Source organism: Molossus molossus, unplaced genomic scaffold (genome assembly GCF_014108415.1).
Source record: "Molossus molossus isolate mMolMol1 unplaced genomic scaffold, mMolMol1.p scaffold_m16_p_14, whole genome shotgun sequence".
In the NCBI taxonomy this organism is placed as follows: domain Eukaryota; kingdom Metazoa; phylum Chordata; class Mammalia; order Chiroptera; family Molossidae; genus Molossus; species Molossus molossus.
Genome location: NW_023425349.1, coordinates 681,918 through 793,006, shown reverse-complemented (window position 1 = coordinate 793,006; position 111,089 = coordinate 681,918). Strand labels below are relative to the sequence as shown.

The 111,089-nt window shown below is 56.5% G+C and overlaps 1 protein-coding gene and 1 pseudogene across 11 annotated transcripts; one reads left to right on the top strand and one right to left on the bottom strand.

Moving 5' to 3' along the window:
- Window positions 1-22,389: 22,389 nt before the first annotated feature.
- On the top strand, window positions 22,390-99,410 carry EHMT1 (euchromatic histone lysine methyltransferase 1). 11 transcript variants are annotated; one of them, XM_036260440.1, is made up of 26 exons: window positions 22,390-22,459; window positions 33,398-33,954; window positions 41,927-42,107; window positions 45,552-45,685; window positions 46,009-46,197; window positions 50,305-50,382; window positions 51,983-52,103; window positions 54,603-54,725; window positions 55,499-55,650; window positions 62,942-63,085; window positions 63,918-64,144; window positions 65,691-65,846; window positions 68,759-68,841; window positions 69,900-70,006; window positions 75,359-75,481; window positions 81,609-81,710; window positions 82,974-83,078; window positions 87,097-87,251; window positions 87,985-88,152; window positions 88,355-88,499; window positions 88,848-88,925; window positions 89,826-89,941; window positions 90,837-90,923; window positions 91,205-91,283; window positions 98,937-99,112; window positions 99,221-99,410. In XM_036260440.1, exons 1-26 carry the CDS (start codon window positions 22,432-22,434, stop codon window positions 99,393-99,395), a joined length of 3,789 nt encoding a protein of 1,262 aa, XP_036116333.1. In that variant the 5' UTR covers window positions 22,390-22,431; the 3' UTR covers window positions 99,396-99,410. The 11 variants fall into 11 exon arrangements, 7 of the variants coding, with proteins under 7 accessions (XP_036116333.1, XP_036116332.1, XP_036116331.1 ...); XM_036260439.1 differs by having other exon boundaries at window positions 45,549-45,685; XM_036260438.1 differs by having other exon boundaries at window positions 45,528-45,685.
- A 7,058-nt stretch (window positions 99,411-106,468) lies between these two features.
- Window positions 106,469-106,568, bottom strand: LOC118630316 (annotated as a pseudogene).
- Between the last annotated feature and the right edge of the window lie 4,521 nt (window positions 106,569-111,089).

Here is a 111,089-nt window from a genome sequence, read left to right as displayed (position 1 = left end):
AGTAGGATGTGACTTGCCCTCCCGAGCAGTGTGTGCGTTTTAAACCTCGAAGAGTACGTCAGGTTGCCCCGAAGAGGTTTCATAAATTTTAATACACCAATAGTTATGAGAATTCCTATTTATCCGTACTCAGATGAACAGACTTTAAACTTTTTTTTTACATTTATTTTTAGATGGAGTTGGAGGGAGAGAGGAAGGAAGAGAGAGAGAGAAACATCGATGTGAGAGAGACACATCGACTGGTTGCCACCCACAGGACCCCAACTGGGGCCGGGGACAGACTGTAATCAAGGTACATGCCCTTAGTGGGAACTGAACCTGGGACTCTCTGGTCCATGGGTCGATGTTCTAACCACTGAGCAAAACTGGCCAGGGCTTGTCAGTTCTTTTTAAACAAAGGTGAACCTAAGAGACGCTAAGGGGTGCGATGTGTGTGTGGGGGTGGGGGATGAGCTGTTACTGATGGTTCTGTAGAAGGACCCTCCACCGTTTTTAGGGTGAAGACAATTGTACAAATGGTTCCCTTCTGAGAAAACAAAAATTATTTTAGAATGTTAATATGAGGGTTTCGGATGCACCATGGGCCCCAGCTGGGGCATACTCCCTGCCTGGAGCTGCCTCTGTTTCATGAAGCAGTTGCCACTGCTGAGAAAGGGCCACTGAGCATGCCTGGGACGGCCTGTTGCCAGCAGTTAGCTGCTGGGATTGTGTGCAGTTGGCCATAGTGGGCAGCTGCACAGCGGGGAGAACTGATAGGGCCACGAGGAGCAGGGTGCTCAGTTCTGTGGGCGTGCCTCGGAGGTTGGGGTCACTTCCTCCCACCTCACTCCCTTCCCACCCATAACCCTGCTTTGATGGAGTGGGGGTGGGAGGTCCTCCCAAAGCTGCAGAGCTGAAAACCAGGTAGGACCCTGATGTCCAGCAGGAAGAAGCTCCTCACTTCTCCTATCTGCTGATGATAAGCCAGCTCTGTGTTCTGCTTGACCCAGCTAACAGGGCTTCCTTGTCTTCTCCTTCCTGACCCCATGGTAGCCTGGGTGGTGATGGGTGGTGATGGGAGCGGCTGGGAGGGCACAGAGAGCAGGGGCTGGGCCCAGCCGGCTGGTCACTGCAGTTCCCCACTTTCCATGCAGGCGGCAGGAAAAGAGGTCTCAGCCCTGTGTGCACTGGCTCCAACCCTCCCCAGGCTTGCACCGCAGGGGGACGGCCCACCCAGGCCCCAGTGCCCACCCCCTGGCCTGCACCGCAGGGGGGACAGCTCACCCAGGCCCCAGTGCCCACTCCCCAGGCTTGCACCGCAGGGGGGACAGCCCACCCAGGCCCCAGTGCCCACTCCCCAGGCTTGTACCGCAGGGGGGACGGCCCGCCCAGGCCCCAGTGCCCACTCCCCAGGCTTGCACCGCAGGGGGGACAGCTCACCCAGGCCCCAGTGCCCACCCCCTGGCCTGCACCGCAGGGGGGACAGCTCACCCAGGCCCCAGTGCCCACTCCCCAGGCTTGCACCGCAGGGGGGACAGCTCACCCAGGCCCCAGTGCCTACTCCCCAGGCTTGTACTGCAGGGGGACAGCTCACCCAGGCCCCAGTGCCCACTCCCCAGGCTTGCACCACAGGGGGGACGGCCCGCCCAGGCCCCAGTGCCCACTCCCCAGGCTTGCACCGCAGGGGGACGGCCCACCCAGGCCCCAGTGCCCACTCCCCAGGCTTGCACCGCAGGGGGACGGCCCACCCAGGCCCCAGTGCCCACTCCCCAGGCTTACACCGCAGGGGGGACAGCTCACCCAGGCCCCAGTGCCCACTCCCCAGGCTTGCACCGCAGGGGGGACAGCCCGCCCAGGCCCCAGTGCCCACTCCCCAGGCTTGCGCCGCAGGTGGTGGGTTGGCCCACCCAGGTCCCAGTGTCCAGTCCTCAGGCCTGGCTGAGAGACTGTGTCTTGGAGTGACAGCTGTGGACAGATGCAGAGACCCAGGAGCTTTCACTTGGGTTCTCAACGCTGTTGCCCAGACACGTGAGCAGTGTCAGCTTGAGGCAGGCCTGTGCCGGGGACCTGCTGAGGTGCGGGCTCAGTAATGCCGAGGAGAGCAGCGTGGTTCGGGGCCTGCAAAGGGGGAGGCCACTCTTCTAGACCTGAGGACGCTCCAGCTTGGCCAGCAGGAGGCGGAAGAGGAGACAACAGGGATGGCTCCTCACCTGCCCTTGAACTCCAGGCCTTGGTGCCCAGGCCCTGCACCCATGACGGCTGACTCTGCTTTCGGGGGTGGGGTGGGGTTCACAAGTGGTTGATGTGAGCCCCTCACCCATGAGGGAGTATAGGCTTTCATTTTCTCTGATTCAGAAAGGTGCTTTTAGAGAAGAGGGTTCCCCAGGCCTTGTTAAGGTCAAGGTTGTGCCCCGTACCTCCCGGGTTCTGGCCTCCATCGAACCTGTGGTCTCCCCCCCCGCCATGTCCTTCCCCCTCAGGTGAGCAGTCCTGTGGGGAGTGGGGATGAGGAAGACCTTGGGTAGGTACAGACTGCTGCAGCTCTGCGGTGGGAGCAGAGGCAGGGCCACCTGCTCTGTTTGATTTTTATTGTTAGAAAATTTTAGAGCCCGGCTGCTGTGGCTCAGTGGTTGAGCGTCAGCGCTGCACCAAGAGGTCTCCGGTTCGATTCCCAGTCAGGGCACATGCCCAGGTTGTGGGCCCGATCCCCAGTAGGGGGCATGCAGGAGGCGGCCAGTTGATGTTCTTTCTCATCGATGCTTCTATCTCTCTTTCTCTCTTCTCTCTAAAATCAATAAAGAAAAAATATTTTTAAAAAATTAAATTTTAGAGCTGGGGTTTACTTTTAGTGTGAGAAGATTATTATCTGCTTGAAGCAGGATGAACCATCTGTGGATCGTGCGTTGAGGGAAAAAAGAACAACATGACCCAAGCGAAGAGATTTCGGCGAAGGAGAAGTGGTAGTGTTTAAAGTCAATGTGCTCGGTCAACACTCATTCTCTCGAGGACTAGAGGAGGGGAGATGTGCTGCTGGCTTCGTCGCTAGGGAGCCTGTGTCTTATGCAGACTCCGTGATGCTCCGTGGGTTTCGCAGAGCCCAGAAAGGAGCCCACAGCAGACTGTCTCTCCTTTGGCATAGACCACCTTTCGGAGCCCGGTCGGGGGCACGCGGCACCTCCGAGAGGTCCGTTTCCTCCAGCGCACGCCCACCTCTCAGACTTGGTTTGAAAAGGAAGAGGGAGCGAGTGCCGTGAAGGAGAGAGCTCCTGTCTACTGTACAGACTTTTTTTTTATAATCTTCACCCGAGAACATTTTTCCATTTTCTGTTCAGATAGAGTGTTAGGGAGAGAGGTAGAGAGAGAGAGAAACATTGATGTGAGAGGTACACATCGAGTGGCTGCCACCCGCATGACCCAGCCAGGGCCGGGGACAGACCGCAACCCAGATACGTGCCCTTGGCGGGAACCAAACCCGGGTCTCCTTGGACCGTAGGCCAATGCTCTAACCACTGAGCCAAACCGGCCAGGGCTACTGTACAGACTTTCAAAGAACACATTTCTTCTCTCCTGCCTTGGACAAGTGGTGGGGCCAGTGGGGATGCCGCTGAGCGACAGGAAGGGTACCAGCTGTCCTCCCTGGGGGCATGACTGACATGGGCTTCTAGGCTCCGTTAAGAAGAGGACATCTTCCCCTCCCTGGACCCACCCACCTTCCACCATCTGTTCATCCATCTAACCACCATCCATCTACCTACCCATCCACCCACCATCCACCCCTTCATTCTTTCACCCACTTACCATCTATCCACCAACCCATTCACCCCCTTCATCCGCCATCCACCAGCCCATCCACCCATCATCCATCTGCCCACCCACTATTCATCCACCCGCCATCCATCTATTACATATTAATTACCTATTATATACCAGAATTTCTAGTCTGGAAACTTGAGTATGTCAATGAACAGAGCACAAAACATCTGGAACATTTCCTCATGCCAAAAAGAGACTTTGTACCATCATAGTCACTCCCCATTTTCTCCTCCCGGTAACCATTGGCAACCAGTAATCAGCTTTGTGTCTCCGTAGATTTGAATGTTCTGGACATTTCATGTAAATGGAGTCATACAGTACGTGACCTTTTGGGACTGGCGTCTCACGCCTCCTGCTGTCCCCAGGTGTGTTTTGTTGAGTCACAGGTCACGGTGTGGATGGACCACTGCTCATTTTTTGCCAGTTGATGGACATATGGATGGTTTCCACTTTTGATATTATGAATCTGCCAGTATTACTTTTCATGATATTAATATGAAAAACATTTTTGCCATTTTATGGGTTGACTTTCCGCTTTCTTGAAGCACAAAGTTTTTAGTTTCGATAGCTGTCCAGTTTATCTTCTGTTTGTTATTTCTCCTTTGGAAGTGATACTTGACCAAAGCCTGAGGAGCGGGCAGGGCCCCTGCGTTCTGGGAGAGAAGCACCTGTGCGTGGGCCCTGCGTTGGGAGGCCTCTGGTGCGGGGCAGGAGCTGGTGAGGGTCCGCTGTGGGGCTGGGCTGGGAGCAGAGACTTTGTGCGCACAGCTGTGCAGAGCCCTCTGGATCCAGAGATAGCTGAGAGGCTGTGAGGAGTCAGCAGGGTCAGGGGAACTGGAGCCAGGTGTGTCCTTCACACCTTGTCTTCTGTCACCCCCACAGCTCTGCCTCCCCTGGGACCTCGCTTCCTGCCCCTGGGGACACTGGGCCTCCCAACAAAGGCACTCCCCTCCCCATCCTGCTGTCCCTCACCCATCCCCCCATCTCCTCCATTCCCCCTCTTCTGCCTTGTGCCTACACTCCCCTCACCCCTCTACCCCTCCCATGTCTCCACTGTTTTGCTCCGTCTGCACAGAACATGTGCTACCCCCACTGTTGGAAACCTGTTCTTAGCCTACTTCCCCACCAGCTCTTACTTCATTTCTCTGTTTTTTGTTTTTTCATTCCTCACCTGAGGATATTTTTCTGCTTATTATCAGATAAGAGTGGGAGGGAGGGGGAGAAAGAGAGAGAGAAACATCGATGTGATAGAGCCACATTGACTGGTTGCCTCCCTCCCACACCACAAACCGCAACCGAGGTATGTGCCCTTGGCTGGAATTGAACCCGGGTCTCATTGGTCCGCGGGTGATGCTCTAACCACTGAGGCAAACTGCCCAGGGTTCATTTCCCTGTTCCAAAACAATTTTTTGTTTTTTTTTAATCCTTACCCAAGGACATTTTCCATTTTTTGTTCAGATAGAGTGGGAGGGAGAGAGAGGAAGAGAGAGAGAGAGAAACATTGATGTGAAAGGGACACATTGAGTGGCTGCCACCCGCACGACCAACCAGGGCCGGGGACAAACTGCAACCGAGGTACGTGCCCTTAGCGGGAACCAAACCCCGATCTCTCCAGACCGCAAGCCGACGCTCTAACTGCTGAGCCAAACCGGCCAGGGCTGCAAACTTTTTCTTTTGTTTATTTATTTTATTTTATTTATTTATTTTTAATTTTTTAAAATTTTTATTCTCACCCAAGGACACTTTTCCATTTTCGTTCAGATAAAGTGGGAGGGAGAGAGAGGAAGAGAGACAGAAACATCGACGTGAAAGAGACACATCGAGTGGCTGCCTCCCGCACAACCCCAACTGGGGCCGGGGACAAACTGCAACCGAGGTACGTGCCCTTAGTGGGAACCAGACCCGGGTCTCTCTGGACCGTGGGCTGACGCTCTAACCGCTGAACTAAACCGGCCAGGGCTGTTTATTAATTTTAGAGAGGATAGGAGAGCGAGGGAGCGATGTGTTGTTCTACTTAGGTACATATTTAGTGGTTGACCAGGGATCGAACCTGCAACCGTGGTGCATTGGGACGACGCTCCAACCACCTGAGCTACCCAGCCAGAGCATTCTTCTGGTTCCTTGCACCACACCTCCAAAGTCTGTCTGTGTGCATGGTGAGTGTGCAGGTGAGAGCCCTCTGGCTGCTGCCCTCCCTCCCATCCTCTGGGCAGACCTGCCCCCCTCCAGTGTCAGCATCCTCCTCCCACCTTCCTTGTGGACCCCCCTGCTGGCTTCCCTTCAAGTAGTTCTGGGACTCTGAGCTCTGCCCAGGGCTGGTGATGCCTGAGTCTGAAACAGCCCACCCCTCTCCCTCCTTTCACAGGGCACCTCCCACCAGGCCTCTGCCCCCGTAGCTGGCCTGCCTCACCTGGTGTTCTGGGGGCGGCAGCATCCTGCGCTGCTGGCCTAGCTTCTCCCCTGCCTGCCCCTTCTCCCGGCCTCCCCTTCTCCATCTCGCTGCCTCCTTCCTTCGCAGGGCTTCCCGGGTGCAGGCAGAGTTTGCCTCTCTGGGCTGTGATCACTCTTTCGAGTGAAACTTGGTCCTGGGACTGAAATGCCCGAGAACTACTGTTTTATTGTAAACTGAAGGACGTGGTGCAGTCACAGTCGAAACCAACCCACTGCTCCGAGCCCAGTCCAGAGCGGGGCAGAGTCCCGTGTTGTATCCCATGCTCCACAGGGTGTGTTGCTTTGGTTTCGTCTTCACCAGGCTCCCTCTCTGTCAGAGTGGGCGTCTGAATGAGACTCAGCTGTGGGCGTGCTTGTTTGTCCGTGCTGTTCACCTCTGTCACAGAGCAGCATTGTGGAAGGTTTGAGAAATCTCTGTGACTAGGAACGTGGTCTTCAGATGATGAGGAAAATTCGTTGATATGTTGCTTCAGGTTTCTGCACTCAGTCTGGTCACCACTAGATGGCGCTGATGCGCCAGTGAGCTGCAGAGCTGCCTTGGTGCAGGATTCCTGACAACAGGGGGCAGTGTTGTAAGAACCACCTTTTGCCACTTGAAGATGAAAGGCCCTTAGGTCGCAGTGCTCAGCAAAGGGCGGTCCCCTCGCAGGTCAGCACTGCTCGCTCGCTGGAGAGTGCGTGCCTCGCAAGGGTAGGAGCTCTGCTCAGCGGACAGTTGTCTGTGTGCTGGGCTTGGATGTCCCCCGTGCCCTCGCGGGGTCACAGGCTCCCGCCCTCTCTGCAGCTGCTTTTATGTTCGTGGTGTTTCACATGGGGTTGTTGCTCAAAAGGGATAGGCTTCCCCCTGTCCTCGGTGTAGGACTCTGACCTCCCACATTCTTCAGAGGGGAAGGTGCCCCGGGAGGGATGGGCTGAGTGAGCTGCACCATCAGAGGTGGGGCTGAGTCGGGGTCACCTATGCGTGTGGCCCCTGCTCCGCTTGCCCTTGCCGGAGCCTCAGGGAGCCTGGGGCCGCAAACAGCTCCCAGTCCAGGACTGCCTGCCCTCTGCCAGGGCGGGGCACCAGTGCCGTCCTCAGGGCGTCTTGCTCTCGTGGTGGTGATTGTGTGGAGCATGTATCGATAGAGAGGACAGAACGACAGCGTTACCTTCAGTCTCGTGACACTACCCCCTGGAGCACAGCTTGTCTGGGTGGTGACTTACTGCGTAGCCCACAGCCTGTGCTGAGAGTGCCTGTGGGTCCTCCATGGACTCCACTGTCCTCAGGAGCCTGCGGTGCCCGTGGGTCCAGAGCAGAATGGCCTTTGCCCTGGAATACAGAGAGCCTGGAGTCCCCACTGTCTTCACATAGAAGTAGGAGTGGGCGGGGGGAGACGGGCCAGCAGGAAGAACGTCTGGAATGCCATCGTTTCTCCGGGACTCTGGGACAGTGCTCGTGAGGACCGCGGGAGGACTGACTCCACCACCCTGGGGCCTGCTGTCTGCGCCTGCCGCGCTCTGAGGAGCCAGTTCTAGGGGCCGGGAGAAGTGAGGCAGGATTGGAATCTGCCGGCATCTGTTGAAGACCATGAAGATGACAGCAATTAAAACGCACAGCAGCTCTCTGCAAGCCCCTCCCCTCCCCAGCCCCCACACTGCAGCCTAGCTCTGGCTCACACTTGGCAGACACCCCAGAAGCTCCCTGACTCAGCGGGGGGGCCTTTTCTTTCCTTCTTTGTCTTTCTCAGCCTGGAGGAGCACGTCCAGCTCAGCTGCGGCCTGCTGTGCCGCGCTCTGCAGCCTGAGTGCTGGTGGTAGTGCCTGCACTGTGTCTCCCTCACTGTGGAGTGCATTCCTAGTCACAGGACACTGTGTGCCAGGGTGCAGCCCTGCTGCTCAGGGCACCTGGGACTAGGAGACAGGCATGAGGCGGGCGCAGCACAGCAGACCGTGAGTGGAGGAGCGCGGGGGCCCGGCAGACCTTTGTGGCAGAGTTGGCTCTTCAAGACAGAAAGCTGAAGACTGACAGGCTGTGGCTGCAGACCCAGGGGCATTGCTCAGGGAGCCCGCAGCTGGACGGGGCTGTCTGTGTGCCCGACAGCTGCCTCTGGGCCAGGTTAGGGCCGCAGACTCTGTCAAGGGCCAGGCCTGCAGGCTGCGAAGCTCTGATGCACATTCCTCTTTTACTGCTCCAGTCAGCAAAAGAGAAACTCGGCTGAGGCCCCAGAGCTGCAGGGTTCAGGCAGAAGGCTGCCCTGTGGGACCTCCTCCTTATGGTGAAGGTGGTTGAGGTGACTGTGCTTGTGGCAGCTGACAGCACTGGGGTGCAGGGGGCCTAACAGTTGTGACAGATTATCTTGTTGCAGTGGTAGCTCTGGGCAGGCTGGCGGAGGGAGGGCTCGTGACACCACGCTCAGAGGAAGCTCCAAGTGCAGGCGGACTCTTTCTGAATGTTGTCCGAGAAAGTACGCTCTCCTCTAGCTGTCTGCCAGCAGAGAGCACATGCTGCTGGTCAGGCGGGATGCCTCCTTGTCTCAGATTGTAGCCTTGGCGTTAGTGGTGTCGCTGGGCTCAACCTCGGGTGATGGTCTTGCTAGTCAGGATCTGCACAAAGATCTGCATCTCTGTGTCTGCCGGGGAGGCTGCTCTGCCTCCTTGTGGACGAGAAAGGGCTGCATACTCTTTTATTTCTGTGAATTGGAAAAGTGCACAAAAACTCTTCTTGGCTGTGGGAAGTACAAAAGGCTTGGGCTAGGGCTAGGATTGGCCAGTGGGCATACTTTGTCGTCCGTGCCACCCCAACCCCCACCCCCACCCCTGTCCCGGATCATTGCAGCGGCCTCTCTTGCTGCTTTGTGAAGCGTGAACCCCAGCTCACAGTCCTGAGAAGCACTGTATGTTTTAAGAAGATTATAGTAACATCACAACTCTAGAAAGATAACTGCAGAATAGATGTTAGACTGAAAAGGAAAGAGACTGGAGTTAGATAATGAGTTGATAGTCTGTTTCTAATACCAGTGACTTTAGGGATGAAACATCTTAAAATGAGGTGGCAGTGGAGTGCAGATGTAGGAGGGTAGGACTTGGTGACCGTGTGAGGGGTGAAGGTGGGCTGAAAACTCCCAGTGAGAGTGTGCAAGGCTCACACAGTGGTGGTCATAACAGTTAGAAAGAGGAGGTATAGCCATGTAATATAGTGCTGCATATCTTAAAAGGAATGCAGATGTCTTTATTACCAAGTTGAGTGAAAAAGAGTTGAAAAACGAGTGTATTATGTAACCCATCAGTGTAAAAGCCTGTAAGGGATGTACTTAGATGTTTACCATTTGTGGTAGGATTGTGGTAGGTGTTCATTTTTATTACTGGTATTGACCCCACCCTGTGGCATTGGCGGGGGCCCCCAAATGCTCAGCATTCAGTGGACGCAGCATGGCTGGTCCCCAACCTTAGGGGAGAGCACAGAGCATTTCTCATAGATGCTCTTGATCAGGGTGAGAGTTTTTATCACAGAAGAATTCGTCAAATGCTTTTTCTACATCTTTTGAAATGATTATTGTGTTTTTTGTCCTATATATATTTATATTCATTACATTGATTTTCATGTCAAGCCAACCTTCCATGATTTTCAGTTTTCTTACATATATGACTCGCTTTGTTCTGTGTGATACTGTTCCCACAGAATGAGCTTTGGAAGTGTTTTCTCTTTGTACCAGTCTGCACTTACTGATAGGGTGAGTGTGCCTACTGGCCATTTGGGAACGCCTGTTTAATTCTTCTGCCTATCTTTTCGTGGTTGTCTTTAAGAAAATAATTTGTAGTTATTATTTGTGTCTTCCTTCTAGAGTTGAGTAATATTCAACCTGTTGTACTTAGGCACACAGAGGGGTCCCGTGGGTGGCAGGGTGGCTCGCAGTGGGCGCTGTGTGCTTGCACAGCGGGGTCTCTGCAGCCTCTGCTCCAGCCAGATAGATTCAGACTGGTCCCTGAACCTCGGTGTCAGTGATACGCTACACACAGATGTTAAAGTAGTTGGCTTATGGGTAATTTTCACTTTAAAAATTGTTCCCAATTCCCCTTAAATTAAAAAAAAAAAGATATAATAAGTGAATTTTTCTTTTGAGAATCGAATCCTTTTCAGACCAGATCTGTCCTCCCTGCCTCTCTGTCCCTCAGCACTTTTCCTGCAGCTTCTATCAGGGGTTTGGGGGACACCCTTCCAGAAAGACACAGTGTCGTTCTACACGTTTCCTTGTTTTTCTGTCTGTAAAACTTTCTGTTTAGAAATACTATCAAAATCAACAGGAAAGTCGCAAGTATGATGAAAGGTTTCATGATGCCTCTGAGATCAGGTTGCCCCGGGAGGCCCGTCGCTCCCGAGCATGCCAGTGTCTGTCTTTCCTCCCGAGACTTCCTGAGCCGCCAGTCAGCACGGGGCATCAACACGCATCTCTCTCAAACACAGCTGTGTGAGTCAGCTGTTACACTGCTGTGCCCTGTGCCTTTTTTTGCCACACAAGATGTCATTTTCTACGTTATTGTTATACGTACATGAGGTCTCTCATTTCCAGTTGTCCTAATTGCGTTGGCTTCATCCAAGTTCCTGACTGCATCTCTGCGGCTGGGTTGGCACCTCTCAGTCTTTTTCTCTTTTTTTCAATTGTGATAAAACACACTTAAACATACATTTTTATCCTTTTCACCATGTTGCGTTACCTTTTGGTGGCAATAAATACATTGCAGCTATTTCTGACATTTCATCACCTCGGCAGAAACTGTGCCCGGTCCCTTTCCCCTTCCGGTCTCTGTGAGTCGCCCGTCTGCCTGTCCCACCACGTGAGGGGATTTCACAGCCTCGCCGTTCTGTGCGGTGCCCGTCTCGCTCAGCGCAGCGTGTCCAGGGGCCATCGCTGTGGTGGCTGTCAGAATGTCACCGTCTGTGCGACCACAGCTGCTCTGCTGGCGGACAGTGTTCCCCGTCTCTGGCTACTGTGCATGGTGCTGCTGTGACACCTGTGTGAGCATCTGTCCAAGGGCCTGCTTTGCGGCTCTTCGGAGCACGTGCCTCGGAGTGGAATTGCTGGTGGTTGGGTAGTTTTTTGTTTTTTTTTTAAGTTTTTGAGAAATGGCCAAAGCGTTTTCCACAGTAGCCACGTCACTTTGCAGTCTTGCCAGCGATGCAGGAGGGTTTCGGGTCCTGCACGGCCTCCCCACACTGGCTGTGGTCCGTCATTTTGATAAGAGCCATCTAGTGGGTGTGAGGCACATTCTGTGGGGTGGCTGCTGCGGTGGCACCGCTCGCAGTCCTGCCCTCTGCACAGCCCTGCCTCCTTGGCTCTGATGGGTTTTGTTCCCTCACCCGAATATGGGACCTTTAAAATCGTTCTCCTTCCATGAAGCATAAATGGAGCACAGTTTACTAAAACTCACAGGAAATTGCTGATTCTATTGAAATGCAAAACAGGCAGAACAATGAGAAGGCGGGCTAGATGCTGGAAGAACTTGGAAATGGCATAAAATGAGAGTTGTGAAAAGCACCAGGCTGATATTCTTGCCCAAGGTGCCAAAGTACCACAGGGAGGGCACACGGTGTGTCTGCCCCCCCCCCCCCGGTGTGCTAGACAGTGTGAGGGATGCTCTGTGCTCCAGTTCAGTGAGGCCCGGGCACCAGGGAGGAGCTGGCGGGGAGGGAGTGGACGTGTGTGGGCCCAGCAGCTCTCTGTTCAGGTGGAGTGGTGTGCACGCTCGTGGGGGGCCTTGAAGTCCCACATTTGAGTTGGGGTGGACAGGGCAGACCAGAGGAGATGTTTATGGAGTGGGGCAACTACCTCTTGCCCAGGCTCTGGACTGTCCACTCTTTTGGGAATGGGTCCACCAGAGCTCTTTTTTTTAATCCTCACCTGAGGACATTTTTCCTTTTTTTGTTCAGATAGAGTGGGAGGGAAAGAGGGGAAGAGAGAGAGAAACATGGACGTGAAAGGGACACATCGAGTGGCTGCCTCCCGCACGACCCAACCAGGGCCGGGGACAAACTACAACCGAGGTAGGTGCCCTTAGCGGGAACCGAACCCAGGTCTCTCTGGACCGCAGGCCGACGCTCACCAGAGCTCTTCAGTGTGGCAGTCACAGACTTTTTATTTATTAAAAAAATGTTGTGTGTGTAAATCTTCACCTGAGGATGTGTGTGTGTGTGTGTGTGTGTGTGTGTGTGTATATATATATATATATATATACATATATTTAGATAGAGTAGGAGGGAGGGGGAGAGAGAAAGAAACATGGGTGTGAGAGAGACCACCTTCATTGGTTGCCCTCCCACCTGACCCCAACTGGGCCTGGGGATCAAACCTGCAACCCAGATGGGTACAAAGGAAACAGCCACTGCTGTTGTAGAGGTGGTGGGGAGAGGAGGGGCTCAGTGCAGGCCCCTGTGCCCTGTCGGGGTTTGCGGGGGCACACGGGCATCCAGAGGTGGTGGGGAGGGAAGGGGCTCAGTGCAGCCCCCTGTGCCCTGTCGGGGTTTGCGGGGGCACACGGGCATCCAGAGGTGGTGGGGAGGGAAGGGGCTCAGTGCAGGCCCCTGTGCCCTGTCGGGGTTTGCGGGGGCACACGGGCATCCAGAGGTGGTGGGGAGGGAAGGGGCTCAGTGTAGCCCCCTGTGCCCTGTCGGGGTTTGCGGGGGCACACGGGCATCCAGAGGTGGTGGGGAGGGAAGGGGCTCAGTGCAGGCCCCTGTGCCCTGTCGGGGTTTGCGGGGGCACAGGGACAGGCAGCCAGAGACTGACCTGGCTTTTGAGCCACTAAGCTGGGGGCTGACTGACGAGGAGGAGTTGATGTCTGGACCATGACAGTTGTTAAAAATATCTTTGTGATGTAGTTACTAAATGTGCTGAACAGTAATAATAACTGGTATCTGTTGGGTGCTTACTCTGTCATGCAGTTTTAAGCCCTGACGGCTTCTTCAGAGGGCTCTGAGGGGTCTGTGCGGTTCCCATGTTAGTCAAGGGGAGTGTGGGGCAGGGAGAGGGTGGGCAGCCCAGGGCCCCCAGCTGCGAGTGGGGGGCTGGGGTCCGAGCTGTGCTGACGGCAGGCTCTGTGTGCGATGGCAGGCAGCAGTCTGCGGTGGAGTGAGCGAGGCGGGCCACGCCTGCCAGTGCTGGTGCTGCCCCGGGGGCTGGGTCCTTTCCTCTGAATCCTGTCTTCTGTAAGGTCTGCTCTTCCATTAGAATTTGTGAGGAACGGAGACACCGTCATCCGTGAGAGGAGCCGATCCCGTGGTGACTGCCAGGGTTCGGCCTGTGGCCTCTGCTTGCTTCCCTGCCCTTGTTCCGTCTCGGGGTCTCGAAGCACACCGCAGTGCCACAGCGCCTGCCTCCAGACGCTGAGCTTGCGTCTTCCGAAGTCGCAGACTTTTTATACCGCTACCCTATCATTTCACAACTATAATTTACAGGAATTTTTGGGTGTCTTTTAAATCACCCTTGAGTCATATCAGAGTATTTTGTTACGGTTGGTTTGTTCAAATCATGGTCCCCACAGGGTCCACATCACACAGGGTTCATCCTCTGAGCAGTCTGTCCCCACTGCTTGTCTTCACTGCTGCCCTGGTGAGGCACTGCCCGGGCTTCCGACTGCCGCGCCTGGTTACCAGTCCCTCGCGCACGTGTGCGCATGTGTTCCTGAGCCACGGCCGTGCTGCTCTTGTCGGTGACCTGGCCGGTGCCTCCGGCTGAGCGACGCCCTGAGTGTTTTAGAAAATGTACTCAGTGTTTATTAAAATGCTCTTAGTGTTCATTAAAATATACTCTTAGTATTCATTAAAATACTCTTAATGTTCACTAAAATGTACTCTTAGCATTCATTAAAATACTTAGTATTCATTAAAATATACTCTCAGTATTCATTAAAATACTTAGTGTTCACTAAAATATACTCTTAGTGTTCACTAAAATACTCTTAGTGTTCACTAGAATATACTCTTGTGTTCATTAAAATACTCTTAGTAATGCTCTTAGCATTCATTAAAATACTCTTAATGTTCACTAAAATGTACTCTTAGCATTCATTAAAATACTTAGTATTCATTAAAATATACTGTTAGTATTCATTAAAGATATACTCTTGCCCAACTGGTGTGGCTCAGTGGTTGAGCGTTGACCCTGCACCAAGAGGTCACCAATTTGATTTCTCATCAGGGCACATGCCCAGGTTGTGGGCCCGATCCCCAGTGGGGGACATGCAGGAGGCGGCCGATCAATGTCCTCTCTCAGCGATGTTCTCTCTCGTTGATATTTCTGTCTCTGTCTCCCTCTTTCTTCCTCTTTCTCTAAAAGCAATAAATAAAAATAAATAAATAAATAAATAAATAAATAAATAAATAAATAAAAAGAAAAAATAATTTTAAAATATGTACTCTTAGTCATTAAAATATATTTAGTAGTCATTAAAATGTGCTCTTACATTCATTAAAATGTACTCTTAGCATTCATTAAAAATATTTTGTCACCTTTAGCTGTAATGAGAGTAAAATTGGTTAGGTATTGATTTGATAGAGCAAATGTCACAGGAAAGTGGATGCAATAATTATAAGACATTCCTAAAGACAACACAAGGAAGACAAGGTTAATTTTGTTTTTGTCTCAAGGTGGCTTCTGGATGTTTCTCGCTGTGGACTCTGTCCAACCGGTCTTCAGGCGGTCCTCAGGGGCGGTGGCTCTGCAGTGTCATTCTGCTGTAGTTGTGGAGGAGGCGGGCACTGCGTTTCCCTGCTCCGCCCCTTGAGCGGGAGTGCCTGGTCTCACATGGTGGACAGTTCTGCTGCCACCGAGGACGGAGCATAGCCCTGGAGTGGGACTGCATCACTGCTTGTGGGTGACTCGGGTGCTGAGTCATCGTGACAGGCCTGCTTGAGCCTGGGCCTGGGCCTCGGGGAGGCACCAGGGGCCGCAGTGCCCTATGCCCTCCTCCAGCGAGGCGTTTCGATTGTGCACGGAGTCTGGGCATTTCCGTCCCCATTTGCAGAGGAGACTCAGGGAAGGGTCCATGCTGTCCATGTCCAGCCGGTGAGGAAAGGTGTGTTTCCACAGTGTCGTGTTGAGCTGGTGCCTGTGAGCACCTAAGGGTGCAGGTGCCCCCACATCCATTGCCACCCAGGTGCTGCAGGTCTGGCGGGAGCCCTCCTCGTGAGGGCCAGGCAGGAGGTCCTCAGAGAAGGCAGGTGTCACCAAACTGATTTGTCAGTAAGCCAGCTTGAGACCGTCGAACTATCTAAATTCAGAAGAGACTGATGTGCAAACTGGAAAGCAGTGTCTGGTGAGAAGAGACAGGCGTGACATCTCCACGGCAGGACAGTCGGAGTCAGAGTCAGTGAGGGCCAGACCCTGTGGCACAGCTCAGGACAGATGCCTGTGTGGCTGGGTTTGTTTTATTCTCTGCAGGCCTGAGAGGCAGCACACAGCAGGGCTTCATGCAGAGGGGCAGGGCCATGTTTCCTCAGGTTCCAGGAGCTGGGGACACGTCTGGGAAGATCAGGTTCTGGGGTGGTACAGCCGCACCATGTGGCCCAGGCCGGCAGGGACCAGGGAAGCTCACATGGCTGTTACTCCTCAGCGGGGGACTGGGGCCCCGCCTGGGCTGTGCTCACTCTGCCCCTGAGGTGCAGGGAGGAAAAAAAGCACTGTTGCAGTTGTCCGTGGCCACTCTGCCCTGGCACTTTGTGCCTGGGGACAGCAGTGCTGGGCGGCTGGGCCTCCTGGGGCCAGCAAGTCCCGGAGCAGAGAAGTACTTGACTGGCCCGTGAGCTTGGGGCCTCAGCCAGAGACTCGACCTCGGGGCTGGGGTCACCTGCAGGCTCACTCCCTTCCCCTCTGGTGTTGGGTTCCATGACCACTGCCTGGCTGTCCCCAGGCTCCTCGCGGTGTGTGGCTGTCTGCTGGCAGTGCCCGGCCTCAGCCTCTTGGAGCCGACGTTGGCCGCAGGCTCAGGCCGGGCAGCTGCAGTGGCCCGTCCAGGGAAGGCGGGGAGTGCGGAGCCCACCTCCTGAGGAGTGTCCGCACTGCCTGTGAGCAGGACGCGAGGACGCTCTGTGCCCAGAGCTCTAGCTGGGCATCCCCTGCGCCCTTGGTCTTCTTTGGAGAGAGGCCAGGGAAGGGTTAAGTAGCAGATGGAAAGGGAGTTTGTTCTGATGTTGCAAAATCCCTTAAATGTAAATTCTGGGGTGACTTTGTATATTAATTGTTTTCCAAATTTAGGAACTAACTACTCTTTTTGCCAAGAGAAGAAATAAAAAGACAAAAGAGGGAAAGGAAATCTACCAGACATTGAAAGGGCTCATTCTTTCTCTCCCACCCTTTTGATAATTAGCTAGTGAACTGGTGGGTTGAGAATAGTTGACAATTGGGGGGTGGACAGAGTGCTCTCCATCTCAGATGTTTCCTGGCCTGGAGATGCATTCGGGTCTGAGCGCCTGCTCGGAGTGTGCCGCCCCGTGCTGTGCTCAGCACTTCTCCAGGGATGTGCCTGTGCCCTATGGCCCGGGCTCGGGTGGGCGGGGTCTAAAGCAGAGAGCAGCAAGTGGCAGCTCAGAGCTCCCCCCAGCCTTGGCTGGAACCAAACCTCTCGCTCAGGGACTGAAGGCCCTTCTTGCCTGCATGGTGCTGGCTGCTGGACATGGCCCCAGTGGAGGAGTTGGCGGAGAGGCCAGTGAGCAGGGTCCTCTCTGGGGAACAGGGGCTCTCCCATCCAGCCTGCCAACTCTGAAGGGGGAAAGCAGGGTCCTTCGTGGACCATGAAGATCAGTCAGTTTACTACGTGGCATTGAGCTGCATGCAGATAAGTGTTCAGAGAGCTCCCTCTTCTCACCTCGTCGCCATTGCTGCTGTCTTTGCAGCCCAGGTAGATACTGTGGGAGCACTGACGTGACAGCCTGAACACAGATGCTCAGGCGGAAGGAAGTGCTCGTGGCCAGCTCACTTCGCTCTCCTACCCCCCCCCCCCCCCGGCTGTGTTTGCTGTCATGCCTCCTAGCCGAGTCTGTCTCCGTCTTTTTCTGAATGGCTTTGACTTCTTTAAGCAGAAGGTATGTGTAGCAGTTGAAGAGTTAACCTTGTTGACATCGGTGCTGGAAGCAGGAGTTTGGAGTCGAGGAAATAGTTGGGCAACCTCCAGGGCCAGAGGACAGGCCTCCTCCCAGTGCATCCCCAGGTTCTATCTCTGCCCCAAGTGCAGAGCCCAGAGCTGGCATGGTGCAGACAGCAGAGTTTGAGGTCTACGTGCCAGGCTGTTCCAGTGTCTGGCCTTCCTACTTACAGACGAGTGTCATGAGGTGTCCTCCTGTCTGCCCCTCCACCCCCATGGGCTGGCCAGTCCCCGTGGGGTGCTGTGGGGCCCAGCACTCCGTCCTGGAGACCAGACCTGGATGCAACTTGGAGTCCGTGGTGACTCGTGCCCTCCTCCTGGGCGCTCTGGTTGGAGCCGGCTGCGGGCTAGCAGTGGGAGGCCCTGAGCGGCTCTGGTTTCCCGGCTGCACTGCTGTGTGTTTGGAGACGGAGCCGAGTGTAGCCAGGCTCAGCAGCTTGGTCACCCAGGGAGCAACAGGCTTTCTGGGAGGGACCAGAGACCCATGGGGGGTGGCTGCGTTCTCTTTGGGTTTCCTTTCGGACAGTGGTGCTCACAAGCTTTCACTGTTGTGTGGCAGCTCTCACCTCAGCCTGTGCGGGGACCCGGCAGGGACACAGACGCGGCAGAGGCGCTTGCTGAGGTGGTCGCTGGCACCTGGGCTTGTTGGTGTGGGTTCGCTTCTCCTCCTCAGGGAGGTGCAGAGCAGTGCAGTGCTGTTGGCTCTTTCAGACTCTGCTGGAAACCTTGTGCTCTGTGACATTCGACTGAAAATCAGTAAGCCCTGCCGCTGGGCTCAGTGGCTGAGTGCCAGCCCATGCACGAAAGGGGCTTGGGTTCGATTCCTGGTCAAGGACATGTACCTGGGTTGCAGGTTCAATCCCTGGTCTCTGTTGGGATCATACAGTAGGCAGCTGATCTATGTATCTCCCTCTCACATTGATGTTTCTCTCTCCCCCCCTTCCACTCTTTAATTTTTAAAAATTTTCTTTATTGATTTTAGGGAGAGAGGAAGTGAGGGAGAGAGAGATAGAAACATTGATGAGCGAGAACATCAACTGGCCGCCTTCTGCATGCCCCCCACCGGGGATCGGACCCACAACCTGGGCATGTGCCCTGACCAGGAATTGAACTGGTGCATGGACGACGCTTAACCACAGAGCCACATCAGCCAGGCCTTCCACTCTCTTTAAAAAAATTAGTGGAGCCCTGGCCGGTTTGGCTCGGTGGTGGAGTGTTGGCTCGCGAACCAAAGAGTTGCAGGTTTGATTGTGGTCAAGGGCACATGCCTCGGTTGCAGTTCGTTCCCGGCCCTGGTTGGGGTTGTGTGGGAGGCCGCCAATTCACGTGTCCCTCTCAGGTCGATGTTTCTCCTTCTCTCTCTCCGTCCCACTCTATCTGAAGATAAATAGGAAAAAAAAATCAATGGAAAAAAATATCGTTGGGTGAGGATTAACCAAAAAAAAAAAAGGCAATAAAGTGACCCCTTCCAGGTAACTACTGTAGATGTATCACTGTAGATGGTACAGACTGTCTCGGCCCAGCCTTGTGGTCACAGGGGACGGGGCGGGTTGCGTCCGTGCTGTCCTCAGTGGGCCGGAGCGACCGTGGTGGGTGGCAGCCTCCTGGAGACTGCCACTCTGTTTCCTGGGAGATGGCCGGCGGAGAGAGCCGGGCAGCGGGTGGCTGAAGGGGCCTCGCCTGGAGGAGGTGGGCCGACCCCGGCTGGGCTGGGGCCTGCCCCTCGCACAGGGCCTCCCTCCTGGGCTCACAGGCAGCAGGAGCAGTGGGATTCTCTTCTTCCGAGAGCCCAGGGCCAGGCCCCAGTAGAACGGGCAGGAGGGCCTGGTTCTTTTTTCCATGTCTCTAAAATATAAATTGAGAAAATCGGTTAAATACTCTTGGGCTTCTCTTTGAATAATTTTAATGCAGATTATCTGAAGTATATCTAACCCTTCTGAGGGGCGGGGTCAGCATTTCTGTGGTCACAGCTGCTAGCCATTGCTCATTGGAAACAAAAAAACCAGCCGTGTGTGCACTGCTGGGTCAGGCACTGGGCTGGACCTTGGGGGTGCCTGCTCTGCGCCCCAGGCCCTGCACCTGCCTGGCGCCCTGCTGCTTCCGAGGAGGCCCACGGCTGACAGCCCTCACAGAGGAAGTCATCTTCCTGAGAGGAGCGAGTTCTCCCAGAACCCGTCCTTGCTAATTTGTGTTTGCGTAGCACAGAGGCTGTCTTAGAAAGCATAGGATCAGATGTAGTAAAATTGAAGCTAAGTGTATCATGACAAATTATAGTTGATGCATTCTCACTTCCTATTAAGTGACAAATGAGAAATGTCTACCTGTGGGTGAAAGTAATGCTATCCTGTGAGTGGCACGCACGCGCGCACACGTGTGCATACCTTGTCTCCCCTGAACCTACTCCCAGTCGGGTGCAGGTCTCCTGGACTTGGAAAGTGGGTGCCCCTTCAGGCTTTTCCGTGTTCTTGTGATGTGCCCCCCATTGGAGCATGTCCAGGGCTCAACATGTCCTTAACTCATCCTGCATGTCCGCCATCAGCACCCTCCCCCCAGCCGCAACTCCCGTCCTGGGAAGTGGTGTGCAGCGTGTGCCTGTGGCTGCCCAGGTGGCCTTGCTGCGGCAGAGCTCGTGCCCGCGGCGGGCGGCTTCTCAGGAGGTTTCCTGCTCCCTGCGGTGTCCCACAGCTAAGCTCAGAGCCCTCATCTGCCGTCTGCGAGGCTCCTCTCCCAAAGCAGAGGCCTAGCCGGTGCCACCTGTTGCTGTCAGGGTTCCCGCAGCCTCAGCAGAGCGAGAGCCTGCAGGGCTGAGGTCCCCGCAGTGGTCTTGCTGGCTCTCTTGTTGCCAGAACAGGATTTTGCTGCAAGTTTGGGCTACATGTTCCACCTTTAACACTTCTTGGTTTGGTAGGTCACTGACCCTTTTGTAAAGGTGGTGAAAACCGTACTCCCTCTCTCTAGATACAGGTACCTTCACCCACGAGAGCATCTGAACTCGGGAGGTGTCTGCTCCTCCTGCTCTGCTCGTGGGCCCAGCTGCTACCAGGCTCTGTCTGCGCCCATGAGGTCCAGTGGGTGCGTCTTGGCCTTCCTTTTGTTCAACAGCAGATTCTCGTTCGCACCCAGGATGTTCCAGAGACTCCATCAGAGCAGGCGGGGAGCTGTGTGGGGAGCAGACCCACAGTGGAGCTCAGGCCTGCCCCTCACTCACCCGTAGCCTTTCCCCCTCCAGTCCCGATGACATGGCCCCGTTCGCTCTCCTGCCACATCCTCACTCAGTGCTTCTGCACGCCGGGCGCTGCTGACACGGTGGAGACACGTCAGGACAAGGTCTCTCCTGCAGAACCCAGAGTGCTGGTGGGGCGGGCAGACAGACAGACAGACAGACAGATAGGCGGGTGGTGTGTCTGATGGAAGGCCAGCAAGGGGTAACCAGACAGGGAGGCAGGGTCCAGGATGTGGAGGGGACACCAGGGACACCAGAGGCCAGGCCCTGTGGCTTTGCTGTTCATGATGAAGACAGGAGGGAAGCGTCCAGGTTTGAGCCCTGGAAGGAAGTGCTCTCCCCCTTCTGGGAGGAAGGCTGAGCCTCTGGACTTTCCATAGTGTTTGCACCAGATCCCAGCTTCCTCTGGCAGCTGTGGTGGAGACAGAGCTCGTAGAAGGGGCAGCCACTGGACAGACAATAGGCCCCCCTTTCCTGTGACTACAGAGCCACTGGGAGGGGCTCCCCGACCTGGCCAGCTGCCCCTCCACTCCCTCACAGCATCCCACTCTCCGAAGTGAACATGTGTCTGCTTCTTCTTGCTGAATTGAACTTGGGTAGGCATCTGCAACATTCCTGAAAGGGGCCACAAATGGGTTTGAGCGCAGAGGTCTCTGTCGTGTGGTGTCCTTTGTTGATTAGGGTCCTTTGACAGTGCAGACACTGCTGTTGGCCTGGCCTGGGCCCTGGGCTCCCTGATGCCTCCCCGACGCCTCCCCTTGGGTGGCCAGTGGCCTCCTCAAGTGTTGGGAGAGGCAGTGACAGGCCCCGCCCCAAGTGCCTGTGCAGGTGTCTCCAGGAGCCAGGCCCTCCTGCTTGCTGGGGAACTACTAGAAGGGCTGCAGGGGGCGCTCCGGGCAGGAGGGAGTGGGCCGAGCCTGCGCCCAGAGAGGGCGTGTGCCTAAGGGAGAAGTCAGTTCTGTCCGGAAAGGCTGCTGTGGAAGCATTCTGGGAGTGCTGAGGAAGAGGGCGTGTCCTCGGGGTGGGTCCCTGGTGCAGGTGGCAGGGGGGCACCCCGCTGCTGTTGGAGGAATGCTTGGTGCTCAAGCGACTAGCGGTGAGCTCGAGGTTCAGCAAGACAGTTCTGAGAGCGTTTGTCGTCTTCTGGAGAACACGTTGCAGAAGCTACACGAATGTCATGGGAGCGATGGCTGTGGATTCCGAGCTGTCAGTGGGACCTGGAGGCTCGGCATCACCGGGCCCTGGAGGGGCAGGGAGCTTTCCTTCTGCTCTCAGTGGGCTCGTGGTGGCCACACTGTGCTGGGAGAGCCCGGGCAGAGCCTCTGTGTCATGGTCACGTCTCCATGGAGGCTGACCTTCCCCCAGGAAGAGTGCGTCTTACAGCTGTTCCTGGAGGCCTGTGTATTCCGCGCCTTCACATAGTAGGCTGGCTTGGGGGATCCAGGGTTACTTCCTGTATCCATTTCTGTAACTTTCACAGGTTGTTGATGTGGAAATACTTAGGTGGATTATTGTCAGCAGGTACACTTGAAGTAATTTGTAGCATTTCTGTAACAGCCATGCAGTGGGGACGTTAATTGTGTGAGCAACACACAGGCACACTGCCTGTTAAAGCGTGGCTCCGTAGTCCAGTGGGGTGTGGGTCCCTCGGGGTTCCTGACCCTCCTGGAGGCCCCAGCTGTCCAGTCCCCCTGTGGTGAATCACTGCCTGTGCCTTGGTTTTGATTCAGGTGGACTCTTCAGAGGAGGCATGTCGGCAAATTGCTTCGTCTGCCTGTACAGGGACCAGACTGACAGCTGTTTCTCTTTAGCAGGCAGTTCCGGCAAAGGGGGAGACGAAGCAGGATTGCTGCATGAAGACCGAGCTGCTGAGAGAGGAAGGTAAGGCAGGCGGCTCCTTCCCAGACACACTGTCCACCGGAGAGCGAGAGCGAGCGAGAGCGAGAGCGAGCGAGAGCGAGAGAGAGAGAGGCCTTCTCCAAGAGTGGGGAGCGAATGCTCAGCGCACCGGAAGTGTGAGACTGAGTGGTCACAGGGAGGTGTCTGACCGCCTCATTCGCGTCTCTCAGCCAGAGCCCCTTGGTGCTTCACCGATCACAGACCGGGGCACGGTGCTGGTCCCGAGGGCGCTGCATGTTCTCGCAGCACTACGATGACGCGTGCGCGGATGGACGGGACGACACTAGAAGCTGGGAAACACCCATCTGCCCCCTCACGGCCTTTTCTAAAAGCAGCGGAGGTGGATGAGGCCAGGTGCCCTTCTCTCCCACACTTGCTGCCGCGAGCCGAGGCTGGAGCAGCCGCCGCTCTAGCTCTCACCCCTTCAGCCTTGCAGGGGCTTCGTTCTCCACCTCACACCGGCGCCAGTCCTTGTCTGTCTTTGACACCACCGTCCTGGTGGTTCTGACTTGCGTTTCCCTGATGATGTTGAGCATCTTTCATTTATTAGCCACCTTCTTGGTTAATCCTCACCCGAAGATATTTCCAGGCTTGATAGAGAGAATGGAAGTGAGGAAGCTGTGGGGGGAGAGAGAGGGGAACATAGATGTGAGAGACACATGGATTGGTCGTCTCCCCCATGCACCCCAACCGGGGATTGGGATCAAACCTGCAACCCTGGACTCGAACCCCACAACCCTTCAGTGCACCAGCCAACACTCTAACCACTGTGCCACACCGGCCAGGACAGTTTTGTGGATCTTTTTTGGAGAAATATCCATTCAGTTTATTTGTCTGTTTTTAAGACTGCTTATTGATTTTTGTTATCCATACAGGTACCTATCAGATACGCGATTTGCAGGTGTTTCCGCTCATTCTGTGGCTTGTCTTTGCACTTTCTTGATGATGCCCTGTAGAGCACAAAAGTCTTAAATTTTAATGTCCAGTTTATCTGAATTTTCTTTAGTTCTTTTGCTTTTGGTGTAACATCTAAGAAATCATTGCTTAACACATTATTGACCGGCAATTTTACGCAGAAGTTATCTCATGTCACTGGCTATTTATTCGTAATTGAGTATGAAAGTGAAACAATCTAAATAAACTTCGGTATACTTTATTTATACATAATGAATTTATTCATTCATCATTTTATTTTATCCTCACCCGAGGACACTTTTCTATTTTTGTTCAGACAGAGTGGGAGGGAGAGAGAGGAAGAGAGAGAGAGAGAGAGAAACATTGACATGAAAGTCACACATCGACTGGCTGCCCTTCCGCACAATCCCAACTGGGGCTGGGGACAAACTGCAACCGAGGTACGTGCCCGTAGCAGGAACCAAACCCCGGGTCTCTCTGGACCAGTGCTCTAACTGCTAAGCCAAACCGGCCAGGGCTACATCATGAATTTAAATGAAACTTTGTACATTATCTGCTACATATTATATTTTGTACATATTATATATTTTAGTAATTTTTTTTGGTGTGGTATACTGTATAGCAATCACCTACGTGTAATGGTACGCAACATGTTTTGCAAATATATGTGGTTTCTCTGCGCTTTCATCTAGGGATAACTCCTGCTTAGGTACATACAAAGACTGAAATTTTGGAAGAAAGTAATCCAATAGAGGCCTAATTTTATACAGTCTGTCTTTATTAGATGTCTTTTGTGAATTATCACTAAGATGGAAAAATGCATGAATTTGCTTGAATCTCATTCTGCTCATAGTTCTAGAAAATATTGGAGCTTCAGCTAAAGGGTTCGTTGACCAGTAATTTCTCTGATGTGATTTTTTTGTTTGTCTCATCAGTATCAACAAACTGAGAAACTTTTTTACGAGTCAGCTAGTGAGCGGTCAACAATGTGTTTAATAGAAGGTCACAGAGATGTATGCTGATGCTGTATTGTAGAGCTTTATAGTTTTATGCTTACAGTTAGGTGTGTGGTCCACTTCGAGTTCCTGTTTGTGAATGGAGGGAGGCAAGGGTCCAGCTCATGCTTTTGCATGTGGGAATCCAGGTGTCCCAGTGCCACGGGTTGAAGAGACCGTTCTTCCCCATGGAATTGTCCTCCAGTCCTGTTGGAACCAGCTGTCTGTCAGGGTGAGGGCTTGTTTTGGGCTCTAGTTCTGTGCTGTGGATCGTGTCTCCCCTTGATGGTTCCCACCTTCTCTTCATCACTGCTGTTCCGCAGTGAGTGTAGCAGGGGGTGTGTGAGGCCTCCAGCTCTGTCTTCCTTTTTAGTATTTTGCCTCTACTGGGTCTTTGACTTGCCATATGCATTTTAGGATCAGCTTGTCAATTTCTGCAGGTAAGCCAAATGGATGTTGGCTGTGTTGAATCTGGACATCAGTTTAGGGGGCGTGGCCATCTCAGTAATGCCATGTCTTCTGATCCATGAATGTGGTGTCTTTCTATTTGTTTAGGTCTTCTCTAATTTCTCCCAAGAATGTTCATGATTTTCAGTGCACAAGCCTTAGGCTTTTTTCTTTAAATATGTATATATATATTTTTTTTATCCTCACCTGAGGACATTTTTCCATTTTTTGTTCAGATAGAGTGGGAGGGAGAGAGAGGAAGTGAGAGAGAGAGAGAGAGAAACATCGATGTGAAAGGGACACATTGAGTAACTGGCTCCTGCACAACCCCAAACAGGGCCGGGGATAAACTGCAACCGAGGTACGTGCCCATAGCAGGAAATGAACCTGGGACTCTCTGGACTGCGGGCTGACTCTCTAACCACTGAGCAAAACTGGCCAGGGCTAAATATATTCTTAAGTAATACATACATATATACTTCTTTTTTCATTTCTAAATATGTTTTTATTGATTTTTTTAGGGGGGGAGAGAGAGAGAGAGAAACATGGACGTGAGACAAAAACGTGAATCGGCTGCCTCCTACAAACCCCCTACTGGGGATTGAGCCCACAACCCAGGCGTGTGCCCTGACTGGGAATCAAACCCAAACCTCTCAGTCCATGGGATGACATTCAGTTTACTGAGCCACACCGGCTGGGCCTATTTCAAAGGGAGTTATTTTCTTTCATTTTGCTCTTTGATACTGGAGAGAGATACAGTTTGTTTTTGTTTATTGATCTTGTATCTTGCACACTTGCTGAATTAGTATATTATTTCTAATAGCTTTTTTACTTCCTTAGGGATTCTATAGAGAAGGTCATGTCATCTACACAAAGATAATGTCCTTTTGTTCGAAATCTACTCAGTTCATTGTGCATGTGGTCTGTCCACCTTCCTTCTGTCTGGGGTCTGCATGGTGCAGTCAGCCTGTCTGCTTTAAACGTGTTACAGTGGCTTCTCATGGATGCCAGATAACCAGGTCTTACTTTTATCAGTGTCCTAATCTCTGTCTTCTTATTAGTGTGTTTAGACCATCGATTCATTTTGCTTTAATTGGATCATGCTGTCCTTTATTCTGTTTTTCCCTTTTTTTTGTTTGTTCCTTTTGTCTCTGTAATTGCATTTCTTTAAGCTTAATACTTTTTTTTTTTTTAAATCCTCACTTGAGGATATTTTTTTCCATTTATCTTCAAATAGAGTGGGAGGGAGGGAGGGAGGATGGGAGAGAGAAAGGGAGAAACATTGACATGCGAGAGACACCTCAGCTGGTTGCCTCCCGCACCACCCAGACCAGGGCTGGGAACTGAGCCACAACCTAGGTACGTGCCCTTGACTGGAATCGAACCCGTGGCTCTTTGGTCTTCTTGCTGACGCTGTAACTGCTGAGCCAAACCTGCTAGGGCTGAGTGGAATACTCTTTATGGTTCCTATCCTTACCATCTCCACTGTTGGCTTAATACCTTTACCCTCCCCTCACCCCTTTTCCAGTGTTTGCTCTTGGGCTTGTAGTGTTCATCTTTCATTAGTCTGCCTTTTAAGTCTTATTATTCCACGCTGTGTAAATTGTATTAGTTAATTACGTTTCCCCTTGATGCTACTGTTACAGATTCTGCTTCTGCAGATGTTATAAGCCAGTTATATGTTGTTACCATGTTTGCTTTAAGCATTCAGTTTTCTGTTAACAAAAATTCTAAGTGAGATAGTAAATGCTTTCGTGTTTTCTTACATGTTGGTCACTTCTGGTTCCTCTTCATAGTTCCTCTCTGTAGATGGATTTCCACGTGAGGGCATTGCCCTACCAGCATTTAACATTCTTCGATGTGCTTTCCTGCTGGTGACTAATTTTCTCGGCTTTTGTTTGTTCGAGAATGTTTGAAGGGTGTTGTGTTGGCTGTAGAATTCTAGGAGAATGGTTTTTTCTCCAGCAGTTTAACGATGCTCCATTGCTCCCTGGCTGGCTTAGTGTTTAACCAGAAACCTGAAATTCTGACCTCATGTGCTGCGGCTTTTCTTCTTGCCTGCTGGAAGACCTTTTTTTTTTTTTTTTTTTTTTAAATCGTTATTGTTGAATGTATTACAGATGTTCCTCATTTTTCTCCCATTGACCCCTCCTCCCCACTCCCATCTCCCTCCTGCCTTTTCCCACACTGTTGTCTGTGTCCATTGGTTATGCATATAAATTCTTTGGTTTATTTCTTCCCACCCTCCAACCCCCTTCTCTTTGAGGTTTGTCAGTCTAGCAGTGAATTTGTACTTCTTAATCCCTTCACCCTTTTCACCCATTCCCCCAACCCCCCTTCCATCTGGCAACCAACAAAATGTTCTCTATACTATGAGAATGTTTCTGTTCTGCCTGTTCATTTTGTTTATAGATTCCATTGCCGATAGATATGTATTCTTTGCCATTTTGTTTGTTCATATATTTTATCTTTTTCTTCAAAAAGACCCTTCAACATTTCATATAATAATGGTTTGGTGGTGATGAACTCCTTTAACTTTTTCTTGTCTGGGAAACTCTTTATATGGCCATCGATTCTAAATGACAGCTTTGCAGGACAGAATAATCTTGGTTGTAGGTTCTTGCTTCTCATCACTCTGAATATTTCTTGCCACTCCCTTCTGGTCTGCAAAGTTTCTTTTGAGAAATCAGCTGACAGTCTCATGGGAACTCCCTTGTAGGTAACTAACTGCTTTTCTCTTGCTGCTTTTAAGATTCTCTCTTTGTCTTGAACCTTTTGCATTTTGATGATGATGTGTCTTGGTGTGGGCCTCTTGGGGTTCATCTTGTTTGGGACTCTCTGTGCTTCCTGGACTTGTGTGTCTGTTTCCTTCACCAAGTTAGGGAAGTTTTCTGCCATTATTGTTTCAAACAGGTTTTTGATTTCTTGTTCTCGCTCTTCTCCTTCTGGCAGCCCCAAGATGCGAATGTTTGCACGCTTGAAGTTGTCCCAGAGGCTCCTTACACTCTCCTCATTTTTTTGGATTCCTTTTTCTTTTTGCTGTTCTGATTGGGTGTTTTTTGTTTCCTTATATTCCAAATCAATGGTTTGCTCCTTGGCTTTACCTACTCTACTATTGATTCTGTGTAAATTATTCTTTATTTCAGTTAGTGCCTCCTTCATTTCTGACTGTGCATCCATCATTTCTGACTGGTCTTTTTTATGCTCTTGAGGCCCTCACTAAGTTCGCTGAGGTTCTCACTAAGTTCATTGAGTATCCTTATAAGCAGTGTTTTGAACTCAGCATCTGTTAGGTTGCTTATCTCCATTTCGCTTAGTTCTTTTATTGGAGTTTTGTTCTGGTCTTTCATTTGGGACCTGTTTCTTTGTCTCCTCATTTTGGCTGCCTCTTTGTGTTTGTTTCTGTGTATTACTTAATGAGAGGTATGGGGCTATTTGAGACCAGATATTGCTTGTTTGAAAGAATTTGGGAAAACCTGAAGCAGGATCCAAGACAGGCCAATCCTATGGTTAAGCAACTGGCAATAGCTTGGGTGGGCCTGAAAGCTGGGTGGGGCAGGGCTTCAGGGAATCACCAGGGCGGGGCTACCAGTGTGAGCCAGGTTGCTGGAGTCCCAGATATGGCGACTGTCTGCCGTCCCAGGGAAGGGCTCACCAAAGGAACAAAGGCCTCTGACAGCACGTTTGTCCCGGAGAAAGCCCCCTCTCCAGCCCTTGCTCCAGTGCCAAACAGCTCAGTTCTTCCCTGTATGTCTCTGGTGCCCCTCGAGCTGCCTTCCCTCTGAGCTTAGAGGGAGAGAGTCTGATAAGTCCGTGCACGGGCCCTTTAAGGAGCTGCCTGGGCTCCAGCCGCCTCAGTCTCCCTGAGCTTCAGTTCCCGCTGGTTTTTCCAGCCAGAAGTGATGGTGATTCTCTTCCTGGCACTGGAACCCTGTGCAGGGTGCCTGGTGTGGGACGGGGACCCCTCATTCTTCAGGGAGGACCTTCCCAGCTAAGGTATCCTCCTGATTTTTATCCACCACACGTGGATGTGGGAGCAGCCTGTCTGCCTCTGCCCTTCTACCAGTCTCCATGTGGCTGCTGCTTTAATTCCGTAGTTGGAGGACTTCCATTCATCTTGATTTCAGGCGGTTTTGAATGATGGTTGTTCTGTAGTTTAGTTGTAACTTTGATGTGGTTGTGGGAGGACACGATACCGTTTACCTACCCTCCACTTTGACTGAAAGTCTTTCTGGAAGACCTTTTTATCATTCCTTTTCAGCAGTTTGACTGTTGTCCTTTGGTCTGGTTTGTTTGTGCTTACCATTGGCTTCCTTGTTCAACTATTTTATGTTTCTTATCAAATTTGGAAACGATTTGGCAAAAAGCATTTTTTAGCCACGACTTCTTCAAATGTGTATGTTTTTCTTCCTCCCATTGTGGGAGGATCATGCGTCAGACCACTGCTTCCTGTGGCCCGTCTGCAGTCCTCTGGCCTTTCCGTGTGTCTGGGTGGCTGTTAGTGTCATTGCCTGAGAGTTCATTGCCGAGACCGTGGCTCACCGTTAGAGTCCACTGTGCTCCTCTTGGGCGTCTGTCCTCCTCCCTGGGTTGGCAGTGCTGCTGGCTGTGTGGCGTTCACACCTGTTGGTCCCGTAGCCTTGGCATCGTGGAGTCTCGTTGGCCAGTTCTCTTCACTGGGGAGTCTTTGATTTCTTGCACATTTTGTAATTTTTAGTTAGGTATTTTTGAATAGTGTTGTTGGTGGATTGAATGTGGTGTTGGCTTTCGTTAATCTTTTTATTTTCTTCCAAATAAATTGTTGGGCTTTTCCAGGATACTCGATGAGTTAGCATGCAGACAAGTTAGGCCTCTAATCGGCCCGTGCGTGAGCATCTTCAGCCCTGAAATGGGGTAACCTCCAATCGGTTGGATGGCTGTGTGTAAGAAATTGTACTTCGGCAGCAGAGAGATGCAGCCCTCATGCTGAGGGCTGAGCCCTGCGGGGTCTCACCTGGATGCCACCCTTGGGGCCCCTTCTGTCGCCCAGCCCTTGCTCTGCTCATGAACCAGCGGCACCTCTCCATGTACCTGCTTTCCTCAGACTTCTCAGCCGCACATTGTGTTCTCAGTGCGCAGGCCTTACACCCTGAATGTTCCACCCGTTCTTATGCTGCTGTAAGTGGTGTGTTTAAAATGTTATTTCCAGGTGTTTACTACTAGTATGTAGATTTGCAGACTGTCTTCAGTAATTGAACTGTATTTTGAGGTAACTGTGGAGTCACATGCAGTTGTAAGAACTGGCATCGAGAGCCCACGTGCTGTTACCGAGGGTCACTGTCTGAGAACCGGGCGCGAACATCACAGCCAGGACATGGTCACTGCGGCCCATTGCCAGCCTTACCAGATTCCCCCAGTCTAGTCGTGTTCACGCGTGTGTTTATCTGCATTTTGTGACACGTGTAGGTTCCTGAGTCACCACCATGGCTAAGACCCAGAGCACCCCTCTCCCCAGGGCCCTCCTGGAGCCCTCTGCCTCATTCCCCCTGTGGTCCCCCTAGGCCTGCCGTCTGGACATGTCTCAGACCTGCTCCATCCTGTGTGCACCCTGGGCCTGCCGTCTGCACATGTCTCAGACCTGCTCCATCCTGTGTGCACCCTGGCTATGCTGTCTGCACAGTGTCTCAGACCTGCTCCATCCTGTGTGCACCCTGGGCCTGCGTCTGCACATGTCTCAGACCTGCTCCATCCTGTGTGCACCCTGGGCCTGCGTCTGCACATGTCTCAGACCTGCTCCATCCTGTGTGCACCCTGGCTATGCTGTCTGCACAGTGTCTCAGACCTGCTCCATCCTGTGTGCACCCTGGGCCTGCGTCTGCACATGTCTCAGACCTGCTCCATCCTGTGTGCACCCTGGCTATGCTGTCTGCACAGTGTCTCAGACCTGCTCCATCCTGTGTGCACCCTGGGCCTGCGTCTGCACATGTCTCAGACCTGCTTCATCCTGTGTGCACCCTGGCTATGCTGTCTGCACAGTGTCTCAGACCTGCTCCATCCTGTGTGCACCCTGGGCCTGCTGTCTGCACATGTCTCAGACCTGCTCCATCCTGTGTGCACCCTTGGCCTGCGTCTGCACATGTCTCAGACCTGCTCCATCCTGTGTGCTGCCTTTTGTGGTTGGAGTTTTCTCTGTCAGCACGATTCTCTGGCTCATTGCAGTAGCTTTACGTGTCGGTATTTTGTGCCTTTCTGTTCCCAGGGCGTGGATGGGCCGCAGCTCACTCCACCATTTACCCACTGAAGGCCAGGGCTGTTCCCAGGTCTCACATGTCAGTGCTCGCTGCTGTGTGGCCGTGATGGCTCCTTTCTCAGGACAGATACACAGGTGTTGCAGGGTGAGGTCTGTTCAGTGTCACAAGGAACCGCCAGTGTGGTTTGCAGAACACGTGCCCGCCCTCTCGCAGCAGTGACTGGGTCCACCTTGCACTGCCGGGGTGCGTGTCTCAGCGTGGGTTAGGTGTCTGCTCTTGAGCTTGCAGAAGTTCTGTTTTTTTGTATTTTAATGTTTTTATTGATTTTTTAGAGAGGAAGGGAGAGAGAGATGGAAACATTAATGAGAGAGAAGCATGGATTGGCTGCCTCCTGCACGCCCCCCACTGGGGATCAAGCCCACAACCCGGGAATGTGCCCTGACCCGGAATCGAACCGGGACCTCAGTCCATAGGACAATGCTCAATCCACTGGGCCACACCAGCCGGGCAAGGGATATACGGCTCTAACCAAGATGACTTAAGATCTCTATGGAGAAAAAAATTTTAATTAAATCATTTTATGATCATCAATGGATGACAAAAATAGCAAGATGTCAGATAACCTCCAAATAAGCTCTGCACGATCCTGTAACCCAGGTATGTGCCCTTGACCAGGAATCTAACGTGTGACACTGGTCCACAGGCAGGCCAGGGCCCCATCCGTGTTTTAACTGCTAATTGGTAATGTTTAAAGGACTGGCTGGGCCCTGGCCAGTTTGGCTCAGCGGTTAGAGTGTCGGCCTGCGGTCCGGAGAGACCCGGGTTCGGTTCCCGCTAAGGGCACGTACTGCGGTTGCAATTTGTCCCCGGCCCTGGTTGGTTGTGCGGGTGGCAGCCACTCGATGTGTCCCTTCACGTCAATGTTTCTCTCTCTCTCTCCCTTCCTCTCTCTCCCTCCCACTCTATCTGTACAAAAAATGGAAAAATATCCTCGGGGGAGGATAAAAAAAAAAAAAGGACTGGCTGGGAGGTGCCAGGGCCCGCCCCCATCTCTCGTCCTGCCCTTGCCTCTCCTGCACTGCACACGGTGGGTCTGCTCTCACCGTGCTGTCTGCGGTGTCCTTGGGTCGATGCTGACCGCCCCTGGACTCGTTCATTGTTCTGCTGCGCAGGGTGGTGTACTGGTGCTGTCTCCAGGCTCCCGCCTGTTCTGTTCCGCTTAGGGTTTAAAAATTGACTTGCTGTTTGTTCATTTGGGGCGTGGGTATCACCCTCACATCCTGTGCGAAGCCTGTGCTGCGCTCGGTGCACAGCGAGCAGACAGGCACAGCCCTGCCCTCATTCACCTGGTTCTAGGGCGCAGCGTCGGGCAGTGGTCCTGTAAGGGCCAGGGAGATGGTGACTGCCGTCGTCCTAGTCTCTGTCGAAGCCCTTCCCACACCCACGATGTGGCCATGGTTGTCTGCTTCAGTCTGTCAGCGAGGGTAGGTGCACGGTGGATCTTCTGCTGGCAAATGCACTGCTGTGGTGTCCAGACAGTCTGTCTGAGCTGTGCTGGAGGCGGAGCTTTGGTAGAGAACGCGCTTGCAGACCTGCTGTGACAGCGCTCTGGCCCATACTGTGGCTGGGAAGCTCTTTCCGGGCTCAGTCTTTAAGCTGCCTGAGCCTGTTCGTTACCTCGAAGTCCTGCTCGGGTCAGCCTCTCAGTGGCACCCCAGTTGCTGGTGGGTGTGGAACCTGCTTTGTGTTTTTTTTTTTTTTTTAATCCTCATCCGAGGACATTTTTCCATTTTTTGTACAGACAGAGTGGGAGGGAGAGAGAGTAAGAGAGAGACAGAGAGAAACATCGACATGAAAGGGACACATCGAGTGGCTGCCACCCGCACGACCAACCAGGGCCGAGGACAAACTGCAACCGAGGTACATGCCCTTAGCGGGAACCGAACCCGGTCTCTCCGGACCGCAGGCGGACGCTCCAACCGCTGAGCCAAACCGGCCAGGGCTGCTTTGTGTTTTGAAATCTTGTGGGTGGTGATGGTTTTGTGCCTCTGATCTTAGCCCGTGCCCCTCGAGGCAGGCCCGGGCCCTCGCCCACACTTCACACGCAGGGCAGGCAGGCAGCAGGCTCTCCTCTCGGGTGGGCTCCCCCATGCTCAGCCAGCTGACTTTCAGGTTCACGTCTGAGTTATCATTTTAGTCAGTCTGTTTGAGCTGAAAGGTTTGTACATGAAGTGATGACCTTTCTTCAGACGGTACATGGCCGTCGGGAAGGTGTGGCTGTGGTGCAGGTGGTGTCGCAAGGCCGGCACGCTGACTCTTCTCCTCTGTTACAGAGATCTCCATGGCCGCCGGCGAAGGCTCGCCCGAGAAGCCTGGAGGAGATGCCCATGTGGCCACTGAGGGGGCCACCAACGGGTCCTGCGAAAGGAGCGATGCAGGCAGGCATGTCAGCGCAGCCGAGCACACTCAGGAAAATGCAAAAGGCAGTCCCCAAGAAGGTCCCAATAAACTGACCCGGATAGCAGAAAATGGGGTTTCAGAAAGAGACGCTGAAGCGGGGAAGCAGAACCACGTCCCAGCTGACGACCTCACGCAGACGGCCGTCATCGGGAGCAACGGGTACTTCCTGAGTAAACCAGCCCTGCAGGAGCCTGCCCTGCGGGTCCCCAGCACCTTGGCGCCCTCCCTTCCTGGGCATGCTGCGAAGACCCTCCCGGGAGCAGCTGGCAAGGGGCGGACTCCCAGCGTGCTCTCTCAGACGCCAGCCGCTGCGCCAGCCAGGCCTGGGGAAGGGAGCAAAGACGCGGAGGACAAGAAGCCCACGGCCCCGGGCGCCGATGTTAAAGTTCATCGGGCTCGGAAGACCATGCCGAAATCCATCCTGGGCCTGGTAATGTGCCCCGTCAGGGCGGGGCAGGGACAGCGTCTTTCTTGCTGTTTCCTTTGTCTTCTCTTTTGTTGTGACCATGGCAGGTGGGCCTCAGTACAGGAAGGAGAAGGGCCGGCAAATAGCAGCGGTCGCCTGTAGGTTGGGAAGGTCAGGAGATGCTGCTCACAGTTCGAGGGGCAGCAGCGCAGCAGGGCCCTTGGCCTGCTCTCTGGGCTTCACTCTTGTAGGTGCCCCTTCCCCGCGAGGAGACGCACCACAGACGCAGCTCCTGCTTTGGGCCTGGGGCTTTCCTTCCAGCCCCACACCCACCGGTCTCCCTGGGAGTGAGTGGACAGGAGTGGGCCAGTGCACACTGTCACAGAGGGGAGGGGACATGCCCAGGTCTCCATCCTTAACCGAGCCGCCAGAGACATTGGCTGCTGCCCCCCGACTTCCAGCCTGCCGCCTGCTCTTCTCCGCGTGTCTGCAGGTCGAGTTTGCTCTCCCAGTTCTGTGGTTTGGGTTTGTGGTCAGATTCCTTGGGGGTTTCTTGTGCCTGGCATTGCTGGTGTGCCTTCTGATGCCAGTCGGATGTCCATCACCTGTAGGTCACCTGTGCTTTCCTCCTGGCAGCCTCCCGTGGGCATGTGGGTCTGGTTGTGAGTCTCTCCAGCTAGGAACACGCTTTGTGCGCTGCTCTGTCCAAGGACGTGGGTCTCTGTCTCCTTGGAAAGCTCTTCACTTGGACGGGTTCAGCTTTGATGTTTTGGCCAGTCATTCTACATATTGATATTTTTAATTTTGACAGCTACTTTTCATACCTAGAGTCTCCAATTAGCGCTTTTAAATAATAAAACCTTTGTTCTTATTTATATTTTGTATTATTTCAGTAACGTTAGTTATAATTCTTTTAGAGTCTCTGTTGTAAGTCCTAATTCTCAGGTGGAAGTTGTGTTTGAACTCTGCACCTCTAGGGGTGATTTTTCCCTTTCAGATCACGCTCATCTGCATCTCTGATATCGTATCACCCGACTGCCTGATTTCTGTGTGTGCTCTTTGTCGCCTTGCTGCTGGGATTGGGGGCAGAGGCGGGACACAGCTCCCCTCACCGCCAGGTGCCCAATGCCCCCTTGCGGTCTCTGCTCTTCTAGAGTAGCTAGGGCGGGGCCCTGATGCCTATGTCCCAGCGTGTGGGCCTCACCTCACCACACTGGCCCGCTCTCACTTGGTCCCCAACTTTTACAGTATTTTCTTTTTGTTTTTTTTATCCTCACCTGAGGACATTTTTGCATTTATCTTCAGATAGAGCGGGAAGGAGAGAGGGAGGAAGAGAGAGAGAGACGTGAGAGAGACACATCGAGTGGTTGCCACCCACACGACCCCAACAAGGCCAGGATCAAACCGAAACTGAGGCATGCGCCCTTAGTGAGAATCGAACCCAGGACTTTCTGGTCTGCAGGCCCATACTCTAACCACTGAGCCAAACTGACCAGGGCAGTATTTTCTTTTTCTTAATGTTTTTAAAGTGGATTTTAATGAGAGAGGAAGGGAGAGGGACAGAGAGACACATTGATTGTTTGCCTCCCCTATGCACCTTGACCGGGAATCAAACCCGCAAACTTCTGTTGCATGGGACGATGCTCCAACCACCTGAGCCACCCAGCTGGGGCAGTGCACATGTTTTTGTTTGGATCTGTGTTTTCGTTTTTCTGGGTCACTACCCAGGGGTACAATTGCAGGGTCATGGGGTAATTAGAAATTAATTTTATAAGCAGCTGCCAAACCATCTTTCAGACAAGCCATCGCATTTCACACCCCCAGCTTGGTGTGAACAGCCCGGCTCCTTCTCCTCACCAGCGCTGGGGTTGCCCCTGTTTAATTTTGGCTGTGAGACTTCACTGTGGCTTAATTCTCTGCACACGCTGGGGCCATTGTGTGTCCTTCTGGGGAAGGTCTTCCATGCCCCGCCCATATTAGCGCTGTGTGTTCTGTGAGTTCTGAGACGGTACAGGAGCCCGTTGCTGGCTCACCGAGCCTGTGGCTGTTCTTTCTGCTCCCTGCAGTCTCACAGAGAGGCTTCATCTGGTGGGCCCAGCCTGCGAGCGTGTTCTCCCACGGCTTGGCCCGTGGGGTCCTGGCAGACGCTTCACCTAGCCCTGGATCCTGAGGTTTTCTCCAAACCTTCCTTTCTTTCTTTCTTTCTTTCTTTCTTTCTTTCTTTCTTTCTTTCTTTCTTTCTTTCTTTCTTTGTTTCTTTCTCTCTCTCTCTCTCTCTCTCTCTCTCTCTCTCTCTCTCTCTCCTAATCTGAGGACATTTTCCATTAATTTTTTTAGAGTGGAAGGGAGGGAGGGAGGGAGGGAGAGAGAGACATAGATATGAAAGACACATCAATTGGTTGCCTCCTGCACGACCTCGACCAGGGCTGGAGATCGAACCTGCAATCCAGAATGTGCCCTTGACCAGAAATTGAACCCCAGACCCTTTGGTCTGCGGGCTGACGCTCCAACCCCTGAGCCAAATCGGCCAGGGCAAGAGTTTTTATTTCCATGTGAACTTTAACTACAAGTTCCAGTTTGAGTTAATTGTATTAGGTGTGAGGTTAAGGATGAAGTTTATTTATTTAATTTTAATTTATTTGTTCTTTACTGATTCATAGAGAGAGAGGAAGGGAGGGGGAGAGAGAGAAACATCAATGAGAGAACATTGATTGGCCGCCTCCTACACGCCCCCCACTGGGGATCTGGCCCAAAACCTGGGCATGTGCCCTGACCAGGAATCAAACCAGCGACCTCTTAGTGCATGGGTCGACGCTCAACCACTGAGCTACACCGGCCGGACCCACCATTATCAATTTTAAAATGCATGTGAGAAATTTTGCATCATTTATTTAATCTATTTGAAATTATACTTTTATTCCATTTCTCTTCCAGGTTTTTATTCTTACATGTTTTTATTTTTGAGGATTTTTTTTTGTTGTCACCCCATCATATTCTTCTAGGAAAAAAAGGCAGTTTGAAATTTAATTTCCAGTTGTTTCTCTGACCATAGACTTATCTGTGTGTTAGCTTTGTTTTGATTGTTAGGGTGCAGCTGGCTACAACACATCATGTTGTTGGAAATTCCTGACATCCGTAGGCCGGTTAGGCACAGGGAAAGAGTACGGAGGCCGGGAGACCGATTTCCTGGAGGCCACGCCTCCTGCTTCACGCCTGCTCCCTGGTCCCTGTGGCCTGCGGACAAGGCCGAGACATCAGTGCCAGCTCTCATCACCACCTCACCAAGTTGGCCTGACCAAATGCAGCATGCGTTTTTGTTTTTTGTTTTTTTTATCATTTTTAGAATTTTTATTATTTTAATCCTCACTCAAGGATATTTTTCCATTTATCTTCAGATAGAGTAGGAGGGAGGGAGAGAGAGAGAGAAACATTGATGTGAAAGAGACACATTGACTGGCCATCTCACACATGACCCCGACCAGGGCCGGGGACAAACTGCAACTGAGGTACGATGCCCTTGACCGGAATCAAACCCGAGACTCTGGTCTTCGGGTCAACGCTCTAACCACTGAGAACACTGACCAAGTCCAGCAGGCTAATTTTTATTGTGATAATTTTGTGTGGCCTGAGACTAATCTAAACATCCAAATGGCCCTTGGCAGAAAAAACGCTCCCTAGCTCTGAGTGTGGAGGCAGGAGGAAGCACACAGGCCAGGACGGGCATGGTCCCCACGGCCCTCTGACTTGGTGCCCTCTTTGCCTCAGACCTGGCCTCTGTTGCCTGCTCCCTACACCCAGTCTGTTTTGTTTGATTTTCTTAGGCAACTGAGTTTTATTGAAAACGGGGGGTTTAAAAAGAATTAATTGCTTTTCTTTTAAAGAATACATTTTTATTGATTTTTTAGGGAGAGAAACATCGAAGTGAGAGAGACATTAATTGGCGGCCTCCTTCACGCCCCCGACTGGGGATCGAGGCTGAAACCCGGGCATATGCCCTGACCAGGAATCATACCAGGACCTGTCAGTCTGCGGGATGACACCCAACCCACTGAGCCACGCTGGCCGGGCTGTGGATAGACTTTTAGAGAGAGAGAGAAACACTGAGTTGTTCCACTTAATCTGTGCATTCATTGGTTGATTTGTGTGTGTGTACTGACTAGGAATCGACCCCACAACTTTGGCCTAATCAACTGGGCTACCTGGCCAGGGCTTGAAATTGTGTTTTAAAACCAGTCACTCCAGTGAGAAAATTAGTGCTGCAGCCTTATGGGAAGTTGCTTGTGCGAGTGTCAGGGGCCGTGTCTGCAGGCCGTGTGGTCTGTCTTCCCCTGGCGGTGCAGAGGCCGCTCTCCCGCCAGAAAGCAGCAGCATGGTCCGCGCCTCTTCTGCTTGGCGAAGACCATGCGAGCTTCTAGGAGGAAACCTTGCTCTGCCTGAGGTCCTTGTTGCCTTGGCCCTCGTTGCAGCCCCGTCTGCCTGCCTGAGTCGCACACACTGCAAGGGCGTCGCACGGCCCCTTAGCTCTCCTTCTGAGCTGTGTCACTCTTCCCTCCCACCCCACCCCCGCACGTGCCCCTGGTAATTCTCCAGGTCCTGGGAAAGACTCCCCGTTGTTCTCAGTGTGGTCGCTGTGCAAATCCTACTCAGTTGCACCTGCATTGTCTGGAAGGAGCCATCATCTGTGCTGTGGGGCTCACCCCCAGCTGAGGCCAAGCCGCAGCTGGGGAGCTGGCAGCCAGGACACTGGGGTGGGCTGACAAGGACTGACCCTGTTTGGGTTTGGGGGCCAGGCAGGGGTGTGGGCAGCTCTCTGCAGCCTGGACGCAGGTGTGACGCAGGTGTGCTGCAGGTGTGCTGCAGGAGTGCAGTGGGCACTCTGTGCAGGAGGGCCCAGACTTGGTGGGGTGCCCAGGACCACTCTCTCTTTCATCTCTGTGTTTTGTCAGGGGAGCCCCAGCAAAATCTAGAATCTTCTTGCTTTTTTTCTAGATTTTTCAAAAATAACACCTTACCTTAAAGAGCGGGTTTGTTCCTAAGCAGCCTCGTGTGTGTTCCCTCTCAGGTTGGGTTGCCCCTGTTTGTGGCTACTGTACAACTGTACTTTGTGTGTGTCTGCAGGCGCTGGTGGTTGGTAGGGGCCACAGGAGCAGCGTGTGAGGCCTGTGTTCAGGCAGAGGTCTCCTTGGACACAACCTGTCCTCGCTGAGAGAGACCAGAGCATCCCGCAGGGGCACGAGCTGCACTGAAACCGGGCGGGTGAGGTGGGCGTAGTGGCAGGAGCCACGCGGGGGAGGCTGGGGAGCTTCCTCATTGAAGGGCGAGGAGGATGCTCCCGGGGCCCCGTTGGTACCTGCAGGGCCAGTCGGCCTGCCGCTGCTGCAGTGTAAGGAGCTTGCCTCCAGGGTGGGGCGCAGGCAGGGCTGGCTGGCTGCCTTGGACATTGACCCCAGGAGATGAGGAGTTCTAAAAAAAATTGTGAAATACATATGGCATAAAATACACCTTGTTAACCAGTTTTAAGTGTCCGGTTCTGGACATTAAGTACATTCACATTGTTGTTGAACCATCATCGGCCTCTTCATCTTCCCAAACTGACCCTCTGTCCCCATTAAACACTCCCACCCCTCCCCCAGCCCCTGCACACAGCATGGCTTTTCTGTCTCTGTGGATCTGCTCCTCTGGGGACCTCATATGTTTGAGATCCTACAGGACTTGTCCTTTGTGACTGGCTTCTGTCACATAGCGTGATGTCCACAGAGCCCATCTGTTGTAGCAGGAGTCAGAAATTCCTTCCTCTTTAAGACTCGACGGTGGCCCTGGCCAGTTTGGCTCAGCGGTTGAAGCGTCGGCCTGCGGTCCGGAGAGACCCGGGTTCGGTTCCCGCTAAGGGCATGTACTTCGGTTGCAGTTTGTCCCCGGCCCTGGTTGGTCGTGTGGGTGGCAGCCACTCGATGTGTCCCTTCACGTCAATGTTTCTCACTCTCTCTCCCTTCCTCTCTCTCCCTCCCATTCTATCTGTACAAAAAATGGAAGGATGTCCTCGGGTGAGGATAAAAAAAAAAAGACTCGACGGTGTTCCCCTGTGTGGACGGACTCGTTGGGTTTATCCATTCCTCTGGGATGTCAGCCCTGGCTACATGGGCAGTGCTGCTCTGACCCGTGACGGGCAAACCTCTCTCTGAGACTCTGACTTCCCGCCTGCCGACGTCTGCCCAGGACGGGCTTGCTGGGTCCTGCGCCGTCCTGTGTGTAGCGTTCTGAGGCCCCTCCGTGCTGTTCCCAGCAGCTGCACCACCACCGTGTGCGCCTTCCTCGGTGAGCTGGGCCGCAGGTCCCCACGTCCGCGTGCTGCGCACGTTTCTTCAACTGAGGTGTGATGGACAATTTTTGTATTTTCCCCCCGACAGTAGCCATTTTAATGGGTGTGAGGTGCTGTCTCATTGTGGTTTTGACTTGTGTTTGCCTGCTGACTAGTGATATTGAGTGTCTTTCGTGTGCTGGTTGGCCCTCTATATGTCTTCAAGGAGACATGTCTATTCAGATGCCCATTTTTAAAAAATATATTTTTATTGATGTTTTTAGAGGGAGAGGAAGGGAGAAAGAGATAGAAACACTGATGTGAGAGAGAAACATGGATTGGCCGCCTCCTACACACCCCCTACTGAGGATCGGGCCAGCAACCCAGGTGTGGGCCTGAGGGGGAATCGAACCCAGGACCTCTCACTGGCTGGGCATGCTTTGCCCATTTTTTAAATCAGCTTAGTTGTTTTGTTGTTGAACCATAGAATTCTCATATCTTTGGACGTTAATGCCGTATCACGTAGGTGATTTGAAATACTTTGTTTCACCCCTTGGTTCACCTTTTTTTTTTAAATCCTCAAATGAGGATAATTTTTATTTATCTTCAGACAGAGTGGGAGGGAGAGAAAAGGAAAGAGAGAGAAACATCAGCGTGAGAGGGACACATCAACTGGTTGCCTACCCCACGACCCTGACCAGGGCCAGGGACAAACTGCAACCGACCTCCGTGCCCTTGACCAAAGTCCAACCCACGACTCATTGGTCTGCTCTAACCACTGAGCCAGACTGGCGAGGGCTTGGTTTGCCTTTTCATCCTGTTGACCGCGCCCTTCGATCACCAGAATTTAGCTCTGAAGAGTCTGATTTACGTTCACTCTTCTGTTGCCTGTTTACGTGGCGTCAGGCCCGAGAAATCACCGCCAGATCCAGTGTCACGAAGCTTCCCTGCTATGTGTCCTAGGAGTTCTGCGGTTTGAGGTTTTTGACCCGTTCTGAGTTAATGTTTATAGTTAGTGTGACCAGGGTCCCACCCCAGTCTTCTGGCCTCATGTTGAAGGACGCGCACTCCTTTAGCCCTCATCGCGCTGCTGTGCGCGGCGTGAGCTGGTTACGGTGAGCTGTCTGAGACCCGCCTCCCTCAGTTGCAGGTAGCTTGGTGTCGGCGGTGCTGGGCACTGTGGGAGGACAGCAGGCCAGGGGCTGCTGGGGCCTCAGCAGGCTGGGAACCAAGTCAGACTTGGAGGCTCAGCAAACCAAGCAAAGACAGTTTAGGGTATGGTGTGATTCTCTGCTGTGCCCTGTGCCGCGTGGGTGCTGCTCGGGGCGGCCGTGTTGGACCAACCGTGCAGGCACGTTGGAGAGCTTTCGATGTAGCCCATTGGGGGTATTTTTAACTTAGTAATAGTTTATCACCTAAATCGGGGGCTGGCAAATGTCTTCTGTACAGGACCAGATAGAAACACTGCAGGTGTTCCCACATGCAGTCACTGCTGCTGCTGCTCCTGTTCCCGTTCCCTGTGAAGATGTAGACACCGTGCTTAGCTCTTGGTGGTGACCCGCGTCATCCTGGGAGCCAGGCGCCGTCCTCCTGCCCGTCCATAACTCACCTCGGTGGGGGGCGATGAGGGGAAAGGAGCTGTCCCCGGGGCCAGCTGCTGGTGTGTAATCATAGTCATCGACTCTCTTTGTTCTGAAGCATGTGGCCAACAAGGACCCCAGAGAAACCCGAGATGCTCGAGGCCATGAGGAGCCAACGGAGGAGATCAGCAAAAACATTTCTGACTTTGGACGACAGCAGCTTTTACCCCCCTTCCCACCCCTTCATCAGTCACTACCTCAGAACCAGTGCTACATGGCCACCACGAAGTCCCAGACAGGTAAGAGGCCCTGCGGCTGTCTGCACTCTGAGTGTGTTCCGAGCCCTCCCCCGCTGAACGAGGCGCATGCGGTCGCGCTGCATGTGTGTCCAGGCTCAGCGGCACTGGTGACAGCAGGGGCCTGTGCTCCTGGAACCTGCAGACCACCAAGCCACTGCGCTGAAGCCTCCTCCAGGGCAGGGGCTGCCTTCTCCGCTTGTTGTCAGTCTTACGTGAAAATCGTTTTCATTACTGAACCTCATTCCTTGCTTGTGCTGTTGGGTGGAATGTGCTGGACTGGAGAACTCCCCATGGTGGACGGGAGACGGTGGTGGAGGTTGCAGAGAACGGTGCTTGGGTCCACCTCTGTTGTCCACTGCTTTCTTCTGGGCTTCTGCTCATGGTCACTGCTGGGGCAGTGGCTGAACACGTCGTTTTGGTTGGGACATTTGGTAGGGGGTGGGCTGCCCAAGTGGCCCCACAGGAGGATGCAGTGGGTGTGCCTGGATGGGGAGGCAGGGGCTCCCTCCTGAGCCTCTAGGACACAGTTCCTGCAGACATGGGCGGCTCCCTCCAGTGCAGGAAGGTCCTTGGGTGAGGCCTCGTGTAGGTCAGCCTGGAGCCGGACGCGCTGGGGCTGTCCACCGAAAGGCTTCTCCAGGACTTCGAAGTCCTGTTCCCTTGTAAGGAATGCTGACCTCCAGCATAGTGCAGAACCTCTGCAGAGCGTCTCTGTCCTGTTTCAGCAGCCGTGTGCTCGCCCCTGCCATTCTGAAACGGGAGCATAGTTGCAGACATTGGCCCTTTAACCTCTGGATAGTTCGGTGTTGTTTCCTAGAAGTGACAGTGGTATGTCCCCTGAAAATGGCATAATGAGGGCATTACCACCATCAGGACGTGAGCCTTGCTGCAACACGGCTCCAGCTTTGCCAGCTGCTCTGTTAGTGCCCTTTCTGCAAAGGAAGCATGTGTGGTCCAGGTTCCAGTCCACATCTTACAGCCGCTTTGCCGTGTGTCTCCTTAACCTGGAACCCTCCTCTTTCCCAGGGTCAGGCTCAAGTCCTGCAGCAGCATCGAGGGCCGAGGGCCGTGTGTCCTCGGGCATGGTGGCCAGGTCTGAGGTCCCTTGCTTGTAAAGCTACTGTTTCCCAAGTGGTGATCAGGGTGTGTCAGGAGAGGAGGGACTTGGGGCTGTGCTCACGGTCCACCAGGTGGTGGCAGCACCGAGGCTGCCTGCCCAGACGGATGCCACAGGGGCTCCGACTCCATCAGCCCCCCATCTGATACCGAGGCTTCTACCAGAAGGGGCGCTTCACCTGCCCATCCACTTGTCTGTTTAAGTGTGACTTGTTATGCTACTGTTCCAGGGTTGCCCTGAAGGCTGGCTCCCGAGTCCCTGAGGTGGCCATTGCTTTGTGACTGTTGTAGGCCTGGCCAGGGGGCCCCGCCTTTCCCGGAAGTGGCTGCTTCAGGGTGCCCATCCTGTCTGCTGGAGCCCCGGGGTGCTAAGAGAGCTGGGTCAGTCTGTCTCCCCATCCCCAACTTTCTGGCTTTTTTGACTCAATGTTACTTGTTTCAAATAGTTAAAACTTGGGCCCTGGCCGGTTTGGCTCAGCGGTTAGAGCGCTGGCCTGCGGTCCGGAGAGACCCGGGTTCGGTTCCCGCTAAGGGCATGTACCTCGGTTGCAGTTTGTCCCCGTCCCTGGTTGGTCGTGCGGGTGGCGGCCACTCAATGTGTCCCTTTCACATCGATGTTTCTCTCTCCCTCTCTCTCTCCTTCCTGCTCTACCTGAACAAAGAATGAAAAAGTGTCCTCGGGTGAGGATAAAAAAAAAAAAAAAAAACTTGGTATAACTCCGCGGAAATACATGTATGTGCATAAGGATTGGCCGGTAATGTCAGAAGTCAGTGTTTCTGTTGAGGTGTTAGGGTTTCTCCCATTTCAGCTTTATTATTTCATCATTTTAATCCGCGTCTTCTAAGAAGTGCTCTGTGGGTTTGGCGGTTTCCGGCAGTCACTCCTCCTGCAGCTTCCTGCCTGCCTTCTCGGTCATCGGGACGTGGGCTGCTCGGCGTGTGCCAGGAGTGTGCCTGTGGCTGCAGGCGCTCCCCCAGCCCCGCTGCTCCTGTGGTGTCGCTTCCAGGGAGGCACAGACGTCCCAGCTCCCGTGTCTGCAGGTGTCTCCTGATGAGGGAGCACCCTCCTGCCACCTGGCCTCACTGCAGTCCCAGTGCACCTGTCGGTCTGCGGGGCGACGGCGCCATCTGCCCGTTGCGGCCCTGGGCCCCAGCCCGCTGTGGCTGTTAGGGCAGACCGGGAGCAGGCTCCGCCTGTGTCCACTTTATTCTGCAGCCCTCACTTCTCCCTCTGCCCTTCCGTGCTGTCTCCCTGAGGGAGGGGTTGGAGCCTGCGCATTAGCTGCTGCAGAAAGCTCAAGGGTGCAGGGCCCTGTGGTGGTGGTCCCGGGAGGTTCTCTTCTTTCCCAGCTGCAGGCAGGAAAGGGGAGCAGTTCACATGTGGGCTATGAAGTGCACGCTGCCCTCCCTCCTGTGACTGTGGGTCTCGGACCTCAGGCTGGACGCCCGTGCCTGGCGCCCAGAGGGCTGTCCAGCAGCTGGTGCTCAGAGTCTGCCCCAGGCAGCAGTCTGCAGGGCCACGTGGGCACTGTCCTCGGTGTCCTAGTGGCCCCACCCTCGCACAGCTGGGCGCACTGTCCTCCAGACCCCAGCTGCCTCTGTCTGCTTTGTGGAACTCAGACATGGGCGTTTCCTCAGCCCTTCAGCAGAGCTTCTCTCAGTGGTTTTCAGAAATTTCTTAAACCTTGGAACTTTAAAAAAAAAAAAAGTTGAGACTCATTCTGTGAAGCCAGTCAGCCTGGAGCTATGTCACCCAGGATGGCCCAGCCCCGTCAGTCTCCCTGCTGCTGGCTCCCCACGCCCCCCTCGCCCGTGATCCTCCTGGATGTGGATCGTGGCTTCGGGGCTCCCTCCCTGCAGCGTATGGACCACTGGTCGAGGAGTAGGGAGGTGCGGAAGGCCACGGGGACACCGCGGCGTGGCTGTGCTTCAGTGCTGGGTCGTCTGGGCGCCTGGGCGCCTCTGTGTGGGTGGGAGCTCGGTCTCAGGAAGATGCCCTGGGTCCCTCCCCGTGACCAGAGTGAGGCCGCTGTCCCCCAGCCCTCGCTGTCCCCTCATTGCCGTTCAGGGGGCCTTTAGGGCATTTATGCGTCTCTACAGCTCAGTGTTTTCCTGTGAATCAGACTGGCGGCCTGTACTACCTTCTGCCCTCTTGGCGCAGCTTATGACAAGTAACAGGTGTGTCACTGTGTCGTGTGCTGATGATGTTGATAGTCAGGTCTTGTGATCTGTCACTTACCTTGAAAAACATTTGAATGGTGCTTCTTTTCCTTTCTTGTCTCCTTTTGACTTTTTTTTTTTTAGCTTCCTTGCCTTTTGTTTTAGCAGCTGCAGTATCTCGGAAGAAAAAACGAAGAATGGGAACCTATAGCCTAGTTCCTAAGAAAAAGACCAAAGTATTAAAACAGAGGACGGTGATTGAGATGTTTAAGAGTATAACTCACCCCACTGTGGGTGCCAAGGTGAGGGGGTGCTCGCATTGTCTGCATGCATGCTGGGGAATCCTGGCCATGTCCAGGACCTCTGTGGCCAAAGGAGCAGGTGTGAGGTGGTTGGTATTTGGATGACCTCGGTCCCTTTCGAAGGAACCCAGGCTCCGAGGCACCTCTGCTCTGGGTGACGCCTCCTGTTCAGGGGGTGTTGGAGATTCACCTTCTGCTCCCTCCCCGTGCTCCCCGCTACACGCCCCACACATCCCACGCCCCCCCCCCCCCCCCGGTCTGGTGGGTGAGCAGGTTGTCCTGCTGCCGGGCTCTGTGTGACACATTTGCTCACCCTGTTCCAGAGTGAGAAGGACCTGGGTGATAGCACCCTTCACGTGAACGGGGAGAGCATGGAGATGGACTCGGAGGAGGACGACTCAGAGGAGCTCGACGAGGACGAGGACCAGGGAGCCGAGCAGGCTGCGGCCTTTCCCACAGAGGACAGCAGGACTTCGAAAGAGAGTGTGTCGGAGAGTGACCGCACCCGAAAGGTAGGCCTCTCCCTCCCTCGGGCAGGAGACCGCAGAGTGGGCGTTGTGGGTCCTGACAGCAGGTGGTCTGGGCCCCTCTGGGCTGCTGTCAAGGCCCCTGTCTCTGCCTGACTTGGATATTTGTGTTTATGGTCAGAGAGGTGTCTTCTCCTTACACGATGTTTACTAAAGTGAATGTGCTGAGCTCCTTAGGCTCTAGGTGGACAGCACTCAGTGGATGGCTGACTGTGCTCATGAGGGCTGCTTGCTGTTGGCCGTGGTGTGGCTCACCCTCCACAGGGCAGTCCTCCCGCAGGTGGGAGCTGGCCCTGGGAGTCGCTGTCCTGGTCAGAGTAAGCAAGTGTTCGAGGCTGCTGAGTTACATGCAATCTCTTAACGCCTGGTCTATCCTGCTGAGCTGGGCATGTCCTCATCACGTGTCCACCCGAGGGTCGGCTCTGGGCGGTGGCGGTGCAGCAGCTCGGGCCCAGCAGCACCATGGCCCTGCCAGCTGGGCACTGTCTGCAGGTGTCCTGCAGCTCAACCCTGGGCCCAGGTCTCTCTTTCTGGGTAGATGGGGGTGTTTGGGCTTGAATTTTTACTCTCTCAGTTCTGAGGCTAAATTAGAGGGGAGCTGGGTGACCTAGATAGTTGGGGTTTTACTGTTCCACATATCAGACTCTCCTGAGAAAACTTTCAGTCTTTTTTTTTTTCTTTAATTTTTAAAATTTTATTTTAGCGAGAAAAGAAAGAGGGAGAGAGAGAGAACCATTGATGAGAGAGAACATTGATTGGCCGCCTCCTGCACGCCCCCCACTGGGGATCAGGTTCACAACCTGGGCATGTGCTCTGACCGGGAACCGAAATGGCGACCGCTTGGCACGTGGGTCAACATTCAACCGCTGAGCCACAGGCTGGGCTAACTGTCAGTCATTTTGAGCTGGACTGTTACAGCCAGCGAGTTACAGTTCTGTGAGTCCAGTTGTTCTCGTGGGTTGTCGTCTTTAGCGATGTTGTGCCAGCAGCTTTGTGTCAGCCTAGAGCTGGCAGTCAGTCCCAGGGCAGGGTTGCCGTCCAGCCTAGCCTGTGATGTCAGACCCCGCGGGTTCTAGTTCGTGCTGCACGATGCCTGGCCTCCGGGTCCTCGTGAGGACACAGACTTGTCCGACTTGTCAATTTGAATACATTGATGTAAGCAGTCTTCTGATACTTTGTCAATTTTGTTCTTTGTGCATGAATATTGGATTCATATGGAATTTTTTTTAGTGATAAAATGTGAAGTAAAGATACTCAAAATGGCTGAATTTTATAAAATATAAGGTATATCTCAAAGCTAAACAAAATGTGAGGTCAGGATTTCGTGGATTCCCGCAGAATGGTTTTGCACGTGTGTCAGCAGCATTTATTGCCTGGTGTTCTTCCACTGGGTTAAAGAGCCACAGTTTGCCCTGGCCGGTTTGGCTCAGCGGTTAGAGCGTCGGCCTGCGGTCCAGAGAGACCCAGGTTCGGTTCCCGCTAAGGACATGTACCTCGGTTGCAGCTTGTCCCCGACCCTAATTGAGTTGTGCAGGTGGCAGCCACTCGATGTGTCCCTTTCACATCAATGTCTCTCTCTCTCTCTCTCTCTCTCTCTCTCTCTCTCCATCCCTCACTCCCACTCTAACTGAACAAAAAATAAAAAAATGTCCTCGGGTGAGGAAAAAAAAAAGAGCCAGCGTTTTTCTGTACAATATGGCACATGACTGTGAATCTGATTCTGGATTCTCTGTTTGATGGAGGTTTTCATCTTTGAGAATCTGGACACTAAGTAACTCTAGATAAAGCTATAAAAGAAACAATTAAATGAATATGAAGCTAAAAAAACAATCAAGAAACAAAGAGAAATGAAGAAGACACTGTGGTCAGTGGAAAACAAAACAAGATGGCAGGAACAGACCTCAGCTACAAATACAATAAACACAAATGGATTTAGTAAGGGAGTCATTTCAGTGAATAGAGAAAGATGGGCAAATGCATCAGCCCATCCTGAGTCAGCTCACCTGACAACCTGACTGCTGTGTCAGTCGGACACGGTGCACCAGCCCATCCTGAGTCAGCTCATCTGACACCCTGACTGCTGTGTCAGTCAGCCGGACACGGCTGTGCACCAGCCCATCCTGAGTCAGCTCACCTGACACCCTGAATGCTGTGTCAGTCAGCCAGACACGGCTGTGCACCAGCCCATCCTGAGTCAGCTCACCTGACACCCTGACTGCTGTGTCAGTCAGTCGGACACGGCTGTGCACCAGCCCATCCTGAGTCAGCTCACCTGACACCCTGAATGCTGTGTCAGTCAGTCGGACACAGCTGTGCACCAGCCCATCCTGAGTCAGCTCACCTGACACCCTGAATGCTGTGTCAGTCAGTCGGACATGGCTGTGCACCAGCCCATCCTGAGTCAGCTCACCTGACACCCTGACTGCTGTGTCAGTCAGTCAGACACGCTGTGCACCAACCCATCCTGAGTCAGCTCACCTGACACCCCGACTGTGTGTGTAGAGCTGCAGCTTATTGTAAGAATGGGGTTTGTGGTCTTTACTGAGTAAGTGCTGGAACAACTGCCTCTCTTTGGGGAGATGGATGTGGACCCCTGCTTGGTGGTGGAATCAAATGCAAGCTTTTCTCTAGAACTGGCTGGGTGATGGTCACACTCCAAATATGCCAGAAATGGCCCAGTTGGACACTTTGAAACTATGGATTTTAGTCCTGGCCGGTTTGGCTCAGTGGTGAGTGTGTTGGCTGGCGGACAAAAGAGTTGCGGTTTGATTCCGGCCCAGGGCATGTACCTCGGTTGCAGATCAGCCCCCAGCCCTGGTCAGGGCTGTGTGGGAGGCAACCAGTCGATGTGTCTCTCTCACATCAATGTTTCTCTCTCTCTCCCTCCTGCCCACTCTATCTGAAGATAAATGGAAAAATATCCTCGGGTAAGGATCTAAAAAAAAAGAAAAAGAAAACCATGAAATTTAGGTTAAGTGAATTACTTTCCAGTAAAGCTGTTATTTACACATGTCAATTCCAGAAGACTTAACATGTCAGCACAGTGTTGGGAACTGTTTTTCTGACATCAGTGAGGACGGCCTCCCAGTGCAGGGCAGAAACCTGGAGCCACGAGAGAAAGGTGGACATGTTTGACTGGTCCAGATAAAACCTCCAGGTTTATGTAATAAGTACCAGAAGCAAAGCTTAAAGAACTTGATACAGAAAATATTTTTAACACAGTTAACAAAGTGTTAGCATCCCGTGTGTGAGGCTTCTAAAAGTTAGATAGCAGGAACCCAATAGACACCTGGACTGCAGATGAGGTCACGCGAGACGTGGTGGGTGAGATGCTCTTTTTGTCCGTGGGGACCTGTGATCCCTGTGGAGGCTGGTGGTGCCTTCTGGTGCCACACTCTTGGAGCCTGCAGAGCGTCCTGCGCCTCAGGCGGAGGGGCCTGGCTGGGCGGGACACAGCTTCAGTGTGCAGCTGCTGGGGGCCTTGACCAGGCTGGTGTGTACTGCACAGACCATGTGCGTGACGCCCCTGCCTCGGGCTGGGTGAGGAGAGATGCGTGGGGGCTCGCGTGTGTCCTCGTGCCTTTCGTCCTGGGCACGTGTTCCTGGGTTACCTGTTTGGATAGAAGGTGCGTACATGCACAGCAGAAAAATAAGGATCTGCGTTGTTTTGATATGGAAAGAGTTCCAAAACATATTTTTAATGAGAAGAAAGTAATGTTCACAGAACTGTTTGGTGGCCCATCGTCTGAATAGACAGAAACATGCTCTTGTGTTCAGGCCACCTGTTCGAACGTGGCGGGAGGGTTTTCATTTGATATTACTTTGTGACCTCTTAAAATTGTTTCAGTGTGTCTGTTTTGATACTTTCTAGTTGAATTTGCACGAATGGATCAGATGTGCTGACCTCTGTAGGAGCCGCCTTCCTGACCCAGTCTACTTGGGATGGGCACAGGGCGGGCCCAGGCGCTTTGTCACTTCACAGATACCCCTCCCCCTGCCAGGGTTTGGAAAATGTGTTTTTGATCAAATCAGTGCTACTGAAGGGTCTCATTAGTTTCTGTTTTCTTTCTGGCTTGTTGTGCGGCTGGTCAGATGGATGGCGAGTCTGAAGAAGAGCAGGAGTCGGCTGGCACCGGGGAGGAGGAGGAGGACGGAGACGAGTCCGACCTGGTAACCTGCAGTGCATTCTCACTTGGTTGTTGTAGCTGAGGACATCAGGGGACATTGCCGTTCATTGTGCGCTAGTGCACTGGGAAGAAGCTGAGCCTTGAGGACCCATGTGGGTGTGGCGCGGCCCTCGCAAGGTGCACCACCGACAGTGCAGACATCAGGAAGGGCCTGGTGGGTGGCTGCTCGGAGCAGGGCTGGCTGCGAGGACCGCGGTCCCGACACCGCTGTGACGGAAGGAAGGAAGGGTTGCGGGTGAGGTAGAACAGACAGCGCCTGTTGGCGGGCTGGGTGTCCAGGGTGGTGAGGGATGGGAGCGAGTGCAAGTCTGTTGTTACTACTGGGCAGGGCCACGGGCGGGATGGGGGAGCTTGGGGATGGGTGAAGACAAAGCCTAGAAACCTTGGACAGGACGACTTGGTCCTGAGACTAGGAGGGGGTCCTGAGCGGTAGGAAGAAAGCTCAGGGAACTGGGGGTCCCGTGGCCTGAGGAGCGCTCTCAAGAAGCAGAGGGGCCAGTGGTGGGATGAGGTGGCTGAGCTTCGGGCAGTGCTCGCTGCAGTTCTGCCGCAGTGTGCCGTCAAGGAGCACCCAGATGGCCGGGCACGGGGTGCTGGCTGCTCAGAGGGCTGCGCTGGGCAGAGCGCCCCGACATGGGCTGTGGTCAGACCCAGTGCCCGCACCAGGGCTGCAGCTCCAGGGCGGTTGGCGGGGAGGCCAGACTGCGGCACCTGCGCGTCTTGTCTCACGACACGTTCTTCTCACTGTCTGTGTGCCCGCAGCAGGCAGGGAGCCTGAGGTCCTTGCGTGAGACCAGTGATGAGGACTGTGGTGCGTCCTGTGCATCTGTCCGTCCCTGGTGGCAGGTGGACGCCCTTTCTCCCCCTTGTGTAGAACGCACTCACGCTCATCGTGGACGATTAGAGATGCGTTGTGCCCGCTGCCCTCACGCCGCCCCAGCTCAGGCATCGGGCACAGGCCGGCGTGCCGGAGGCGCTCGCGCTCCTCTCCGAGCAGAGCACACACCTGTGTGGACGTGGCTCAGCCCACGCGGGTCCTGCCTGCACTTCCTCACGTGGTCTCGTTGTGCGAGTAGAGAGTCCACATCCCATTTCAGTGTTCATGGCCTGTGGGCCTGCGGAATAACTGAGCTCAGAGTGACGCCTGGGGGAGGCCGGGGCGCCAGTAAGACAGGGACCCAGAGCTGCCTGGCGGGTGTCTCGATGGTTAGAGCGTCAGCCCGTGGGCCAGAGAGTCTCGGGTTTGGTTCTCATCATGGGCACGTGCCTCAGTTGTTGTTCAATCCCTGGCCGTGGTCTGGGTCGTGTAGGAGGCGGCTGATCACTGTGTCTCTCTCACATCGATGTCTTTCTCTTTCTCTCTTCCTCCCTCCCTCTGTCTTAATTAAAATCAATGGAAAAATATACTTGGGTGATCATTTAAAAAAAAGACTGGGACCCAGAACAACACCTGAAAGTAATATCAACTATCTAGTGGAGGAGTCAGGACGCAGTGGGATGTTCATCTTGAGAAGATAGACCTGGAGCACGTGGCCTCCGGGTCCCCGTGCTCAGCCTGTCCTGTCTCCGCCCTTGGTCCTCAGAGCTCCGAGTCCAGCATCAGGAAGAAGTTCCTCAAGAGGAAAGGGAAGCCCGACAGCCCCTGGATCAAGCCGGCCAGGAAGAGGAGGCGGAGGAGTAAGAAGAAGCCAAGCGGTGTGCTAGGTGAACGGATGCTTGCTAAGGCCCCGGGCGGGGTGGGGCGGGGCCGGGAAGCCACCCAGGAAGTGGGGCCTCTGTAGGATTTCATCTCTTATTTGGGGGACCCTGAAGGGTTTTCTTGTGGCAGACGTGGAATACGTACTGGCACCCTTGTTGCCTCTTGAGCAATGGGGACCATTCATCACCTGCCCTGTGGCCATGTGGACCCTGTGTCCTGTGGGCAACGCCTGGACCCATGTGTTGGCTTTTGGCCCTTTGGTCAGATTCCCCTACTCCAGAAGTCCTTTTGTTAACGGCCAGCAGGCCTAGGGGCGGGGCCACTGCAGTAGCTTTGTCCCGAGGACTTGGCATTGGATACAGTGTACGTCACTCGTGCACGTGTGCCACTGTCCTGAACACCCAGTCCCCTGCAGGGCTCCCAGGCACCTCTGCTCTGTGGGTGGCACCGGAGGCCTCAGTGTGTCTGCTTCGTCGGGCAGATGCCTGTCTGCCCTGTGCGTGGCTGCTGCAGTCGCTCACGTTGTCACGCGGGCTAGTGGGCGGCCGGGAGGGATTCCAGGCCAGGGCTCTCCATGGTGTGTTTGTCCTTCGCCTGTGGGGTACACCTGTGCTCTCCCCAGTTTGGGGCCATTTCGGGGTAGAGCAGCTGTGCACATCTGTGCATCAGTCTTCGTGGGACAGCTGCTCTCCATGGTCCTGGGTAGATGTTTAGCCCCGAGTAGCTGAGTCACACGCTATGTGTCTGACTTTTTAGGAAACTGTTTTCCAAAGTGCTTGTTCTCTTTACCTCCTCAGCACACAGAGACCACTGCCTGGGTCCTGGCCTCCTCCAGGCTCTGACTCCAGGGCCCTTGTGGCTGCAGGACGGTCCCAGTGTGGCCTCACTTTGCATTTTCTCATCAACACCGGGTGCACAGTTAGCCTTCTGTGTCTTCTTTTGGAAACTCTTTATGTCTTTTGTTCGTTTAAAATCAGATGTGTGGCCCTGGCCATGCTCAGCGGTTGTTAGAGTGTCACCTGTGGTCTGAAGGGTTGAGTGTTTGTTTACTGGTCAAGGGCATGTATCTTGGTTGTGGTTCAGTCCCCGGCCATGGTCAGGGTCGTGTGGGAGGCAACCAATCGATTTGTCTCTCTCACATCAATGTTTCTCTCTCTCTCTCTCTCTCCCTCTCCCCATCCACTTTATCTAAAAAAAATCAATGGAAAAATATCCTTGGGTGAGAACTAAGCACGAATAGATGAGTAAATAAATAAAGTCAGATGTGTGCCTTTCTGGGGAGAGTCTTCTGTCAAGCACTGTCCTTACTTCCGCTTCCCACCTTTCGTACAGTGTGTGGGCCGTGTCTGGGCTTTCTGGTCCGTTTCATCCGTCTGTCCACACATCCATTTTTGCACCACAAAGTTGCAGGACTTTGTCATTTTCATAATTATTGTAGCTGTTCTGCATTCCCCTGATGAAGGAGTGGGTTTGCTAAGTGGATATTGGGGAGGCAGTGCTGTACCCTGAAATGCAGGAGGCTGGGTGTGCCTGTCCCAGTTGGAGACTGGACTTGGCTGTCTGGGGGCTCGCTGACACACGAGGAGCACGCTCCTTCAGGCTCGGCTCCTCTCCATCACGGGTTGTCGACTTAGAGTATTGGATGTGGCGGTGACTGCTGGCTGACAGAGACATGTGTGGGTCCAGGACTAGGTGAGGTTTGGGGACAGGAGCTTCACCTTTGCTTTCTTGGGCATAATGTGTGCAGTGCACACTTCAATGTGCACACAGGGGTTGGGATTGTATTTCTTTCTGTCAAGTGTTTAAAACATCCCAGAGACCACTCGTGTTCTTTGGGCTGGTGATGGAGAGGTGGTGGCTCCCTCCTGTCCGCCCGGAAGCAGTGCAGGACGTGGTGAGCACTCAGGCCGCCCACACCTCTCTGTGCAGGGCCGTGTGCTTGTGGTTGCGGAGGCCACGCCAGCCAGGCTGTGCGGTTGGCGCTGCCCTTGGCGGTGTTAGGCGTGCTCCTGTGTCAGCACTCACTTCCCACGGCCCGCAGTGGGGGCCTCCTCATTCACACACGCCTCTCCTGGGTGTGCACAGATCCGGTGCCCTCCTCACACACCACTGATCTGACGGGGGACGCCTCCCTGAGTCCTGCCCCAGGGCTCTGCTCGCGGCTGCTCCCCAGCATCTGGTCTTCAAGCCTGCAGGCCAGTCTTTCGTCTCATTAAAAGTGACACTCCCAGTCACACCCCACATTTCCATCCGAGTCCTCAACTGTTGGTCGGCTTTGGTCTAGCCGGTGTGTATCAGAGGAAGGTGTTTGGCACATCAGAGCCTTTGTTCTTCTTGACACAGACCCCGCCCCCCCAGGGCATTGTGGGGAATCAACAAAGTGGGCACAGGAGGTGAAGGGGGCTGAGAGGGCGCTGGCCTGGACGACGGTGACTGGGCTGGGCGTTGACAGCTCCTCAGCCACGTCCCGGATGGCACAGGTACCATGGTCCCTTTGCACGCAGGTTCCGAAGCGTACACGTCGTCCTCGGGAAGCGCAGAGCCAGCGGCACCAGGGGACAGTGCGGGGTACATGGAGGTTTCTCTGGACTCCCTGGATCTCCGTGTCAAGGGGACACAAGCAGAAGGTGAGCATCGGGCTGGCACTCAGCTGGGCACCATCTTGCTATTTTTTGGGCATTGGCCTCGGTGTTGGCGTGGTGCCCCTGGCGCAGTGGTGGGCCGTGTGGTGAAACACGTCCTGAGGGTGGCTGGGGAGACGCAAGCGAGTGTCTGTCACCACAGTCTCCCTGTGAGCACACCTCGGTGCAGTAGTAGACACGGGGCAAGGTGAGCAGCCTGCTGGTGCCCACCCTCGTGCTGTCACAGTGAGATGGGCAGGAGGAGAATTGCTGTCTCGTTGACATTCCTGCCCTGGTCCTGATCCTTCCGACTCGCCCGCCTTCTGCCCGGAAGCGGGCTCTGAGGGCCCCGAGGCGGGAAGTGTGCAGGTAGAATGTCGGCTGTTGCAGACCCTTCCTGGTGGATGAGTGTTTATAGCTGAAACCCTAAGAGCAAGTGAGGAGCAGGAGGGGACACCCTGCAGCTGAGGATTGGTGGGTGCCAGCGCCACCCCGTGGACGCGGGTCCTGGCTGCGAGAACGGGGTGGATGCGGCATTCCCAGGGCTGCCATGGCATGGAGTGAGGGCATCCCGTGGGGGGCATGCCTGGCCTGTGGCCCTCTGTGGCCAGGCTGGGACACAGCTACCTTGTCACCTGTATTTCCCGCCCTTTGAGGTTCCTGCAAAGGTCATGTCATCGGTCCCTCTCTGGACTGCTCTTCACGGTGGGCCGGCGTGTCAGCAGGTGGAGTGAGCGGCTGCACACATTCCGCTGGTGATGCTCTGCGTGTCTCTGCAGCTCTAGGGCTGGCGAACGGGCCCGACACAGGGGACACGGATGGCCTCCAGGAGGTGCCCCTCTGTAGCTGCCGGATGGAAACCCCAAAAAGCCGAGAGATCACCACTCTGGCCAACAACCAGTGCATGGCCACAGAGAGCGTGGACCACGAGGTGAGTGTGTACTTTCCTCTGTCAGAGCAGGGGGAGTGTGGTGCCCCGAGCAGGGCCGGAGCACAGCCAGGTGCCCAGGCGCATGAATGCAGAGCCTGGGAGACGGCCTGGTGCCGATGGGGGATCAGACACAGTGCAGTCTTGGGAAGGCGGAGCCAGAGGTGCGTGGCGGAGATGGCCTGTCTGAGGGTCTGCCAGGTCCTGTTCCCGCAGTGTCCACCTGCTGCATGTGCTGACGTGGGTGGGGTGGCGGCAGAGGGAGCCCGAGGCGTCAGTGTCCTGTGCTTTGCCTCTTCTAGCCCAAACCCTCCCTGCCGCCCCTCCTGTCCTCGTGCCCCTGCTGCCCTGCCGAAGGGCCTGGGCGCACGGACACCATCCTGGACGCCAGGAGCTGAGGCTCTCTCCCGTCAGGGCTGCCCCTGGCTCCTGTGGCCCAGCGCAGTCTGAGGACCCGGCGGCTCAGCTTCGTTTCCATTGAGTTTTGCCAGGAAGGCTTTGGAGCGGGTTCTGGGCGTCCCCCTGCCCCACGTCAGGAGTGATGCGAGATGCCACGGGGTCGGTGTGGGGCCGCCCGGCCCTCTCCAGTTATCCTCAGCCTACCTTGATGGGGTGACTGGTCACTGTCGCCTGGACCGTCCTTTTGTTGGACGCCCCAATGTGGCGGTTCTGCAGTCTGTTGTTCCTGCTGCAGTCGCTGCCGGACGCTGGCACGGAAGACACCTCCCCTCTGGGCTGTCTATCCTGAGACGCTCGCCGTCCTGACCGACAGCATGAGTACCTGCTTCCTGGTCTGTCTCCATTAAGCAATAAGCTGGTGCTCTGAGGACGTCTGGCGGCTCAATTGTGTCACCCCCTCAGCACTGGGGATGCGTGGGCCTCCTGCCGTCGGTGTGTGGGGAACGTTTTTGTTGTAACGCGAACAGAAGACAGCACAAGACCAGTGTTTGGCTGACGAATATGCTGGGGTGAGCACTCGTGACCACAGCAGGGCCAGGACACGGACGGGCCCTGCGCGTCAGCACCAGCTCCGGCCGTGCTGCCCGCTCCTCTGAGTCCCGTCCACATGTGTGACCCTGCGCAGTCGCCAGTCGTCTTCGTTCACACACCCCTTTCTTCGTTCCCTCGTGGACACCTGGGCCTCTGGCCATGAGGTCTGAGCCTGGGGCCCGCACTGCAGGTGCGGCCCTGCTTCTGCTGCCTGGTGTAGCCTTTGTGGGCTGTGGTCTCTGGCTGGCCGTTTTCCTGGTGTCTGTGAGTTGGCTGGAGGTTTTAAAGTGGGGTGGTTGGTCATCTGTGTTCTTTTATGTGGGTGATTTGTGAGGTGACCTGTCTTCTCACATGTGTCTCACACCCCGTGTCTGGGCGTGCAGGATGGGGTGGGCACTCTGGTCCCTAGTCTTTCCGACAGTTTGTTCCGTCGTCATCTGAGGTTGGCCAGCTCTTCCTCTTAAATGTCCCTGTGGGCGTGTGTGCGTGAGTGTTCGGTGGATTTCAGTTCTTGTGTTTCGTTCTCATGGGTGCTCTGACGGTCCATCTTTGGCCCATGGGCCCTTCATGTGGACCTTTCCTGGGGCCACAGCTGTTCGGACGGATCCGAGAAGTTCCCTGCCTCCAGCCCCTTCTCTCATAGGGCGCCGTGGCATTTCATACGTGTGAGGTCCATGCGGCGGGGCGCAGTCGTTCCCATGGTGCTGAGAATCGCTCACAGCACAAGACACACTGTGGGCTTGGCTGGTGCGCTGACACAGGCGCCGGTGCAGGTCCCGGCCGCAGGCTTTTGGAACGCTGCCACGCAGTCTGTGTGCTGCTTCGATTCTTACTTTCTGACCACAAGGTCATTCGACACAAAGCAGGCACTCCAGCCGCTGAGGCATTTGACCATGCTCATGACCAAACCCACTGTAAATGGGAGTTCTGTCACAGACCCAGCCCCAGCCTTGGCCTCCTGGTCGGCACCAGGGCACCAGGGCCGCGGCACTGGTCTGCAGGCATCTGTCGACCGCGCCCCGAGTCTCGCAGGGTGCTTGTCCCCCGGCTGTGGCAGTGGCAGGCCTGATCCCAGGGCAGGTGGAGGTCATTGCAGAGGTGCTGATGCCCTCATTGGGGTACCAGAAGGAGTGTCTCCGGGCAAACTGTTCCTTCACGTGGCCTTGTGATTTGAGAGACTGTGTGGCCTTCACGGCACGATGATCGGGCACGTGCAGTCCGCCCGCCCGCCCAGGTGTTTGGGCTTGTGCCCATCTTTCCTGGCCACCGCCACTCCTCCTTCAGGAGGATTTGTAAATGGCAGCATTGCGACAGCTGCTGAATCCAGGCCAGAGCTGGGCAGGGCCCCATGAGTTCTGACGTCCTCAGAGAAGCACCCACAGTGCTCTGCCCCTACAAGCCCTTGAAGAGCCTGGAGCTGACCATCCACAAAGCTGTGCACGCAGCAGGACCACTCTTCCCGGTGACGACCTTTGTTCTGGAGATTTTTTTTTTATCCTCACCTGAGGACAGTTTTTGCATTTATCTTCAAATAGGGGGTGGTGGGGGAGAAACATTGATGTGAGAGAGACACATTGAGTGGCTGCCACCCGCACAACTCCAAACGGGGCCGGGGACAAACTGCAGTCGAGGTATGTGCCCTCAGCGGGAACCGAACCCGGGTCAAACTGGCCAGGGCCGGAGAATGTTTTTTGATTAAGGTACACTTGTGATAGATCGGCGTATTGCTATTTTAAAGTAAATCATTGCTTAACTGTAAATTTTCAGCATGGTGACTGCCCACAGACATGCTCCATCTGGACCAAAGCTCTGTGGGACCCTCCGTGACTTTAATTGTGTAAAGGAACCTGAGACCAAGGATTGGAGAGCCGCGGGCTTGGTCTTCTCTTTTCTTCATTTCCCTTGTCCCCGTCCTGTCCACTTTTCATTCAGTCCAGGCCGCTTTCCCTGGTGCCCCTCAGGTCACCTGCAGAGTTCCACAGGCTGGGTGCAGCGGGCTCTTGCACCTCCTGCACTTGGTGGGATTGGGAACCGCTCTCCTCGGTCACCTGCTCTTTTCTGTCTCCCCGTGCCTCCCAGTGAGGGCCTGGCTGTTCTGGTGCGGTCCTGCCCCTGGGCCTGGGGCGCCCGCCCCATCTTCCTTCTGCCCAGAACAGCCGCACCGGTCTCATGGCTCGGTCTGCCCCTCAGAGTCTTGCGGCCGTGGTTGGCGGAGGTGTGTTGTCTGTGGGTTTGGGTTTTGCTCTCTACCTGCTCCACCTGTTTTATGTGGGATCCAGGAAATTCTGGGGCTGCAGCCCTTCCCTCAAATTATTTTTGTCTTTTGATGCTCAGCCTGTCCCATCCTTAGGTGGCAGCAACCTTTCTGAGACAAGCTCCCCTTTGTGGCCTTTTCGTCAGCTTGATCGAGGCACAGTTCACGCAGAGTGGCCGTTCTTGTGTAGGTCAGGTGCATGTAAGTGAGTGACCACCTCCATGGCCAGGGACCTGCTGCCCCGCCCCTGTGCTTCTCTAGTTCCTGCCTTGTTCTGTTTCCGGCGGTGCTGGCTCCACAGCCCCAGCCTGGGTGCTCTTTGCAGCCCCATGTCTCGGGGAGCAGACTCCCCTAGTCTCTGTGATGCTCCTCTGTCCCCATGAAAACTCCGGGTCTCACCAGTCCTCGCTCTGCCCAGCTGCCCTTGGAGTCGGGTGCACGGCCTGTCTTGGCACCTTGACTGGAGCCGTCTCTGCGGCTTGAGTCCTTCCTGTGATGTCAGGCCTATGGCTGCACTGCACCAGGTCTCCTCTGTTCAGCGTGGTCGTGCACGTAGCTGGACCACAGTCTGACGTTTTAGTAGAGTTAGGACTGATGCCGTCTGTTATTTCTCCTTCCTCACTTTAGCCTTTTGTCTTGAAATGTTTCACGATTGTAACTTATTGCACTATTGACTTTATTACTTGGGTTTTTCTAACGTCTTTAGTGGCTGCCTGTGTTGAATTATACATCTTTATCAGTTACCTCCAGTGAACGTTACAACACTTACCGTACAATCTCACAGGCGTGCAGGTCCGGACCCTCCATCGTGTGGCACGTGTCTGTTCTGTGTGCCAGAGCCTGCGGTCGTTCCGTCACTGCTGTGCGAGCCACTATCTTTCAGACCGTCCTCCTCGGCATGTGCCCGTCCAGACCCGTTTCTCTGCGTTCTCTTCCTCGTGCCCACGCCTCCGTCTGCCTTTCTCTGCCTGGAGACAGGTCTGCTGACAGTGAGTTCCCTCCCTTTGGGGTGGGAAACTCCACGTTCTGCCTTCAGTTCTGGGTGGCATTTCCGTAGACTTGGGATCCCAGCGCTGCGGACATGGGCCAGTGTGAGCTCCGTGGTTTCTGATGAGAAGCTCACTGCTGTGGCCTCGGCTCCTGTGCATGTGGGGTTCTCTGCTGCCTCCTGGGTTTCTCCTGTCTTTGGGCCCGGGGGCGGTGGTCTTGCTGGTTATAATGCTTTTCTTTGTGTGACCTGTGAGAGCTTTGTGACTTCTTGTTTCTGGATAACCCTTGTCCACTGCAGTTTACTTGTATTTTTTTTAAATCCTTATCTGAGGATATTTTCCTATTTATTTTCAGACAGAGTGGGAGGGAGGGAGAGAGAGAGAGAAAAACATCCACGTGAGAGGCACACTGATTGGCTGCCTCCTGCACGGCCCTAACCGGTGCAGGGGACCAGACTGCAACCCAAGTATCTGCCCTTGACCAGAAATCAAACCTGAGACTCTGGTTGGTGGGCCGATGCTCTAACACGGAGCCGAATCGGCCAGGGCACAATGTACTTTTCAGCCTTTCTCTTGCTCCTGGGCTGCAGTGACCACACGTGTGCTGGGGGGTGTGGCCTTGTCGCATTGCTGACGGTTGCTGTTTTTTTTCCTTTGTATTTTAGGTTTAGATCATATCTGTTCACCTCTTTCAGATTCGGCAATGTCTTCTTTTTCCTTGTGGAGTGCACCTGTGAGCATGTTTTTATTCCTTGTGTCTCCATTTGCGTTTCCTCCCGTCCCAAGTCTGATGGTGAGACACCTGGCCTCGGGTCTGCTCTGTTGACTTCTCTGTCTCTTGACGGCGGGTCCAGATTCTCCGGCCTCAGTGCCTGAAACGTCGCCCAGCAGTCCATGTGGTGCGGCTGTGCTGGTCTCCCTGGTGCTGAGCAGCATCTCGTCCCTGCTGGTTGAGCAGGGCCCTGCTGACCGACCAGCTCAGGTCCTGGCCTGTGCTCTCCCGACCCCTCCCCGAGGCAGCCACTTTGACCTTGTGATTTTTCTCTGGTGCGTCCCTCCATATTTTAAATACTTTCAATCCACATTCATTCCATAATTTTAACCTGCTATGATCTCTTGACTTTCCGCCTCATGGTTTCTTCCTGTGGTGGAGATGCTTCACCTTTCTTTTAAATTCTCACCCAAGGATATTTTTCCATTTATTTTCAGACAGAGTGGGAGGAGGGAGAGAGAAAGAAAAACATCAGTGTGAGAGAGAGACATCGATGGGTTGCCTCCCATACGACCCCAACCGGGGCTGGGGATTGAATCGAAATCGAGGTACGTGCCCTTGATCGGAATCGAACCCATGACTCTTTGGTTCGTGGGTTGAGACTCCAACCGCTGAGCCAAATTGTTTAGGACAAGATGCTTCACCCTTGAGTCCACTTCCCCGGCCGTCTCAGGCTCCATCGCATCCTGACCCCACCTTAAGTTGGGGAGGTGTTTGCGGTCGCCCTGCCTGCGCAGCTGTCCCGGTGCAGCTGCTGCGTTGGCTCACGTTTGCCTGCTCTCGGGTTGATGATCACCTCTTCGTCCACCCTGCTGTACTCGCACCTGTTGCAATGGCCCCAGCCGGCTGGGTTGTACGTTTTCTGGGTATTTCCAGGCACCTGGGGTCTCCTTGTGGGTCAGGCCTTTTCTCTTTGGTGGGAGCTGGCGGTAGCTTCTGGGGGAAGGTTGCCTGGAGATGAGCGTCTGAAACTTGCATTGTGGAAACCCTCCTCTTTCACTGGCACTCGGGCGAGGACGAGCTCCAGGTCAGGCGTGTTTCCTTCTCACACTGAGACCCGCCTTCTTTCTTCCGGTTGGCCTTGTGGGCCCTGCTTTGTCTTCTCTGCAGGTCCTCCGCCCTGCCTCCGCCCTGAGGTGGGTCCTGTGTGCTTTGGGCGTCTGGGCTGTGGGCTGTAATGGGTTGCCGCGGGGGCGAGGACATGCGTGTGCCAGAGTTGAGCTGTCTTCTCTTTTACATTTTTCACTTTTTGCTCGACTTTCAGAAATTTCTTCTACCTGCAGCATTTCTTTGGAATTTCTCATTTCTTCTACCTGATTTCTAATTCCGGGAGCTCCTTTTGTTCCCTGGTGCGTCTTCCTTTATAGCCTCTGGTTCCCACTGCGGAGCTGCGTGGAGCCGGGCTCTCCAAGGGCACGATGGCAGTTTCCCACACACTTGTTCCTCTGGCCCTGGCGTGGGCACTCTGTTCTAGCGTGTCTCGGTGTCCCCATGCAACCACTTGCTGGAAAAGGGGAGCCATTGAGAAGGAAGATGGGGCTCAGGGTGTGGCCCATGACTCTGTCTCTCACTCACTTTCTCTGCAGCTGGATGTGCTTGGTTGGGGATGAGGCTGCATCAGCTGATCTGTTACTGGGAGGAAGTGAGGGTCTTTGTCAGAGGCCTGAAGTGACTGCTGTTGGTATGCACCTGGGCTGCACCCCACCTGTCTAGGATGTGCCCCTGGCCCATCGCGTGCTAGGGTAACTGGTCTCCTATCGCGTGTGGGGTAACTGGTCCCCCGTCGCGTGCGTGGTAACTGGTCCCCCGTCGTGTGCAGTGTAACTGGTCTCCCATTGTGTGCGGGGTAACCGGTCTCCCATCGCGTGTGGGATAACTGGTCTCCCGTTGCGGGAGGGGTAATGTAACACATCATGTACGTAGCCAACCTAACCAATAGACTTTGGTCGGCATTTGCTCCCACCACGTGCTGGTTTCAGGGGTTCACTGTGCATTTCTGCTGCTGACCCGGGACACCTGTTCTGTCCAGCCTGGTTTATCCTGCCTGGTGTGTGGCTATTTTTTTAATACTCAGCCTACACCCCAACGTGCTCAGGATGTTCTCTTCGATTTTGCTGAGGTAGCAGCTGCTGTGCTAACACTGTGCGTGGCCACCTTGTCACGCTGACCATCCTCTCTGGTCAACCTGCATTCTCTACCCACAAGGGAGCTCGAGGCCCGCCCTGGACTTGCGTCTGCTGAGTCCCTGGGGGCGGCTGTGTTGCTGACCCTGGTGTTGTCTGATTGCAGCTGGGCAGGTGCACAAACAGCGTGGTCAAGCACGAGCTGATGCGCCCGTCCAGCAAGGCGCCGCTGCTGGTGCTGTGTGAGGACCACCGGGGCCGGATGGTGAAGCACCAGTGCTGCCCCGGCTGCGGCTACTTCTGCACGGCGGTAAGCGCCCAGCCCACCCGCAGCCAGCGTGGCCTCGTCCAGCACGTGTCTGCCCGCAGCAGTGCAGGCGGCCAGGGGCCTCCCCGCAGCTGCTGAGTCTGGGGCCACCGGGAGGTTTGCACACACACGCGCGCCCAGCACGCCTTCCTCCTGCCTGTGCGCCTCGGCCTGCGGGCGTGGGGAAGCGGGCAGTGCTCTGCCCTCAGCCCCTCCTCGCTGTGAGCGCCCCGTGTGAGTGCTCAGCCTGTCCGGGGAAGGGCATGCTCCGCCTCCTGCGCTGCCCTCGTCCCTGCTTCTCCGCCTGTGCGGCTGCTGTGGCGCCGCACCTCTGTGCCCTCCCATCTTCAGTGTGCTCCTTCGCTCCCAGTGACGGAGAGGGAGGCTGCTTCTGTGCGCTCATTGCTCTCTAGCCTGGCCCCTCGAGTCCACCCCTTTGTGCCAGCAAGTGGTCCTTTCTGAGGCCGCCGGCTCCCTGGCTGCCAAGGTGGTGACTGCTGACCTCTGCAGGTCGTGTCGATGTTGCCTGCTCCCGGCCCTCAGCTCTGACTTTCATTTTCTGGTCTGTCCTCCACGGGTCCTTCTTGGGACCTGCTCTTATGTTTGGCCTCTTCCTGGTTACGACAGCCAGAGAACCTGGCCTCGGCCTTGGGGCGTGGGGTGGGCTGTCTGCAGCGTGGGTCTGTGTGGAGGCTCTTGGAACGGTCCGCACACAGGCAGGACACAGGCGCCTCCTGCCGCCCCGTGCTGCTCACTCAGCGAGGCTGTCACACTGTGCGCTCTTCTGCGCGTTCGCCCAGCTTGATAGAGTGAACTCTCGTTTTCCCACGTTCAGGGTAACTTCATGGAGTGCCAGCCGGAGAGCAGCATCTCGCACCGCTTCCACAAGGACTGTGCCTCTCGCGTCAGCAACGCCAGCTACTGTCCCCACTGCGGGGAGGAGGCCTCCAAGGCCAGAGAGGTGACGATCGCAAAAGCAGACACGACCTCCACCGTGACCCTGGCGCCTGGGCAGGGGAAGAGCTCCTCGGGGGAGGGCAGGGCCGACACCACCACAGGCAGGTAGGTGCGCGCCCGCCTGAGCCTTCAGGTGTGCAGTTGTGGCTGATTTCTGCTGTTTGGCTGGAGTCCCCCCGACTCTCACTCGCTATCTGACGTGCAGAGCGCCCCGGGACTCCTGTGCTGCTGCCAGCGGCATTTTCCCCTGTTGGTTCTGTAGGCTCACTCGCCTGTCCACATCGATGGGACGACGGCACAGTGTTTTCTGTGGGTAGCACAGTTCTCCCGTGTGTAGCTGTGCACGTCTGAAACAGCTGTGCATGTGTGTGCATGCCTGTGACATCTGTGCATGTGTTTGCGTGTCTGTGCCCATCTTATACGTATGTGCAGGTCCATAACATCCGCATGCTAGTACGCATCTCTGCACACCTATATGTGTGAGTATGTGTACTTGTGTACATGTCTGACCATACCTGTGTGTGTGCGTTCATATGTATCTGTATGTGTGTGAACATGTGTTTGCAGCTGACTGCATCTATGTGTACACGTCTGTTTACATCTCTTCCTCCCTCTACATAAATGTGCACATTTGTGCCTCTACGTAGGTCTGTATACACTGCACAGGTATGTACGTGTATAACATGGAACATGAGTGTCAGTTGATTCAGTCTGCACTGCTGCTTTATGTGTTGAAGGCCCTAGCTGAATACACACAAAAATTAATCTTACAGATAAGGAGTCGTATTGGAAACGTATACATTTCTTTCTGAGAGAATTCAGTAGAAGCCCTGGCCGGGTGGCTCAGTTACAGTGTTGCCCTGTACATCAAAAAGTTTCCGGTTTTATTCCCAGTCAGGGCACACACCTAGGCCGTGGGCTCCATCCCTGGTTGGCGCGCCTGTGGGAGGCAACTGGTCGATGTTTACCCCCTTGACGTTTCTGTCTTCCTTTGTCTCTCTAAAATCAGTAAGAACTTACTCTCAGGTGAGGATTAAAAAAAAAAAAGAATTCAGTAGAAACAGTTGAAAAATTTGTAGAGCTAAAAGGCATAGTGAGAGAATGAGATGAGGTAGAAGTGTCAGCGGTTGGTTGCTGTGTTCCGACCAGCAGTGTCCAGCTGGAGAATAAACTAGGAGCCTTTCAAACCGCAGCAGAGCCCACAAACCGCCTGACGGGTAAGACACTTCATACGCGTCACAATGATGGAGAGAGCATAGAGTCCCACTGAAGGTCATGGGAAAGGGCTTGAGTTACAGACATGTTGAAACTGTCGAGCAGGGTGTCGATGCTTTCGTGTTAACCTACACATGTCATGCACTTCGAATGAACGTTCTAGCGGGACCCCATCTTCGGGGGGCTGTGGACTCAGTGGGTTTAGCCTGAAGCCCGGTCACAAGAGCAGCTATGAACACGTGGCCCAGAAGTCCCGGTAAAGGATCCCTGTGGTCAGAGTGGTTTCCTCCGGGATTTGATTCTGCACCTGTGAGGAGGGCAGCAGGCTGAGAGGGTCTCAGGGAAGATGCTCTGTGTTTTCATTGGTCTTCACAAGAAGGGAGGTCTTCCGAGTCTCCCCACAGCTCAGCATTTCTCGTGCTCCTTCCCTCCAAAGCGTTGCTGGCCCTCCGCTCTCAGAGGATGACAAGCCGCAGAGCACAGCTGCCCCGGTGCCCGAGAGCTTCGACCCTGCAGGACCCGCAGGGCTGGCAAAGTCGGGACCCGGGAAGGAGACCTTGGAAAGCGCGCTCATCGCTCTGGACTCAGAAAAGTAGGGACACCCCCCCAAGGCCCGGCTCCTCCACACCCCACGCTGCCGTGTCCCTTTCCCAGGGCCCGGCGCCACCATCCCCACGCTGCCGTGTCCCTGTCCCAGGGCCCGGCGCCACCATCCCCACGCTGCCGTGTCCCTCTCCCAGGGCCCGGCTCCACCACTCCCCACGCTGCCGTGTCCCTTTCCCAGGGCCCGGCGCCACCACTCCCCTCGCTGCCGTGTCTCTTTCCCAGGGCCCGGCGCCACCACTCCCCTCGCTGCCGTGTCCCTTTCCCAGGGCCCGGCGCCACCATCCCCTCGCTGCCGTGTCCCTCTCCCAGGGCCCGGCTCCACTGTCCCCACGCTGCCGTGTCCCTTTCCCAGGGCCCGGCGCCACCATCCCCACGCTGCCGTGTCCCTCTCCCAGGGCCCGGCGCCACCATCCCCACGCTGCCGTGTCTCTTTCCCAGGGCCCGGCGCCACCATCCCCACGCTGCCGTGTCCCTTTCCCAGGGCCCGGCGCACCATCCCCACGCTGCCGTGTCCCTCTCCCAGGGCCCGGCGCCACCATCCCCACGCTGCCGTGTCTCTTTCCCAGGGCCCGGCTCCACCATCCCCACGCTGCCGTGTCTCTTTCCCAGGGCCCGGCGCCACCATTCCCCACGCTGCCGTGTCCCTCTCCCAGGGCCCGGTGCCACCACTCCCCACGCTGCCGTGTCCCTTTCCCAGGGCCCGGCGCCACCATTCCCCACGCTGCCGTGTCCCTCTCCCAGGGCCCGGCGCCACCATTCCCCACGCTGCCGTGTCCCTCTCCCAGGGCCCGGCGCCACCATTCCCCACGCTGCCGTGTCCCTGTCCCAGGGCCCGGCGCCACCACTCCCCTCGCTGCCGTGTCCCTGTCCCAGGGCCCGGCCCTCCTGTTCTCCCCGCACCGCCTACCTCCGCCACTAGTGGTTTGTGTGCTGGGGCCATGTGTCCCCTGTGTTCCCAGTTCTTGCCATGGTTGCACTTCCCAGGTGTCTGCACCGTTTGGGTGGCAGGGTGTTCCCGGGAGGGTACTGGCGTTGTTCAGCTTTGTCGTTAGCTTGTTCATCAGGACAGTGCACGCACTTTCACCCTCGTCCAGGAGGTTATCACAGGTGACTGTCCATCACGCGGAGAGCAGCAGGGACGTCCTGGTGAGGGTGCACAGGCCTTGCCCTGCCTGCTGCTGGCACCATCTGGACCACAGGGCCTTGGGGCCAGGGCACTTGGCCAGTTCTCATTAGGAAATGAAGTTTGGACCAGGTGGTCCCTCAGTGAGCAGGCAGGTGTCCTCTCCCAGGGACACGATGGCCCCTAGCACATCGGGGTCCTAGGCCAAGCCTGAGTCCTCCCTTGGGGAGCGTGTCCCTCTTCAGGGAGGGTTGTCACTTTCTTTTGCTTCATGTGCTGTTCCCACGTTGGGACATGTTCCCAAATCCCCTGAGCTGCTTCTGTTGGTCTCCAGCCTTCTCTTGGCCCTGTTCTTAGGGTGACTGTTCTGTCCGCACTGCCCACTCACCAAGCCCAACAGCTCTGCTGGGGTCAGGGGGCGTCACGGGCTGGGGTGCTTTGCTCCCACCGCGGCACCCCAACCTCTAATCTCACGCTGCCCGAGCACGCAGAGTGCCCAGCTGCAGACAGCCAGTTACCTGGTGCCAGCACCGTGGCGTGTGCTGTGTGTGCTCCGTGGCGGCTACGGATGCGGGTTTATAGGGTGGGACGCGCACGCCATCCTGAGTGAGGGCTGTGGGCCCGGGGTAACGGATCAGCCAGGAGCGGTGCAGGCAGAGATTCCAGGGCCCAGGTCAGCGTCACCTCCCTCTGTCCAGGGGACGTGGCCAGGTCGTTCTCTTGGGCTCAGGAGCAGATGCCCAGCTTAGGCCGTGGTGTTGCCCACACCTGTGACCCTTGGTCAGGGCCCGGCTGTCCGGCTGCCTCGGGGTGCTGAACGCGGGCGGGCCGGCCCTGGGTGCTGGCGGCACGCGCAGTGAGAGCTGGGCCTCTGGCAGCCCCGTTCCACTGCGGGTCCCTCCCTGCCGGCTGTCCGGCTGCCTCGGGGTGCTGAACGCGGGCGGGCCGGCCCTGGGTGCTGGCGGCACGCGCAGTGAGAGCTGGGCCTCTGTCAGCCCCGTTCCACTGCAGGTCCCTCCCTGCCGGCTGTCCGGCTGCCTCGGAGTGCTGAACGCGGGCGGGCCGGCCCTGGGTGCTGGCGGCACGCGCAGTGAGAGCTGGGCCTCTGGCAGCCCCGTTCCACTGCGGGTCCCTCCCTGCCGGCTGTCCGGCTGCCTCGGGGTGCTGAACGCGGGCGGGCCGGCCCTGGGTGCTGGCGGCACGCGCAGTGAGAGCTGGGCCTCTGGCAGCCCCGTTCCACTGCGGGTCCCTCCCTGCCGGCTGTCCGGCTGCCTCGGGGTGCTGAACGCGGGCGGGCCGGCCCTGGGTGCTGGCGGCACGCGCAGTGAGAGCTGGGCCTCTGGCAGCCCGTTCCACTGCGGGTCCCTCCCTGCCGGCTGTCCGTCTGCCTCGGGGTGCTGAACGCGGGCAGGCCGGCCCTGGGTGCTGGCGGCACGCGCAGTGAGAGCTGGGCCTCTGGCAGCCCCGTTCCACTGCGGGTCCCTCCCTGCCGGCTGTCCGGCTGCCTCGGGGTGCTGAACGCGGGCGGGCCGGCCCTGGGTGCTGGCGGCACGCGCAGTGAGAGCTGGGCCTCTGGCAGCCCCGTTCCACTGCGGGTCCCTCCGTGCCGGCTGTCCGGCTGCACCGCGCACAGGGCTGGTGGGTGGACAGCTGCCGCGTGTGTTTGAGTGTGCAGTGTAGCCTGGCAGGTTTGGCCTGGACCCGGAGGAATCGGCAGGTGGCTGTCACGCCTGGCAGCGGTGCCCATGGTGACAGCTGCCCTGTTCTCCCCACAGACCCAAGAAGCTCCGCTTCCACCCGAAGCAGCTGTACTTCTCCGCCAGGCAGGGGGAGCTGCAGAAGGTGCTCCTCATGCTGGGTGAGTGCCTGCCCCGGGCCCGCGGGGAGCGGCTCCCACACCCTCCTTTCCCACGGGGCCGTGCCGGCGGCTTCTCTGCTTCTCTGACCCGGGCCGCCAGGAGCCCAGTGCTGTTGAGCCTGTTCATCTGTTCACACTCAGTTGTCCACAGGAGCAGGAACATTCTCTAAAATTCCTCATTTTAATGAGGAATCAGGTATATAGATGTGAATTCTGCCTACACATGTAGATGTAGTGTGTAAATGTAGGTTCACCCACAGCCCAGGTGAGCTGGACCCCTGTGCTGGTGGTGCTGGGAGGCGCTGTGAGCAGTGGGACCTGCTTCAGACTGGAGCCGCTCTGCACTTGCAGCTCTGAGGACATACACCTGGGGTGCGGGAGCCTGACACCCCAGCCTCCACCCCAGTTCACAGCCCTGGGCCGACTGGGCGGAACGGGGATCACGTGTCCCTCCGTTGCGCAGTAGATCAGGAAAGACGAGAACAGCGTGCTCTAAGAGGTTGTGTTTGATGTTGGCCAAAGTGGCGCTTTTAATCATTTCCCTCACACCTTTGCCATCGCCTCCCTGCTCCATGGCTGGTCTCTCGGCTCAGGTCCCATTTAGACCTCCAGGCGCCTCTGGGCGTGGGGATGGCCTCTACCCTCAGCCTCAGGGGTGCCCTGGGCAGGGTGCTGTCCCCAGGACCCTGTGACAGCACAGCTCTGGAGCGGTGACCGGGGCCCAGGGTGGACAAGGGCCCAGGGAGAAGCTCTGTATTGCCAGGTGGCTCCTGACAACACCGGCTGCTGGTCTGTAGGAGCTCATGCAGGGCCCCTGTGGCCGGGCCTGCCCACAGACGCAAGGGCCTGCCTCCCAGCTGTGCAGGGCTCCCTGTGGCCGGGCCTGCCCACAGACGCAAGGGCCTGCCTCCCAGCTGTGCAGGGCTCCCTGTGGCCGGGCCTGCCCACAGACGCAAGGGCCTGCCACCCAGCTGTGCGCGGCTCTGTCGGCTGTCGGGCCTAGGGCTGAGTGCTGAAAACCAGGTGCTCTGAGATTATCAGCCACCGTTTGTCCACAGTGGATGGAATCGACCCCAACTTCAAGATGGAACACCAGGGCAAGCGATCCCCCCTGCACGCCGCGGCAGAGGCTGGCCACGTGGACATCTGCCACATGCTGATCCAGGTGGGCTGTGCGCCGCTCCGGCTGCCTGTCCAGACTGCAGGCTGTGCCGCGCTCTGCTGGACGGTGGTTCCCATTAGTTCAGTGTCTGAGGGTCTCTACTGACCCATGCGGAGGGTCCAGGCCTGGCGCCGAGCACACGCTTCCTTCCCACCCTCCGCGGCGGGGTGTCGCTTCTCGTGTCTCAGCCCCTGGGGAGCGCAGTGCGTGACCGTGCACGCTTGCTGGTTAGCGATTGCTGTGCATCTCTGGGCTGTGTCTGCACCTGCTGACACCTCCTCGCCCTTGAACAGACTGGCGCTCGGTCTGCACCATCATTCAGGGACGTCACTCCACCCTGTGCTGGTGCCCTGCTTCCTGCAGCCCACAGGCTAAGTCTGGCCTGCCACGTGCGACCTGCTCTCCATCCAATGCTTCAGGAACTCCCTTTATCTTCGAAGGTTTCCTCCTGTGCCCGCAGCTCCGGGGAGTCCCGGTCTGGTGTCTCTGCTGCATCTCCTGTCTGTTCCCAGCACTGTTCCCGGAGCTGCTTGGGTGACACTGATTCTTCAGTCCCCACTGTTCTGCCGTGTCCCTCTCCACCTTCCTGGTCTGCGTTCCAGGCCTTGGTCCTGTGCTCCTGCAGGGCCCTAGTCAGCACTGGTGGCCTTGCCCTGGACCACGTCACTACTGGTCACCTTGAAGTTTCATGCAGCTCTGTTTGTTTTGGTCTTTCTTGTTCAAAGGTTTTCCTCAAACGCCTGTTGGTTGCTGTTTCCGTCTCAGGCAGAGACAAATGCTGCTGGTCTTGCTCCTGGGGCCCTGTTCCCTGGCCTCGCGGGAGCTGTGGGCCGCACGGTTAGGGCTCGCCTGCTGTGCTTTCCCTCCGGGCTGTCTGCCGGCTGTGGTCACGTTGGCGTCTGCCTGCAGTGCCCTCGCCTCTCGTCCCCCCGCACAGGCAGGAGCCAGCTGTGAGCACAGCAGACGCCCCTGTGGGTGTGATTTGTGATTTCAGCCTCCCAGCCCCTGGCTGAAGAGCCGCTGCTGCGGGCGTGGCTGTCCCGGGAGCATGTGGCTGGATTTTAGGGAGCTCGGTCTGACAACTTCGGTGTCTTAGGAGGACTCTAGCTCAGTTAGTTCTGGGGTTTCTGACATTTAATTTATTTGTAAATAAGCCTTTGATTATAGTTTTGACTCCCAACTTTTTAAAGTAAATATTTCTTTTTAATTCTTTCTTGCGATCTTTTGTGTTGATCTTTGTTTTAATTGTCTCATAGTCTTTCTTTTTATGTGTGTGGGAGTTACGTACTTTTCTTTCTTGTCCCCGTGGTCACACATGCAGATGCTGGTAGTGATGGGACTGGCGAGGTCCCTGAGGGTCCGAGAGGCCGAGGGAGGAGGGAAGTGAGCCGAGCCCGGCTCTGCCCCGAGCCCCGCAGTCCTGCTGCCCATTACAGAGAAGCTGGGATTTGGTGACGGATGGGGCTGTTCACATGGGCACAGGCTCTCGGTAGGGACTGGCCGGCGTCGACCTGGGGGCAGTGTGGGGAGACAGTGGGAAGCTGGTGCTCCCTGGGTGGGGGTGGCTGTGCTCTCGCAGGGGTGGGCCTGCGGCCCGGGCACTTCAGGCCTCTTGCAGGACACAGTGAGGCAGGCGAGTAGGAGCATGGTGGCCAGGTGGAGGCTCTGGGGGACGCTGTCCCTGGATCTGGGGTTCTAGTTGCTGGTGGTTTTCTCTCGCTGCATGTAAAGAACACGCTGCCTTTTGAGAAAAGTGAGCTTGTCACCCCTTTGCAAGGGCCTGTTTCACTCTGGCTTTTATTTCACATTAAGTGTATCTGTCTGCGAGATGCACACGGGAAAGTCCTTAAAGCGTGAACATCCTGGTTACTAAGGAATTGCAAAGGGCACTCACCTAACTGCCAGGTCAGGACACAGTCAGCAGCTCTCCAGGCTGTCGGGACAGGCAGGACTCTTCTGTGTGGGTACCGCCAGGAGGCGCCCAAACAAGGTGGCTCCGCTTCGTCTGCCTTGAGCTCTCGGCTGATTGAGCCACAGGGTGAGTTTTCTGCGTCCACCTTTCAGTGGGGGCAGAGGCCTGAGTGGAGCCCTGTGGCAGCGGTGGCCTGACCCACGTCCTTTCCTGCTTCGCCCCGCGCTGGGCTGTGGGGGCGCTGTCGCAGGGAGAGGGAGTGAAGGGACACAGACCTCTGTCTTGTGTCCCAGCTCGAAAGTTACTTTGAAGACAACCAACCCTTTATCCATGAGCATTTTTTTATATTTCTTTTTTAAATAGAGAGAGAGAAACATCAATTGGTTTCAGTTGCCTCCCAGACTGGGACTGGGGATTGAACCCATAACGTAGGTATGTGCCCTGGTCGGGAATTGAACCCCAACTTTTCTGTGTCCAGAATGACACTCCAACCAGCTGAGCAATACGTAGGCATGGACGGCTGTGCTGCACCGCAGGCGTGGCCAGCCCCAGTCCGATCACGTCTCAGCCTGGTGTTGAATCTGATGACTTGGGCTCAGACTCCCTGAGCTCAGGGCCCTGTGATTTTGTGTATTTTTGTTTCCCTAGAACCTTAGCAGCTTTTCTGAGATTCTCATGGAAAGAGATTGATGGGTTTAGTTCTGATTTGCCCGGAACCTAAGGATGCTGTTTTTGGAGATGTACCTTTGGGGGTTGTCCTCCCCTGGGCTGGCCCTGGCCTTGTGTGCACCCTCAGCCCCAAGGCTGCTCTGAGGACGCCCACCCAGGTCCCCAGCATGCCACGCCCTCGCGATGCGCAGGGTCCTGGCTGACGGGTTTGTCCGGTGTCCAAGCCCCCCCGAGGGCGGTGTTCTCCACCCTGCTTGGATTTGGTCCTGCGCTGTAGCACGGGGCTCTGTCACACATGGCTGTCTGAAGGAGGGGACCACACTGACTGGAAGGAAGGGTGCACCCCTCGGGCTCAGCGGTCATGGGTCGGCAGCAGTGCAGCAGTTCAGATGGACAACATTCAGTGCCAGCCCCAGCCAGCACCTGGGACGTCCCAGGTGGAGCGTCCCGTCCTGTAGCACTGACGGGTCACTGCGGTGACCTCCAGCTGCTCCCCAGAACACCGCCCTGTCCCACTGTGCCTGCATCACTGCTGTCTGAGGTTTCTGTCCGTCCTTCCACGTCACCTTTAAGTGGAGCATGCGGCGAGCCTCTGAGGCCTTCCCTCACAGAGAAGGTGACTCCAGTGGCCACGGTGCCCGGGGAGGGGACAGCAGCCAGTGCTTGTTCTGTTGACCCGGGAGCCAGAGGAACGGCCATGGGCCGTGACACCTCGCGCACCTGCGCAGCGAAGGTGTGGGACAGGGCTGGGCCTGCTCGGGTCTGCTCTGTGGCTGTGGGGTGTGTCTGGCCTGGAGGCCGCGTCAGGCCGGTCCTGCTGGGCAAGCGCTGGACCACTTCTAGCTCTGCCCTCTGGGTGGAGGGGCCAGCAGGCAGGAGCACCGCTGGGCTCTCTCTCCTCCCTCGGCCCGAGGTTCTCAGAATGTTCAGTTTCTCCCTCGGCTGCCCTTGTTCTTTCTGGTGGGGATCACTTTCCTCTGGGCAGACTTCTCCAGTGTCCATGTGGGTTGTCGGTATCCTCTGCTGGCGCGTGGAGCCTGCCGTGGGCCAGCTCTGATTTTGGGTGAGCACACCAAGATCTGGTTTTGGGTCCATGCAAACCACTCCTCAAACCTGGACCCTAAGTCTCAGGGAAGGCCTGGTCCTCTGACCCCTGACCTTCAGTCCGTGCCCAGCGTGAGCTCTGCTCTGGGTTGTCAGCCCCGTCCTGCCCTCCCAGACTCGGGCCCTGTCCAGGGGCTGCCCCGTGTCTGCCCCACCTGCGGCAGCCATGTGCCTCACTGCGAAGTCCGGGCATCACGGAGGAGCTGCCAAGGACACGCGCCCGGTTCGCAGGCAGCACCTGGCCTCGCGCCGGTGCAGCTGGGCCCACGAGCACTGCAGGCTCCTCCCCCGGAGCCTCGTCTTGGACGATGCTTGTGTTTCTTAATCATCTGAGGACATTTTTCCACTTAGAGAGGGAGGGGGAGAGAAGCATCAACGTGAGAGGGACACAGCGACTGGTTGTCTCCCGCACCACCCCGACCAGGGCCGGGGACAAACCGCAACTAAGGTACATGCCCTTGGCCAGAATCGAACCCGCGACTCTTTGGTCTGCGGGCCGACGCTCTAACTGTTAAGCCAAACCGACCAGGGCACCTTGTGTAAAGTTTGTTTGTTAAAATTAGCCTGGATGGTGTGGCTCAGCGGCTTGAGGACTGTCCCATGGACTCAGGGCACACGCCCGGGTGGTGGGCTTGGCCCTTGGCAGGGGCGTGCAGGAGGCGGCCATCGGTGTCTCTCGCTCACGTTGATGTTTCTTTCTCTCCCTCCCTTCCTCTCTCAAAACCAATGCAAATAAATACATTCCAAGAAAATAGGCGCTGTGGGTTCTGGGCTGACTCCGCCCTCAGACAGGGCCGTCCCGGTGCCCCTGCCCCTCTCACCTCGCTGCTGCGGCCTCTGATCTCTGACCCCATGACCCCAGCCGGTCCTCCTGTGAAGTGGGGACTGTGCCTGCAGGTGGCGAGTCTCTGTCAGAGCCCCCTGTGCCATGTGCACGGTTCCAGGTCTGTTTTGTTTTTTAATTGTTAAAACTCTAAAAACAACAACAACAGCAATGAATTTCAGTCTTTTCCATGATAAACACTTATTTTAAAAACAAATATTAGCTCTCTGTCCACTAGTCTAAGAAGCTTGATGACCCCACCCTCTGGGGGGAGAAGTTTCTGCTGCCAACCTCTGATTTGCTTCTTACTCAAGACCCAGCTCAGGGTTGGGCTGCCCAGTGGCCACACGCAGGGCCACCCATGGGCACGCCACTGGCTCCCGGCACTCGCTGTGGGGAAGCGGAGGGTCTGCCCCGAGTACCCTGCACTTCTCTGTTCCTTTCGAGCGAGGCCGTGGGGCCGCTGAGCCAGGGTCCTGTGGTCACTCAGGTCGCGTCAGCACCTCTTCCTGCCCAGCCTGGCAGGGACCCTCTGTACCCCTTCATTGCTGGCTTTAGGGGTTATCACCATCCTTCTTATTCCTAAAACTGTTGCCGTGAGCATGCTATGAATGTCTCCTGTCATGTTTTTGAGAAGCGGGCGTGCTCTTTGCGACCTAGAGCTTTGATGGTAACAGGGTAGACCCTCGTCCAGTCGTTTGCACACGCCAGACATTGTTGGTCAGCAGGAAGGGTTTGACGTGGCTTTGAGCTCCGCCTGTGTCTGCGTGTCTGAGGTTGGGAGTCCCCGCACCCTGACCAGGAAGGGCTGTGGTGGCAGCCCCACACCCACTGTCCCTGTTCACAGGCGGGCGCGAACATCGACACCTGCTCCGAGGACCAGAGGACCCCGCTGATGGAGGCGGCGGAGAACAACCACCTGGACGCAGTGAAATACCTCATCAAGGCCGGGGCCCTCGTGGACCCCAAGGTACGTGTGCCCGAGTCCCGGTCCTGGTCTCTCAGAGCATCTCAGACTACACAGGCCAGCGCCCTGTGGAGCAGCTCCAGGAGCTGGTAGCCGCTGGCCATCCACTAGCTGTCCAGAGTCGCTGGTTCAGCCAGTGCGGCTGCCATGTTTGCAGGCAGTACCAGCGCCCTGGGTCCCTGGTTGGGGCCCTGTGCAGGGGTGGCAGCTTCCTTCATTTGGCACACTTTTCCTGTCTGTCTTCTGCCTGGTCCAGTTAGGATACAAGGGAAATAAAGCATCCAGATGGGAGAGGGAGAAGCAGACGGTCTCTGTAACAGATGACGTCATCACCTGTGTAGAAAACCCCATTCGCTGGAACTAATGAACATGCTCAGGAAAGTTGAGACACACGTCACAGAAATGCCAGCTGTGTTTCTTGGCTCTTGCTGACGGGCCATCCAGAGGGTAGTTCAGGAAACAGTCCCATTCACAGCTGCGTCAAAGAGGACGGCACACTCGTGGTGAACCTGAGCGGAGGATGAAAGACTCAGGAGAACACACAGGTGCTGAAGGGCCTGAGAGGCACAGGCCTGGGCCTGTCCCGTGGTCCCGGATGGGAGGACGCAGCTTGCTGAGCTGTCAGCACCGCCCAGAGCGATTGGCACCGTCAGTGCAGCCCGATCGAGTCCTGTGCAGTCTCACGGGGACGGAAATGCACATTCGAAACTCGCGTGGGTCTCGGAGCCCTGAGCAGCCCAGACAACTTGGAACAGAACAGAGCTGAGGACTCGACGTCCTGGTTTGGAAACTTGCTACAGAGCCGCACCGTGAAGACAGAGTGGTGCTGGCTACGGACAGACATGTGGACCACAGATGAGGACGTGAGAGGAACAAACCTCGTGTGGCAGGGGGTTTTCTCCAGGGGCCGAGACGGCTCCACGGGGAGGGAGGGCTTCTCAGCAAACAGCGCTGGGTAAATGGCGTCCACGCCCACAAGAAGGAAGTTAACCAGGATCGCTGCGAGACCCAGTGACTCCAGCCCTGCGTGTGCCGCAGAGAAGCTGAGAGGGGACGCGGCGGACACTTGCCGCCGTGCTCCCAGCAGCCCAGACGCAGGTGCAGACACCGGACGGCCGTCCGGGGCATCAGGGGACAGTGGTCCATCCACAGTGGAGCACGGCCCGGCCTGAAACAGCGGCAGGCCGGCAGTGGTGCAGCACAGGCGACCTTGAGGACAGCGCGGGTGAAGGGCGCTGCCGGGTGACCCCCCTTCCGTGCGGGACGTGGGGTCGGCGAGTTAGGCTGGAGGGAGGTCAGGGCGGGTCATTGCTTGATGTGGTCAGTGCCCCTGAATCACACTCAAAATGGTTAAAACGGCAGCTTTTGTTACATATACGAAACCACAGGGAAAGCGCAAGGAAGGTCGCCGTCTTCTACGTCGGTGGTTTCCTGGGACGGGCTGCCCTGGGCACCGTGTCAGCTCCTCTTCCCATCGGTTCTGTTCTACTTTTGTGTCGTTAAATATTCTGTGACGTTTAAGTGGCTGCGTTGTGTTTCATGATGTAATTAGATCATTTTTAGTCAGATTTTTTCAATAATTGTTATTTTCCATTTTCATTGTACACGTCTCGACAGATACTTTCCGTGGTAAATCTTGCACGAGTAGTTTGTGTTTCTTTCATCCTCACCCAAGGGCATGTTGTACTGATTCTAGAGAGAGGAAGGAGAGGGACCAGGGGCCGAACCCACGACCTTTTGGTGTGTGGGCGACACCACCAGCGGAGCCACCCGACCAGGGCACGCGTAGTTTCTTTCGGACTCTGGGCACAGAATCCCTAGATCACAGCCCGCTGTGTGGGTGAGGCTCCATGCCTGCCAGCTGCACAGCATGTCGAGCGCTGTCCCACCCTTGCCCGGGGCACAGTGCGTCCTGTAGGGATGGCAGCATGGAGGCTGTGTGCGCTCACTCATGCTTCACTGGCCTTCTACAGGGAAACCTGTACGTCTTGTTATTTCCTTTATTGGTGTTAGCGAGAGAGGAAGGGAAAGGGAGGAAGAGAAACACTGACGAGAGAGAACATCGACTGGCCGCCTCCTGCACGTCCCCCACTGGGGATCAGGCCCACAACCTGGGCTGTGCCCTGACCAGGAATCAAACGCGCATGTCTTGGTTCAGAGTTGACGCTCAGCCACTGGGCCACACCTGCAGGGCTTACATCTTGACTCACATTACGAATGTTTCTCAAGCTGTCCTTGGTCCTTCAGTTTGTTTGTGGTGGTGGTGAGATCTGGAAACCTTTCATTTTTCTGTGCATACGTGTTGTGACTATTAGGTGACTGTTAACCATCCTCTCCCCTGTGACGGTGGGTGATTCCGCGCCTGCCTGTTCTCAGCCGGCACGACTTCCCAGCATGCCACCCGCGCTGCAGAGGCCGGCCGCTGCCCTGGGCTCTCTGGAGCAGCGGGTACTGGCGGCGCAGAGGAGCTGGTGTCTGGTTTTTTATCATTTCTTTATTCCTCACCCGAGGATACTTTTTTAAAATTTATCATCAGATAGAGTGGAGGGAGGGAGAGAGACAAACGGATGTGAGAGAGCTACACTGACTGGCTGCCCCCCGCACGGCTCCGCCAGGGCCAGGACGCGCTGCGACCAAGCTACGTGCCCCTCACTGGAATCAAACCCATGTCTCATCAGTCTGCAGGCCGACGCTCTGACTGCTCAGCCAACCAGGCCAGGGCAGGAGCTGGGGTCTGGAGTGGACAGTCCACGCCTGAGCTTGACCCCAGGCGGGGTGCTGTGGGAAATGGACCACAGAAACGTTTCGTCTGAAACTTCGTAGGAGCTGTCAGACCACTGACATGTGTGACAGGAGAGAGGAGCCAGGCAGGAAATATACTGAAAACAAGGCTGTCCGCTTCCCAGATTGGATGGAGACCTGCAGCACCAAGTCCCGCGGCAAACCGAGCTGGAAACGCAGCCAGAGAGAGCACGTCACCTCCAGCAGACATGGCACGCTCTGCCTTCTCACGTCCACTCTGGGCCGTGGGCACGTTCGCTGGGCCGACGAGAGCGCTGCATCCAGTGGACGGGCCCTGTGAGGTGCTGTCTCCGGGCGGGACAGCTGTCAGCCCGGCAGCAGGTTCCCACCGCAGGGGACATGACACGCCCAGGCAGACTGGCCCTCGGGGCGCGTGAGGAGCCCAGGATGGTAAACGAGAGACTGTTGCCCTGGCTAGGGCTCGCTTGATCGGAGCATCGTCCTGTACACCAAAAGGTTGTGGGTTCGATTCCTGTTCTGGGCATGTACTGGAGGCAGCCATCACTATTTCTCTCTCACTGACATTGAAATGGGGTACAGCTGACCCCGGAACGACGTGAGGTGAGGGTGCCACCTTCTGCACTGTGATAGTCCACATACGTTCTGACTCCCCAAACTTGACCATATCCCCTCAGTGTCCATGGGGGGCTAACTCTGGGCTCCCCGCTGATACCAGAGCCCACGGTTGCCCAAGCCCCTGATGTAAAAGGGCCTAGGACAACGTGAGTGGTTAGCTGTCCACAGTCACGGGCTCCACACCATCAAGCACCCTGTTATCAATGTGGGGCTGACTGAATTCACTGATGCAGAAACCCCGGGAATGGGAGGGCCCACTATGTTTACTTTGAACTCTGCTTCTAAAGGGGCTCCCACGATTCAAGCCCGTGCAGTTCCAGCCAGGTGTGCGTAGTGTGTGCAGGGCTGCAGTGTGCGGGCAGGTGTGTGCAGGGCTGCAGTGTGTGGGCAGGTGTGCGTGGTGGTGTGTGCAGGGCTGCAGTGTGCGGGCAGGTGTGCGTGGTGGTGTGTGCAGGGCTGTAGTGTGCGGGCAGGTGTGCGTGGTGGTGTGTGCAGGGCTGCAGTGTGCGGGCAGCTGTGCGTGGTGGTGTGTGCAGGGCTGCAGTGTGTGGGCAGGTGTGCGTGGTGGTGTGTGCAGGGCTGCAGTGTGTGGGCAGGTGTGCGTGGTGGTGTGTGCAGGGCTGTAGTGTGCGGGGCCAGGCTGCTGTTGGCTGTTGTGTCTCCGTCGGGAAAGGCCGTAAATGCTCATTTAAGGAGACCAATCAAGACATACATCGTATACCCAAAGTACTAAGAGAAATGTAACTGTAAGGAACTTTTTCAAGAAGCTAGTAGAGGAAGTAAAGTGGACCACTGAGAAACACTCATGTAGCCACCGGCAGGACCAGGGTAAAACAGACGGACAAGTTGCGAGGTGACACCTCTACACCTAACTGGTCATAATTGCGTTAGGTATAAAAAGACAACAGTCCAGTTAAAAGGCAGAAATTTGAGTCAACAACAAAGCAAATATCAACTCGGTGCTAGTAAAGTCACATTAAAGATCAAGGCACAGATGGAAGGAAAAAAGATGGAGAACAGACATGCAAACGGTCAGTGTCACAATCAAACATAGAAGGCGGAATCACAAAACTTTTACAAGTTTGGAGGGAAGATTGCCTTTGATTCCAGCCTAGGACACATTTCTTCAGCAAGACACAGACGTGCACAGCCGGTCGGTAGGGCAGGTGCATGGTGATTCAGAACTTGTGGTCAAGAAGAAACGCACCAAGCACAGGAGAGGCTGCCGCTGGGAGGGGCGCGGCCACCCTGGCAAAGGGTTCACATCCCCAGACAAAGAGCTCTCCCAGGGCGAGCAGAGGAGCTCACTTTCCCGGAGAGGAAGAGGGAGTGAGCACCCAGTAGACGGGGAGACACCGGCCTCAGGAAGCGGGGAGACACCGGCCTCAGGAAGCGCCCCGGAGGTGGGAGAGGAAGAGGGAGTGAGCACCCAGTAGACGGGGAGACACCGGCCTCAGGAAGCGCCCCGGAGGTGCCGTCCGGGAGCGTCGAGGCCGAGGTCTAGACCGTTCCGAGGCCAGCTCCAAGGTGAGCAGTGCACCCAGGCTGGCCGCAGCCGGGATCTGGGTGTGGAGATGCCCACGGCCACCCTTGCGCCTGGGAGCAGGGGTGCGCGTGTGCAGTGCACCCTCGGGTGGTGGAGCCGGAAGAGCAGTGTTCCTAGCAGGGCCTTGGTGTCCCTGGAAACGCGAGTTGGTGCTGGTGCCATCCACAAGGACGAGTCTCCAAGAGAAGGCTGCCGGGTAGGAGAGCAGCAGGGGAGCCCCACTGGGGGGCAGGTACGGCACAGCGCCCAGCGGTGCAGAGCGGTGCCTGTCAGTCGGGCAGACTGCCCCTGAAGAGGAGGCCCAGTGCGGCCGGCCACCAGCGTCCCCGGAGGCGCTGGGTGGAGGCCCGTCACTGCCCTGTGGAGGAAGGCTGCACGCTCTGCCTGCCGCCCTGCTCACTCTCCTTTCCTTGGGGAGCTCGATCGGTTGGCTGAAATGCCCCACCCTGACCCTGCACCCCTCGACGCCCCAGTGAACCCTCCCAGGGGCAGCAAGACACCAAGCCTGTCTCCTTGGCCGCCTTGCTGCTGCCTGGCCTGGGCTCTGGGCCCCGTGGCCTGACTCCCCGAAGCACAGCCTCCTGGGTGAGAGCAGGAGGGATCTGTGCGGAATCTAGGGTTCCCCCCCCCCCGAGAACAGCAGTGGGGAGGGGAAGGGCCTCGTGAACACTGGGCACAAAAATGGGCTGCGGAGAAAGTGGTGGGCCTCCAGGTCTCACCAGGACACTGGGTGGGTGGCTTTTACTTTGAGATAGTTCAGTTAACGTGGCCTCAGTGCCCTGGAGGAAACAGCGGGGCGGACGGGGAGGTGCGCCCAGCGCGGAGGCGAGCTGGGCAGGCCGCACCCGTGGGCCCGCTGCTCTGCCGCGGGCGCTGTCACTGGTCACCAGCTCGGGGACGACCGCGCCTTGCGGACCCTTCACACAGAGGGCAGCCGTGGTCCTTGTTAGTGGTGCAGAGGCCTGGGCCAGTCATTGCACACTGCTGGGGTGGGTCATCAGATGGGCCTGTGGTGTCCTGAGGACAGAGACTCCTGGTCACCTGAGGCCCAGCCCCATCAGTGTCAGCGGTCAGGGTTGGGGCCCGATGGACAGGACTTGGACCCTCTGCCCAGGTCCCTCATTCCACCTGCACCTCCCCCGAGGCGTGCGCAGGCCTGGCGCTGCCTCGACGTGCTTCTCGGGATCTGACGTGCTTGTGTTGCAGGACGCGGAGGGCTCCACCTGCTTGCACCTGGCTGCCAAGAAGGGCCACTATGACGTGGTTCAGTACCTGCTTTCAAATGGGCAGATGGACGTCAACTGCCAGGTAAAGCCAGCCCTCGCCAGCTGGCGCTGCCCCGGCCGGTGCCTCCCCCGCACCCCCTGCTCACCCGCACCCCCTGCTCACCCGCTCTGCAAACACCCACGGCGGCCTCTGGTGTCTCCTGAGCTGCCCGGCCTCCTGGCCTGCATTCAGATGCTACCGCCTGCGTGGGGTGCTCCCCCAAATCCCTGTGCACCCTGTCTCTCCTCCCAGCACCTCTTCCGTGTGTCTCGGCCTGCAGTCAGGGCCCTGGTGTGGCCTGCGGGGCCTGGAGTGTCTCTGCCCGCTCAGTTGGCCTCAAATTCTGCTCTGCCCCGTCCTGTCTCACCACCGGCCCTTGATGTGGCTTCTGGTCCCCTTTCACTCTTACGGGGTCACAGGCTGGACCCCTCCCCTTTGCTCCAACTCAGCACCCCTTCCACTTGGTTTTCACTTCTTCTTTGATGGGTTCTGTGGTCTGTCCCCTAGGCGGGGAGGGGGCGGGGCTCCAGGAGGTGGGCTTGCGTCATCACTGCCTGCCCTCAGTGTCCGGCGGTGCCCACAGTCGACCTGCAGGGACCGCCGAGCCTCAGTGGAGGCTGCGTGTCCACCAGAACACGTGACGGGTGAACAGTTGTGTTGCAGGGCTGGAGGTGGCCCACCTTCATTCCCTGGGGACCTGCCCCTTTCTGGTTGAAACACAACCCCCTGAGGTCCTGAGTGTGAGGACGGGCTCGAGGCGGTAGGAAGCCAGCCCATCTGCACACGGTCGGCCCAGTTTCTCGCTCCCTGGCCCCTGCGCCTAGGTGTCCGTCCGTCTGCAGTTCCCACTGACACTCTTGCTTCCTGCTGAGAGTCTGTGTCCCCAGGAACTAACACCAGCAGACACTGTCCCTGTGGTGCCTCCACCGGCCAGACTCCTGGGTCCGGGGCAGGTCCGGTCTTCCGTGACCCGGTCCGTGCACTCGGTGCCGCGCGGGGCAGGTCCGGTCTTCCGTGACCCAGTCCGTGCACTCGGCGTCGTGCGGGGCAGGTCCGGTCTTCCGTGACCCGGTCCATGCACTCGGTGCCGTGCGGGGCAGGTCCGGTCTTCCGTGACCCGGTCCATGCACTCGGTGCCGCGCGGGGCAGGTCCGGTCTTCCGTGACCCAGTCCGTGCACTCGGCGTCATGCGGGGCAGGTCCGGTCTTCCGTGACCCGGCCGTGCACCCGTGCGCCGCAGGGCCTGTGCTCCTCTCCGCGTCCCCCTCAGGGCGGGGGTGGATCTTTCCTTTCTTCTGAAATTAGGATGATGGAGGCTGGACGCCCATGATTTGGGCCACTGAGTACAAGCACGTGGACTTGGTGAAGCTGCTGCTGTCCAAGGGGTCGGACATCAATATCCGGGACAACGTGAGTGTCACGGTGTGGGCTGGGACGGGGCCCGGGAGGTGGGTGGGGTGACCAGAGTGGCCCTTGTTCTTGCCCGCCTGCGGCTCCAACCTGCCTTCCCATCGTTCGTGGTAGTGTGGTCATTGTGGAGCCAATGCCAGTCATAGCTCCCGGGCAGTGTGGACTGTGACTGTGTCCCCGACTCCCGTGGCCGTGGCCGGGACTGTGGAGCCCTGGGTGCAGCCCACACCTGGGCAGGTGAGGTGTGGCCCTGGCTCTGACACAGTTGCTGCCGTGGAAGGAAAGGGTGTGGTTTATGGGCTGATTTGAGAAACGGGGGTGGTCGTCGGTGTGTAGACAGGTGTGTCTGCGGAAGCTGGGGTGTGGGGCCACGGCAGAGGCCTGAGCAGAGCCCCTGGGAAAAGCCCTCCAGCCCTTGTCATTGGGGCTGCATGGAGCCAGGTGGTAGAGGGACACTGACTGCCTTGAAGGACTTTGGGGACCCACAGAGCCAGTGGGGGGGGGGGGATCTGGGTGCTGCCCGGCCGAGGGCTGGGCTCTGGCTATGCCCACCTTGATGGAGCCACCAGAGCCTTGAGTGGAAGACATAGCCACACACTCGTGGGCTCGATAACAACATGGAAATGCAGACTTGACACGGAGACCGTTTCCACCTCGCCCGTCAGACACCCAGGGTCCGCACAGGGTCAGCAGCAGCACACCCCGAGGGTCTAGGCCGGGGCCGGGGCCGGGCCGCAGTGTCGCCCGAGGATGCTGACACAGTGTGAGGGCTGAACTGGAAAGCACGGGGAGGTCGGGGGAGGGTGGAGGGAAGGGCATGGCGGAGTCTGCCAGGCGGGCGCCGTCTCCTTGGCCTCTTGACGGTCACCTCCACGCCGTGAACAGCCTCCCAGCAGTGGCGCAGTTGTTCAGAGAGCTCTGCCTCGTGTCCGTGGGCCAGGCAGGTGTCCACTCACGCAAAGGTCCCGGGGGGACGGTGTGGGCACCGGAAGCATTGATTCAGTGGCGCAATTGTTTGTGTGATGGGCCAGCTTCATGACTGCGCTTCAGCAGCCTGCTGGGGGCGACGGGCGGCCCCCACACCTGCAGTGAGTGGCGAGGGTTTCTCACCCAGACCCTCCGGCAGGCCAGCAGTTCCCTTCTGCCGCTGCCCGCTCTGCCAGGGTGGACTCGTGTGCGTGTCGAGTCTTTGCGCAAGGGGCCCTGGCCAGTGCCTGCAGCTCCTGAGCCTGCCCCATGCAGGGCACTGGGATGCTGCCGTGGGGCTGCCACAGCTGGAGCAGCTGCGGACGGGCACGGCCAGGGCTTTGCGTGGCACATGCTCTCATCTCCCGGGTGAGGCTGGGGCACAGGGCCCGTGTGTTTGAGCCCTTCTGGGAAACTGCCAAGTGTCAGTGTCCACGTCTACCCAGTCCAGGGTCAGCCTGGTCTCTGGGGAAGGGGCTGCTCAGGTCCTGTGCTCCTGTTTCCTGGGTGTTTATTTCCTGTTCCTGAGAGACAGGAGGTCGTGGTTCTGGGTGCCAGCCCTCCATCGACGTGTTAGGGCCTGCGGTTGTCGTCCGCAGAGGAGCAGGTGCCGTTAGGGCCAGAAGTGCTGCTGATCAGCCCTCCTCTGTGTGGGCCGACCCAGCGTCCCAGCTCGCAGTGCCGTCATGGTCTGCAGTCCTGTGTGAGTGCTGGCCTGTGCGTTGCAGCTCTGTTTGTCCGTTTGCTGCTCCAGAGACGACTGCGCCATGGCAATAGCCAGCTGTCCCTGTTGGTGTCAGTCCTGGGCTCTGTCTGCTTCTGTTTTTCAATGTGTTTTTATTGTTGTTTTTTTTAGAGAAGGAGGAAAGGAGAGAGATAGAAACATCGATGTGAGAGAGAAACAGCCACCCGGGTACGTGCCCTGCCTGGGCATTGAAGGGACCTCTCAGTCCATGGGACAACACAGTCCACTGAGCCACACCGGCCGGGCTTGACTGTTTTTGGTTTTTATGTCTGTTTGTTTATTTATCCACACCTGAGGGCATTTTTCCATTTTTTGTTCAGATAGAATGGGAGGGAGAGAGAGGAAGAGAGAAACAGCGACGTGAAAGGGACACATCGACTGGCTGCCTCTCGCACGACCCAACCAGGGCCGGGGACAAACTGCAACCGAGGTGCATGTCCTTAAGCTGGAATCGAACCCGCACTCTCTGGTCCACAGGCTGACGTTCCAACCAACCGCTGAGCCAAACCGGCCAGGGCTTGACTGTTTTTTAAAATCCTCACTTGAGAACATGCTTAGAGAGAGGAAGAGAGAGAAACATGGCTCTGTTGCCCTTCGTATGCAGCCTGACCACGAATTGAACCCACTTGTGCCCTGACTGGGGCTCAGACCAACGACCTTTTTTTTTTTTTTTAATCCTCACCCGAGGACATTTTTCCATTTTTTGTTCAGGTAGAGTGGGAGGGAGAGAGAGGAACAGAGAGAGAGAGAGAAACATCAATGTGAAAGGAACACATCGTGTGGCTGCCACCCGCACGACTGACCAGAGCCGGGGACAAACTGCAACCGAGGTACATGCCCTTAGCGGGAACCAAACCCGGGTCTCTCAGGACCGCAGGCTGACGCTTGAACCGCTGAGCCAAACCGGCCAGGGCAGACCAACGACCTTTCAGTGACCTGACCGTTCACTCTGTTCGTCCTGCTGGCCCCCTCAGGTGGGCGGGGCCTGGCCTGGGCCCCGCCCATCTTTGCAGGAAGCAGAGGCGCCGCCCAGTGGCGGGAGGGCCCAGGAAGGCTGGGGAGCGGTTGTAAACCAGGAGTCACTCTGAGGAAGGGAAGGGGAGGCCCCGAGGAACCGCATCTTGCTCAGGAGCTCACGGGTGAGAGAGGGCGGGAGCCGGGGGCAGAGGTGGGAGAGAGCTTCCGAGAGGCCCGTCAGGAAGGGCGTCCGGCCAGACCGCTTTCAGACAACACTGCGGGCGAAGGGCCGCTCTCGGCAGAACGGCACCCACGCGCCTGCCGGCCTGGTTGACGAGGACAAGGGTGCAGGGCCTCTCGGGGCCTCTCCCGCTTTTATTTTTTCTAAAGTTCCTTGAGCTGGAAGCGGCGGATGTACTTAGAGTAAGGTGGGGCGACTGAGCCCATGCTACGGAGAGCACTCAGCCGTCTGGGCTTCGTGTCGGAGGCCTGGGCCCCGCAGGGAGGGGCAGGGACAGGGACAGGGACAGGCAGGGCCTGGGTGCCACGCCTCCTGCTGCAGCCTAGGGGCCAGGGCCAGCTGGGCAGGGTGGGTCCCTGCTGCGCCTGGGCAGGCACGTGCCTGGGTGGGGCTGGCCAGGACAGCCGCAGGGCCAGCCCCACTAGGGTGCTGGTTCCTCTTCTTGTCTTCCCCCAACGTCCTGGGAGAGTCTGCATCCCTGCTCCGCTCCTGTGCGTTCTCTCCGCCTCCCTTCTCATGCCCGGCACACGTTTATTCTCTCAGAGGCCGTGACCTCCTGGTGAGCTCCTGTGAGCACCTCACGTCCTGTCAACATTTTCATTTTTTTGTTCTTCCTCACCTGGTGATCTTTTTCTATTGATTTTTTTTTTTTTAGAGAGATTGGAAGGGAGGGAGGGAGGGAGAGAAACATCGATGTGAGAGACACATCGATTGGTTGCCTCCCGCGCAATTCTGACTGGGGCCAGGGATCAAACCTGCAACCGAGGCACATGCTCTTGACGGATCATCAAACGTGTGAGCCTTTGGTCCGCAGGCCAGTGCTCTAACCGCTGAGCCGACCAGCAGGGCTGCAGCGTTCAGTTCTCAGAGGCTTCTGTGCGGCACGGTTCAGTCTGATGAGCTGGCCCATCAGAATTTCTGAGTCTCACACGTGTTAACCTGTCCTCTCGATGATGAGGTCTGTTCCGAAGTGAACGCACCTTTCAGACCAGATGAGGTCCCTGCCGAGTGGTGCGTGCGCCTGGGCGGCCTGGTTCCTGATGACCGACAGGGACGCAGCCCCGCCCTGCCCTCACGTCCTGCCCCGCCCTCACACCCCGCCCCCGCAGGAGGAGAACATCTGTCTGCACTGGGCGGCTTTCTCGGGCTGCGTGGACATAGCCGAGATCCTGCTGGCCGCCAGGTGTGACCTGCACGCCGTGAACATCCACGGGGACTCGCCGCTGCACATCGCCGCCCGGGAGGACCGCTACGCCTGTGTGGTGTGAGTGCCCTGCGCGGCTCCATGGGGTCAGCGTGCACAGTCCTGGTTCTGGGAGGGCTCTGTGAGAAAGCCCCAGTGCCTGGGGCAGCCGTGTCCGGGGGCAGCCGCTGCAGGAGCCCTTGGGGGCCATGTTGGCGCTGGCTGCTGGGAGCTCTTGCTGCCCGAGGCCTTTGTCCACGGTACTCAGCTGGGTTTGGCCCCTGTTCTCATCAGCAGAACCGCCTGATCTGTCACCTCAGGTGACCTGCCTCACCTGGAAACGAGGGGTGACCCCTGCCGTGGGGCAGTACCCTCACTGGACCTCAGCAGCAACCCAGCGCCGTGGGTGTGTTGGAGGGAGGCCCCTGGGCAGGGAGAGCTCGCGGCAGCTGGTCCTGACCCAGGTCGGGCCAGGCAGTGCCCATGGACACAGTGGTGGCCGGCTCTGTGCCCTCACCCCCTGCCCTGCCTGTCAGTGTGGGCACCTTATGGACACGCAGGAAAACCCCACACCCTCCTGGTGCTTCACACTCGCATCCTGCTCGAGCAGTGAGCATGGGCGAGGGGTCAGGACTGTGCTCTTGGTGAGTTTCGGCCAGTCCTTCCAGGAGCACTGGCCAGCGAGCTCCATGAATTTAAGAACAAGTGGTGCGTTCTCAGTATTTTTACCGAGTATAGTCATTTCATAAGTCTCATCTCCCTGTCTTTTAAATGAAGATCTGAATGTCTTGTTGGCTTGCATTTTTCCTTTTAGCCTCTTTCTTTCTCGGGATTCAGATGTCAACTTGAAGAACAAGGAGGGAGAGACGCCCCTGCAGTGCGCCAGCCTCCACTCACAGGTGTGGAGCGCTCTGCAGATGAGCAAGGCGCTGCGCGACTCGGCCCCAGACAGGCCTGTCCCCGTGGAGAAGACGGTGAGCAGGTGAGGCGCGTCCCAGACCGGGGCGTCCTGGCGCGAACCATCCGTGAGAGGGTTGTGAGCGTCCGAGAACTCTTCCCTGAGCAGGGCCTGGCCCCAATGCAGGCCCTGTGCTGGGCTCGGCGCAGCCTTGTGGGTTTTCTTCAGCCCGGGGTGGGGCAGCACCTGTCACAGCGAGGTGCCGTCTCCCCTTTTTCCGTGGCAGAGACATTGCGCGCGGTTACGAGCGAGTGCCCATCCCCTGTGTGAACGCCGTGGACAGCGAGCCCAGCCCCAGCAACTATAAGTACGTCTCTCAGAACTGCGTGACGTCCCCCATGAACATCGACAGGAACATCACCCACCTGCAGGTCAGCGCTGTGGGGGCGGCAGTGGGCCCCTGGGTCCCTCAGGCCGACCTAGAGCTCAGTGACTGCCTTCCACTGGGCTGGAAGCAGGCCTCCCAGGGCATCAGCCTACATCCCCGCTGGGCCCCAGCCGTGCCCCCGCCCACCACGCTGGCTGAATGTTTCCCAGCCCACACACCCTCCTTCCAGAGGCCTGCACACCTCATACCCTGGGAGCTGAGCCAGCTTGTGCCCCCCCCCCCCATGAGTGTGGCCTTCAGGAAGCACCCCATAGATGGGAGCCGATCTGAGCTGTGGGAGGCGGCGGGGGCGAGGGCGAGGCCCGTGTGACCTGTGTCCATGTGCCCGCAGTACTGCGTGTGCGTCGACGACTGCTCCTCCAGCACCTGCATGTGCGGCCAGCTCAGCATGCGCTGCTGGTACGGCCAGGTGAGCACTGCCCTGGCGTAGTGAGTCCGCGGGGCACGCTGCGTCTCCCCCTGCCCGGCTGTGGCAGCAGCAGGGCAGCCGAGGCAGGCGTGGGACGTCCTTGGTGGGGGCAGGGCTGTGGGGCAGGCGCCAGCGCCCTGGGTGGACCTGCAGTGGGCGGCCAAGTGCAGGGCAGAGGGCGCTGAGGGGGAGGCAGGGTGGCGGCCGGAGCATCGGTGTGCGGGCAGCAGAGCAGACAGGAGAGGCTCCAGAGTTCGAGTTCAGTGTCAGGACCCTCAGCATCCTTGGGTTTGGGGGTTCGGGGGTCACTGAGGGGGCGCAGCCAGGGTGTCTGCGTGCGGAGCAGGCACCAGCTGTGAGTGGAGGCTGCAGCAGACGGGCTGCCCCAGGGTCCGCTCAGAGGAAGGGCGTGGGCGTAGGGCGGCTGTGCGGTTCGTCACGTGGGGGCTATGTTGTCGCTGGCGGGGCGGCCGGGCTCTCTGGTCACGTGTGCTGTGCGGAGCTGGGCGTCCTGAGGGGCGACACCAAGCACCCCGAGTTCTGACTGCAGAGCAGCCTCTGAAGCCCTTGTGGCCTCAGACTCGCACTCGACCCAGGTTCGCTGCGAGTGGCCTTGACCCGAGCGTGCCGGACAGGACAGCAGGTGGCGGGTTTGCCGGCAGCCGGGCGAGTGCTCATTGTCGAAGTCCAGGGAGCGCGACCAGGAAGCGGAGGGTGCACGGCCAGCAGCCGGGGTGGGGTGGGCGGGAGGAGGCCACAGTCGGCCCGTGCAGTGCCGTCCCGGCGTCCATGCCCTGCTCCTCCAGGGAGAGTGACCAGAAACCCCGGCTGTGGTCAGTGCTGTCTGGAGGGGTGTCTGGCGGGGTGGGAGGTGTCGGCCTGACTGCGCTCCGCCCCCAGGACGGCCGGCTGCTGCCCGAGTTCAACATGGCGGAGCCGCCCCTGCTGTTCGAGTGCAACCACGCCTGTGCCTGCTGGCGGACCTGCCGCAACCGCGTGGTGCAGAACGGCCTCCGGTGAGTGCGCAGGGCCGCTGTGGTGTCTGCGGCGGTTCCCAGCTGTGTGCTCTCTCCAGGGCGCGGCTGGGGCGCGTGTCTGCGCACGCAGTGGGGCTGCAGCCCTTGTCTTCCTTCAAGATCACACATTGTCGTCAGCAACCAGGCTTCCCGGCCATGAGGCTGAGAGGCCCAGACCATTAGGTCAGAAGGGCGGGAAGCAGAGACGCCGGCTGGGCGCAGAGGCCTGTCTCCACGCCCCCCACAGCTGTAGGGCTGGGGTTGCCTCCCGAACAGCATGGACCCTCACCCCGAGTCACGGCACTTGGCCCTGGGGTTGTGGCCGGCACCTGGTCTCTGGCCAGGCTCAGATCCCTCCCTCCAGCGTCTCCTGACCTCCCAGAGCCAGACCCTGGGTTCTGGTCGATAACCGGCCCCGACGGCTGAGGACCGACAGGCCCCGGGCTGTGAGGGACGGTCTGCAGTCAGGCAGCTGAGCGGATCCCTAGTGCCCTGGTTCTTAGCCCTGTGACCGGTCCATGTCCCCCACCAGGACCACTGGACACGCACAGAGGCGGGTGGGGTGCCCACAGCTCTCGGGAACTGGGAGAGTCCCCACACCTGGCCCAAGCCCAAGCTGACCCGTGTCACAGCCTGGAGTCAGCAGGAGCATTAGCCCCTCTGGTCCTCGTTGCAACCCAGGGCCCAGCCCGTGGTTTCCCGTGTTACAGATGAGGAAACTGAGGCATGGGAAGGACCAGGGTCTGTTCCCTGAGGCGTGAAGACAGGTGCCCAGGTGCCCGGGAGTCGCTCATTCACCACGTAGGCAGTTGTACAATGTCTTTAGAGGGGATTCCTGTCTTGTGCCTGAGCTGAGGGTGGTGGACGAGGCTGTGAGCACTGACCCTCGTTCCAGGGCGAGGCTGCAGCTGTACCGCACTCAGGACATGGGCTGGGGCGTGCGGACCCTGCAGGACATCCCCGTGGGCACCTTCGTCTGCGAGTGAGTGAGCACCGGGCTACGGCCCTCTGCTGCAGGCGCGTGCCTGGGGTGGGGCAGGGTGAGGGCGCCCTGCGGGCACAGGCCAGCCCCCCCTGCTCTGCGTCCCCTCCCACCTCACTGGAGGCGCGCCATCCACGCGGGCTGCGTCCGGGGTGGTTCCTCTGGAGCCCTGGGCGGGTAGCGTTCCCGTCTCCTGCAGCCTCAGTGAAGCCCCGCTCAGCCCCGCGCGGAGGACCCGCTGGCAGCTGTGGGGCAGAGGTGATGTTCTGTCCCGTCTGCAGGTATGTGGGCGAGCTCATCTCTGACTCTGAGGCCGACGTTCGGGAGGAAGACTCTTACCTCTTTGATCTCGACAACAAGGTGAGGCTCTGAGGGCTGCTCCCAAGGGTCTGATCGCAGCTGTGCCGCTGGGCCCTCTGCACCGCGAGCCCTCCTGCCAGCGCCTCCGCCTCCGCCCTCCGGGCCCTGAGCCTGGCCTGCGCGTCCTCGGCGTGGGGCCGCGTGCACAGGCAGGGTGTGCGTGTGCATGTGTGCGCGTCCCCAGCTGCGCTCCTGGGAGCTGAGAGAGGAGCTGGCCCTGCCCAGCGTCCAGTGCTGCCCCGGGTGCTTCTGAGGCCGCCACTCGCCGCCCTCCCCCACCCTCGTCCGCAGTGTTGCCCCTGGTCCGAGTGGGCCTGTTGGAGGGCTTCCTGGGCCCCAGTCCCTGGAGGGGTGCAGAGCGCAGGCGGAGCTGGGAGCTGGGTTTATGCTCAGGAGTCTCCCTGTCAGGGCGAAGCCGGGCGGTGTCTCCCCCCACCCCCCCCACCCCCGTGTCTGTGACTGCCTTCCACAGAGGACCAGGTACCGGCGCCCCAGGGAGGCCGAGCCACGCCTGCCTGTGGCCCATGTGCCTGGGTGAGCTCGCGTCAGCTGTGGCGGCCTCTGGGCCCTGCCGATCGTGGCGTAGCCGTTTTGTCTTTGGTGGTTCTTCACGTTTCCAGATAAATTGTTGTAACATCGCTCAGTAGCTTGTTGACTTCCTAGGGGTGTCTTCGGATGCACAGGGTCCTTCTTGTGCTGTCTACCTGTCCTTTCCCGTGCCCCTGAGTGAGGTTTGCAGACCCAAGCCCAGCAGTGCGCAGGGTGCCGGGTCCCAGAGCTGCCCTGGGCCGCAGTCTTCGTGCCCTCATCTGCTGGGCGGGGCGGCGTTGCTTCTCCCACATGGACGCCTGCTGGACGCGCACCGCTGGTCTGAAGGGCTGTCCCCTCCCTGCTGGTGGACAGCGTCTCAGGCGTGCTGGGCCCCTGGCCTCCGGGGCCGTCGCGTCTCGTCCTCGGCCCTGCGCTCTCGCCAGGCCTCCCTCCTTGATGGACTCTACACACTCCCTTAGGGGTTTGGTTGGGACAGCACTGAACCCGCAAACTGGGAGGGTGTCGAACTCACACCTTCTCTTGTGTGTTGCTGGAGTCTTCTGTACCCCAGGGCTGTTCCAGGGTTTCTGTGCTGTGATCTGTGTGCCCTTGGCTGGACTTTAAAATATTCTAAATAATTGATGTTTAGAGAGAGAGGAAGGGAGAAGGAGAGAGAAATATCAACATGAGAGCAAAACATCGATTGGCCATCTCCTGCACGCTCCCTACTGGGAATGGAGCCCGCAGCCCGGGCATGTGCCCTGACCCAGAATTGAACCGGGACCTCTCAGCCCCTGGGCAACATGTGGCTCAGTCATGGTCAGGGATGGATTTATTTGTTTTTAATTAAATATTTGACACTTTTATTCTTTCTGGGTTAACTTTCTAGTGATTAATTTTTTTTTTTTTTTTAATTCTCACCCAAGGACATTTTTCCTTTTTTTTTTTTGTTCAGGTAGAGTGGGAGGGAGAGAGAGGAAGAGAGAGAGAGAGAAACATCGACGTGAAGGGACACATCGAGTGGCCGCCACCCACACGACCAACCAGGGCCGGGGACAAACTGCAACCGAGATACATGCCCTTAGCGGGAACCGAACCCGGGTCTCTCTGGACCGCAGGCTGACACTCTAACTGCTGAGCCACACTGGCTAGGGTGTGATTAATTTTTTAAATATGATTTTATTGCTTCTAGAAAAGAAGGGAGAGAAACATTGATGAGAGAGAAACATCAGTTGCCTCCTGCACACCCCCTGCTGGGGATCAAGTCTGAAACCCTGGGGTGTGCCATGACCAGGAATTGAATCGGGGACCTTTTGGTGCATGAATCGAACCTCCACTGCTGAGCTATGCTGGCTGGGCTATCATGATTCATTTTTAAGTGTCTGATTTTAGGGTTTTTTTTTTTTAACTTTTTCTTCCTTTCTTGATTTTAGAGAGAAGGGGAGGGAGAGGGAGAGAGAGAGAGAGAAACAGGAATGAGAGAGAACATCGGTTGGCCGCCTCCTGCACACCCCCCACTGTTGATTTGGCCCACAACCTGGGCCTGGGCCCTGATCGGGAATCAAACTGGTGACTTCTTGGTGCAGGGTCAATGCTCATCCACTGAGCCACACTGGCTGGGCTGGTTTTAGTTTTGACAAATGTATACGTTATAATCACCACCACAAGCAAGAGCACATTTCCACGGGCCTGAGTCCCCTGTGCCGTCACCTGACCCAATCGGCCACAGAGCTGCTCGGTCTTGCAGGTGAGCTCCCCTGTGTGAGTGGATTCGAGCTGCCCGCCCAGCGTCACCGGCAGAGGCTGTGCAGGCCCGCTCTGAACTCCGCGGACGGTTTGTGGGTGTGGGTCTCACTTCTCGTGGGGACTCCGTGGGAGCGGACTGCCCGCAGCCCGTGGCGGTGGACACAGCACCCTCACAGGCTCACTGGCCTCCGTCTTCTTCCCTGAAAAACTGCAGTTCTTTCCTGCCGTCGAGTTGGGCGGCTTGTCCCTGCGGAGCTGGGGGTGCTCATCACGATTCCTGGTCGCGCGTGAGCGTCAGCCTCTGCCCGGCCTCCTCGACTTCTCGGTGACGGCCGGCCGAGAATAGAAAAGTGTTTTTAGTGCTTCCTGCCTTCTGTGTGCAGAATCTGCAGGGTTGTGGGGATTCTCTCCTTCCCCAGAACTCCTTCAGGGCCGTGACGGGATCTGTGTGTGGGTGTGAGGGGGGCCCTCGGGTCCAGGTGGACGTGCAGTTCTCCTGGAAAGTCTGTCTGCCACGTTCCCCCTGCGACCTGTGTGTTGGTCCTCAAGCCTGCACCGTCTCCTTCCTGCAGTCGGTTTCGGTGAGTCTTGGAAGCAGTGCGGTCCATCCTGAGTCCTGGTTCTCTTTCAGCCGTCTCCGTGCTTGTCCTGCGTCTCCAGGGCCAGCAGCACGGGGTGGTGTGGGGTCGGGGCCATGGCCCTGGAGGCCGCGGCCCGCGCTCCTGTCCAGGCCTGTCTGCTGAGGCGGGCCTCCGTCCCACAAACTCGCTGGACGTGCTCCCGAGTCCTGGGCTCTGTGCCTCTGAGCGGGCTGCTGCTTCTCCTGCTCCCCCGTTGGGGCTGGTGCCTGGGCGACGCCGGGTCCGGCACTGGCCTGCCGACCCTCAGAGAGCTGTGGTGCGCTGTGCGGACGAGCTGCGCCATGCGGGAGACAGCACCTCCTTCACGCTGGGCCGTCTCGCTCGGGGGCAGAGCCTCCGTTCTTGGTGTGACGGGTGCGCTGTGTCCTGAGGCAGAACCTGCACACAGCTGGCCGCCCTCTGCGCAGCTCTCCGGGTTCTCGCGCCTCCTGTCAGCGCCGTGTGCAGGCAAGGCCGCGGGGCCCGGCGCGAGGGCCTGCCCACCAGTGACCGCAGAGCCAGGGGCAGGGCACCCGGCTTGTCCTTTCAGGACCTTGGACCTGGGGCCTCGGCCTCGCAGGGCAGCTGTTGGAACTCAGCTCTTGGCTGTAGGACCGAGGTCCACTCTGGGCTGTAGGACCGAGGTCCACTCTGGGCTGTAGGACCGAGGTCCACTCTTGGCTGTAGGACCGAGGTCCACTCTGGGCTGTAGGACGGAGGTCCACTCGGCTGTAGGACCGAGGTCCACTCTGGGCTGTAGGACGGAGGTCCACTCTGTTGCTGGCTGCGACCTGGGCCCCGTGGCTCCCGGGCCTCGTGGTTCCTGCTGTCAGCAGCAGGGTCTCTGAGTGGGACCCTGACTCAGTGGGACCCCTCAGCCCTCACAGCTCATCCCAGACCAGGCAGAGGGTCTGTGTTGGTGAGGCCACGTTGGCTTGGAACTCTGGGTAATTCTGTGTGTGGAGCAGCTCCCTGCCCTGTGTCCCCCGGCTCACACCCCGACCCCGTCCTGTCCCTGCCGGTCTGCCTTGTCCACTGTCTGAAAGTGGGGTCACCATGACAGCACCTGGTTGGGCCCTCTTCCTCAGGTGAGGGCTCTGCTGGCTGTGTGTGTGGCCGGCCTCCCTCGGTCACGCCCTTCTGTGCGGACACCCGCAGGGTGCTCATTGTCCGGGCTGATGGGTGCTCAGCCTGCTCCCCATCGCTGGGCGTCAGAGAAGCTCCTGGAGCTTCCCCGTGAGGGTTTGCGGGAGGAGTCCCTGTGTCTCTGGGCCCCGCGTTCTGTGGGAACTGCGCCCGCGCCTGGCTGGTTCTGTGGGTTCTACGGACACCGCTGAGCCGGCAGCACATGGTTTCCTCGCCGTCTGGCGTGTGTCTCTTCAACTCGGTACCCCTGTGGGTGCTGCGCTCCGTTCCAGGAGTGTGAGTGGAAGTGACGTCGTGTTCAGTGTCCTGACTCTGGGGGTGTGGCCGTGTCCCTCCTTGTTCTCAGAATGTGGGGCACAGTCTGACTGCGCAGCCGGTGCCGGTCTTCTGTGCTTTCTCCCCGGCCGTGCGGCTGCCCAGGGCTGAGCTCGTCGCCCTTCGGCGCTCCTGCGCGTGTCTGCACGCTGGCTTCTCCGTCGGCCCCTCACCTCTGCTGCTGGGCCTGTGTCTAGTGCCGCGTTTCCCTGCCTGCCTGGCGTCTGTGTGGGTCACACGGCAGGTTTGCACAGCTGAGTTCAGGACTGTCGTCCGGGCTCCAGTCCACTGGAGCCTCTGATCCCAGCTGACTCTCCGCCTGGTGCCCTTGACCCCTGCGGGACTCTGCCCCAGGCGGCCCTCGCCCCGACCCCAGTCCTCAACCTCCACCTCGCAGTGCTGGTTGGCTCCTGGCCCCTTCTGAACCCTCATCGACAGATGTGACAGCCCAGCTCCGGCAGCCCGGCCAGCCCCGGCCCAGACATGGCTCTGCTCCTGCAGAACCAGGGCCACCCCGACCCCCCCCCCCCCCGTGGCCCTGGGACCGCTGCTGGCTGAGGTGCAGCCCTCGGCCTCACCACGCGCCCCTCCAGTTCTGGGCACACGGTGGCCACAGACACGCAGACCTGCCCGGGGTCCCCGCAGTGACCTCGCAGAGTGCCTCGCACCCTCTCACCCGCCCCCTGGCACCAGGAGATTGGCTCTGCCTTCAGGGTGTTTCCTGGGTCCAACCACCTGTCGCCTGTCTCACCCTCTCCTTGCTGTTCCAGACCTTCTGAACACTCCCGCCCGCCCCTGTTGCGCCCACTGCGCATCCTGAGTGGTGGGTGGCGTGGCCCAGCTCCCCTGTGGGAACTGAGTGGGGCACAGGGTCCAGGGACCCGGGTCTGGGAGTGCTCTCTGCCCCAGGACGGGCTCCCCTCCGCAGGCTCTCGGCAGACTGGGAGCTCTGTGGGAAGGCGGGTGTGTCCCCTGTGAGGGGCGCAGCCAGCGTCTATGCCATGCCCAAGTCTTCAGGGCACTGGACACCCACTGCGCCGTCCATGTTGACGGATTCCCCTGCTCCAGAGAGACCTTTCCCGCCTCCTCCTCAGGGCGGCTCAGCAGGGGCAGCAGCGGCAGGCAGGGCAGGTCCGCCCCTTCTCCACTGCTGCTCTGCGCGTTGTCGCCCGGGGCTTGTGTGGCGTCACTCAGTTCCTGTCCTCTCGTGCTGAGTCGTGCTGTCTGCCGGTGGGAGCCGAGGCCACCTCCAGACCCTCGGGCAGCACTGGCCGTGCCGTGAGCCACCAGCCCCTTTTCTCAGACGTCCTCGAGCCCATGGGTGGGGCCTTCCGGGTCCCCATCGCACCCACCTTTCGGAGGACAGAGAGCTCTGGGGTGGACACGTTTGAGCGTGTTCGTGTTAGTGCTTCCAGTTCAGCTCTGACGTCACGGGGTCTCCCAACCCGTTGGCTCCGTCTCGTGTCCCTTGCACTGGAAGCCTTGGCCCCTGACCACTCGCGGCTCAGACGGGCCCCGGCGGTGGGTCAGCGCAGCGGCGCCAGCCGCCCGGCCCCATGCTGGTGCCCAGCAGTCGTGTTCATCCATCGTGGTTTAACTTCTAGCATTTAAATCTTAATTTCTTGATTATATAAAACATCTACACACTTTAAAAGTGAGAGTTAATCTAGAAAGTTTATGCTCAAAATCTAGCTCTGGCCCAGTCCGTGTGGCTCAGTGGTTGAGCGTTGTCCCATGGACTGAGGTCCTGGTTCGATTCCTGGTCAGGGCACGGGCCTGGGTCAAGGGCTCGATCCCAGTAGGGGGCGTGCAGGAGGCAGCTGATTGATGTCTTTCTCAGCTGTCTCTCTAAAACATTCAATTCCGGTCAAGGGCACGTACCTTGGTTTTGGTTCGTCCCTGGCCCTGGTTGGGGTTGTGTGGGAGGCAGCCAGTCGATGTATCTCTTTCACATTGATGTTTCTCTCTCTCTCCCTCCCTCCCGCTGTATCTGAAGATAAATAGAAAAATGTTCTCGAGTGAGGATTGAAAAAAAGAAAAGTCTTGCTTTGCCCACTGTCTGCTGTCACCGGCCCTCCCGCCCCTCCCTGGGGACGGCGGTGTGCACAGCACCCCCATGGAGGGGCCCAGGCTGCCCTGGGCACCGCTCCTCCCTCCGGGCCCGCAAGCTGGTCTCAGCCTCCACATCTCGGTCTCTGCGAGTCGTCGGTGCCCACACGGGTCCCTGAGGTCTGTTCGCAGCTGGGGAGTCCGTACTGAGAATTTCCACATGATTCTCATTTCTGTGTGTCTGCTGAGAGCCCCCATTCTGAGGCTGCTGTTCGAGTCCTTGCTGAGGCCAGTGGCCACTGCGCCCCGTCTGTCGGGCGGCTCGGGGCGGGAGCTCTGGCTGCCCTGCCCACAACTGCGCTGTCGTCCACCCCGTCCAGCCGCTCAGACTGCGGTGTCGGCTCAGACAGCGTGTCTCGACGTGTCCTGTCTGTTGCTTATGAGCTGGGCTCTGCCTGCACAGGGTGGCTTCTGTCCTGCTCCGTCGTGCCGTCCTCTCTCCTGGCTGCCTTCAGCCGGACTCGGTCAGGCAGAGGGTCGTGGGCACCAAGTCAGGAGCTCCCAGCGCTCTGTCCGATTCTGCACTGAGGGTCCCCCCAGGGCCTAGACACAGCGCCGCCCCTCGCCCGGCCCCTGTGGAGCCAGGGCTGTCCTGGCCCCGATGTATCTGTGAGGTTCCCCCGGAAGCAGTCGCAGGCCAGGGCTGGTGGTGGGGTCGCAGGGGTGGCACCTCTGTCCGGGTTGTACCCTGTGTTGGCTCATTTCAACTTCCCTTCCTGTGGCTGGTCTCTCTGCTTCCGCTCCCAGTGACGCTGTGCCCTGGGGGAGCCTGCCTGCAGCCCTAGGGTGGGTGCAGGTTCGGGGCCCTCTGACCTCAGGTAGCTGCAGCGTCTCACACTCTGGTCCTTTCAGAGAAAGTCTGCTGGTGGAGGGGCCGGGGGGTTAGACCCGCACTCTCCTCTGCCTCTCATGGTCGGCTCTGTCCCTCTTGGGGGAGCCCAGCTTCCTCCCACGGTCCCTCTGTACCCCTCCTGTTGTCACCCTCCTGTTGTCACCAAGTGGGAGGAGCCGCGGGCCCATGCTTCCCGCACCTGCACCTCCTGGTGTGGACGGCGTCGGAGGCCCTTCCCCGGCTCCCTCGGTCCTGACCTCCCGGGGACAGTGGGTGGGCGTGTCCCCAGCAGCACTGCCCAGTGCCCGGCACACCGCCCCTGCCCTTGGCCATGTCTGCCCGCTCTGCCCACAGGACGGGGAGCTGTACTGCATCGACGCCCGGTTCTACGGAAACGTCAGCCGCTTCATCAACCACCACTGCGAGCCCAACCTGGTGCCCGTGCGGGTGTTCACGTCGCACCAGGACCTGCGCTTCCCCAGGATCGCCTTCTTCAGCACCCGCCCCATCGAGGCCGGGGAGCAGCTGGGGTAAGAGCGCCCACACCCTCGCTGCTCCCCCTGGGCCTGGGCCCTGGCGGGAGGGCCCTGGGCGGCCGCACCCTGGCTGCCCGCGACCTGGCTCTGCTCTTTCCACAGGTTTGACTACGGGCAGCGCTTCTGGGACATCAAAGGCAAGCTGTTCAGCTGCCGCTGCGGGTCCCCCAAGTGCCGGCACTCCAGCTCGGCCCTGGCCCAGCGGCAGGCCAGCGCCCAGGAGGCCCCGGAGGACGGCCTGCCCGACACCAGCTCCTGCAGCACTGACCCCCGGTGAGAGGCCGCCGGGCGCGGTTCACACTTCGGTTTGGGGAGGAGGAGAAAGTGCTCCAGGCGTCCGAGGACCCCTCCGGGTGGAGGGCCTGAGCCGGGGCTGCCCAGGGAGCAGCTGCCCTGCACACTGCACCCCGGGGCATGGTCGTGTGTTTCTGACGGCGGTTTGTCGTCCCCACGTTTCCGTTCCCCTCTGCTCCCCGTGGTCCCCGCCCCACCCTGGGCTCTGCTGTGTGGCAGCCACTGAAGCCACCGTCACCCACCAGTGCTCCGTGAGGCCGCCCACCCGCGTCCTGGTGCCGCACAGACACCGCTCCTGCCGCCGCCTGCGAGGTCAGGCCACGCCCCAGGACTCCGGAGAAAATGCGTGTTTGATTTTTAAAGAAACCCTGTGTCTGGCCCTGTCAGACCTGCCACAGCCGCCCTCCAGGACGCGGGTCGGTGGTCAGGAGGCCCCGCCCACGACGCCCGCACACCCGCCTGCGCCGTGACCCCGGCCTTCTGTCGGTTTTTAAGCCACATGTTATGATGATGGATAAACTGACTTCTTTTCTACCATCACTGAACATTAGGACAACAAAGCAAACAAACAGACCACGGTGCTGATTCTGGTGTGTGTCCACTCACCATGTGAAGTAAATATCAACTGTATAAAGAGAACAAAGTGATTTTAGAATAAAATGCAGGAAAAACTTTTTTAAAATGTTAGTCTTGTAGTGTGAATAAATTCGCCATCACCTTTTGTGTGGTGGCCGCAGGTCACACCTTTTTTTGGCATATACTTTTTTAAAGACTGTGATTAGTGCAGTAACGGTGGTTTTTTGTCCGACTCCTGAAACATTCATGATGCAGCCATGTTTATTTTTCTGTTAAAATGTTTTGACAGTTTTAAGAGCAGTCTTTTGGCTCAGACCATTTCTTGTTCTGTTTTCAATGAAATCAATAAAAAAAGAAATACTTTAAGTGAGTTTCCACTGCGCTGCGCTGTCCAGCTGCTCTCGGAACAGCGGCGCATCCACCGGCCGAGGCTCCGGCCACCGCCTCCCGGGCGGACACCAGGAGCCGGTCGGTGAACGCCTGTCCGCACACGTGTGTCTGTCCAGCGCGGGCAGAGGCCCAGGTGGCATCGGGACCGATGGCCACGCCAAGCGAGTCCCCAGATCTGCGCTGGACGCGGTGGGGCTGCGCCCCAAGCAGGAGTCCAGGCCGCGTGTCCCCCGTGCGTCCTCGTGCAGGGCTGGCCTCTCCCACCAGGGCGCCTGTGAGCGCAGCAGGAAGCCGCTCAAGGGCTCCGTCTTCACCCAGTGGTCAGCTAGACGCCGCCTGGCGGGTGAGCAGCTTCCGCAGCCCCCTCGTCCTCGCACACCTGTCGCCAGGCTGGCAGCCCAGGCCCAGTGTGCGAGTGTCCATGACCGAGCGGACAGGGGCGACGGGTCCCACAGAGGTGTCCCAGACCCAACTCCAGTTCAGAGCTTTGAGGTGTTGGGGTGGCCTGTGGGGTGAGGGGACCCCCAACAAAGTATCATCATGTCAAGTTCTCACCATTCTGAACAAGACCCCAGGGTTTGGCTTTGAGGAACCCGACAGTGGCCGGGGCTTCTGCCTGCCCCACCTGTCCTGCAGGGCTCGGTGGACCCGAAGTGCCTGCCGTGGACGATCCTAAACTGACCCTGGGTGGGCTCCGAGGAGAGTCTCGTGGGGTCTCTGCTGCAGCAGAGGTCCTGCGCTGGGTTCACAGCAGCCGGTGTACCTCCGGGCGGGGCAGGGAGACCCACTCTGACAGGCCCCCACGGGCAGCCACCCAGACGCCTGGCATGTGGGCAGGGTCCAGGATCGCAGGCATTCCTGCCTGAGTCACACCTTACACGGCCTGAAATCGAACACATGAGAACTGCAGGGAAGCACGGAACCACCGGAAATGCCCCTCCAGACCCGCCTGCCGAGACCCACACGTCTCCTGGCGTGACACGCGCGCATCCCTGAGAACGCCCACGCTCTCAGGTGCCCAGGCCCTGGGATGACCGCACAGCTCCATCCCCACCGGCGCGCACAAGGACCACTCCCAGGGATGGCGCGGTGCCTGCGGGAGGCCACGGTGTCCTCAGCACCCCATCCATCCAGTGCCCGTTGCCTTCACCAACAGGCGTCATTAAGCATTATACCTACTTCCTCTCACTGTGCAGCCAAAAATGATGCCTTACTGGTTCTTTTTGGTTTTTGTTTTTTTTTCTCACCTGAGGGTATTTTTGCATTTATCTTCAGACAGAGCAAGAGGGAGAGAGGGAGTAAGAGAGAAACATTGATGTGAAAGAGACACATCGAGTGGTTGCCACCCACATGACCCCAGCCGGGGCTGGGGACAAACTGCAACGAGAGGTATGTGCTCTTAGTGGGAACCGAACCCGGGACTCTCCAGTCCATGGGCTGATGCTGTAACCACTGAGCAAAACCGGCCAGGTCTGGTTTATTTTGTTTGTTTGAATTGATTTTTTAGAGAGAAAGGGAGAGAGAAACATGGATTTGTTGTTCCACCCATTCACGTACTCATTGGTTGACTCTGGTATGTGCCTCGACCAGGGATCAAACCCACAACTCCAGTATATCGGGACGATGCTCCAACAACTGAGCCACCCAGCCAAAGCCTGTGTTATTCTGTGGATCTTTGGTTATTGGTAAACAAGTGTCTGTTTTTATTTGTTACAGATTCACCTTTCCTCTTGTGTGAATTGCCTGTGTGCAACATTGTCTCTTGTATGTTTCAGTTACTGAATTGGTGTAGCTCTATGCCCAGGCCGAATTTAAAATCATTGGTGGTGAACTCCATGTTGTGACTTCTGATAGTGTGTTGTATTTAGAAAGACACCTCTTGAGTTATAAAAATATCCCCTAGCACTTCTTTCTAGCTTTTAAGTTTAGCTCTTGAATCCAGGTGGAATTAATTTGGTGTATGGTGCGAAACGGTACAAATTGGAGATTTTCAAAATGAGGTGTAATTACACGCACAGCTCGGTAAGTCCTGACGGATGCCTTTGACTGCATCCCCTGTTCTGACTTTTTTCACTAAAGATCTCTTTAACCCGGCCGGTGCGGCTCAGTGGTGGAGCGTCGACCCAGGCGCCAACAGGTCGCTGGTTTGATTCCCCGTCAGGGCACATGACCAGGTTGTGGGCCTGATCCCCAGTGGGGGACGTGCAGGAGGCGGCCAGGAGATGTTCTCTCTCATTCATGTTTCTATCTCTCTCCCTCTTCCTTCCTCTTTCTCTAAAATCAATAAAGAGGGGGAAAAAAATTTTTTTTAATCTGTAATTTTATTCTGCTGGGTGGGCAGTGGCACCTCCCGGAGGACAGGGGCATCCGTCCGCCGAGCTCACTGCCCGGGGGGCACCTTCCTCTGCAAAGTTCCTGTTCGTGGTTTCGCACATTCTGAGTCAGTCTGTCTTCCCCATATTTCTGGGTCCAAGTCCTTTGTCAGAAGCAGGTAAACATTGTGTCTCAGTCTGTAGCTTCCGGTTCATTTCCTTAAATGTGGGAGTTTTAAATCTTGACCAAGTCCATCTTTGTTCTTTAGGTCAGCATTCTCTCTGTCCTGAGCTGTCTTGGCCGACCCCGGGGTTGAAAAGACACTCTTCTGTTTTCTTCAACAGCATTCTCGTTTTAGATGTTGGCACTGGGTATGTGGCCCTCACATACTGGTTTTTGTGACTGGAGTGAGGTCAAGATGAGAAGGACTTTTCCCCATGTGGTTCCCCAGCATGTCCAGCTTTGCCGGTTCATCGTTTCAAAAGCCTCTTCCTCCCCAATGGCCATGGGTCTGTCCAGTGCCCATGTCACTGTGGCTTTGGGGACGGGCATGGGCCTGTCCAGTGCCCATGTCACTGTCTGTGTTACTGCAGCTTCAGGGTCAGGGTTAGTGCCAGTCATGAGGGCCACCACCTCCGGCTATGTCCAAGGCGACACTTGGCTTTCTCAGGCCCCGTCAGTGAATCTCAGGATTGCTGTTTCAATCCCCTCAAAAATACTGATGGGATTTTAAAAATCAACTTTACTGAGATAGGATTTGCCGTGAAATGTACCTGTTTTATGGGGGTGGGACATTGGTAATACTTCGACAATAAAGATACATTTTAAAATAAAATGTACGTGTGTTGAAGGTGTCATGAGTTTTGACATAAAGAACATGCTTGTTGCCCTGGCCAGTTTGGCTCAGAGGTTAGAGTGTCAGCCTGCGGTCCGGAGAGACCCGGGTTCGGTTCCCGCTAAGGGCATGTACTTCAGTTGCAGTTTGTCCCCGGCCCTGGTTGGGTCGTGCGGGTGGCAGCCACTCGATGTGTCCCTTTCACATCGATGTTTCTCTCTCTCTCTCTCTCCCTCCCATTCTGTCTGAATAAAAAATGGAAAAATGTCCTCAGGTGAGGATAAAAAAAGAAAGTATTAAAAAAACAAAAAAAAGAACATGCTTGTTTTCTGAGAAACGCATCACAGGCCACCACTCAGCCCCAGGAGATGCTGCCCTGCCCTGGTCATTGACAGGCGAATATTTCCAGTTCTAGAATTTTCTATCATTGGAGCCACACACCATGCACTTCATTGTATCTGGCTTCATTGTTTTAACATATATATTTTTTAAATGTTTTTTCTTTATTGATATTAGAGAGGAAGGGAGAGGGAGAGAGAAATAGAAACATCGATGAGAAGGAACATGGATTGGCCTCCTGCACGCCCCCCACTGGGGTTCCGGCCCACAACTGGGGCATGTGCCCTGACCGGGCATCGAACCGGGACCTCTTGGTGCAGGGTCGATGCTCAACCAGTGAGCCACACTGGCAGGGCTTAACATATATTTTTAAATTTTGAAACAACCTCAAACTTATAAGAAAACCCCTTGCACGGTGCAGAGAACCGTTCTCTCCAAACGTCTGAAAAGGACCCGTTCCCCCCCGTCCCCGCAAACAAGGGTGCTCTGCGGGACCCCGATGCAGCCACAGTCAGGCCGCGTGCAGCCACACTGGCACTGAGCCTCGGTCCACGTGACCTTGGTGGTCGGGTCTCTCAGCGTCCTTCCGTCTGCGTTTTCATGACCGTGACGCTTGACGACATTGACAGGCTGGTTTCCTTGTAGGATGTTTCTTTTTTCTTTTCTTTTCTTTTTTTTTTTTTTATCCTCATTCGAGGACATTTTTCCATTTTTTGTACAGAGTGGGAGGGAGAGAGAGAGAGGGAAACATGGACGTGAAAGGGACACATCGAGTGGCTGCCACCCGCACGACCAACCAGGGCCGGGGACAAACTGCAACCGAGATACATGCCCTTAGCGGGAACCGAACCCGGGTCTCTCCAGACCGCAGGCCGATGCTCTAACCGCTGAGCCAAACCGGCCAGGGCGGATGTTTCTTTTTTCTCAGTCACCACTCTGGGTCACAGAAGCACCTCCAGCTCCTCCCTGCAGTCAGCCTCTGCCCGCTGTGAGACCTCACAGAACTGCACCCCAAACCCGGCCCTGCATCATGGCTCCACCCCCTTCTCTACTGGGGAGACATTGTTACTCTTCTCGCTTTAATTTGCCAGATACTATGTGTTGCTTGTCGACTGGTTTTCTCACTGGTTTCTTTATTTTTTTTTTAAATCTTCACCTGAGGATATTTTTCCATTTATCTTCAGATAGAGTGGGAGGGAGGGGGAGAGAGAAACATTGATGTGAGAAGGACACATTGATTGGTTGCCTCCCGCGCGACCGGACCAGGGCAGGGGACAAACCGTAACCAAGGTACGTGCCCTTGACCGGAATTGAACCTGAGACTCTGGTCCGCCAGCCGACACTGTGGTCGCCGAGCCACACCGGCCAGGGCTGGCTTCTTTCTTGTAACAGTTTTGTTAAAATTAGGTTACACACCACAGTGCAGAGTGTCGTTCAGTGACCCTGAAGTGTATTCACAATTCTGGGCAAACATCATTGTGGTCAATTCTAGAACATGGTCATCACCCCAACGGGACCCGGATCCCTCATTTCTCCCAAGAGCCCGTTCCCCCAGGGCCCTCAACAACCATGACCCTGCTTCCTGCCGGCAGCGGGCCTACTCCACGTCATGCTGGTGCCTCACAGTTTCAGACCTGGGTTTCCTCGAGTTCACATCTTAGTTTCGATCTTAGCTGCTGTGTAGGGCTCTGACACATGTTGGGTTCACCTTTGCCTGTGGCGTGAGGTCAGACCCAGCTTCTTTCTCTTCCATGTGGACACCCAGCGGGCCCAGCACCCTCTGTTGAGGAGACTGTTCTGTGCCGTGGAGAGGCCTCACTCCCTTGTCGAATGGGCTGGCCACAGGCGTTAGGTTTACCACTGGGCCCTCACTCCCCCCTGTTGACCTGTCGTCCAACCTCATGCCAGGGCCACGGTTTTGGGTCCTGGAGTTTTGTTGTAAGTTTTGAAATGGAGAAGTGCGTGCTCCAATGTTCCCCCTTTTCAAGGATGGTTTTGGCTGTTCTAGGTCCTTTGAGTTTCCATGTGAACGTTAGGATCCGTTTATCAATGTCCACAAAGAAGCCAGCTGGGATTCTGTCGGACTATGTTGAATCTGGCCAATATTTTATTTTAATTGATTTTTTTAGAAAGAGGGAAGGGAGAGAAAGATAGAAACATCAATGAGAAAGAACAGCGATTGGCCTCCTGCACGCCCCGCACTGGGGATGAGGCCCACAACCTGGGCATGTGCCCCGACTGGGAATTGAACCGGCGGGCGACCTCTTGGTGCAGGGTCAACGTTCAACCACTGAGCCACACCGCCAAGCTGTGCAGGTTTTTAATGACAGAGTGTTTCCAACTCTGTCTTCTGTTATCGTCCAATCTATACCCACACACTTTCATCCCCTAATCACCGAGAGATTGGCCTTTATTTTTAACAAACATGCCATTTTAGAATAAGACATTTAAATAGTTTTATTTCGCTTCATTTTTTCTTTCGGTGAATCTTAGTTTCTGGTTATTATCCTTTTCCTTTTCTCTGAACAATTTCTTTGAACATTTATCACAGGAAGGTCTGCTTTTGTTTGCACAAGAAAGTCTTTGTTTCTCCTTCACTTTGTTTTTTTTTATAACGCTTCACAAATTTACATACCATCCTTGCGCAGGGGCCGAGCTAATCTCTGTATCGTTCCAGTTTTAGTAGATGTGCTGCCAAAGCAAGTGCCGCCTTTAATTCTGAAGGATAGTTTCGCTGGATATAGAATTCTGGGTTGGTGAGTTTTTTCCTTTTAATACTAAATATTTCCCTGCACCCTCTTCTTACTTGCATGGTTTCTGAGGGGAAGTCAGATGTAATTCTTAGCCCTGTTCCTACGTGGGTCGGGTATCCCCCCCACCCCCACCCATCAAAATTGTCTCTGTCTTCGGTTTTCTGTAGTTTGTACCAAAATGTTGTGTTTTGGTATTTTTTTATGCTGTTCTCTGTGGTTTGGGGTCTCAGTGGACAACACTCAGTGGAAAATTCTCAGTCATCATCCCTTCACAGTTTTCTTCAATTTTGTTCTCTCTTACTTCTTGTGTTCCAAGTACATGTGTGTTACACCTTTTATTTATTTATTTTTTCAATCCTCACTGAGGATATTTTTTCATCCATCTTCAGATAGAGTGTGAGGGAGAGGGAGGGGGAGAGAGAGAGAGAGGGAGGGAGAGCGCATCAATCAACATGAGAGGGACACATCGACTGGTTGCCTCCCACACAACCCCAACCAGGGCTGGGGACCGAACCACAGCCGAGGTACATGCTCTTGACCAGAGTCTGATGCTCTAACCACCGAGCAAAACCAGCCAGGGCATATGTTACACCATTTAAAAATTGTCTCATGGGCCCAGCCGGTGTGGCTCAGTGGTTGAGCATCAACCCCTGCACCAAGAGGTCGCCAGTTTGATTCCTGGTCAGGACACACGCCCAGGTTGTGGGCCTGATCCCCAGTGGGGGTTATGTGGGAGGCGGCCCATCGATGTTCTCTCTCATCGATGTTTCCATCTCTCTTCTTCTCCCTTCCTCTCTCTCTCTCTAATATAAATAAAGAAAAATAAGTAAAATGGTCCCATGTTCTTGGGGTATTCTGTTCTGTCCCTTTCATTCTCTTCATTTCCTTTGGGAAACTTCTGTCGCTGTGTATTCGAGCTCGGCCACGTCCAGTCAGCGGATGGGCCCAACAGGCACTCTGTCTCTGTCACCGTGCGTTCTCACTCTCCAGCGTTTCCTTGTGATTCTTCGTGTTCCCAGCTCCCCCCTTACGTTGTCCATCTTGCGTGGTGTCTGCCTTTTCCTTTAGAGCCCAGGCATATTAACCAGAGTTCTTTTAACTCCCCTGTCGGACACTTTTAAACCTGTGCCATCCCCAAGCCTGGCCCTGATGCTCGCTTCCTCTCCCGTGATTTTCCTGGCCTTCGAGCGCACCCGATAACTTTTGCTGCAAGTGGAGCCGCGATCCGCAGGCCTCGAGCGTGAGGCTCACGTCCGCCTGGCTGGCAGCTGGGCTCTGTGTTCGGTGGCAGCTGGGGTGCGGAGGCTCCTGTTTCTGTCTGTCCCTGTAGCTCTGTGCGCTGTGATCCACGGTCCTGCAGGAGCCCCCGGGTGTGCTGGCTGGACGGGGCAGGGGCAGCAGTCTATGCCAGGATTAAATCCGTCCTCCCGGGGCCTGTGTCCCTGGGCTGTGACCCTCACCAGAGGGTGTCGGCCTCTCCCCTCAGGTGATAGGGAGAGGAGCGGGCGCAGAGTCGTCCCCTCCCGGCCAGGACCAGGCTCTGGTGAGGTCGGCCCTCTGAGTGGGGCTTTGCTACGCAGAACGCACTGCCCACATCTCGGAACGGCCACGTCCCCTCCCCTGCCAGGAACAGGAGGGCTTCTCTTGGTGCTTTATAGAAACATGGATGAGAGAGAGAACATCGACGGGCCGCCTCCTGCACGCCCCCCACTGGGGATGGGCCCACCACCTGGGCACGTGCTCTGACCAGGCATCGAACGGCAACCTCTTGGTGCAGGGTCGACGCCCAGCACTGAGCCACACCGGCCGGGCCTCTTGGCTCTTGAGAAACTACTGGTGTTTCAAGGCATAACATCTACAAAGTGCGGGGGCTCCCCTGAGACCCCAGCCCAGACTCTGCCTCCAGCAGTTTGTCAGCGTTACTGTCTAATTGATTCCACCACCGTACGGCTCCAGCGGGCTCTGCTGCAGGTAAGCCGGGCGCACAGGGGTGACCTGTCTCAGAACGTCAGGTGGGTTCCGCTTGTGACCTCAGTTCTCCGACTGACACAGGAAAAGTCGTCCGTTCTCAATCTGTGTTCACCTTTTTCCTTATTATAATGATGGGGGTGATGCCTCCCAAACTCCTCACATGTCACAGCAGCAACTGAATCCAGGTTCCTTTAAAAGAAAGAGAGAGAGAGAGAAGGTGTCTCACACTGAACACGCGTGTGTACGTTTGCTGCTCTGCATTCCTTCTGTAGGTCCTCATTTCTGTCATTTTTCTTTAGCCTAAAAGAAAATGAAAATTACATATATTTCTTTAAACAGAGACTTTCTGGCAATGAATGATCTCGTCTTTTGTTTTTTCAAGTGTCTTTGTTTCTCATTCGTTTTTAACGTTATTTGAATGGGTCTAAAATTCTACGATGAAAGTTTTTCTTTTTCCCCTTTCCGGCACTTTTGTGTATAATGTTTTTAAAATCATCTGTAGCCCTGGCTGGTTTGGCTCAGCCTACGAACCAAAGAGTACTGGGTTCAATTCTGGTCAAGGGCACCTACCTCGGTTGTGGTTCGTCCCCGGGCCTGGCTGGGGTCACGCGGGAGGCAACCAGTCACTGTGTCTCTCTCACATCGATGTTTCTCCCTCTCTCCCTCCCACTCTATCTGCAGATAAATGTAAAAAAATAAATAAAAATAAAGTAAAATCATTTGTAAATAAAACTAAAACACCGTGTGTGACCTCCCTTGTGGGCACAAGGACCGTGTTCTGGGAGTGGTCTGAGAAGCGTTGGGGGAAGGGGACACGGTGCTCTGGGGTGCCTGGGAGCTGCCAGCCCCTCACCCAGGTGTCTCCTTTTTCCCAGATGCTGGCCGAGAGGCCCAGCGCCCCTGGGCCCCAGGATCACGGCCTCAGAACGGCTCACGGAGACCGAGGCTGGGGGACTAACGCCCCCAAGTGTAGTGGGGGAGGGTCACTTCAGCAAGTTCTTCTCTGAAGTCAAGACACGTGTTACCCTGACCAGAAGCAGGACCCCAGTTCTCAGCAATGGGATGGATGACGTGAGGTCACGTGAGGTCACGGCGGCAGTCTCGGGCTGGTACCAAGGCCCTGGCCAGGTTCGGCAGCCAGTGACCGGGAAGGTGCCCCAGGACCCAGACGGCTGGAGCTGTGGGCCAAGGGTGCACACAAAGGTCTGAGCTGGTTTGGGTGCATCCTGGGAAGCAAACAAATCTGGGGTGGTGGGAGGGACCGGAGGCTAGATGGTGCCCCATGATGAGACTGTGGAGACAGCCCTCCTGGGACTTCCAGTCCCCCATGACCTCTATTCTCGGGGTGTCTCTGGGGGTACAGGGTCAGGGGGTGTAGGTTCAGAGAAACACTGGGGCCCTAGCCGGTGTGGCTCAGTTGGTTGGAACCTCACCTTGTACAGCAAAAGGTGGTGGGTTCGATTCCTGGTCAGGGGACGTACCTAGGTTGTAGGTTCAATCCCTGGTCTGGGAGCGTATGGGAGGCAACAGATTGATCTCTCTCTGTCCCCCCTTCTCTCTCTAAAATCAATAAAAGAGAGAGAGAGAGATGGGGCCATGGGGACGGCTGACAATGGCCTGAGCAGGCGAGGGGGACAGAGCGACGGGCGGTAAGCGTGACTCGGAGGGTGGAGAGTTGGACCATGAGGTGCCCAGAGGCCCCCTTGGCTGCACTTTGCAGGTGAGATTGGTGGCTGTTCTCTGGTGTAACAGCCTCTGTGCGCCCGTCCAGAGAACGTGCCACTTCGGTATCGATTCTCCAGGCCACTTCCTTGGGGAACTTCGATCTGTCTTTTGAGATCCACTCTCTGGCACCTCATTCTGTTCACATTTTCCTTTAAATGTTTGAACATATTTATCACAGCAATTTTAAGTCTCCACATCCCGATCTCATCCTCTCTGCCGTCTCTGGTTTTTACCCTGGTCACGTCTCGCTTTTAACTTCATGTCTGATCACTAAAAATTGTTTTTATTGATTTGGGCGGGGGGGGAGGAACATCAATGTGAGAGAGACAGATCGGTGGCCTCTCGTACATGCCCCATCTGGGGATCGAACCCATGACCTTCCAGTGCATGGGACAGCGTTCCAACCAACAGAGCCACACCAGCCAGGGCTAAATGTTTAAAAAAAGATTTTAGATTTATTTTTATTTATTTTTAAAGATTTTTTTTATAAGCCTCACCCAAGGATACTTTTCCATCTATTTTTAGACAGAGTGAGAGAGACAGAAACATCGATGTGAGAGAGACACATGGACTGGTTGCCTCCCGCACGACCCCAACTGGGGGCCGGGGACGAACCGCAACCGAGTTTATGTGCCCTTGACTGGAATCGGACCCGAGACTCTTCAGTCTGCGGGCCAACGCTCTAACCCTGAGCCACACCGACGGGCGGGAGGCTGATAATTCTCGGTTGGATGCTGGACAGCACACACGCACAAACACTAGCGTGTTCGGTGTC

Excerpts from the sequence above, each read along its gene's own strand:
- EHMT1 (XM_036260438.1), top strand. The coding sequence starts at position 22,432 with ATGAAGACCGAGCTGCTGAGAGAGGAAG. Across the intron at positions 45,686-46,008 it reads ACCCCACTGTGGGTGCCAAG|AGTGAGAAGGACCTGGGTGA; the intron begins GTGAGGGGGTGC and ends ACCCTGTTCCAG. Across the intron at positions 68,842-69,899 it reads GAAGGTGCTCCTCATGCTGG|TGGATGGAATCGACCCCAAC; the intron begins GTGAGTGCCTGC and ends GTTTGTCCACAG.